General features: G+C 42.2%; 5 protein-coding genes across 17 annotated transcripts; 1 reads left to right on the top strand and 4 right to left on the bottom strand.

The window, feature by feature from the left end:
* Positions 1–3515: 3515 nt before the first annotated feature.
* On the bottom strand, positions 3516–15984 carry mapkapk5 (MAPK activated protein kinase 5). The gene is made up of 14 exons (XM_076730778.1): positions 15009–15984; positions 13467–13540; positions 9346–9421; positions 8017–8114; positions 7790–7898; positions 7381–7470; positions 6863–6958; positions 6641–6721; positions 5727–5914; positions 5441–5561; positions 5133–5263; positions 4765–4880; positions 4347–4451; positions 3516–3866 (listed from the first exon to the last, which is right to left on the bottom strand). The coding sequence occupies exons 1-14, from the start codon at positions 15042–15044 to the stop codon at positions 3772–3774; spliced, it is 1416 nt and encodes a 471-aa protein (XP_076586893.1). The 5' UTR covers positions 15045–15984; the 3' UTR covers positions 3516–3771.
* Positions 15985–18097: 2113 nt separating this feature from the next.
* On the top strand, positions 18098–39226 carry atxn2 (ataxin 2). 8 transcript variants are annotated; one of them, XM_076730829.1, is made up of 25 exons: positions 18364–18612; positions 20140–20170; positions 20557–20616; positions 21036–21107; positions 22401–22551; positions 23458–23472; positions 25771–25895; positions 26090–26181; positions 26371–26559; positions 27469–27641; positions 29324–29509; positions 29741–29920; positions 30128–30235; positions 30336–30406; positions 30525–30889; positions 31175–31238; positions 31341–31487; positions 32132–32149; positions 32805–32871; positions 33435–33628; positions 34173–34299; positions 34413–34604; positions 35597–35808; positions 37032–37209; positions 38337–39226. In XM_076730829.1, exons 1-25 carry the CDS (start codon positions 18503–18505, stop codon positions 38363–38365), a joined length of 3156 nt encoding a protein of 1051 aa, XP_076586944.1. In that variant the 5' UTR covers positions 18364–18502; the 3' UTR covers positions 38366–39226. The 8 variants fall into 8 exon arrangements, with proteins under 8 accessions (XP_076586945.1, XP_076586948.1, XP_076586944.1 ...); XM_076730826.1 differs by having other exon boundaries at positions 32805–32877; XM_076730834.1 differs by lacking the exon at positions 23458–23472 and adding an exon at positions 27955–28203 and having other exon boundaries at positions 38337–39186.
* Positions 39227–41098: 1872 nt separating this feature from the next.
* On the bottom strand, positions 41099–90961 carry sh2b3 (SH2B adaptor protein 3). Of its 5 annotated transcripts, none has more exons than XM_076731534.1 (8): positions 90653–90961; positions 74159–75382; positions 50799–50900; positions 50465–50553; positions 46672–46763; positions 46104–46318; positions 45562–45739; positions 41099–45285 (listed from the first exon to the last, which is right to left on the bottom strand). In XM_076731534.1, the coding sequence occupies exons 2-8, from the start codon at positions 75350–75352 to the stop codon at positions 44921–44923; spliced, it is 2235 nt and encodes a 744-aa protein (XP_076587649.1). In that variant the 5' UTR covers positions 75353–75382; positions 90653–90961; the 3' UTR covers positions 41099–44920. The 5 variants fall into 5 exon arrangements, with proteins under 5 accessions (XP_076587649.1, XP_076587650.1, XP_076587651.1 ...); XM_076731535.1 differs by having other exon boundaries at positions 74159–75379; XM_076731536.1 differs by having other exon boundaries at positions 90649–90928.
* A 1857-nt stretch (positions 90962–92818) lies between these two features.
* LOC143321371 (sesquipedalian-1-like) lies at positions 92819–97431 on the bottom strand. Of its 2 annotated transcripts, none has more exons than XM_076731677.1 (3): positions 97354–97431; positions 96671–96785; positions 92819–95880 (listed from the first exon to the last, which is right to left on the bottom strand). In XM_076731677.1, the coding sequence occupies exon 3, from the start codon at positions 95831–95833 to the stop codon at positions 94931–94933; it is 903 nt and encodes a 300-aa protein (XP_076587792.1). In that variant the 5' UTR covers positions 95834–95880; positions 96671–96785; positions 97354–97431; the 3' UTR covers positions 92819–94930. The 2 variants fall into 2 exon arrangements, with proteins under 2 accessions (XP_076587792.1, XP_076587791.1); XM_076731676.1 differs by having other exon boundaries at positions 97312–97425.
* Positions 97432–98561: 1130 nt separating this feature from the next.
* On the bottom strand, positions 98562–111274 carry prr16 (proline rich 16). The gene is made up of 3 exons (XM_076731500.1): positions 110477–111274; positions 105678–106740; positions 98562–100439 (listed from the first exon to the last, which is right to left on the bottom strand). Exons 1-2 carry the CDS (start codon positions 110609–110611, stop codon positions 105871–105873), a joined length of 1005 nt encoding a protein of 334 aa, XP_076587615.1. The 5' UTR covers positions 110612–111274; the 3' UTR covers positions 98562–100439; positions 105678–105870.
* Positions 111275–111955: the final 681 nt, after the last annotated feature.

Here is a 111955-nt window from a genome sequence, read left to right as displayed (position 1 = left end):
ATTCAGGTACATGCTACATAACCGCCAGACCAGCGGACAAGAGACAGACGGTGAAACAGAGAAAAGGCTGCGAACTTTCAGCTTCCTTTCTGCTAAATTTCTCCCTGACTTATCAACATAAACAGGAATGGCAACTTCAGATGAAATAGTGTTTCTCTTCCTCTTTACATCCTGTTTGATGCCAAACCTGAAGAAGCAAGCACTTCTTGAAACTCAAAATATATCAAACTCACCTCTCCTACTTTATGAGGACAGCAGGCAGGGAAACGGAAGCAACTGGTATTTATCAAGAGAAGAAGAGCTGACTTAACCATTTCTGCCTTTCAGGTCATTTGTAATGAGCTGGAAAATAAAAAAAAAAAAGGACACTCATTTCTCCTCAGTCAGCATCCATGTTTGGAGAGCTTGTATAAAACAAGAAATCTTGTCTCTTCATGGAGCAGTTAAGAGAGAGGAAGTGACTTCTGGAAGCGACTTGATATTTCTGAAATATGTCTAAAGCTGGGGTCAGCCTGAATGTCAGTCTGGGGGCATCTGCAGCTGCAACGATGTAAAGAAAGGGTGAAAACCAAATGCCCTCTGAGATTTTTAGTACCACCGAGCAGCTGAATTGGGGTCTGAGCATGTCTGTATGTTTTCACTGCTAAGGAGTATCGATATCACGATACATGCCTGGACTTTACGTCACAAAAGCGAAAAAACACACTACCCTTCAAAATTTAAGCTCACTCAGGTAGCAGAGGATATAAATTGTTCTTTGTGGGTGGGGAAGATATTTAAAGGAAGCAGCTCTGATTCACTGATAGGCTTCCAGAAATACAAAGAAGGCTGAACACACTGAATCAGACACACACACACAATCACAAGCACACATAAATTAATAACATACGGTCACGCATCCACACAGGCCTGGTCAAAGCGAAGCAAAACAGCAGCATTACTTTTAGAGAGAAGCTCTTCTCATTCTGCAATAGGTCTGCTGTATGTTTAATTTGTTATCCTACAAAATGCATGAAAAAAAAAATACAAAGACAACTGCTGCACATTAAAAGTAAAGTTCGACCTTTTGGGAAACAGTTCGCCTTGTGGCAGAGATGCTGCCTGATATCAGGCAGAACTGTCGGTTGCTGTCTCCATCTTCATTCATCTCAACTGGAACTAAGTTCTGGACCAAGGCGAGCTGAGATGAGAAGACTGATACCACATACCTGTTAAATATAAGGCACCAACACGCCTATGTTCATTAATTAACAAGTTATATGTTGTTTGTTTAATCTGGACAAAAGGTGAAATGTGAGAATGACAGCTGCTATAAGGAGGATTAAATGCCGGTATCTGGTATCTTTATGCTAAGATATGCTAACTGGCTGTGGTAGCAGGAGTGGTATCAAGCTTCTCACTTAATGCCAACTCTCAAAGTGTATTTTCCAAAACCTTGAACTATTTTTTTTATTGTGTAAGTGGTGAAAAGAGGGGTTATTTTAAGACAAGCCAATAAATTAATCTCTTCTTCTTGAAGATTTTTTTTCCCCAATATGGAATGAAAACTCACACGAAAACAAGCAAACCACAGCCAAAATGACTGAATTATCAGTAAGTACTTATCAATGATTCTGAGTTTCATCCTGGAGATGCCGCCCCATCAACAAGGCACATTTGAGTGTACAGCCATACCGTGTCATGACGAGGCCTTTTCAAACACAGCCTGTGGGTATCATTAAGCTTTTGAAGGGGAAACTGCAAGACAAATCATCATCAACACAGACATCCAAAGTCATCTCTCGGAATCATGTTAGCAACGACTGCCTTTGCTCAAATGTTTGTTTTTAAGCCAAACTTAAGAAATACAGACATACAAGGCAAGGCTGGCACTTCTTCTTCATGTCATTTACAAACGGCGCGACAAAGATCTGCTTACATATCGTCTTACATGCTGTCGTGTGTCTCCAAAATGTAAACTATTCATGAGCTAAGAACGGTCCTGTTCTTAGTCGTATGACGATGCAAAAAAGATAATCAAGCCACAAAGAACACCTGATCCTTCACTTTACCTCAAAATGGAAAACCACCAAAATTGGGAATACGAGTTTTTCACTGGACAGCAACAACATACTGCACCAATGTTTGCTTATCATTCGGAGAACTTTTCACGGAGGTCAAAAACACGTGGTTAATGCAGAAACCCTGACATGAAAATATGGTCTGTATAAAATTAAGAGCTCGTCGAAGGGGAACTTCAGAATAAACTTTGTATAAACTTTCATATGACTGAGAGCATGAGAGCAAATACAGAGGAAATTTCACAGGCTAGTCAATGATATTAAGTACAACTAAAGGATGACCATGAGCGAAGGGATGGAGCATTTGCTGGTATTCAGACCACTGGAGAGCAGTAGGGAAGGTCAGACAGTAATACTGAGACTGATACACACTCTCATTACCATGTACATGCACGCACTACAAATACATGCTTGAATTACTGCCCTATTGCACATTCAGTAAGCATAGCATGTTTATGAGACTGGAATCCTAACAGACGTCTTTATGGATGCTAAAAACCTCTCTCCTGATCTTTTCTGGCATAAAAGACGTCGACTACATTGCACCAAAATGTGTTTCCGTCGGCTCCAGTAGTGAGAGCTCTCGCTTTAAAAGGACTTAAATATTAACTAACCGTGGTCTGAATTCCAGTAAATACAACCTTTACGTCACAGCAGCTCAGATTGCCTCATTTAAACAGATCAACAACCTTAACCGAAGACTGAATTTAAGACTGGAGACATAAAAAGCCTTTTGCAAATATCTGATTCAGAAACAGTGTCGTCGCTTCATGCATACCAGCTGAACTCTAACCGAGGGTGAAAGTTCAGTCCTGACCTGTGAAAGGTCTTAATTGGAGCTTTCGACTGCATCTCACGACCCGTAAAGAACTCCATCCTCTAAAGAGGGTTGTGAGACAGCAAGTGAACCTTAGGTCAAGATTTTTTTTGTCAAAACAAGATGATTTAAAGAACCCCACCCATAGTGTTTATGTCCATTCAGTCTGCTTCAAGTTATTTAGTGTTGTCACTTTCAGCTTCAAAAAAAAAAAAAGGCGCTGTGACAGATTGAAATGTGAGGCTGCATTTGTCGACTTCATGACACATTCTTTTCTCCATTTCCAATCTGCCTTGACATCTATAAAACAAAAAAAAAAGGTCATGGGAAAGTTACACGAAAACAACGATTCAGATCACGGACACGTAGTCTGAGACTCAGAGTGAGAGCGGAAGAACGAAGTCACATCACAGACAGCTTCTCTCGACTTTAGAGCCCACTGCCAGGCTACAGGTGGCGCATAAAATAATGGAACTCTTTGTTTAAATAAATAAAATTCTTCAGGTGGTTAAAAGAAAAGAAAATAGAATAAAATGAAAAGCCTGGGATAAAAGACATAACGTCTTGGACAAGCAGCTAATAAAAATTCCCTCCCAGAAAATAATTTCTTTAACTGATTTTTCTTTTTTCTCTTTTTTGCAAAAATGAAAATATAGTTTGTTTGTTTGGTTTTTTTTTGTTCAATGTTCTTTGCAAGTGTTCATTTAAAAAAAAAATTGTAGTACCAATGAGTCCTCTTTGAAATATATCTACAGCTGTACAATAGGTCTTGCAAGTGAATTCATGAAAAAACAAACATTAGCGCATCATTTTACATAAAAAAGCCTCTTTACAGACATGGTTAAAAAGGGTCATAGTAAACAATATAAAAAGAAGATAGAAAGACAGCGTTCGCTAATGAGATTCTTGGAGATTCGTCTTTTCTTCGATGGCCTGTTTCACTATTTCGGCCAACTTCAAGCGGTCAACTTTATCAGAGAAGGCTCGTCCTGCAACGAAACAGCTGGCGGTTAAAGAGCTACATAAACAATGACACGCAAAAGAGAGAATGACCAAGAAGAAGAGTGCATTCCTTAACTAATTAACACCAACCATCATTAGTCTCTCTTACTGAAGCCATTAGCTATTATGTTTTAACCACAGAGACAGTTTCAGCAGAACGTATTATTCTCAAGTAAGTGCAAAATGTCAGAAAATAATGAAAAAAGGCTTTCATAATTCACAGAATTCACAGCTGACTTCTTCTGATTCAGTTTAGTATCTCATCAGACAAAGCAGCTGAAACGCTGCATTTTTGCTTCAAAAACAACTTCAACAATGAATCAATTAACATACTAGTTGGACATTAATTTCTGTTGATTGAATAATTGATTAATTGACCAATGGCTTCAGCTGGTTTGCTTTTAACTGTTCGCTACCAAAAAGAGAGAGAATTTATCCAGATCTAAAGCGGATGAAGTGGTACTGACCGTCCCAGCTGAGGCCCTGCAGGCCGTCTCTCAGCAGTTTACAGTCTCTGTTGAACCTCCAGGCTTCGTACATCACCTCGTTCAGCTTCTCATCCTCATTCTCTCCTGCACAAACAAGCAGATTCCCCTCAGAAGCTCATATAATACCTATACAGCTCATATGGCTTAATTAGGATTCCATTTCAGGTTTCTTACACATCCAAAGTGAAGTCATAGCCAATTAGATTTTGAGGAAGAATGAGTGTGAAATGACAAACATTTTGACTTTCAGAGAAATGCAGCTGCATTGTAAATGCTGTTGTCTTATGAAATATATACCGTGTGCAAAATGGTTATTTGTGGTTATTTCTTCAGTAAAATGCTGGTTGCGTGTCTCTTTCAGTCTAGCTCGTTAAAATGTCTGTGTGGGTTTACTAACCAGCTTGTGGTAGTATACACTGTGCAATGACATCTCGTAACTTCTCCAGAGCTACGTTAGAGTCTTCCCCTCCGTTCTCCGGGTCATGAATGAAGAAACCGTCACTGGGCTTGGGGCTGTGACATGGACACCAAAACTCATTTCAGACCAAACTTTGATGTTTTATCAAACACGAGGATCTCCAAAACACACAATGACACCAGACTACAGACTACATGGAGAGTCAGAGACCCAGTTAGGAGAACAGCAACTGAAGACCTTATCAGTGCACTAATCATTTTCAGTGCAACATACCCATACTTCAAAAACAAGATGAGAACAGTTGATGAGAAAAGGTGACACAGAAACCTCAAAAAAAGCCATCATACCCCAGCAGTTTCCGCTTCCTGAGGATTGGGTTGTTGACAGAGTTTAGGGGCTTCAGGCTGACGTTCAGATCCTGAATTCTCATGTTAGCCAGCTGCTCTGCGTGGGCCTGCTGGATACCTGCGACTACCGCCTGGAAAGGTAAGAGGACAGACAGTAAGAAGAGGAAGAAGAGGACGTCAACATACAGCGTGTTATACAATAACGTTTTACAGTGGCCTCTGCGGGTCAGTTCGTCCAGGAACAGCAGCATGGCCGCACAACATTGGTGCAAAGCAAGATTTTTTTGCACCTTTAATCTCCCACTCACCTTGTCCATCATCATCTGGGCAGAGGGCAGCACGTTGTCGAGGGCCTCGGTGCAGTTGAGCCAAGGGTGAGCCAAGACTCCTTCAATAGTCAGCCTCTCCTCTGGCTTCACCTTCAGCAGCCTGCAGGGAGCAGACGAGGACATTATTGAACAGAAAATGATGAATGAAGAAGTGTGCAGAGGGATGGTATGAATGAGAGCGAAAAGGACAGGAAATATGGGGAGAGGCAAGACAAGTGAGGATAATGTTTTGATAACCAGAGCAGGGAGAGAGAAAAAGACTCACTTGCGGACAATGTCCTTGGCCATCTCAGAGATTTGGCTCCACTCATCTTCGGGGAAGTCGAAGCTGCCCGTCATTATCTTCTTCCTCATGTCCTTCGGGATGGTGCGACTGTGGTGCTTGGAGTAGAAGGGAGGATAGCCACACAGCATCACGTAGATGATCACACCGAGCGACCACAAGTCACAGCTCTGGAGAACGAAGAAAGATTTATTTAAACATGCTTTCCTATCAAACACAGCAGATGTTCAGTAGTGATGTTTGAATGAAACCAAGTGCATTTCACGATGGTCTGCAAAGTTAAAATGACGCTTTTGCCGATGGAGTCTGGTGGCTTTAAGAAGAGCAATATAACGGCTGTCTCTGGTTAAGCAGAAAGGATTTTGCTCTTTGTAAAAGAGCTCTTTCCATAATATCAGACACTTAGAATAACAATCTGACCCTCTCTGTGGCAATTTTAGTGGATGTACTTTGATGGGTGCAGTTGCTGTAAGGAGTGCGTTGCAGCCAATTATGCAGCTGCCAGCTGAGGCCATTTAATGGGCCAATTCCAAAACATTTTGTACCTATTAGTCATTTAGACAACAAAATGTATCTTCAAAGACATATCAATGCTTCACCGTCACAGCTCATCACTGCACGCTGTGGTCTCTTCATATTTTTACATCACTCCGAGCTTTGTCACATGTTTCGCTGCTCTGATTGGCTGTAGGTCTATCCAAATGTGTCCAGAGACATTTTGGTCTGCACCCATTGATAATGTCCTTTGGAAATTAAAAATAAACTAAGACACTGCTGACTAATTCACAATTGTGAATTAGGCTGGTGACACCAGGTTAGCACAGTTCTGAAGACTACATTAAATCCAATACTTGCCACTCGGCCAAAAAATTGATTTCAACCATTTGGAGTCTCACCTTGTTATAGGTATAAGGAGTGGGTGAGGTAGGTATAATTCCAGACTTTTCCTTCTGGTGTCTTCTTTGAGCCTCAAGTACCTGAACAGAGTTGAGCACAGGAGGGAAACATGATGGAAATTTGCATCAGCTTTCATTATTGCTGCATTTAAAATTAAGAAGCAAATCTGTGTTTGTACATTTAACAGAATTTATTGGGTGAATTCTAATTTAGCTTTTTACCTGAGGTGCTACGTAGTAGGGCGTGAACTGAGGGGTCATCAAGTCTCCTTGATCAATTTTGGCAAAGCCAAAGTCACACAACTTCACAGGTGCATCCTGTGGAAAAGACAGAATCCCACAGTGAGCAGCGTGAACATGGAGCAGGCACAGAGACATATTTTAGCAGCTTCCTGTAAAAAAGAAAAATCTGTTCACTTGTGTCTCAATGGCAGTTTCAGGGAGATCATTGAAGGTGCTGCCAGAGTAAGGGTGGATTTTGAAATCTAGCACAGTGAATGCAGATTGAATATTTCCAAATCTTCTTCATCTTGGCCAGTGTCTGCCAAACACCCAGTTCATTTTTCTGCTTGCAGTGTCTCAAAAAGTAAAGAACTGGCTGCAGCCTTTAAGTCCAGCCAAGTTTCTTGTCCTTTGTCGTAGATACTTGATGTTGCGTGCTGTATTAGCGCAAAAACATCAGCAGTAGAATCAGTAGTGGTGCACTTTTGAAACTGCAGTGTGCATCTTCAGCTACCTACCAGAGAGTTATCCTTGAAGAGCAGGTTCTCTGGCTTCAGGTCGCGATGTGCAATATTTAGGGAGTGACAATGTTCCAAGGCTTGACTGATCTACAGTGGGAAGAGACATCAGACCGAGACATCACTCTGTGTGCGCGTGTCAAAGCAGCCTTTACACACACTTGATTTGAGCTGTGTGTGTTGGTTCTTTTGACCATGTGTCTATTGTTTAACTGCCTCAATTTATCCAGGCTGTGGGCTGCTAATGACATGGGAAGGCTGCAAGAGGAAAAATGTTTCACTCAAAGAAACGCTACTGGACTGACTGGATGGAGTTAAATATCTTGAAAAGTACATTCTAAGAACACAGTCTGAGTGGACTCCTGGTATGCTGCAGTGTGTGTTTGTGGCCGTGTGTGTCTTCACCTACCTGTTTAGTGACCTGGCTGGCCATCTTTTCAGTAAAGTGCCTGTGCTGACTGATTCTGTGGAACAGCTCACCGCCCTCCATCATCTCCATAACAATCAGGAGCCTTGCTCTGTGAAAAAAACAGGGAATTGGATGGTGATGGTCAGAGGAAAGAGGAAGATGTTTCTAGATATTGCAAGAGTAGAATCGATGTACGGGTGAATTCACGCACACACAGGGATCTTTACCTCGGGCTGGACTCGTGCGGGAACTGGACACTATTGGCATAAACCTCCAGGATTTGCACAATGTTTGGGTGGTTGGCGCACATCATATGGAGACGCACCTGCATGGAAGAGAGTCGAATGTCTATACATGCAGAATAAAGCATGCAAAATAAGAGCAACACAAGACAGCATCCCATCTTCAACACAACCACTCCATGTTAATACAATTCTGGTCCTGAGTGTGAGCTGACAAAGGAACTGACAAATGTCCTCATGGGTTCCAAGTGAGCGAGTCAACTAATACCCTGACAGTTTCACAGATGATATTTTGATATGTGACAGTATGAAAAGCACAGTTGTAAATACTGTAGTCAAGTGAATGACGGCTGAATTCCATTTAGCTGCAATGATCTGATATAACAAGAAATATAGAAGTGACACCACAGTAAAGACATAGCACTAACTCTAACAGCTGACACATTTCGATGGTTTCACCGTCATACCACCAAACCCTAATGTAGCAGCAGAGCAGCAGCTTCAGTTCTCTGTCTGTGTCTCCACACGATGCGTTCAGGCACAGTATTGAGTGTCGTTCAGCCACAATTTGGCGAACAACATGACACACAATCACAGTAGTTACGTGTCCAAAATGGAAGAAAATAGACTGGAAGCATGAAGCAGCAGCTTTGACACAAGAACCACAACAGAAAACAGCTTCACCTTTGTGTCACGTTTGTTATTGAAAGAACCACCTTTACGAACAGTTCAATAAAACTAACAGAAACTGTAAATTATGCAACTCACAATAAGGAGGCTTCCTTCAACTAGCCTGTTGCAATGATGCAAGCTGTGCAGCATCAGAGCATGCAAGAAGCATGTAAACTGAACGCATCATTACCATGCACACAAACAAAAACATAGCGTGTATCCAAAGAACACCCTCATTCAAAAAGATGCTAAACCTGCGTGAAGAATATATTGTTTAGTGGTAATAATCTGTGTGTGTCTTCTTGTCAGTGACAGCTTTCACAGTTCAGCAGCGAGAGCTTGTCTGAAGATAAGTCTGCGCTGCTTGTTTTGACTGCATGTCTCACTGCTGTGTAAGCTGCTTGATCAAAACAGAAGGCTGCTCATGACACGGAGAGGCGGCTAGACACAGAAAGACATTGTGACAGACAACAAAGCCCGTATGAACAGACACAGGAGCGCAGGAGACAGATTGATGAGGAAAGAAAAACAAGAATTAATAAAGACTGATAACAGGCGGGCAGACAGACCAAAGCATACTGATACAGCCAAAAACAACAGACAACAGACATTAATCTCAACCGTGATAGTGTTTCCTCTAACCTCATTTCTGGCCTTGGGGCGATCAATGAGGATCTTCAGGGCCAGCCGTTCCTGAGTTGACTTCTTCACACAAACTCTGAACAGGAAGAAAACAAAGAGTCGACAAACATCTCAATCGACATGATCACCAAATCTGAGTCACTCAATGATCAGTATTTTCTGTGGTTTAATCTTATTTTCAGGCGTTTCTGTTACCAAACACGTATTCGAGTCACAGTGTAACCACTGTTTCTGTACATAAAACACTAAGCTGGGCATTTTGCCACCATTCTTGTTTGTATGGTAAAGAAACACGATCGTTATCAAGTCAAGTTGATTTTATTTTATAGCTCAAAACCACAAATCTGTCTTAGGGGGCATCAAGCATTCAATAAAATGCCCAAAAGTCTCCACAAACACAAAACATAGCTATCAGTGTGTAACTGAATAAAAGATCCAGTGTGTGGTCACTCTCTGCTTTGTCCTCCCCTATGTGCGGTTACCTTTGCTACCAGTAAAAGTACACTGCTCAAGAAATCCATTAACCTCTTACCACACAGCTCCTCTTTGTTTCTGCTTAATTAACTTTAAGGTTGTTAGCATCATCTTCTTCAACACTGTCTGACAGCATCATGTAGATTCTGTATCAGCTCGTTCCAACTCTTCACAGAAGCCATACAATGCTCACGCAGAGGGAAACATTAGACTGAAGACAGTGTTTTAGGGCTGCATCATTACATTAAATGGGAATATGTTTCATTTTCCACAAAATGCGACCATTTGTGGGGTTGAACCAAGGCTATATCAGCTGGCATTAGCCCTGCACCGTTATACCTGCATTGGTGCAGATGTCAGTCGATAAAAAGCAGGACAGAAATTTATATGGATGTGGATATTTTATCTTATAACATTTTCTTCTGTGCTTGGGCCACAATAAGTGTTTTAGCTCACCAATATGGAGACTTTTTGTCAATTTCTATGGGCTTGAATGTGGTTCTGCAGGCGTAGTACATTCACACCTTTAAAAAGGTCAAAGGTTAATGTATTTTGTGCATTGTCCCTGTTCAGATAAAGATACATGAAACATGGAATTCAGCCTGCTATAAACACAAACAAGACATCAGCTGACAAACTCGAGTTAAGATCAGTATTTTGTCAACATCACAGTTTGTTATGGGAAATATGACTCTTGTCTGTCTCTGTGATGAACGTAAAACCAAAAAAGGCATCCGAGTCATAAATGTTTCATATATTCATTTCGAGGTTGAGAGAAAATTTGAATGAATATCTCCTGGTAATAGTTTTCTTCAAACTACATTTTAGAATTGCAGCAGAAAGCTGATGAAATATGGACCGCAGGGATGAACATTTCATTTTCGAGAAAGTCTTAACTCATTTCTGCCTCATCTAAGCAGCAAGGACTCAAATACAAACAGCAACCTCTGGCCCATAAACTCAGATTACACTATTAAAGCATTACTGCGAGAAACATTCTGCTTCGGCCAAAGTTCACTGGAAAGCAATACCTACCTAATGAATCACAGAGTTAGACAGAGGGGGGGCTGGTACAGTAAAAGACATGAATGTGTTATGAGACAGAAGGAGGTAGGCAAAAGCCTCCATGAATCAGAGAAATACAGAGTCACAAAACTAAGACACAGGGTGAGTAAGAGTTGTCAGGAAAGAAACAAGGTCTGGCATGAATCATCAGAGTTTAAGAGTGTGTTTACACGGAGGGCTGATGAGTCAATTTGTCAGTATTCTTGTCACTTCTTTGTCACCAAAGCTACACACATTAAGAAATAACAGGTTGCTCTCTGCTGATTCAGATCTCCAATAGCTTCAAAGTGCAGAATGGGCAGAAGGAAATCGGTGACACATGCTGATATATTACAGCCTGTATCTAACAGGAGTCAGCAGCGCAATCAGACTTCCACAGAAGAAACTGCACAACACATAAAAGACGTAGAAAGCTGCTTGAGCAGTCACATTTTTCAGTGACTGAATAAATCTAATTCAGTCTGGACCACTTTAGTCAAAGTATATTTACTAATACTGCATAAATTACACTTGGCGGTATGGCTCTGCTCTGGGGCCTCCCTGCCCTGAAGCAGAGAGAGCTCCTCTCTGCACTTCATGTGCTTACATGGGACGGTTATAAGCAGGGAGAGCAGCAGCAAAGACCCCAAAAGGGACAGAACAGAGCGGGCGACAACGGAAATAATATTGATTAAGTCAGACATATCATAAAAGATGGAGGTGAGGTGGAGGTGGGTTTTAAAGGGCTTGTAGAGGAAGCAGCGAGGGTAAGCAGGCTATGACAGCTTAAACAGGGCGCCCTGTTTGAGATGTGCCAATAAGGTGCTCAGCAGAGAATCAGCTAATGTGGGCTGGTTTAAGATCAGCTGTGGCATCAGCTAATGACGCTACAACGCCAATTGAGCTTGACCTCCGTGGCCAGCCTGAACTTCATATTAAGATACTGCTAATAAGACACATTAACTAGTATCAACAACTTCAGGCGGTGAGTCAAAGCAGAGGGACATCTCCAATGTTTTCTCTTTAATAACAGGCAAGCAGCCCTGTTTTCACGCCTGGTGGCAACTTCAATCTGTCCTTTAGATTCACCATGAGATCAAGTCCTTTCTTTGTGGGTTGAATGTAAAAAGGCTACAAAGTGATTGCTGCTTGTTGTGAGTATTTCAGTAATGTATGCTTTCCTGTGAGAGCATCCAAGCATCCACTATTCTATCAGAGTGTAGCTTTATGGTTTCATCTATAGCATGTGGACTAAAACCTGCCAAAGCCAGCAGACACAGACCCACTCTTTTCAACATGTTGACACGTATTCATTTGTCTATTAGGGAAGCACCAATCCGATACTAAAATCAGACCTCAGCCCAATACTGACTCAAAGCCTGACGTTGCCTTACACATAAAAGAAAGATCTTCCATGCAGTGAGACATACAGCTTATTAATTAAACACTGATATCAGATCAGTACTCGGTATTGGAATCAGATCAGAACTGAAAAAAGTGGATCAGTACATCCCTATTTTCTTTTTCCTTGCCCACGGTCATCTCTCCTTTCCCTGTGTTTTCTTCTCACAACACTGCCACGTTTTCAAACTCAGAAAGTCCTTCAGAAACAGGCTACAACATACTTTCACTCAAGGGTGTGATGGACAAAAGTTCTGGGTTGGATTCAAGCCCAGGACGTTGCAGTTACATGAACTGTGTCTGAGCCAACTGAGCCACCAGCAACGACAACAAAACTGTTAACGGTGCCAAACATCTCCATGTTAAGCCCCGAATTGTGATGGTGATACACACTAATAGTTGGTCCAGTCTGTTGAAGGTCGGTCAAGTAACAAGCTCTTTCGTATTCTCAACATGTGTTAATGTGTCATGGATAAAGTCAAACTGTGCTGCTGAATTGGTGCCACAGCGAACATGATCCAATAAAACCACAGGAGAAGTGGAAAGCAGCAGAAACATGTAGGAAGGTTTTTTTGGCAGCAGTCTCATAGTTTGTCTATTCGGCAGCCCAGTTAAAAAATAATCTGCTCTGACATCATACTTCAGCTGTTGGTGTGCCAAAAGTGTGGCTGCAACCACAGCGTATGCGCTCTACAGCAGCCTTCACAAACTTGGTTTCATCATGAACTGCAAGGGCTGGACAACATACCAATATTTATCTCTATCATTACTCCCGTCATGGAATTATATAACATTCTGAGTAACAAAACACTATTTTGGATCTAAACAAAACTACAAAGCACTTGATGCCTGCTCTGCTCTCACAGCTGGGCTTCTCCCAGCACGTCACATTTGTTCCAGTATGATCACAAATGATGCCTCAAATATGATTACCAATAACAACAGCAAGACAATTCAACAGGTGATTATCCCAGTCACATACAGATGACATGATGTCATTGTCTCCTGGTTATGTAATAGTACTTGTCCTGGTTCTGGTTTAATGAAAACATTTTACTGCATGTTCTGTCTACATAATCCTGCAAAGGGGCAACAGTTTGATATCAATCTGCTGCAGCACAAACACAATTTAATCCACAGAAAAGACAATATTTAGTGACTGGAGAAAGACCATGGAGAGAGGCACTTCTTAAAACACTCACCTGACAGGTCCACTGATGCCAGCTCCTAACTTCTGTGTCCAGTTTATGTTGTACTCGTCTAGAATGGAGGTCTCCTGTTGGGAGGAGAAACCACACCAAATAATATATCAGCTGTTTGAAAAGAAATGAAGACATGCACTTCTGTGTAATAACTATCGTGTCCAATACCATTTGTCTAGTTTCACGACAGTGCAAATCCTTAACAAAGATTATTTATGGAAAAAAAGACAGCTTGGCTGCTCTAAAACACATATGTGGGCAAGCCTGGTCAATGGTTAGAAAAGGAGGAAGAGATGCTGACCAGGAAAGAGGGAAGCTCTGGGAAACAACCTCTGTAGTCAACCAAGCTGAAAACTGTTGGACAGGAGCTCTTCAGACATGTGTGCTATTTTTGGTTGGTCATTATTTCCGACTTTGTGCTGTAGTTAAGTCAAAACTGTTAACGGACCAACTCTGTCGATGCCTTCAGTTACAAAACTTGTGATCAGAGAGTAAGTAAACTAACGCTTTCCCTCATTCCTGAGAATATATCGGTCTTGGCCAGCACAATGAATTTAATTGTGCGGCACTGCCAACAGCTACCATAATGTCTCCTCCCCACTGCCTCAGCCAGTCCAATCTAGGATCCAAGGCGATTACATAACATCGGACAAGAGGCTGGTATTTACTACACAACTACCCAGGGGTCTGCACTTCATACCTTTGAAGGATCTGACTTCACTATTCCCAACATTGGTAGCCATGGATTATGAATCTAACAAAGATAGTTACCAATTAGGTCTGTTGCCTCTCGGATTTCCAAACATGTGAACCAATAAATCAGGCGCAATGTTCTCATATGGCACAATCAGGTTAGACAAAAACTGCACAGACTGTTTACACACTTTGGTCCAATCCTCTCAGCTGAACCTGTTCTGGAGTAATTTAGCTGTGCAGCAGAGGTTACCATGATGAGCGAGTGCGGCAGAGTCCTGATACCAGAGAACCTGAGTTAAACCCAAAATTAGTTAGCTATCCTCTAATCTTTCTTTGTGATAACGGTCCCAGTAGTTCCCCAGTGTGTGATCCATTTCTCAGCATCGCCCCCCTGGGTTGACTGCCCAGCACTCTCTGACCCAACTGAGAGAGCGAGGGCCAGATCCACTTGAGATCATATTTTACAGCTGACAGAAAATGCTTGGGCAGCAACACATCAGTGAGAGCAGGCCAGGAACAAATCCCAGAGCTCAGGTGTATGGAAATGTTGCTGGTTAATGACTATGACCATGCAAGATAGATCCAAGCTCCACACTAATGTTTATCAAGGATAAAACTTTCCACAAAGCATTTTTCATTGATTACATTTCTACTATATGTAAGGTAGACAATAACTATAGTCGGTGGATGCCATATGATACACAAACCCATGACAATCTCACACCACAAGATTCAAGGGTGTCTTTCCAAATAAGGCTTCTCACATTCAAACTTCATTAAATGAAGAACAAAAGTGATCACTTCAATGCATTGGGATTTACATGCCATTTTGTTAAAAAAAAATACCTTGATGAACTTGTCTGCGTTGTTATCCTCCGACATGGTGCCTGCTCTGGACAAATGAAGTCTGCTTCGCCGATCTCAGACAGCTGACAGTCGAAACAAAGCGTTTTTCTCTGACCTTCACCAAGTTTCGGTCTCGGAACCCTGGGCTGGACCAAGGACTATTAGATTACTACTGGTGACAGGAGAAGGCCATTAGGGCAAAATGACATTCGGCCGCCTATCAGCCAAAGCCGTGTTGCGTTCACTTGGAGACCTGAAGTCCACCAGCCGGTGCGATGTAACGCCAAATCAGGCCAGCTCGGCTCACAACCTCGGGGTCCGACTCGCTCTTCAAGTCGTCTTAAAATCACTGTAGTGACCATGTAGAGTGCCAAACTCCGAGCAAGGTGACCAGAAAAGCCGAAGACAAGCCCAATGTGGACTAGCCTACCACTTTTGGAGCGGCACTGATCATAGGGCAAGAAGTGTATTTTTAGCCAGCGCAATAAGAGCAGTACTCTGCTAGCGCTTGGGACCGGCTAAATTGCTCGTAGCTCGCTTGCTAGCAAGTGAGCTGGTGCCACTCCATCCCACGGTCAGGGAAGATGGTCAACCTTACACGACAAAGACAATCGGGAAAGACGCAGTAGTCAACGGATACTATCCGAAAATCACGCGATGGGTGCTGGGTTGATCTGACACAACGAGCACACCGTGTTCCCAAAAGCAGAGCAGCCTATTATGTCGTCGAGCCGAGTCTGCTAAAGCGCTAGCGAGTTAGCTCAGGTGGCAAGTTCGTTTTCCGGCTCTACTCGAAGCCACAGAAGTTAACATTCTTCCGTGGGACAGTATAAGAAAAATGAGCGCTCGTACGGAACAATAACATCATCTCAGTGCTGGAAAGGGTTAATAATGAATGTTCAGAGGTGACCAGGGAGATACACACATCTCCGGACTATTTTGCTAATCCCATATCTTCTTGTCAGGGGGGATACACAACCCGAGTCGGCACAACGCAATAGCAGTCCACGCAGAACGCCTGATAAAAGTCGTCGATACGTTTTGTATATTTGGATCATGTGTGGACGGGCATTAGTTTTCTATACATAAATGGGTATTGTTTGGTAAGTAATAAAGGAATTCTGGTCAGTCTATTTTTAATCTGGACCGCTTTAAATTTTGATAAGAATAAGCTTGAACTGGTCACACTCTGAAGTGTCGTTCGAAGGTCCCAGTTTTTTGTTTTTTTTTTATATAAACTTTGTTAATAATCGTCTCTGTGTGCAAACAATACGGCAAACGGGTCGTGAGATACAGCGATGAAATACTGACCACATAACAGACACAAATTAAATTAGATTGAAATAAACAGAAAAACGAAATTAAGAGTCATTAAGAGTGTCTTCAATGCTAAAAGCATTAGGTTCCTGCATTTTTCCTTTCTATAATGTTCAGAGCAGCAAGGAAACAGTTCTCTTAGTAAGATGATGATGTTTGTGGTAGTCCTGAGGAGTTGTGCTTCATGAAAAAAGGTTCCCTGCAGAAGAATACAGTAAATCACAAATTCAAGATTGTTTTCACTGAGTAAAGAGCCAGAAATTATACCATCAACCTGAGAGTGGAAAAGGTCCCCACTCTGTGAAAGATGTCATGCCTGGTCCTGGTACTCCAGAAGGGCCACCCAAAAGTGTTAAATTGCTACAGATCCTTTGCCCTGACATTCAACATAATGGAGACATGTACAAGATAGAAACTCTTGCACCTGAGGCCCCCAGTCAGACCAGCACTGGACCCCCTGCAGTTTGCCTACCAGGAGAACATCAGAGTGGACGACACAATCATTTACCTGCTATACCCTTCTTATTCCCACCTGGACGTGGCTGGAAGCACAGTGAGGATGTGATCTTTGTTTTCTCCAGTGCTTTAAATACCACAGAGCCTCTGGGAGACAAACTCAGGGCCATACAGGTGAACACTAAGCCTCATCTGACCCTTATAACCACGTGCATCCTTGGGGAAAATATCAAGGTGGTTCACTCCTATAAATACCTAAGAGTACAGGGTATCTATCTATCTATCTATCTATCTATCTATCTATCTATCTATCTATCCTTCACTTTTAGAGGAATTGGGGTATTGTTTGTAAGTACTGGTAGTAATGATGGATTATAACAGTGAATTTTAAGACAATTGAATTTTTTTTTGAAAGGCCACGAAATAAATCTGATGTGAATCAGTTTTAAAACTACTCATTCATACAAAATTGAATAAAACAAAATTGTTTTATTCAATTTTGTAAAACAAAATTGTTTTATTCAATTTTGTATCGAACTTACTATTGTTGTTTATTTATTGCATTATTTTTTACTTTGTCTTATATAATACATAGCGATAAGAGAAGGAAAACATAAGATAAGAGAATTGTTTTTTGGTGAAGATACAAATTTTCTGCATTACATGACCTGCATGCACATTCACATTTTGGAAATATGTTTAATGTACAGACAATGCATGTGTGATGGCATACATCAAACAGAAAGTCCTTACTTTTCCAACAGCTGCACAACCTTCATCGATGTGTAATTTTCCTTTTAAACATGCTGTTAACTCAATTTACCTGTGCAACCAACTCCCTGTATCTCTACTGTATGTCAGTGGATCAAGATCGTCGAGGTCAGCCCAGTTATTCGCAAGATGGGAAAAAGAAAGAAAAGAAAATGTCATCTTTGTTAGGTCAATTCTGAACAGTCAGATTGCAATTTGTAGGTTTAATTTCCATCAACATGCACACACGAGCAGTATGTAAATAGTATTTCTATATTTGCGCCCGTGCGGGGAGTGGCGTGTTCGCCGGCTCACGTGGATGCCACAAAACAGCCATAGAGAATTCGTGGACTTCCTGAAAATAGTGCCATGTTATATGTGTATGTTTTTAAAATAAAGGAGTGACTATGTATTTCTTTTGTCGGTCTATATTAAATATGACCACATTTGACTTTTTAGCAGATGGATGGTTCTCCAAGGACCCATTGTAGGAATATTTGGTAATGTGTTGTGAGCCGTTACACCTTTCATATATCCCTCCGCTGTTTTTTGTCCCCTTTCAGACTGTTTTGGTCTTTTCGCTGTTAGCAACGGAAAGAACCCGAGATAGCTGTAAACCCTATTTTGAGATAATCGAATTTTTTTGTTAGGATTACATAACAGATTGACAAGAGGCGTAACGCCCATGTTTATTTTGAAGGAGTGATTGGCGCATGTTGTCTTTTTTAAATATTGTTTATTTCTGTTTTAATAGGAATTGTACAGATTGCTAATTTAGCTAGCAACTGTTAGCAGCTAGCTTCTTAGCATAGCATCTTCCTCAAGAGGCACGTTGACGTTAGCCTGCAAGCTAGTCAGATCTTAGAATTGCTAACGTTGGCGAACTGTCACACAAACATACACCGTCATATCGTCTAGAAATTGCGGTGTGAAGCTGGTCGTTTTAAGACGCCGTCTTTTATGGGATCACAATGTCAATGAAGGCCGGTGGAAATCGCAGCAAGCCTGGCGGTGGCAACACCGCTGGTGCCGCCGCCTCCGGTGCCGGAGGAAGCGGCGGGGGAAGACAGAATCTGGGCAGGTCTGTGAAATTAAAACGTTAAGTTATCGAAGTAAAAACACAGCAACATGGGGTGATGTGGCCAGTGTTCATTACTTGGAAACAGTGATTTCCAACAGTGGCAGTTTGGAGAGATGACATTCCCGTTAAGTGGTCCAAAACTAGTACGTGTTTGTGAACGGTTTGAGGGCCTTGCGACGTGTTGGATATCTAGCGTAACGTTATGCAGTTAAGCTAGCGAGGCCTGCCTGCTTGCTCCAATAATGTTGCAACTTCGACGTTACGTTTCCTCCTCCTGCACGTTAGATACTCTGTATCATCTTTGTTTCTGAGTATGCATCTAAACATGTTTGGATGGACAAACATATTTTTCATGTGTGTGGCAGTGAATCTGCTCGCCAAGTTGCTGATAATAGTTTACTGGAGTCAATTGAGCTAGCGTTAATTAGCCGTTTGACAGCCCATGCTTGTTATTCAGTGCACTTGCCTCATTCAGTAACAGAACGGCTAGCTAACGGGTCAGCCTGGTGACTTCAACCCAAGAGACTGCGATAACGCCGCTGTGATTGTTTTCATTTGACTGGCACATAGCTTGGAACATTACCGCAATATTGCTGCAACGGGTTTGCCAAGAAATTGATAAAAAGCGTGTGGGCGCACGATAGAAAGGGGCGGGTGTGGAGAAGGGGGTGAGGAGGAGAAGAAGGGGGAATTACAGACCGACGGGCTTTCAACCTTGACGTTGCCGTAGCTGCTTGTGTGAAATTGTGTCCTTGAAGCATGACATTTCTGCACATGTCCTACGATAAAGCTAAAACATACTGTCCGTGCAGGAGCTGCATGCGTATTGTGAATTTTGATGGGTTTTAATTTGGCCCAGCTTCTGTTCACCGGTCACTAGGACAGTGCGTCCCATGCATTGCGTAGATTTCATCCAGTAAGGCCGTGTGAAGATATGGAATATGAGATTGGACCAGTTGTACTTATGCATCCAAAACCAGCCTATTTCAGTTCGAAATGACTCGGATTGGTTTTGTTATCGTATTGAGGAACCGAGTGTGTTCAAGTGAGCCTATTACTCATTTACTACAACAGATATAATGTAGGGAATGTGGCCATTGCCTACATTGAATCAGTGTGAATGCCTGGCCATGTGCCAGCTGCTGAACAAGGTGCATTTTAGGACATGCTTGGAAAAAATGTAGGCTAAAGAGTGTTTGGCTGGCAGCCCCTTAAATATTATTGCAACCAGCTAAATATCATGGAGTCTGTAGCAATTTTCAGAATCTACATTGCATTCAAATATGCAATGAATTTACACCTGATGTTGGTTAGATTGCTTAATTCCTGTTGATGATGATTCTTGGGGTTCCCTTTCAACATGTGCACCTGCAGCTCATCTCAAAGATTTATGCCACCACCTCATGAGATTTCATCATTCAGTTTTGCAATTGCCCCCATGAGAGAGTGCTTTGTTTCAGTAAGCTTGCAAAAAATAAGTGCTAATGATGACGATAAGTTGTGACAATAATGCCATTTTTTTTCCAGGGGAAGACACAGTGGTAAAGGTCCCGCAGCAGTAAGTAGCTGGTTAATTCTCATAAGTCAGTGGAACATGGCTTGTATGCCAAGTAGGCATCTATCATCAGAAGTTTGGTATACCTGTGCTGTTTTTTACCAAAGAAGGAAAGCTGCTCTTTGAAACCCACACACTTGATTAATACTACTTTTTGTTCATTCTGTGCAGTCAATTGAATACATTGCCATATTTTGTAAGGCATGCAGTTTGGTTTAAAAGTTGCACAGAATGGATGTCACAGAAATAAATCCAGTGGTTCAGAATCTGTTTTTTATAGTTAGGCATTATGAATCTAACACATATCCAGTAGTTGTCACATGGCTGTGAGAGCTATTGAGCATAATTTTTCTTTGCAAATTGGGAAATTAACTGTGTTTTTTCTTTAGGTCATTTTCAATGGTGTATATGCAAATATGAGGATGGTCCATGTCTTGACTTCAGTGGTGGTATGTTTCCTGTGTGTCTGCCATGTTAAGTTTTTAAGATGATGTTCCACATGTGTCTAGGATGTCCTTCTGAATATTGTCTTCTGTGTCCTAGCAATAATGAATAGAGAAATAAGCACAGTTACAAGGAAACCATGTCTGAAGCAACCATGTGAATCATGCTTACAGTAAATGAATTTGCAACAGCAGTATGTACTGCCGTCTGTCTTTCACCACATGCTGTTTCTTCAAAATGTCAAAGCTGCTATAAACAAAGCCTGTGTGATTTGTAGAGACAGCTGGTTGCATAAACAAAGCAGACATTGATCAATCATTTATCTGTTTCACAGCAGATGGGTTTCTGAACTTGTTTCTTGAATGTGTAAATTGACATTGACACTGCATACAGTGAATAATGATAGGCCTATTTTTTTTTGTAGGGCGCCAAGTGTGAGCTGAAAGTGAAAAATGGTGCAGTCTATGAAGGAGTATTTAAGACATATGGTCCGGAGGTAAGGATCACTCACACTACGATGCTCTTATAGGTGCTAATATGTAGCTAGATCTGTGATTTCCTCAGTAGCAGTACTAGTGGTTGAGGTTAACTGTGCTAGGAAGATGGTGCTCAGCCAGCACTCAGCAGCAGCTTCACCCCTGAGGTGGTTTAGACAAAGATCGCCCGGTCCATCTTTCCTTTTATGGAAGAGAGGTATGTGGCCCGTCATCTTCCCTTTTAGGTTGAAGTATTCCCCAATCTCTTTTCCTGTGGGGAAAATATCATTTTGCACCAATGAAAATCTTAACCTGAGCAATGGTATGAGTTTTTGACTTAAACTTCAGTTTATGATGGAATGCATGAATCAATGAAGCATACATTACGCCCTGTTTTCACACCAATCAGTAAGGTTAATATTTATATATCTTGTAGTTCCCGACTCTTTTATCAGACTGTGTGACTGAAACGTGAGTAAGGCTGGCAGGATACTCCAAACGAAATTGAATTTTGTGTGCTTGCACAGGCAAACACACCACTTTGTTTTGAGACCAAATCAAAGCATCACATTTGGCTTTTATTACCACGGTGTGTGCAAGCCGAAGAGTCAAACATGCTGAAATATTCACAGAGCTGTATTCACCAACTCTCTGTACAAGGTCTCTCAGTCAACAATGTAATGTTTGGTTTCCGGGCTAGTGTTTTCAATTTTCTTTCGTAGTATGATTCTGGTTGTAGCATAACTGTGTTTTTAGGAAATTGGTGGTGGTGTCTGTTCCCACTGCAGCTTACAAGCTCCCCCATCTGGCATTGGTGCCATTAAAGCAGAGCTCAATTAACTGATGTCAGTCAAACTTTAGTTTATATGTGCTGTCAACCAAACACTTGGGAAGGATTTCCCATCGTTCATCTTTAGGCAAGCATGTCCTTGTGCCATGCCTGAGCCAAGATGGCTTGTATTCATTCCAGTTAAACACACCGAGTGATAAAAATGGCTTAGGTCCTCTTTTCCCAGGTTGTGCTCATCAGGATTATTTACATTATGCACTCATTTATCAGTAGATATTCTTTTTGATTAACTGATTCATAATTTGATTTAGAAAATGTCATGAAATAGTGAAAGAAGTTTGCCTCAAATTTCAAGGGCCCAGGGTGACCTCTTCAGACGACTGCAGTGTGTGATTTGGCTGAAACAATTCACGGTGTCTGTCTTCCATGTCCCATGGTTCCTCACCTCCTCAGTAGATGGTTTAGGCTTTTGCTGTATTTCAGAGTCCCTTTTAATCCAGTTTAACAAAACTTTCTTCCTCAGTGTGACCTGGTGTTGGATGCAGCCCACAGAAAGAGCCCAGAGCCGAGCATAGCCCCCAGGAAAGAGGATATTGTGGAGAGCATCATTTTCAAGGCCTCAGATGTCGTTGTGGTGACCTTCAAAGATGTGGACCTGAATTTTGCCAGGAAAGGTACCGAGGATGTTTGTGCTTACAAATATTATCTAGGTACACCAACAGCAGTCTTGATATACTGAACCTAGTCTTGTACATGGTAAAAACTTGTGAGGTATACACAATGTAACTAGGTTAGTTTGTCACTTTGTATTCATTGCACACACACACACACACACACACACACAAATAAACACATGCCAGAGTGAATGCCCATCAGTGCATATACACAACATTGATCTGTTTCAGTCTGCCTTCACTACCTTGATGTCACAGAGGCTTTGTCATGAGTTAAATCTCGTGTCTCTGCTCTGAGTGGCCAGTCATTGAAGACTAATGTGATCTATTGATTGGTCCGAAGGTTGCCCTGGTGCAGCAAGGACACTCAATAAAAGCCGAATGAGTCTTCATCTAATTCATCTTGACCCTTACAATTCTCCTTTGAACAATAATAGGCTGTGTGGGAGGGTATTATTTTCTGCAAATGAACAGGTGAAAATGAGTAAGGGCTGCACCACATGGTTTGATGAGATGGTACCACACTGGTGCCACATCTAAAAATCAAATTGTTAACCTTTTGCATTGGGCAATTGTGAAATGACTGGAATTTTCACAAGGCAATTAACTTCAGTGTTTAATACAAGAATTATCTCCACGGATAGTATACGGGTCAGAAATGTCCTTTTCTGTTTAGAAGGCACATGTGTTTTTACCAATTTAATGGCTGAAACAAGGGGACATGGGAAAGAAATGATGAAAATATGAACCAGAATTTCCCTATATGACTCACAGATGATCCATATCTGAAAATTGTTGGATAGGAAGTCACTTATTGGTGTGATCTCCAGTCAGTCATTCTGTCTGTCAGTCAGTCCATCTTCTGACTCTCTGTCATCTGTCTGTCTCTCCTCTCCAATGGTCTAGTCTCCTCTGACACAGGTAATATATGGCTGTTTTCTCCTCTCGCACATCTCTGTATGCACTCAAACAAACTTGTGAATCTCTTTGGCTTGGGCCTGATCTGTTGCCACCTATTGCTGCATTTTAAATCCAATTTTGATGAAAGAATTTGGGGATCACTGCTTTCATATAACCTAAAAATAGAAATCGAATATCCAATGCAGGTCAGTCTTGCTCCATCTTTTCACCAGATCTTTTGTTATCTTTAGACTGGATGTTGCTTTCGGTGGAAGAGTTGCCACTTTCCCAATCATACACTGTTTAATTAAGCTTTTATGGTAAGACTTTATATTAAGGTACACTAGTTGCTTATTAGCATGCATATTAGTAACATATTGGGTCCTTATTGGGCACTATAACGCTTATTTATTGTCTGTGTCTATTAAGGGTTAGGTTATTAAGATCATAGTTCATTTGTATCTACTTCCTTACTGATTACCAGTAAACAATAATTAGGAGGTTATTGAGGAAAAAGTCAGAGTTAATGACATAGTAGTTGTAGAATATGGTCATGCTGAATAAGGCAGTAAAGTGCTTTTTAATGACAAATAATAAGCTAATATGCTGCTAATATGCATGCTAATAAACAACAAGAAGTTAATGTTGAAATGTGTACCTTCATAAAAAGTTTTCCTGCTTTTACTTTAAAGCTCAGCAGAGGCTCTGAACTGAAGCCTATGCTGGCCATGGCCTTGGACTTCATACGTATGGCCTTGTGCTTACTTGAGAGGAATCTGAGGATGTGTGAGAGATACACTGCTAATAGTGTAAAATGTTTAAACTAACACTAACACTTGTTTGTTTTTAACAAAAACTAATGCCTATTCCGTTTTTAACATTAGTTTTAGTTTTAAACCGTCAGTTAAATTTATATACTAAATTTAAATATACAGTTTTAACTGATTTTATTGTTTTTTAGACCTTTGCAGCAAAGGCTCACTTTGAGAAGAGGGAAGGGTATTCTTATTATTGTTATTCTAACTTATCTTTCAAAGCATTATTTTATTTTCCTAAATATGGGGTTCTGGCAGGGCAATGGATTTCAAATCTCCCCGGACCCAGGCTCAGTTCAAATCAGAGCTAGATGGAAAAGCGAAAATTCTAGGCATTATGACTGATTCCATTGAAAGCAACAAATTGAAATCTCATGTCGAGCACTTGCACCTTAATCTTCTTTCTGATCATTGTATTAAAAATGGAATTATGTAAGGATGTTTAATTTGGTTTGGCTCTGAATTGCTTTGAGGTCATGTAATTGACTGCAATCTAAATGCATGTTTGCTTAACTGTCACTATGCCCACATTTGATATGTAAATGCTCCTTATTTTATTGCGATTCCCTTGATGGAGAGTGTGCATAGAGCATACCGACCACCTCTACTAATGTGACACCTGTTAGCCCAGCTGCCTGTATGGTGCCATTCTAGTTTCTGGTCTTCATTTCTGAACTTGCCTTCTTCCAGAAATGCTTAAATGCCCTTTGCATTGTGGGATGATTTGGGATGTCTGAGTTATGTAATTCCAGGTGGCTCATATGCTTTATGCACATAGTCCATTGGTACCAGTTCTGAGAATGTGAGAGCAGACTTGGGCTGACATGAGATTAGATTTCCTTTCACATATAATTGGGGGTTTTCTTTGAGCATGCCTGTTCCTAGTTTTAGTTTAGCCAACCAAAGTATTATGTAAGTTTGCTTAAATATAGTGAACGTCCTGAAAATACGGACTATCATCTGCCCCAAGTAGTGTTTTATACACGTGAATGTTGCTTTTCATGATGTGTGGAAAAGGTCTGCCATCTGAAAATATTGTAGTACCTTACTTCTTGATTGAGTCATTCTATTTTGTTACAGGCTGCAGTAGTGACTGGGGACTACGCTCTCTTTACGAGGCTGTTTTCATATTGTGGCTCACACAGCTAGAACACTTTATCCTTGTTAGCTTTACCAAGGCCAGCTCAATCAAATAGCTCAGTTTATTTATTTTTATTTATTTAGTGATTTTTTATTTATTTTTTTAAAGGATTTTTTTTTTCCACAATCCAGTTGGGCCCATGTCTGGTTGTGAGTTGATGTGCCTGAACAACCACTACCTCCATATAGACGTTTGCTGTGAGAGCTTGTGGCAGAAGCTCTTGAGGCATGAGCGCTTCTCTGCAGAAACAGTGACAGTGCAGCCATGTGACTGTATACCATCATGAGCTTCTGTGTGCGTGTGTTTGCGTGCATGTGCGGCGGTCTACTGTACATCAAAACATGTTGTTTGTGTGTGCCGCAGACAACTTCACAGATGCAGCAGTGAGCAGTAGGATCAATGGCGAGCACAAAGAGAAAGATTTAGAGCCCTGGGATGGAGGAGAGACCCACAACTCTGACAGCCTTGAGTCTCTGGATACAGATGTGGTAAAAACACAAAACAGACACAAACACAACAAACACATTCGAGCTGCACTTGTGAGTACACTGAATGGAATCCATACAGGCCGTCACAAATTTGACAGTGACAGGAGTAAACACGTTGTTGTGTCATCTGATCTGCTTCATTGATAATTTGTTGATAGGCTTTGTGTTAAAGTCTCTCTCTCTGTTCATATCAGTCAAATGGGTGGGACCCCAATGACATGTTCAAGTACAATGAGGAGAAGTATGGAGTCTTATCTACATATGACAGCAGCCTGTCCACATATACGTAAGATTCTCTGTGTTCTCTTCAAATGTATTCCATTTTGTTGCATGTTTTCTTTATTTAAACTTAAGCATTGTGTTTTCTGCAGATATTTTTTATATCTCTCATCAGTGACCTTTTGCTGTATCTCAGTCTCAGTCTCAGTCACTCAATCACCTTGCTGCCCTTGTCTGACCTGAGCTTGTTTCCCAGGGTCCCCCTGGAGCGGGACAACTCAGAAGAGTTCCTCAAGAGGGAGGCACGTGCTGCCCAGCTGGCAGAGGAGATTGAGGCCAGTGCCACATACAAGGCCCGTGTGGCCCTGGAGAACGATGAACGCTCTGAGGAGGAGAAATATACTGCTGTGGTGCGAGGGGAGAGGGAGACTCACACACTGAGCAGGTGAGGCAAGGATTCACGAGAGATTGTGTTCACAACAGCGTGTGCCTATAATATTTCATTCATACTCGTTGTTCATAATTGGCTCGTGGTGTGCACCACAATGCCACCTGCTTCAAAATGCAGCAACGCAGCGCTGCAGCACTTCTTGTTGTTGGATTTAGTTTACACGTGTAAATGTTATTATTAAAGGTGCATACTGGGAAGTCATGGAGCTGGCCCAGCAGTTAATTGAGTCAGCAGCTTTATTGTTAATGTTTGCAAATTTCATCGCCTGTAGGTCTGTTGGAACATGCATCATTCATGTTTTATAGTTATAAATTATTAAATTAAATATTCCTTGGGCCTATTTTTAACAAGTTGCAACATGCTCATGCAGTAAAGCTGACTATAAATATCAGTAGAGATGATTTATCATGTAGGAGTACTTATGTCCTCCACAGGTACACACTGTAAACTCTTTTATATGCACTCTGTATACTTCATTTCCAGTGCCTGACAAAGGCAAGAGAAGGATCTATGTACCAGCATGGCATATACCACATTTCAGAATAATGTTTTAAGGATTTTGAAGTCTTACCATTTAAGTGCCAGGATGAGAGCACAAGTACTGTATGTGTTCTATATGTACATAATGCTTGCACATGATGTGGGTCCACAGTAGAAAAGCTCAGTCACAGGCTTGAGAAGGAAGACTAAGTAATTCCAACAAAGTCACTAAGTAGACAGCAGCTGTTCCTAGAACAAATACTTCCCTGGTAATTAAAGAAAACATGCTCATTTTGGCTGATGAGAAGTACTTAGTTGAATGTAATAGAGTGTAGAATTAATTCCACCCCTTTGTTATCTTGACTATTGTCTCTGCCTGTACTGTGTGTGTGTGTGTGTGTGTGTGTGTGTGTGCGTGTCCAGAGAGAACAAGTACATTCCTCCAGGTCAGAGGAACAGGGAGGCGATGTCATGGGGACCGGGACGTCAGAATTCACCTCGTCTGGCTCAGAGCTCAGCTGGACCCTCAGCTCCCCGACCAGGACCTCATGACTACAGTCCCAGTTCCGGGGCTGACCAGAGGGTGGTTAATGGAGGTGTGTTGAATACATCACACACAAACCTATGGCGTTACTTGCTACAGCCTATATACAAAATACTTCAGAAATGTACAGAGCTGCTTTGGTTGGTGAGTGATTTGGGCAGTATAGTGATAGAGGTAGTGTTATCTGCTGGTGGAGACTTGTTGTTCTCTGCTTAATTAAATCATTTTATTTAATTTCATTCTTTCTCATGTTTATTAATCCCCCCCCCCCTCTTTTTATCCCTGCTATACCTTTGTTTTCCCCACTTTAACTGGTTTTCGTCTGCTGGTTGTTATCCTTGATCATTTTTCCTTCCCTCTTTTAGGTTCATCCCATTGGCCCTCACCCTGTCCGTCTCCTTCCTCCCGCCCCCCCTCTCGTTACCAGTCTGGCCCCTCCTCCCTGCCTCCTCGGGCGACCACGCCCACCAGACCACCCTCCAGACCCCCCTCTCGACCCTCCAGGCCTCCCTCTCATTCATCCCACCCCTCCTATCCCTCCTCCTCATCCTCCTTTTCCCATCATGGGCCCACGTCGCCAGCCTCCACTCTGCCCAAACGCATGTCTTCAGAAGGTACCCACATCAGTGTGGAGTAGACCTGGGCAAAGGCATGAGTTGAAGGTGGATGGATTGAGGTCAATACCGAAATTCAATTCTTAATCATATTGGAAGTGTCTTCAAAGTTAAATAAGGAAACTGCTTTCAAAAATAAATTTGCCCAGGTCTAGTGTGGAACAACACAGATAGGTGAAACAGCTTTTTCAGACTGATGTGGGGTCAGACTGAAGCCACAAAGCTGATCCCTTGTCAGTGTGTCTGGCAGTTTCACCTTGGCATGTGGGTGCACCACGGGTGTGTGCTGTACTTTCTGTTTAGCCAGAGTTATGCCACTGAAAACACAAACCCACCAGTTTCTTGTAGTTTTCTGCCATTGCCGGTTCATAAAATTTTTTCAAGTCTGTTGCATTCATTGGCCAAAAGTGCGATCTGTTGTATGTAATGACAGCCTGATTTTACTGCAGCAACAGTCCTTACTATGGGATGCCAGAAAAAACTAAGCTACTCGTCAATATCTTAATTTATTATTTGAACACATTAGGTGTTTTTTGGTTTGGTTTTTAGACTCCGCACTATCAGCACGGTGATGCTCTTTGTCACTGTCCTGAAACTGAGGGGACGAACACACGACTGTCAGCAAGGCCTGAAAGCCTCTCAGTCCTTGTTTCATGTTAAATCCAGCGAGTTGGAGTACTGAGCTAAAATGATGAAGTTCTGCTGTCCAAATTTAATAGTGAAATGGCAAAATATTCAACAAGTGTGTAGTGTTTTAACACTATAACACAGCAAACTCTGCTAAACAGTGAATTCTTTAAACACCTCAACTCCTTTCCTCCATTTCCTTGTTTCTCCTCTCTCTCTTCACTTGTTTGTGGTTTGAAAGGTGTGGTGTGTTTGATCACTTTACAGGATCATCTGCGGTTTTTCCAATAACAAGCATGTCACAAAATAACGTTACCGTATGATGTGATATTTTAAAGATTGAGATATATAATCAGTGCAGAGGTTTGGGGTTTTGTGAGATGCACATTCTTCACAGGATGTTAGGAAACACGTGCTGTTCACTGTAGTTACTCACCTCCACTGTCTGTTTCTGTAGTTCTCTCTGTCTTCATCTGTCTTTCTTCATCTACAGGTCCACCCAGGATGTCTCCGAAATCCCAGCGGACGCCTCGTGCTCACAGAGTGCCACCCTGCCGGACCACTGGAGTCCCTCCAGGAGTGGACTTAATTTCCCACAATGCCCCTGGAGAGGTTCCAGTGACTCCACCAACCAGGAGCAGTTCTTCTGGAGGGACCTGGTCGTCTGTGGTTAGTGGAGGTGAGATAATTCTTTAGTTCTTTCCTTCCTTTTTCTTGTTATTTCGTTATTCTTTTTGTGTTTTTGATATGATACATTTCCAACCATATGAATATTTCTTCTTCATTAAGATATCACGCAATGGAACATATCTGCAGAGGAGTTAAGATATTATGGTTTAGTATGATGAGTGCAAGCCCTAACCTGTTTTGATTTAATTAAAATGATGATACACCTTCTCCCCATCCACAGCTCACAGACCTCGCTCCCCCCGACAGAACAGTATGGGTGGAAGCTCCACTGGCTCCTCCTCCATCCCCTCACCCCAGACAGGAACAGCTCCTGTGGAAACTGCTGCTACACCAACATCAGCTTCCTCTCCTACTGCTGCTAGTCCCGCCCCCAACATGGTCGCCTCTCCATCAGGAGATGGTAAGCTTAAAGTTAACCCCCACTGTCACTTGGATTGATTGAGGGCAGAAGAAATGCTGAGTATGATGTGCAAATCCTGATTTTGGTGTACTTGGATTTGTTGTTTTCTTGTTGATTCTGCAGCAATCAGAACAGTCAGCGCTGATCACGAATCTTTGCTCTGCTTTTATTCTGGGATTAAACGGACTATTTTTCTGTTCTGTATAGCAAAAGAGTGTCGTGTCCAGGAGACAAGACAAACATCCCCCACAGCAAACAAGGAGAACATCAAGCCCTTGGACAGCTCACCTAGTATCACCAGACCAGTCTGTAAAGGTACAGTAAACAGTAGACAGCAGTATTTGCTGAATCTGAATCCATTTGGTGACTGAAACCCTCAATCATGTCTTTCTCTCTTTCTCTGCTCACCTTACAGGACCCCCTTCTTTGGCACCAGACCACAGAAAACAAATAGACAATTTAAAGAAATTTAGTGTAGATTTTAGGGCAAGTATCTCTTTCGTTTGTACGGTATAGAATTGTGGGAAATCTGACATATTCATGAGGCTGCAGCAGAGCTTGTGCATGTTTCCTCTAACTCTTCCTTTTCTCTTCCCTCTTCCAGTTGCAGTCTAGTTCAAACTCAGACCCTGCCTTTGACCAGATGATGACCAAGCCTCCCAGAGATCCAGCAGACAAGCCTAAAGACCTTCCCCTGGACAAAGCCTCCACAGCGGGGCGGGAGGGCACAGACGATGGTGTTGCAGTGATTGCCGCTGGCACCCCTGGTGGAACCCCAGCACCATCCACCACCACCACAAACACCAGTAAGCCTGGCAGCCCCGCTGCACTGTCCCCGTCTCCTTCAGCCCCAGACCAGAAGAGGGCCGGGCTGGATGTGACATCACAGGGAGTTCAGACGACAGCCACGTCCACATTCAGTGGATCCAAGCATGAAGAGAAAGAGGAGAAAAAGGAGGCAGTACAAGAGTGAGTTGAAGTTTGAGAAGGATAGACTGTACATATTTATAAAGGATGAGTCTGGTGATACTCAATATTTTTCTTACATCAACAAATTCCATGAAACTTGATCCTAAGAAGTATTTTCTGCGTAGTCAAAGCATTAATACCATCAAAAATGTTGAAATCCACAGCATTACATTGTTTTTGGAAATTACTGAGCGTTTTTCTTAACAATAAGAAAAATATAATGATGCTAATTCCAGTCTGATCCTTTAAATGTTTTTTTTCCCACTGTTAACTCTCCTCCTGAAGTCAAGTCAGAAAATCAACTCTGAACCCAAATGCCAATGAGTTCAAACCCAGGTTCAATACACAGGTCAGTGTGCCGTGCAGCAGCCCGACTACACCGTTTAAATAGCACAAAGTGAGATTGCTGATAAACAGTTTTTTAAAATCTCTGGCCATGCTCCTTCATCAGCCTAAACCAGCCAACACCCCAACACCTCCCCGGCCTCAGGGCCAGCCTAGCCCCTCCATCGTGGTCCAGCAGCCCCCGGCTGTGTACGGACAGACGGTCTGTTTCCCCCAGATGTATCCACTCACACCAGTCAGCCCCGGAGTGCAGGTGAGACCCACACCTGCATGCTGAAAGGCAGATCACCCTGAGTATCACATTGAATCAATATGAAATGCAAAGTTGGATGAATCTCAAACAGCCTTCAGTGTGAGCTCTCCAACATGTCCGCTTATGTTTGTCCTCATTTGTTTCTGTCTTTGATTCTTGCATGCGTCATTTGTTTCTCCATATTTCTGTCTTTATTTTATTCTTAAAAGGCTGCATCTCACATTTATTGTAGTTTTGTTTTCTTTATACACCTTGATATACAGAATATGTGCATCCTTTGTCATCACTTTTCTTTCCTGTCATCTTCCAGACACTGATATTCATCTGAATTATTGTTGAAAGATTTTGGGTTAACAAGCTTGGAAATGTGTAAAGAACAGACATATGTGGAATTTATATAACAATATGATGTCAGAATGTAATTTTTAAGCACTCTCAAAGCACGTTTCAAACATTTTTAGCATATTTCTTAATCAAAGCTAGTAACATTTGTGGTCAAATCAGTGTTTTTTGTGTGTTGCTTTAAGAAAAACTTGGTGATCCAACATCAGACACGTGTTAGTGATAAAATACCTTGGTGAACAACTAAAGAGTCGTTCTCTTTTCCCTTTCTCCCCCTCCTCCTCTCTCTCTTGCTCCATTAGAAAAGCATAATATGGAAGGTTTGTGAATTTTTTAAATCCTTTTGTTTTTTTAAGCCCAATCACTACTGAGATGTTTTGCTTGCTTGTTGAATTAATGCCATCAGATGTTGGTTTGCCAACTTCTTATTGCAATTCATTTTAAATTGTCATCACAGATGGACTTAATAACGTCATCTTATTTCTATTGGCTTCATCTGTGTTCTGAACAAATGGCTGTGAGCTAATAGGAGTTTAAGGCTCTTTGCTGCAGTACTGTTTGTAATAGAAATGCATGGTGTATAATGTTAAGGAGTTAAGGAATGGAAGATGACAAGCAGTGTGTGGGTTATAGTCATAGCTGTAAAACACCTTTTTCTGCCCAATGATAGACAGGCATAGAAAATGCATGTGGTCTCAGGTAAGAGATAATTCCGAACCTCACATGAACATGCAGTATGTGTTTTTAAAATATTGTTTATTGTAGTTTTTGTATGTGTTGGATGAGGGGATAGCTACTAAAGCAGCAGCTAACAGCCCCACAGATAGGCAGTAATAATAGTCCCACACAAATATGCAAAGTTCACCTGGTTTTAGTCGAGGGCTGGTTTTCTTTCTTGTGCAAATGATGCACTGAGAAGATTGAGTATAAACTTGTGTTCTTCATCTGCCATCCTCATTCCCTTCCTCACTCCAGTCTCCAGCTATGTACCAGGTTCAGATGCCTCATATGACAGTCAGCCAGTCTAAGCCCTACAGACCAGGTAAAGGTGAGAATAACCACTGTTTTGTCTCATTCCCCTTCCACCTCGGTCTCTGTCTCTGTCTCTCTGTCTCTCTCTCTCTCTCCCTCTCACGCTCTATAATACATTTCTGACTGCTGAGTGAAAACAAGTACAAAGCGTCTCCGGACGTCTTAATCACAGAAGCAGTCAGGAATCGCCATCACTGAATGTCATGACAAGCTGACAGAGACTGAAAACTGTCTGAGAAAATGAAAATGATTCATTACATCAATTAAACTGTTTCTCAGTTCACTTTTCAGGAGAAAAGTTTAGAAAAGAAGATACTGCTAATATCTTGGGGAGATTTTGCCATCGAGACTAATGTGATCAAGTCTTTCTCATTATTGAAAAGTCATTTTTTTTTCCAATGACGGGTTGAGAAAAGGGGGGCCGTCTTATAATCCATCGTCCTATATTTGGGCAAATAATTAGCTTCTTTGGAAACCTGCGCTATTTTTTCCTCCGTGACTCACTTTACTTCAGATTTGAGAGATGTTAAACAAAACTTCTTCCCCATGTAATCTCTTCACATGAATCTCCAGTACCCAACATGCCCCAGCAGAGGTCAGACCAGCACCACCCGCCAGGCACACCCACCATGATGCACCCAGCGACGGCAGCAGGACCGCCTATTGTAGCACCGAGCCCCGCTTACTCTGCCCAGTACTTCACCTGCAGCCCGCAGCAGTTCACCAGTCAGCCACTGGTTCAGCAGATGACACATTACCAGTCACAGGTAAGACTCACTCATTCATCACCAATTTCAGAGCAGTGCAGCCTCTAACAGCTTACTCAGCAATGTTCAGCCCAGTACCCAGCCCGGCCCAGATGGTACTGGCAGTCTTTATCTCTCCCAGCTGTTCACTAGTCAGCCATTTGTCTGACAGATGCCTGGTCCAGCAGCTTGACAGTGTGCCAACATGATGCCAGTGTGTCTTCACTTCTGATTTGTGGGTTGTCTGCAGCCTCCTGCGTCTCACACCTGAAGTGTTGTTACCTGTGGTAATAACACTTGATAGAGCAATTGTTAGAACACAAAGGCACTTAGGGGATTATCTTCACGGAGGTTAAGTTGTAATAGAATGACCACATATTGATTAGGGATGGGAGCCATTAACAGTAATGAAACTGGCTACAAACTTTTTCCTAAATCATGAGATAATGAGAGAGGAAGACAGAAAGAGATTAAAACTAAACTGAAAACAACTTGAAATGACTAACACACGCAGGCTGTAATGCTGATGCGGCCCGTCATCTGTCTGTTCTTGTGTGTCCTTCAGGCGCAGCATGTGTTCAGTCCGGTAATGCAGGGCAGTGCCAGGATGATGGCGCCTCCCACGCATGGCCAACCCAGCCTCGTCTCTTCCTCAACTACACAGTACCCAGAGCAGACACACACCATGTATGGTACGTCAACCCAGCCGCGTCCACGTGAGAATGCAATGGTCCAGAATGTGCAGGCAGCGTTATGTGTGCTGCGGTAAATTCTTTTCATCCCGACACTGATTCCTGTCTCACAGTGTCTCCAGGGCCAATGCCTCAGCAGTACCCCCACCCCAGCGCCACCTTGCACCCTCACCCACAGCACCCCCAGCCCTCTGCCACACCTACAGGCCAAGGCCAGCAGGGTGGTCCCCCACAACATGGAGGTCCTCCTAGTCACCCAGCTGCCAGCCCAGTCCAGCACCCACAGCACCAGCAGGCAGCAGCAGGTGAGTATCTTAAGGTCGGAAGCTGTGAAACATCACTTTTGGAGCTGGATATTTTCAAATGGAGCCCTGTAGTGTTGTGTATAACAGGATGTAAAGATACTTCTAATCTCGTGATATCAGGACAGATGGATGGCTCGATACCGTGGTGGGACTGTGACGCTATCTGATGTGACGTTACATGGTTATTTTCTGCCTCTTCTTGTCGACAAGCGTAATGTTTTTGTTTGAACAGCAGAGGGTGCAGTCATAGTTAAGAAAGCACACTCCCATCATCCTTTGCGTGCAAGCCCAGCGTTCCTAAAAGTAAACCCAGCAAGAAAATGATGGATGAATGTGCTGATAAAGAAATATCGATTGAGGATGCTCCGTCAACTTTTAGAGCCGATGTATGGCGGCATTTTGGTTTTCCCGTTTCAAGAAACGACAGAGGCAAAAGGAGCCTGAAAGAAGCAGTTTGAGCCCCGCTTCTGAACGAGACCTGAAGAAATAACAAGAGGCCAAAGTAGACTTTTAACATCAAGGCCACACTTTAGTCCCACAGTGATAGCAGCTCTGAGACAAAAGCTGAAGTGACACAGAGCCACAAAGAAGCAGAGTGCATCTCAGTAACCACAGATGGGTGGACTTCACAACCTGCTCAGAGCTTTGTTACTGTCACAGCGAATGGGAAATGAAACGTTTCGTCAGACAGAATGGCCTCTTTTCCAATCACACTCTGGACTCAATGTCGCTGAGGTGTTGAAATCTGCTGTTTTGGAGTGGGAGCTCGACATGAAGAATAACAATAATCATCACGGTGTTGCTGTCATTACAGACACTGCACGAAATATGGATTTAGCAGTGAGTGAGGCCGGACAGACAGGCTGGTTTAAAGTGTTCTTCACACACTTTAAACCTCACGTCACCAGTGGGTTTGAATGTAGGCCGCATCAGCGTCTGCTTGGTCGATAATGTATAATAGAAATGCCACTCTGTGTGTTTTTGTGTTGTAGTGGCAGCAGCAGCCCAGGCCCTCCACCTGGCCAACCAGCCCCCACAGCAGCAGATGTACTCGGCTTTGGCCCCTACGCCCCCCTCCATGACCCCGGGGCCCAACCCTCAGTCTCCCCAGGCATCGTACCCCTCTGCCCAGCAGACGGTCTATATCCACCCACAGCAGGTCCAGCACGGCTACAACCATAACCACATGGCACACGTGCAGCAGGTAGGTCACAACCTGCTGTCGGCCAACCACAGACGCTCCAGCCAAGTCATCAGATTGGCTCTGTGTCCTGTACAGGATTTTAAATGTGGCAGTGAGGAAATCTGGGATCAGCTCCAGCAGGTGTTTAACCTTATGAATGAGCCATGTTTGGGTGATGATAATACTGTAAGTGAGGTGGATATTTTTTTGGGAGTCTGACCAAGTTCAGATCAGGATGTGAGTCTGACTTTGTCTTGTTGTGGATAGAAGTGGTTTTAGAACAGGAACACCTCACACAATAGGATATAGGGAGAAAACAAAGCTTTTCCATTGATCAGTCCAACTGTGCTAATGTGCTGCTGAAATGTATCAATCCCTGTGTCTGTGTGTGTGTACGGAGCTTGAGTTAGGATTTGGTTAGCTTAGGTCACTTCTCTCTAGAGATCGACCTATTAATCAGAGCAGATAGGACGTTCGTTATTGGGGAAACTTGGCTCCAATTGGCCAGTGGCTGCGCAGCAATTTCTCTTTAAATGAAAGTTAACTTTATCCAACATATTTATTGATAAATGATGAGCCTGAAAAGGTTGTTGAGTAAGTGTACGTATTTGACAAACTGAGTGACTGAGCGCAGCTTCCTGGAGTCATGTCATCACAGTGCGGTCGTCAGGTTTAAGCACCTTTGTGCCTGTGCAGACTCTTACTACCAAAACCTGAACTCATCAGCTGTATCGTGCAACCTACGCTATAGCTGGACACCTGCCAGCTGTTTGTCCCTGCGTCCAGTGTGATGTTAAGATGGGTTAATGTCTCCTGAGTCCACCTCCGTACTTGACGATGGTGATTAGATTTCACTCTCAAAAAGAAAGCAAAAAAAGCGTTGATCTATTCCTTTAACAAACACGCACATCTTTCCCCGTCATTTGATTATATAGAGATTATTCATCATCTAAGCTTGCCAAAGAGATGCTATGTGTCTACTTTATTCGTCCCTCCGCACCCAGAAAGCATCTCCTAGTTGTAACAGTGGAGGCAGGAGCTGTGGATGTTGTGGCATTGATGCCCATCTGTATCATCTTTTTAATGAACTTGTCTCTTGTCCTTCTGTTTGTCTCTCACTGTCATTCTCACTTTCTGTCACACTTTTTGCTCTCACTGTCACACACACACACACACACACACACACACACACACACACACACACACACACACATACATGCACACGCACTTTCTGTCACACCTAGGCCCATATGCAGTCTGGTATGGTGCCATCTCACCACCCGGCGCCCACCCACCCCACAATGATGCTTATGGCTACCCAGGGTCCTCCAGGGGGTCCGCAGCCACCCATGCCCCAGACTGCCCTCAATCCCATACCCGTTTCCTCCACCACACATTTCTCCTACCTAGCACATCCACAAGGTATGTTTATTTTATTAACTAGCACACTCCTGTGTAGGGCTGGGCCAGAAAATGATCTCCAGAGGGGACTGTGATTAAATTTATGTCAGTAACAATGATAAAGCACTTTTGCCTCTCTGCGTCGCTGAGCTCTTCTCAGACAGACAGACAGAGAGCATCACTTCAGAGCTGAGCCCACAGTAGAGGCAATGATAAAGACTCAAGAATATATTTTACTGGAATCAACAACAACAGTGCTCATTATTCATAGGTGCAACAAGGAGAGACAGCAGAGCCAAACGTTGAAGAAATGTGACCACTCTGCCCCCTTAGTCCACACCGGGTTTGTTTTACACTGTGATACTTAATGCTCAAGTGCCGAATGTTAACTCGTGTTATCCTCCAGAGCTGTGGAAATGTTGATAAAACAGGTAACATGACATTATTTATATAGAAGCGGTTTAGCTATCTCAAAACTGATTATAAAGGACAGATTATATTATAGTTTAACCAATGAACCCTCTGGCTTGTTCAGGCGTCAGTCATTATCAGGATTCTCTTCAAACTGGCAGCATCGTTAAATTCTATTTGTGGTCAGTAGAATTTGGTGATATCGCCCAGCCCTCCTCCTGCAGGACTGAGTCAGGCATATGTGGGGGCTGGCTGACATGTTGAATGAATTCTGTAAATTCAGAATTTTGTTTTTGTACAATGTAAGAGGAAGGAGAGAGGAACAGACTGCAAAAGGCTTTACACACTCATTTTGTGCTGCTATTATCAAGATGTGGCGTAGGACCAAACAGTGTCTTTTTCCAGTCTGTCCCTACCTAAAGCTGCCAGCTGTAGTGGAATATTAGGCTGATGTTTTGTCAGGAAACAGTGGGAGCAGATACATTAGTAAGCAGACTCTCAGTTTCTGCCCTCATTGAGTAGAACCGTTCTTAAAGCAGATGTCTGTGCTCTACTTGCTTGAAGCATCTGTTACTGACATTCTGTGACTGTCAAGGAAAACCTGAATTCTGTACTCAAAACATGCACAATGACACCTGTGCAAGTGTTCAGTCATGTTTTAGGCTTCTTGCGTAAATTGTGGAAAATCTCTGAATCCATGAACTTTACATTTCCCCCATTTTGTCTCCTCTCTGCAGTGCAACCTCATCATCAGCAGCAGCTGTAGATAGAGGGCGCCAGCGAGCCGAGGGACCCGCTCTGCGTCGCGCTTCTCAACCAGAGCCTTCATAACCAGGCGATGAAGAGAATGAGAGCCCTCCCTCTCCTCTCTTTCCTCATCCTCACCAGACATGCTTCACATCAGCTTTTCTCTTCCCTCCCCTCCCCTCCCCTCCCCTCCCTCCCAGACTAGGCAATAAGAGAATGTTAACAGGTTGATGCAGTGACATGTTTTAACGAGCTAGAGAGTTTTAACGGACAAGACTGCTCCTATTCAGCCCCTGTTCACATGCAGACACCTGCAAACACACATGCACACAGATACATACTTAAACAACACACACCCACACACACACACACACACACACACACACACACACACACACACACACTTTCAGGGGTCCCAAATTGCAATTTGAGTCAGCTTGCCAAGTAAGACGTGAAAGAGAGAATGAGAGTAACTAATCAGTGAGAGTGAAGAAGAAAATTCAACTGGAACTTGTATTTTGTCTGCACCTTGTTCTGAAAAAAAAAAAAAAATCTTCCAACCAACCTTTAGACAGTATTAACCTTACTGTTTATTGCTGCTGCTATGTGCTGCGTTTGTTTCCAGACTACACGAAAGGTTTCTAACCAAACTAAAAACGAAACATGACAAGAAGCTTCCTGTGAAATAAACACGTTTGGCAGCCAAGAGGACAGGAGAAACGTTATTTATGAAATTATAATGGCTGAGGTGATCAGATCCCACTTCTCACCTGACCCTTATGTAACTTTTAAGTTAAAACTTTTACTTTGTAGATAATATAAATAATTTAAAAAATGAGCAAAAAAATTTAAAAACAATAAAAAAGTTTTAAAAACTGAACGGCTTACTGTGGTTGCTTTGCTGTGTGGGTTTCTTATCTGTGCCTCCAGGACCCCAAACAGAATCACACCATTTTTTAATTTGTTCACAGCTGAAGTTATGTATTTTCTCTTACAAGTAAACAAGTGAAAGTAAGTTTTTTATTGATCACAACACGGTTCAGTCACACAAGCAGCATTTCTTAAAACATTCAGGTTCATCACAGTAGAACAGCAGAAAGGTGTAGAGCACACCAACAAATGCAAGATTTATTCCTGCTGGCTAAAAGCTACAGTGTCCAGCTGTGTAGGGGAATATGTGTGTGTGTGTGTGACCAGTTTTTAAAGATTGTGGTGGAATTGGAGCAGAAAGCTAAAGACAGGGTTGAGAAGTCTGACTCCAATCCAAGTTTGTCTTGGTTTGTTCTGCAGCTGAAACAAAACTGATCAGTTGCACAGAAAACTGATCTGATTCAACCAGAAGTGCAGCAGTATTTGTGTCTTTTCTTCGTCTTCTGTTATGAACTGGTTGGTTGAATCATGCATTGAGCTGCGGGACATTGTGATGACCATTTTCACTATTTTCTGAAGTTTTCCAGACCAAATAGTTCACTGGGAATTGCTCAATCAACAGTCTGTAGTTGCAGCCTTAGACTTCTGGTAAACTAACATTTTGGGGAAAATAGGACTGTCACAATAGTCTTATGCTTAAATAGTGGTTGTGTGGCAAAATAAACTTTGCTAAAAAGGCACTTAAACCACGTTTTCCGCGAGCTTTTGGCTGCGTCTCACCGCACTCATCATCCACTTATGGCGCCAAGATCACGTGATGACACCTGAGCCAACTCAATTGGCTGAAGACCGTCGCCGTTGATGTTGAAAAAAGGTACGGTGCCATCAAAATGAAGTATGTGATGAAGTATGATGCCGGTAGAGTGACAGTCAGGGGGAATCCCTGTTTAGCTGTACAAAATACGAAATAGTCCTGCACATGACACCCTGTGGCCCACAGGACACTGCAGCGCGGTGTTTTTACACTTCGGTTTTTGTACGACTGAAACAAAGGAGATACATCGTGTTGATCAGGCAGCTTCAGAAGTCTTTGTCGACTGATTGCGTTACCTTCAGACAGAGCCAGCAAGCCGTCTCAAGTCTTTACGTGAAGCTAAGCTAACTGTTAGCTGTAGCTACCTTTCTAGTCCTTATGCTAAATGAAGCAAGATTAGCTGGCTTTTAGTTTAGTTAGCTTCCTAATTTTAATGCGAGGCTAAGATAACTGTTAGCTGTAGCTACCTTTCTAGTCCTTGTGCGAAATGAAGCAAGATTAGCTGGCTCTTAGTTTAGCTAGCTTCCTAATTTTAATGTGAGGCTAAGATAACTGTTAGCTGTAGCTACCTTTCTAGTCCTTATGCTAAATGAAGCAAGATTAGCTGGCTGTTAGTTTAGCTAGCTTCCTAATTTTAATGCGAGGCTAAGATAACTTAGTTGTAGCTACCTTTCTAGTCCTTATGTCAAATGAAGATAGGATTAACTGGCTGTTAGCTTTGCTATCTTTCAATCTTAATGCGAGGCTAAGCTAACTGTCAGTTGTAGCTCCCTTTCTAGTTCTTATGCTAAGTGAAGCTAAAATGAACCGGTTGTTAGCTTAGCTAACATTCTAATCTTAATGCGAGGCTGAAATGACTGGCTTACAGCTTTAGCTAGCATCATATTTAACCTAGGAGTAGCACAGCTCATGCATGTGACTCAGAAATTCAACAGATACCTGTATCTCAGCTTGGGATGCTGTCCTTTAACTTTCCAGTGGTGGCCTACATTTCTTTTGCATAGCATAGACAAAATAATCACAGACTGAACATGCAAGGGTTTTTTTTTTTGTTTTTTTTTTGGTTAGGTTTATTTTACAAAAAGTCAAATATACAGTTGATATATATTTAATATAATTTAGATGCTTATTACTGATAGGGATGCAAACACAATGACAGATTTTAGAAGCAATGGTGGTTTTCATTGGCTGTTGAAGGGATGTTGGGTTGATCTGGAATGTTTACAGTGCTAAGTTAACAAACAATGAACAGTATCGAGAACACATTACATTCATCAACTGGACATTTTATAACAAACAAACAGGGGAGACTAAAGGTGATGCTGGAGCAGATGTTAAGCATTGAAGACACCTGAGGTACATGGGGACTTTATTAAGCGTTAACTCAGTTCTAGCAGACAAATTTGAGTGAACCATGAAACAAAAGGCATAAAACAAAAGAAAAAAGTGGTAGCCCTGGTTTTAAATAAAGCATTTTTTTCTGGGAACTTTGGCATTTGTTTAACATTTTTTCTTCAGTCTACTAGCAGGTGCAAACATCGAGTTCTCAATTAATTCATCCATCTAGAAGCCCCCCCCCCCCCATACATAGAAAGGTGTGAAGCACTGTGCATCTCTCAGATATTGCACGACACAAGTTGTGCACCACATCACACCCTGAGCTTTTGAAAAGGGGAAAAGCAACAGTAGCTTTCTGGCAAAGGCACAGTGATTCTCCCTATGGAAAAACATAAACAAGTTAAAAACCAGCAAAGAGAGGGCACTGATAGTCAAAATAGTTTTTGTTACCGTTGCTGTCTTTTAGCAGAAATGAAACACAGAGATGACGAGGGATTTGTTTAGACTTGGGCACATTAAGGCAGGAAGACCAACCGTACTTTTGCCAAAAACATCCTTGTTTTTGTTCCCCTTATAAACACTTAAAAGATGTCAGTCTTGATTGAGGCATTCATGCATTTCTCTACTGCAATGATAAAGAGGGCAGACAGACCGGATCAAGTTGAAACCATACATGAAGCATAGGCTTACTGAAGGTAAATCTTAATCAACTGCTAAAGTTAGTGTTAAAGCAAGGTTAGAAGACAAACAGACACACCCCAGCACACTATTCCCCAAAGGCATCCCGCTGCTAATGCAAGTGAAGCTTCAGTTATTGAAACTAAATTACAGAAAGTTGGACATTTCATCTTTGGTGTGTGCCAAAACTACTGATTTTTGGATAATGACTGGTCACTGCTGATGAGATATTTGGTGTTTTCTGTAAGGAAAGACGAGCCTTGCAAGTCGGACCGTAACTGAAACAAATCTGGTGTGACCACAGGCTGATCAAGACGGAAACACAATAAGGTTTGGATGGCTTTGCGATACAAATCAGCTCTTCAGATGCTTCTAATGAAAGTGAGACCCAGTGGTGGACAATATGAAACACCACCAACAAACCAGTTGTTTTGCTTACTTTGGTAAAGGCTTCATTTTTGGATGTATTCCTTTATACGACCTCCAATACAAATGTCATATCTGCTACTGACAATACAATTTCCACCTGAGTTGAGCGATGTACATCTGTTCGTGCAGCTTTAAACTGGTGGTTTAAGTCTTTAAAGGTGTGAAGACAAACTCAGAAGGCACCTCAAATTATTGATTGGTCATAAAATCCAGTTAAAGGGCACAGAAATGTGAAGCTCGACGGCAAAGACCAGATTACTGGTGTGTTAATATCTCATGGCACATCTGGACACTTTCAAAGCAAACCAAACCTCTCAGTTAAACATGGAAGTTCTACTAAAAAATGGAATATACTGTAAAAATAGATTATTTTCACAGTCCTACCTTGGTTTTTCTATTAGCTGGTGTGGTGAAGTTGTACAGAAAATACCATGAAAAATATTTAATGCTGAGTGTAAAAAGTCGGACATGATGCTACTCCCAGAATCAATGCCTAAGAAGCTGTAAGAAAATAAATGCTAATATCTACAGAGGCACTTCTGTCTTTCAGGAGCTGCATCGCATCACCGTCTACATTTGGGAGCCCTTTAAAGGTTTAATGCCAGATTATCAAACCACGACAAAAACTGATTTGAAAAAGGTTTTGCATGTTTTAAACCTGGATTGAAGTTTCCAGCGCTGACCCTCACGTTTGTTGAGAATCCACACACAGACACACTGAGGCAAATCATTTCAGGATGTGTCGAATACCGGACTCAGATTCAATTCTTCTTTGTTTTGGTCTGTACACAGAGTGTTTCCTCCTCTCACGCTCTTTGGAGTGAAGCCTTTAACTCAAGTTTATGTTTCTCTCGGGCACCTATTTCTGCCTTTGGTGTACCACGTCTCATTTTGGTGACACAGAATACTTTTTAAGCCACAAAGTCAGTGAAAATGGAGTGGAATTAGTATAATTAGCAGTCAAACTTGTGAAATGAAAAATGTATGCATATTCATATATTCAGGGACTTTTTAATGAGGGAGGATTAAGTGCCATTTTAAGGATTATACTTTTCTCCTGCAAAAACCATGTGAGACACACATTAGACAGTTTTTATGTGTCTTAGTAATGTGTTGAGTACGTGTGGAAAACGTATTATGCCACAAAATACATTTTATGTATATTGGATTGTGTTGCCATCAGGACAAAACATGGAAATTTCCATCCTCTTTCTGTTCATGGCTGCAGGATGGCAAAAATATCTAAAATACTGTGACTCTTATCACTCTGTTTTCTTCGATTTTGTGGCAGAAATTATCTCTGTAACACTTTGTGCTCACGTGAAAGTCAACTTTGTGCACGTAACGCCTTTGGTTTGAAATGTAACATGTGACACTACAAAGACACTTTTGGAAAGTCTAGCAGTGAGTTTCAGACTCGGGGGCGAGCGCAGCACCAGACCGAGGTCAGCACAATCACGCTGACGGACTACGCTTTCAGTCATCTCAAATACGCCATGAACAGACACATCCAGACACACACGCCACAAACGGCAACAAGTCCCCACTGCTTTTGTGCTGATTAAAGCTGATCTAGAATCATTTCTGTGGTTCTCTGTATTTGCCTCAGTGAAGGTTTGACGGAGGTGGAAGCTCATCAGCTTCCCTGCTCACTTTAACAAAGTTTTCCCCTTTTTATTTTTTTTTTTGTATTTTTCTACAAAAGAATCTGTGTATAGAAAAAATACACATTGTTTCCACAGTGCACTAAAAGCATTGTGCACTTAAATATATAATTAAGCGGAAGAGGAGGAATATCTGACAGAGTGTAGACACTCCAAAACAGAGTGCCTTTTCGTTTGTGTTTGTATAAAAAGGTGGGAGTGTGCTCCACATGAATCTCGTGTGTGAGGATTAAAATGTCTTTTAAATATTTTAGAGGAGCACTTGATTTAACCAACTTCACAAGCTTTGCCTTCCCATTAGATCAGGTTAAGTGCCAAAGAAGTTAAATCAAGTGCAGCTCCATGAATTCACGATAACAGAAACATTTCAAACTTTTTTCTTCCCGGGCTCGAGGACAGCTACAGACGTGGCTCTCCCTCTCTAACACAGAACCAATAAAACGATAATAATCATCATGGTCAACACTCTTATAAAATTCCCAAAAATACATTCACTGTGTACACTCGGGGTGGAGGTTGTGAGGGTCTGACACTGGTAAACACACTCCCAGCACAGACATGGTGAGTGTGTATGTGTGTGTGTGAGTATGTTTTGACATACACACAGCTGCGCATTCAGCAGACAGTCTTGCTCGCTCAAGTTCATGAGTCTGCTATAATCACGTTAGCATCATGCGCTCTCTGAGAGTCACATACCCACATGAAGGTGGGTTGCAGTAATAAAATGTGTCCGTATGATGAGTGATCTGTCGGAGGTGATGGAGGTGTTTGACTCATCAGGTCAGAGCAACATGTACTGGTTGTCTATCGCCCGCTTGCGACCTCGCTCGGGCTCCAGCTCGTAGTCTGAGTCCCGCTGAGGGATGTGGGGGTTGGGGTGGCGCAGCAGGGGTCTCCTCCCCACCGATTCACTCCGGCGCAGAGGAGCGGGGACCGACGGAGGAGGGTCAGGGACAGGGTTGGTGCGAGTGAACGGTTGGTTCCCTGGCTGGGAAACAGTACTTGCACTGGAGGTGGTGCCGGTGCTGGTGGAGCAGCAGGGAGGGGGATGACTGGAGCTGCGAGCCAGGCTGCAGTGAGCCAAGCTGGGCTCAGAGCTCCACCGATGGAGGGAGAAAGGGACGAGAAGAGCGCCTGAGAGCTGACCTGAGGAAAAAAGAGGAAATTAAGAGGTCTGGTGACCACATCAAGCAAAAACTACAACTGCCTTGTTGTTTCTGCTGCACACCTGCTCACACAACGACATGTTATTACTAAAGGATAATTCTCAATCTTGTTTTTTTATTATGTTATTTCTTTTAGAATGTTTTTCACAAGGAAAAACAAGAATTAGAGAAAAGTCAGAAAACACCTAGTGGAGGGGTCTCAACCCCCTGGCTGGGCAAAGAGATATAACTGAGAGATGGAACGGTGGAGTCTCACCCTGTGACGGAGGGCTGGAGCCCGCCACTACGAAGCTGGACAGTGTGACGGCACCGGCGGCTCCACACTCCAGCGGGATGGGGAAGAGGCGGAAGTGACTGAGCATGTCCATAACAGAGGGGAATCGCAGGTGTTGTACCCGGCACTGACCCCACTCTGTTAGAGAGAGGCGCAGGTGCTGCAGAGGCAGAGAGACAGAGGCGTGAGGACAGAAACGCATCACGAAAAGGAAAATTTTCACACTGTTTGAGTCCCAGCCAGAGCTGATTCGTGCCCCCTCCGTTTCTTTACCCCCGTGGTCAGTTTTCACACATTTATGGTCTTTCCCATAAGCTGGTGCTCAGTCATTTATGGAAGCGTTAACCACAATTGTCAGGAAATGAGGTTGGTATCAGTTTGACAAACGCAGGCGAAAAGAAGAACGATGTGGGTTTGGACAAAGCATTCATTCATATAACTATGTTTTTTTTGGTGAACGGATGTAAGCTAAAATGTGTGAAATGAGTGTGAACGAGCCCTCAGTCAGACACTGTGAGACGTACCTTCGCTTTTCCCTGGTAGTTAAACGTGAGGACGTAGTCTCCTCTGCGTGTCTCACTTTGTCGGACCAGAAACACTCCGTGTCCCTCCGGTCCAGAGCTCTGGACCAGGTAGGCTGCCTTAACGCGGGAGATGGGCCCGTGGAACCAGGGGTAGGAGAACAGGAAGTGATCAGTCTTCTGGATAACCTGCTCTGGCAGGGCATGGGTGACGGGGCCTGGACGGATGGACAGAGAAACAAAATAGTTTCATTTAATATTATTTAAATGTAATATTTTCATAAAGGTGGGCGTATCAATATGTTTATATGGGTGATGGATTAAATTACTGCATATAACGTGAAAGGTGTTGCTTCCAGTGACAAACTCAACTAATACTACTTTTAGTTCCAGTTTATTTTCATAGGTTTGGCCGTCGTTTCTGTTGGTTATGATAATGCCAACAGTGTTCCCACACAGCAACATCACTACAACACAGTTCAAGTGGGATAGAAGTAGAGAGTCCACGTGTTGTGAAACAGTTAATCCAGATGCTCTAAACCACTTTATGACCCCTCATTCCACCACTTACTTTGACTCCCCAACTCCAAGCTCGCTCTGTGATTGGCTGGAGCAGAGCTGTCAGCTGGTGAGGGGAGGGGCTCCAGATCCACACTGCCTGACCTGAAGGACAAGAGCAGATTCAGATTACACACTCTTCAACACATGCATGTTAATCTCATTGTGGACCACCTGAGGGGGAAAACAGGTCAATTTCCTGATTATTTCATTTGTGTTTCACCATCTGTTTTAAAAGGAAGCTTCATCTCTGCTTGTGGTGGAAAATCAGAATGTGTTGCTGATTTATTGACGTTAACATGGTACATATCACAAGCACGGGGGAGAGCAACACAGAGAGGTGTGTGTGTGTGTGTGCGTGTGCATGTTGGTGTGGTGAGTCTAGCGAACATGGAGGAAACAGCAGGCTGAAGGAACACAAAGACACCGAGCACAGACAGGAAGTGAGTCCAGTTCACCAGTTCAGATCTCAACTAAGACTTACTGTTCTTCTCTTTCACTGCTCCCACACACACACACACACACACACACACACACACACACAAACACACACACACACACACACACACAAACACAAGACACACAGAGCGTATGTGTGTGTACATACACAGATGAGAACGGGAAGGTTAAAGAGGGAAGCCAGAGCAAATCCTGCAAAAGTGCTGACTTGAGTTTGCAGCGCTCTGAATAACAGGAAGACAAGTCTCCTTTCTCCTCAGCGTTTGTGTGTGTGTGTGTGTGTGTGTGTGTGTGTGTGTGTTCTTCTATCTATGTGAGAATGACTTCATGTTTTACTCTAGCAAAGTGAGGACATTTTGCAGAGTAGATTTGTGTGTACATTTCGGCCAATAAGCATTACTTCAAGTACAAGCTGCAAGCGTTTAGGGCTCAGTATGCTTGAAACAAACTACACCTACCACATCCGACCACATCTAAAGGAAAAAGTGTTTATACTTGTTCAGAACAGCAGACTTTCTGACTTGTCATAATAGGAAAAGCACAGGTGCAACTAAGAGCATTAACGATGGCTCTGTTATGTTCAGGTGTCCCAGTGAGCCGTGACAGTGAGCCAGCATAGACAACACCAGCACCCTGAAACTGAAAACAGCTGAATGGAATTCAGCCATCACTCATTTCATTATTTAGTCATGCACTTTTCATACCGTGACATGTAAAACTCTTTCCTCGAAAGGCATTCGCGGTGTGGCCTTTGGCTGTACACTCACTCCCTGCCCACCTGGAAAATTGCTGTGTAACGTGGTCATGATTGGCCGATTGTTGTTCCAGAAAGTTACAAAATCTGTTGAATGCAGTCCCCCTACTCAAAGGTGTGCATGGGGGCGATGAGTTTCACATGATGTTAGCAGGCATTCAGACCAAAAACAGGGCTGTGTTGGTGGGGGTGTGTAAGGTAGCGATGGGACATTAAATACAATCCAGAGGTCCAGCTGGAGGAACAGATTAATGTGCTTAAAGGCTTATCAGATCAAAAACACTGCCAGACAGTTTGTTATACTCTGATAGGATTTATGACTATTTCATCTTTTGCAACATAAACAGTAGAAATATGGCCTTCACATTACAAAGTGATGCACAAGGACTGTTCGCTTCTATGTATGTGACTGGCCTTGCTGGATGATGTTGAATCTGGTTAAACTTTTCTGCCAGACAGCCCTGAGTTTTTTTTTTTTTTTTTGTTTTTTTTTTGTCAGTGGCCCCTGTACTGGCGCCCCCACTGTGTCAGACTGGCTCCATTCAGATGAATGAGGGGGCTGTGTTTTTTCATGCGGGGTTAAGTTGATCTGAACAAAGCCTTAAACTGTCTGACATGCACATAGCTTGAAGCAGAATTAGTAAAGGTTAACAACGGGTATGTAATAATGTTTATAGTTCAGATATGGAGATACAGGTTTTATAGGTAAGAATAGGAAGCAGTCTATATGTATTTGCATGTATCTGTGTGCAACATTTATGTGCACTCCTGAGTGCCTTGCCTCTCTTCTGCTCCCCTATGCACCAACACTGTGCAACACAAGATATTAGCTTAGAAATGGAGTCCACTAACATCAACAAATGACCAGCACGCACCACAACACAGAGTCCAACACACAGTCCAAAGTCAAATCTAACATTACTGCAAAGCATGTGAGATTTATTATGTTATTTGGCTGGCTAATGTTAGCAAAATACTGTTCTGAGTGCGTAAAGCCAGCTAATTCATGTAGATTTACAGGTAAACTGCAAATGACTTGATCAGGTAACATTGCAAAGCAACCGACGTCAGATCCATGCAGAGTAGCTAGCTAGGTCTCAAAAGTCTGTGTTGGTCGTGCATGCACATACACACACGCACACTCTTAAAACCAAAAATATTAGCGCATGCACTTTAATGAACGCCTCCACATGTTCTGAAATGTTTTGATAAAAATAGAATGTATACGCACAATAATGATACAATACTTATGATGTAGGCAGACAGGTCAGAGGTTTGTGACGCATCTGAATAAACACTGAATTCAAGAGTGAACTCTGACCTCACTTCCACACTTGATGAGTGTTCACTGTACTGCTGACTACCAACGCTGTGTGTGTGTGTGTGTGTGTGTGTGTGTGTGTGTGTATGAATAAGTGCATTCCACACATCTGCAGAAATGAGAAAGGTCCTGAGATTCTCCCGAGTGTCAGACCTCCCCCACACTTCCTTTCACAGAGCAGCACACATGCACGCACACACACACACACACACACACACACACACACACACACACACACACACACACACACAGAAATGTATGCTCTGAAACATGAGGTCAAACTTATAAAAGCTTTTTTGGGTGCAATCTTAACGTCTGCTGATAAAGATACTATACTGTATTCCTCTGTTTTGTATTAAAGTGTTGAGTATCACAACAAATATTACTTCATAGAGAGAAATGCTCCAAATACTAAACTTAGCATGTGCTGCATCTCCTTTTAAGAAACAACCAAACACATAAAACACTGCTGTGGTTATTTAACGAAGGACGGTAGAGAGGTGACAGGAAGTGAAGGGAAAGAGAGGAGGAGTGACACGCAAAATCATACACAGTGAGCATCTACACTTCCTGGACTTCCACACAACTCTGCAAATTTATAGAAAAAGAGTTCAGTTTAATTTTAAACTGCATTTATTGCAGCGCCTCCAAGCCCCAACAGAATACTCTCCACACCAGATGTGTTGCCTCTCAAAGGTTTAGTGTAAATATTAAGTGGGCTGATGAGTTTGATGAATGATTATTTCCAGGAATATTCTAAATATAACAAGGCTCAGGTCCGCTCCAGTCTGTAGAGCCCTCAAGCAGGTATGTTTGCATTTGCAAACACATGCCTCAGCACGAGTAAACATCCAGCATGCCCACAAACACTAAAAACAGCCAGAGTCCAAGTGTTAAATATTTCCACTCAGAATCTCAAGGAAAGAGCAGCAGCATCAGGAGAGATGGATGAGCATGATGCAGGCTCCTGTTACATACACTGTGTGTGTGTGTGTGTGTGTGTGTGTGTGTGTGTGTGTGTGTCTGGAGCCCAGCTGGCTTAGTCAGGTTGAGCTAGATTATTGATTTCATGGCTAAGTTTTGAGTGGGACTCAGATTCAGATGTATTATGCTGAAAAAAACCCTCGATTTATGGCTTGATATGAGTTCAGTCTCTGGTTTGTGCTCAAAATTCTCAAAAGCTGGATCAAATGTGAAAAAGACAATCCAAGTTTGAGTGTAAAACACTGAGCTTTCAGGTAATATAAAGACAGACATCTTTGAGTTTCTCACCTGTTGCTGATACATTCTTTTAGCTCTGTGGTCCAGGAGCTGACCTGCTGGTCGTTTTCCGTCTCAAATATCAGACTACCTCGATTAACCTGCACAGACAAAGATGCTTTTAAATATACATGACAGCCACTTTTCAGCTCAACAGTTGGTGAAATATCCTGTAAGTTCAAACCTAATCTAAATGAAGGCAATTTGGCGAGTGTTGATAAGACGCAATGACTGTCCTGTTTCCTCTTCATGTTGGATTGAGGGTTGAAGATGTAAGCAGAGTGGATGTAAACAACACAACGGGCGGAGTGTGCACACAACAACGGAGCTGAAAACCTGTCCGTACCTTTAAAACAAATGTGTTGAAGTTGTCAGGCATCTCCAGCCGGTTGCAACGACGGACTTCTTGGATATCTGAGCAGTGAGTCGTCAGCTTGGGACTAGAGGCCTGAAACACACAACAAAGACATGCTAACAGTCAGACAGGTCAGACGTCACTGATGAATGGTGACACGCACACAAAAAGAAAGTGAAACAGAGAAAGAAGCAGTGTGCCATGACGATCCTGTTTTCTGATGGTGACTGATATCTAACAGTTTTTTTTTTAGAGCTGGTTTGTGTCGATGAACACTGCCTGAACGCAGGCTCATTACTGGTTATCTGTGAGGGAACCCATCTTGGTGTCAAGAGTTTGGCTGTTCAAGAAATTATTCGAAAAATGGGACCAGCTTTTCTTTCTTCTACGATTTTTGTAATTTGGGTGAATCAACCTTTTATACCTGTAGGTAATCTGTAGTAAACTGCCTCGTTTGGGCCTCTGCTTTCCAAACCAAGCTCGGCTCAAAGTGCTGCAGCAGCCGAACTCACACCAGCTTTGTAGTCATGTTACTCGATGGCCCATTAGTGCAGTAAGGTTTACACATGTTGGGCCTGATGTCCTGAAATAATTAAAAAATATCTCTGCACATGTCTTTTTTTCACATTTATTCAAATATATAGCATTAATTGAGTGGCTTGTACCAGCTGCTGGTTGCAATAAAAAAGCTTAACTGCAGTTGAGAGACTTCTGAGAGAGGCGCGACTACAATATGTCTTCTTTTCGGTTGAACAGTTACGCTACAGATACCACACTAAACCACAGATGTACATGTGTGCAACATGGATGCTGCCTATTTTACTATTCACTGTGTCTTTACATCAAACACATAGGAACCAGATGGTGCACAGAAAGCCTGGAAAGCTGTGCGACTTTGAATGTGTACACTATGTGCATATGTGGAGTCTGTGTGTGTGTGTGTATGTGTGTGTGTGTGTGTGTGTGTGTGTGTGTGAGACTGTGAAACCTCTTTGCTGCACAAACTAAAGCCTCCCTCAGTGAAAGAAAATGCAGTGAATCGCAGGAAGAAGAGCATGATGGGAGCCCTCGTGGCAGAGCTCCAAGGTCGACTCCACCAGGACAAACTGTGTATTTGAGGAACGTTAAATGATATGAGGGGCTTCCTGGTGGCTCTCCTGGTGGCACACAGCATGGCCTCCTGATACTGTGACTTGGAGCCAGGTTTGTGACCTTTTTTTTTTTTTGCAATTCAACCATCAACAAAAACACATCAGCGACCCTGACTTTTATGCACTGATAAAGAAGATGTGCAGATATACTTGTGTAAGAGCTCTCTTTAAAGTCCTGTCCCATGCAGGTAACCCTGAAACCCAGCTGTACAGATGAAGATGCCGTGTGCACGCTACAGACACACGTACTCAACCTAATCATACGTCACTAATAAAGCGATGCAGAGCCTTCGAGCCCCCAGATACAAATGGGCGCTAACAGAGCCACGGGCATAAACACAGAGACCCACACACACGCATGGATGACTCGGTCAGCCATGTGTACAGGCCTGTGGCATCTTGGGTCAGAAGTCACCTCTGAAATGAAGCCTGGGTGACAGCTGATAAAAACACGTGGAGACAAGAGAATCAGCAACTCTTATTGAGGAAAGCTAATGTGTGTGCGTCATGTGTTGGCAATGTGGCTGTGCAGAGACTGACTAACACTGAAACACGCACGTACTGCTAAATCATATTTACACTTTAAAATAGACACTGTGCTTTGACATGTACGCATCTATAAATCCATCTATAAATCTAGTCGTGTAGTACTTTACCCATTCAATACTTATTCCTTTGCATTATTTGTATTTGCTTACAAGCTACAGAACACTTGACTTGTATATTAACACTGCAGCTCTAAATCATACAGGATTTTACACTGTGACCAATTCATTTTGACCTCAAGCTGCAATATCTTTACTTTATCGCAACATAATTAGATGGAGAGAAGATAAATATTATCATCCAGCTCAGAACAGAGTCCATAAAAATGAATATATATAATCTAACGGCAGTTAAAGTCAACTGATCTTTCTCCCAAACAAACACAGCACACAGTGCAAGCTAACAAGCCACAGTTGGATCAGCATCAAACCCTATGGGACAAACATATGCACGAGAACCGAGGGCGGGGGGGGGGGGGGGGGTAGTAGCGTGAGAGAGCAGAAGCAGCAAAAGGAAACAGACGAGACAGTGAAAGACACGGCGTTGGGTGGGAGAGTGGGAGGGATGAAGAGCAGAAGAGAGAGCAGGGAGGACAGATTCCAGGGCTTTGTGCACCGGATGAGTTTGACTCTATGTGACAGTGTGTGAGCCTGAGGAATGTCTATGTTAATCCTACACACACACACACACACACACACACACACACACACACACACACACATCAAAAGAATAGATTAGCCCCCCACTCGACCAATTTCCTCAGCTCGGTAGTGACGTGAATGAACCCCGTAACTCCAGCGCTCTTTGTTTTAACCACAGTGTCTAATATTATCAATAAAAAGCACTGTGACGCAGAGATGAGAGGGATGTGACTCATTTAGAGAGATCACAGTCACTGAATGAGGAACTGACTAAACTTGAGCTAGTGCCAAATTGCTGCCACAGCTGAATTTTACACAAGGATGTTCAAAGAAATGTGTTCCTTCAGATTCAGCTTAAACGTTCAGGTTTTCTCATTAACTGTCCTGCATAGAAAGACAGGGTGAGAAAGATGCAATCAGTGTGAGGATGGAGCGACTTTGTGAACACATGAATGTCCAAAGGATGTTACTGCATGGCAGTACTGACAGACAACTCATCGAGAAAAAAAAATCCACAGATTAATCAGCAATGAAAATCATTTGTCTGCTCCAGCCTTCGGACTTGAAATCTGAAACGTTTGACAGCTCGTAACTTGGAGCCAAACCAGTTCACTTCTATCTGGACAATACTGATTAATTAATATATACGTACACATTTCAGGCCAGAAACTAGAACAAAGAGAAGAAGGATGTGAGTTAAAGCTTCACCATCAGCATTATAACTACACAGGATGTGCGGCAGCTAATGAGTTCTGGTGCCGTGTGTGTGTGTGTGTGTGTGTGTGTGTGTGTGTGTGTGTGTGTGTGTGTGTGTGTGTGCGTGCGTATGTATGAGTTGAGAGTGACTCATTGAGAGGAATTTATTGTGAGAATGTGAATGAGTTTCTGACTAAGAGCATCTTTGAGGAACCATATGTGTCTATGGAGAGGAAAAAAAGAAAGAAGAAGAAGAAGAAGAAAAAAAACAGGCAGCAGATGTTTGACTGGTTGAGCAACAATATAACAGGCCTGATTTCTGTGAATCAACTTCATCAGGGGAGCAAGTTCAAGCTCACAGCCCATTTCCTATTACTGCAAACTGTAGTCTGTAACACTCCCCAGAGAAGACACACACAGAGACACACACACACACACACACACACACAGACACACACATACACACACAGAGACACACACATACACACACAGAGACACACACACACACACACACACACACACACACACACACACACTGAGCAGGCCTTTGCCCTTTTTCTTTCTTCATTTTGTTATCTGCATAAAGCTTCTTCAAGGTTATTTCCTTAAACAAAACCACCATGTAAAATGTGAAACTGTGAGTATGTTCATGTCTAAAAGTGTCTTGAGCACGGGGCGGGACAACGCAAGACGCAAGACGACGACAAGGATGCAAAAGACCACGAAGAGAAACAAAACAACCACAAAGACGTGAAAAAAGGGGGCCAAAAACTAGACACAAAAATATGCAAAATGACTAGAAAGAGCTACAAATAACCACAAACAGAAGCAAAACCTTCTTGTCTCCTCCAGTCTGTGTCCAGGGGCCTGTGCGTGGCTGTAGACCATTCAGAGCTACAAAGCACTTATTCTAATGAGAATATCAACAAATATATTAAGTTGTTTATTTGGCCATTGATAATGTACACTTTATTATTGCCGAGAACGACGGCTTTAAACTTGAGTCACAACACTTACAACTTCCTAAAGCTGGTGTGCAGGTGTGTGAGTGACAGGTTTTTGGAGGGGGTAACAACACTGGACACCTAATCCTCGACCATAGAGCCGGCCAAAAAGAAAAGCTAATGTAACTTCCTCCACATACAAACACATTCAACAGGAGCCTGAGAGGGAAGCAGATAACAAAGACAGATTTGGGCTAAGCCGCAGAGGAGCGAGCATAATGAGTCTGTAAATATACAGTAAAAGCCTTAGGGAAGCTTTTTATTGATGTCTTAAATTACTGCTCCTCTTTGTCACAAACAGCTCACTGTATTGTTTGTCAGCAGACCTCAAGTCGACGGCCTTATAACGCTACTGTTCCTCGCCCTGCAGCTGCGAAAGCACTGAAGTGGCACCACATCTCCGACAAAGGCTACTGCATGCTAATAGCTTCAGAGGATGAATAATAATGCATCCCAGGCAATATTTCACATTTAAGGAAAATTATCCATTATTTACTGCTGACTGAAATCATCAAAAGGCAGGCTTAGTGGTAAAATGCTAATAAAAGCAGCGTGTTTTACAGCTTGTTTAAAGAATTCAGGTTTTATCTGCTACAGTAAATACATGTTACTGTGTGCTGGTGACCTATGTCGACCTGTAACAAAGGACATACAACAAACAGCACAAGCCTCCTTTAATTTCCCCTTTAAGTAGCTCTGAGGTTGGAAACATCTTCTGACGGTATCATATATTTTCCTTATCAGCTTGTTTCTCCATTGAAGCAACATGATGTTCACGCTTCAATAATGAAGACAGTGGTTTTTAGCGGCCACATCATCATTTCAATCAAATGGAAATATATTAGACGTCCTCTTCAGAAACTCTGAAATCTCCCCGGGAATCTAAAATAAACTTCTGTGTGCTCCAACGATACTTGGCTGCACAGCATGACTTTGTATTCAATATCCTGACGGCGGAAAGTGGGATAGAAGAAGTCATTTCATTTATCAAGGTAAAATGTCAAATATTCACTGAGTGCAGCGACTCAAATGAGAGGATTTCCTGCTTTTTTCTTTGCTTCTTTGAATATCTTTGAGTGCTGGACCAAAACAAATTTGAAGGCATCAGCTTGTGTACTTCTCACAATATTTTGACATTTTATACACTACACAAGTACCCAACAATTAATGCAACATTAACAGCATCCAGCCTCATGTACTACTGTTACATGTGGGCTCTTTGAATCACAGATAATCTCCGAAAAATATGAAACTGATGGTGAGCTGTCTCAGTAATATTATGACTTTAGAGCTCTCTTCAGATTGAGTCAACTTTCACTACTACGTTTCAACTTCTCTCTCTGTCTCTCTATCTCACACACACACACACACACACACACACACACACACTCACAGAGACGACTAATATTGTGAATATGAGATGCAGATTTGCAACAGAGACAATATGGCCTACATACCAGTTTGTGAATCCACAACGCCGAGAGGCTTTTTCACTGTGTGTCATCTGAAAATCTGTCGAGTCTTGTCCGTCTCAAATCAGTCTTCTGTTATTTCTGTCCTCGCATTTTTTTTTCCACTTACTTATTCAGCATGGATTGTAGTTAAACTAACACGTGCTACACAGAGGTATTATTTATTGATGAATGTGTACTACACTATGCCTTTTTGACACCAGGTCAGAAACAACAGTTAAAAATGTGCATTTTTTAGGCTAAATGTGGCTCATTTAAATGACTGTTGTTGTGTTGTTGCCAAATGCAAATGTATTGCACATCTTCTGTATCTTTTTCACACGTTGTATACAAATTTTTAAAATTCAAAATAAAGTTTGGTGGCTGCACAGCATCTCTAATGTGAGGATTTGCTGCATTTCTCTGTTTTATATCAACATAAATTGGAGTTTGGATGAACTGTAGTGACATTTTATAGACTAAATCAATTGATTTATCAATTATGGCAATAATCATAAAGTAAAATAAAATAGTTAAGTAATTTATTTTAGTTTCAGCTCTATATTAAGACTCTGAGCTTGTGTGTGCTAATGTCCTAAATCTTGTTCTTAACTTAGATGATTGAGCATTATCCTTTCCAAATAAACAAATAAATCATATGACAAACTACCAGAAACGTTTCAGGCACTGAGGCTTCACACAGGTTTACTGTGCACACACATGCCAGCAGCAGGCGCACACACACACACACACACCGAGGATGAAAGTAGCTCACAAACAAAAACAAACTAGAGACACGGCAACAGATGCAAGCCTGCGACCTCTAACCCACAGTCACAAACACATCTACAGTTCGAGCGCACACACCCACACACACGGGTGACACACAGGATGTTTGGAGTCCAAAACCATCTTCCCAGGGTCCCTCTCTCAAGGCCGTCGCCGTGGCAACTGACTTGACACTCAACATTCCACTACCCCTGCGAGGGTCGCCGTAGCCAATGATGTCTGCGGTGTGTGCACGGGGCGTGCGTGCGCTGGACTGAACTTAGGCTGGTCTCTGGACAGATTTAGGGAAGTGTGTGTGCACAATTATACGAAGCACACACACACACACACACACACACACACACACTCGACGACGTTTTAAAGGCTTACAGTACCACCCATCAGGGCCTCATCAGGCAGGGGAGACCTTGACGGACACATCTGTGTGTGCTTCCCCTGGTTTCAGGTTGAGATCACTGATGCATTTCTTTTCCATGCTGCATACTTAAACTATAAGGCACGTGATGTTCTTTGTTTTTCTCATCATTTCCACTGACAAAGTGCAGGTGGATGCAACAAACTGTTGCACCGGGTGAGCACGGTCAGTGCAGTTTGTATGAGCTCCTCCAACAAACCCATGCAGACACTCACTAACATGCCAAATCTGCAGGTTAAAATGATCCTCAACAAATCCATTACATACTCCAGCCTGAGTAACATTTGCTGAAAACTGCATTATATAAACTTATCTAAAATGGTGCTGAAAGACACAAAAGCATAACTAAAACTACACTTCGGGACACTACAGTGATCTGCAGCAGCTGGCATTGTTTCCACTCGTCTACTCCAGCGCCAGACTCCACCACCTGCTGCTCGTGTCACACAGATAAACACTCTTGAGGTCTTCATCCATAGCTGATGGCACAAAAATAGATTCTCATTCCAGCTCACTCCCGGGTGGCTCAACTTTTCTTCCTGTTCGCAGCAATACTAACCATCTAAAGCCGAGTCAGTGGCAGACATTGGCAGCAAACATTGTCTAAGATCAGAAGTGGAACGTGCAGCTGTAAAGATTGGTCAGTGTTAATCATCACGCATAGAAATCTGCATGATTGGAAAAACATGAATTTTGGTTTTGGAGAAACATATCAGATGTCCTTCTAGAGTAAAGTTAAAAAAAGATTATCAACAGTAATCATGCAGTAAAGTAGACTTTGACTCAGAAAGTCAATCAAAAAACATGATAACTTAAAAAAATGAAGTAAAAGGCCTCACTGGGGGATATTTTACTGCCGTCTCTGGACTACATTTTCTAATTATTCAGATTACTGTTGGCTCCGGCTTACCTCCATGGAGAGCAGCTGTGTTCACATAGTAACACAACGCATGAAAATGGCAACATGTATGAAACTATGAAACATTTTAAGCCAAAAATAATCTTTCATTTTGGGGTCTGGCCAAATCTTTTAAAATACAATCCGACAATATGACAACTCATTTACAGTAAGTTGGCAAACCTGTTAGATCACTGACTGTGAAAAGGTTTTTCGGGTTTAGTTTATGCGTTTTTCGTTCTGAGAAAACATTTTTAAAGCGTCCCCTGCCGAGAGTGACCTTTGAACACACTGGTTTCTCCTACGTGTACATAGGTGGAGTTCAGGCAGCCAGGAGATCACTAGAACTGATCACATTCACAATCAGCTCTATCTGTGGTATCGTGGAGGATGTGGGAAACGCACACGCACACACAATGAGCACAGGTGGTGGGGTTACCAATACTGATAGAGATGAGTGTGTTCTAGGAAACCTGTCAGAAGCTGTCAGAGACGCAGCCTTCAGTGATGAATAAATGTGTCACTTCATTGCGCTGCCCTCCTTGCATACTTCTCAGAAATACTGATATACAAGCCAAACTTGCAGAAGTAAAGACAGCACACTCAAGATTCACAGAACTGACTGCAGTTCCTTGTAAACGAATTAGCTGTGTTTTTTTTTTTTTTTTTTTCTTTAAAAGCACAATTAGCAAGCCTGACAGAGCAGAAAATAGTGGCAACATCTTTGAGAGTTTGTTATTTCCTCTGATGATAACAACCAAACTGTGACAGTAAACTTAAAATTACAAGCTAATAAAACATGAATTATCAGAATTATTAAACACAGGCTAATTCTGAGAAACTTCCTTCCAGGGAGAAATGTTGAGAGTTCAAGTCGTAAAAATAAATTCTAATATGTACGAACACCAATAACATCATCTTAAGTCAGGACAGCGTATGAGGCTGAGCAGAAGTACTTGTTTAGACGACGGCATACCTGCAGCACTATAACATTCCAGCTTTTTAATCATATAAACAACCACAGCGGACACGCAGCTGCCAGTTTTTTTAGGCACCTCGAGCTACAACTAAAAAACCAGTTCTACAATAGGTCCTAACCATTCATGAAGGTTAGAATGCTTTTATGAAACTGCTTTGCAGAGGTCAAAGGTCATTTTGTCGGCTGCAGTCTGAGGTGTTGAATTGTGTTATACAGAGAGGTGTTTCTACTGTTTTGTCCACCCCAGTTATAGTAACGAGGGTAGTCTAAGAAACAGATTTCTAGTCTTTGCTAGGGGTATTGAATAAACTGAGTGTATATGTCTTTCAATAGCTGTTAGTTCAGTGTAAGATTACTCTGCGTTGGTGAATAATAAAAGTCGTTTTCTACGTGCATGTGCTTGAAGAATCAGCTCATGAAAAGAAACTTGCTTTCCCAGCGAACCCTCTTTGACGTCCCCTCATTCTGGATATTTTTTGTCCAGGATTGAAGATTTTCACCACTGAGACTTCTGTCACTACTCAAATATAACAGAGAGGGGGGATGGTCTTTCATCTGCGGTGCTCGCAGCACTGAAAGATGACATTGGAAAAACTCGACGGTAACATCTCTTTCCAGAAAATATGTATCAGTTACTCAAAATAATCCGCAGACCTGACCGAACAGTTTTCGTTGGACGTGCTTTCTGTTGAAAACGTGAACTGTTTTTATTGGGGCTGCTTTCTAGCAAAGAAATAGTCCCAATGAAAACTGCTCACAGCGAGGTCTGTGAACTATCTCGAGTAACAGGCATGTTTTTGAAAAGACATGTTTCTTTGGCAATGAAACGTCTTTTTTTAAATGCTTTAATCACCACAAACGTCACTGCTATCACCCCCATTGCACTGCAGGCTGCTTTGTGAGCCTAAATCTGACTATACGACATGCATGACATAAAATAACCCAATGGTCTGGGTTGTCCCTGACCTGAGTCCCGCTGGGGGCTTCCGGTCTCCCCTCGCATTTCCTGTCACCATCAAATAAAAAGCCCCAAACAAAAAAATCTTACTCTTTGCTTTATATAGAACATATTCATATAGAACACAAGACAAATTCTCCCAAGAAGGACTGAATTGTGTAACACAGAAAACAAGCGCCGATCAGCCGAGCGACAAACAGATCTTAGATTGTGTAATTGTGTGGAGTGGTGAGCCGATCATCAACGCATGCACATGCACATGCACATGCACACACGGGCACTGTTCCACGTGTGCAGCTCAGTTTCCAAGTAAAATGACCACAATCTTGCATAAACATTTTCACGTTCACATGAGAAATGTGTGTCTGTGTAGACATTCGTTAGAGAAGTTAATTGGAAAAAATGAGTGACCGTGCATGTTGTCGTATCATCATTAGAGCAGGCAGTTGTAAAGTGCGCCGTGTATGTCTTCTATTAGCTCGGTAGCATGAAACATGAGCCGAGTGTTAAGCTTAAGAAGAATAAAGTTTCAGAAGTTTGCAGAAAACTCACTGAGCAGTGGATGGAAAATTGCTTGCACATGTGTGCGTGTGTGTGTGTGTGTGTCTGTTTGTGTACGTAAGAGATTTCACACGTATGCTGCTCATCCACGTCTTGGCATGTGTCAGTTATGGGTGTGTGTGTATGCGTGATGGTCAGTTAAGGGTGTGTTGTGTGTCCAGTAACTGTACACATGTGGAAAAGACTAATTATAGCAGTCTTCCTCTGCATGTAGAACCTTTTTTCTTTCCCTCCAGCTGAGTCTTCGCTCTCTTCCTGCTCTGCCTCTTTGCTTTTTGTTGTGAATTTCTTTCTTGCAACTGCATGCAATCCCTCCTCCTTTCACCCCAACATTAATCACTTTAATCACCGTGGAGATCTGACAAAATTCTGTCAAATACGATATTTTTCAGGCAGGCTCCAAAACTGATACTCCATAACAAAATCCTGGCAAATATTTCTTTAAACAAACCTAAACAAACACGTTTTGGCAAAGACGTGTGCTGAGGTAGCAGAGTTCAAAGTTTGAGAACAAACAGAGCTAATAAAGACGACCCGCAGCTTGAACTGCAAACGTCTCTGGAAAGAAAATCCTAATAAATAATATCTATAAAATCCAAAATACAACAGAGAGGGTCAAGCTCAAACAAAGTATGAAAGCTTAAAAGCATGTATGTACTGTGATTTCTGTTTGTTAACATCTATGTCAATAAGGATAGAGTTGAAATCATTGATCTGTCCATTAACTGTTTGGATGTTTGACAGAAAACTAATCAAAATTCGTTTTTAGTCATTTTTCAAGCAAAAATGCAAAAAACTAAAATCTGTAGTTCCAGCAAGTGAGAGGATTTGCTTGTTGTAAATTAAGTATCTTTGGGTTTTGGACTTTCAGCTATTTAAAGTCAGTTTTTGAATCAATAATGAAAATATACCCATATCCCAATAGTGCTTAATGATACCTGATAATATTGGCCAGCTGATACAGTGCACTGATCCATCTCCAGAAAGGCATGAAAATAAAAATCTGCTGTGATTGATTTTTTCAAACTACAAAAACCGACACATGGACATGCCCAGGGGTTGGGAAAGAAAAACTTTCTCTTGCCTTCCTTTCCCTTCTGCCCCTGTGCCACCCCATTGTCTCTGAATAAACCTTACTGTGCAGTTTTGCCCATTATGACTACAGTTCCTGGTACCACAGAGTCAGAACCAGGTTTATATAGGGAAGGAGATCGAGCCATGATAACATTTTCCACACAAGAGGCAAAGCCAAGTGGGACTTGCCAGGGCCAGAGCAAACTCTAAATGTTTATAACACAGGATCAAAAGGCACAGTTTGCTTAGTGAGAAGCTGCAGCCCAATTGACAAATCATCTCCGTTGGCAGCAGGATTTAAAAAAAAAAAGAAAAAAAAAAAGAAAAGAGTCCTTTTTTCAGAGGAAACTGAGAGGCACAGATAATGAATAAATGTTAGCTATGTTTGGCCCTGTAATGGAAACCAGTCTAAAGACTTGCCCAGAGAGAATCAGGGGAAGGGGCTTAGCAGGGTTGGAGATGTGACTCAGAATAACGCTGCGTAGAATTGAGTGGAAAAGCGCAGAGAGAGGAGAAAAAATAAAGTGCAGCACAGAGAAAGTACAGAAATGTCTTCTTACAGCTTTTTGAAGAGCACATAGAATGAAGCTGGACACCTTTTCCACAGTTACACTGGTTAAAATATGATGGAAAAAACAAGCAAGCTATAAAGCCTACTGTTATTCATTAATGACATGAGGGACACAACTTGATTGATTATTTTTGTTATTATTTTCTAGACCAAGAAACAATGAAACAACCAGCACCTTTAGAATTTCAGAAAACCCGCACTGTCACATTTGAAAAACCAGAAAATATTTGGCATTTTTGCTTGAAAAATAAAATAATTTATCGATTCAATCGACATAGTGGCAACAAATTTTCTTTGTCAATTGACTAATTGATCAACTGACATCAAAGCACATTCATTCATCGACATTTATATAACATCATAATATAATGAATCAATAAATGTGACCTGGACTGATGAAAAATAATCTTATGATAGAATACCTCCAGAATACCAGAGGTCTGATGGAACAGCCTCCTGCAACACAACTACCATTCTGACAGGTGTTTCTATTATTTTGTCCACCCCATTTATATCAGTGAGGGTTCAAAAACACCAAAAACTACATCCTCCAAAAAGGCCATGCAGCTGACACACCTCTGGAAAAACACTTTCATTAGAACCTTCATAAGGTTTTACTGCAGACCTGATGCATCAGACTGAACTACTCTTAGCTTTACTTACTTAACTTCAACTGGCACCTAAGTGTAGATACCATTTTGTTTACCTATTGAGAGTCTTACAATGGAAAAACCTCATGCGAGCACAGTCAAGCATATTTTTTTAATAGAGGCAGACGTTGGGCTATGTGTGCCACAGGTGTTTACATGACTACAGACACCTTTTCATAATGTAAATAAAAAACAAAGCGTCTCATTCTTTACCTTATTGCAATTATGCTTCCTCAAACAATGACATAATGGTGCTTAGTAACATAATAGTGTTTGCAGGTGTGTGTGTGTGTGTGTGTGTGTGTGTGTGTGTGTGTGTGTGTGTGTGTGTGCGTGCGTGCGTGTGTGTGTGCATGGGGACTGTGGAGGCCAAGAGAAAACTGCTGGGTGAGGGCGCTGCACAGCTTTGCTTTGGGGGCTTTCCACATGCTACTCAGCAAGGTCATGTGCACTGGCACTGTGGTTGTAGGTTACACACTTACACACACACACACACACACACACACACACACACACACACACACGCAATAAATATTTAATATTATTAATCATCAAAGGGAAACCATGTATTGATGAATGCAAACAGAGTATTCGTTGATGCATCTGGAGACGCACACGCAGACAACATGACAACACCTTCTGCAGAAAAAGGCAGAACTAGAAAGAGACAGAGCAAGAGATCTGACAAGAATCTTGACCACATGACTCTAACCACTCTACTTCCTTTAGATGTTTCTATAGATTTTTGTCACACTGAAACACACACAAGCACACACACACACGCAAAAAAAACAAAAACACAACCCTCCTCCCACACTCAGGCATTTTCGGCAGTGAGAGAGAAGTTTTCCACGCTGCATGAGATGAAAGTTTCTGTCTCCTTTAGACTTCATCCAAACAATTCTAAACAAAAGCTGATGTGAAAAGCTGCCTCCTGCTCTAAACTGTATCCTCTGTGAGCTTTGTTGCTCACCACATCTTAGCACAAGTCCCCCTGCTCTTCAGTCAATTTTCTTTTTTGTTATTAGCGAGCATTTAGCCCCGACTGGCACCCCGATTTTGCGGAAATGTGTGTAAAATAATGTACAGAAATATTTCCAGCTAATGTAATGGTCCAGCTGTAGGAAACATGGCACCTTTCATCCATCCAGCTTATCCCCATCTAGTTGCAGAGGCAGCAAGGTATACAAGATACCTCTGCATGTTCCTTCTCAGCTCTTCCTGGGGGATCTTGGGAGTTTCAGGGCCAAGTGGGATCTGACTTCCCTCCAGCATATTCTGGATCTGCCCCTGGGTCTCCTACTAGGACTCGCATGGATTATCCCCACAGGGAAGCATCCAGGAGACATCCAAATCAGATGAACCACCTCAATTTTACTCTGACCTCTTTCCATCCCCTGCAAAGGAGGCTAATTTCTACAATATGAACTCACTGCTACACTTATCTGCTTGTCAGTTTCCTGCTCCATCTGACCCTTAACCATGAACATGACCGAAGACATTCAAACTCAGTTGGGACAGCAACTCACTCCAAGCTCAAAAGGAGGAAATTCTGGCATCATTAGTTGAGATTTAGAGGGGTTGATCCCAGCCAATCACTGCTTCACACTCATCTAAATATCTCTCGGGATTGCCACAGTCTTGATTAAGCCAGTATAAACGACATAATTGGCAAAAAGCAAATGGGCAATCTTGAATTGAGCAAACTGTATACTCTCTCTGTCTCAGTTAGGTCTTGAAATTATGTCTGTTAATATCTGAAAAACAGAATTTGTGACAAGCCAAAACCTCGGCAGCGCTGAAGGCTTACCAAGAACACGCTTGACTTATTGCTGAGAAAACAGACACAGATCTCACTCCGGTCATTCAAGGAAAGACACCTACAAAGCATACATTGAACAGCCAAACACCCACGGTCCCATCGTGTATCCTTGCAGGGCTGCAGAGCAGGTCCACTGCTCCACACCAAAAACAATGTCAGCATTGCTCCTCCTGAAATCTGAGTTCTGACCACAAGCCTGGGCCTCCTCTCGGGCATGAACTTGAAAGGTCAAACAGAGTTGCACCCTCATAATTAGTGCCCTAATCTCTAAAAATGGGAACCAGCACCAGTTTCTGCAAGTCCAAAGGCACTGCCCCTAAACCCAACAACACCAAAGAGGCCTGTCAATGAAGACAGTCCAACAATGTCCAGAGCTTTCATCTCATCCAACCACACCCAACCTCCAAGAGATGAGCAAAGCTTCCCCACCAAGTCCTCTGACAGCCTCATCCACACAGGACGTGTCAGCTCAGTTCCTATATGCCCAGTCAAGATCAGTAGTTCTCTCCTGCTGAGAACAGCGTGGGCAAGCCCCCGGTTCATGTAAACATATTCACCGAGCTGGATCTGGTGTATAAACTTGCGGATTCTGCCCACAACATGAGGTTTACAATCACAAATCTCTTCATGAATCATATTACAGCTCGTATTATAGCACAGGACATAACACCAATAATTAAGACAAGAAACCCGTGAGACAAAGAAGAAGGGTCAGAGACGTCTCAGGTTTGTCTACTTAAACGCACTGTAGTTGACAGAAGTTGAAGAATATCATTTAGTGATCCACTGTATGTAGTCCACAACATCTGAGAAGTGGCAGTTCTTTGAAGCCTTTGGTTATATTTACACCAAGCGCTTTCCTTGGAAATTTGTGGTTTTAACTTGGTAGGACCTCTTTATGACTCACTGTATTCCTGACAAGAGTCATTACTGCTGACTTTAGCTAAACACTGGTTTTGTACTCAGTCTTAATCCTTCAAGCCCACTTTCATGTAAGTGTGGCATGTGAGGACTTTTAATTAAGAAGCAAAATGCTAAATTATATACAAAGAAAGCCTGAATGTAGCCAGAAACTATATGAACAATGGCCAGAGTCCAAACCACTACCAAACAAACAAAAAGCTTAATCATCTATGAGGAGCGCTCATATTTTCCACAACAGTATTTTTAATCACAACGTAAAAACAGGCTAATGACACATTTTGGTGAAATATCTTCCATTTCATTGTGGTTACAGAAACTAGCATGAACACCGTTTTTTAGAAACCTAACCTCGCTCTGAAAAGACTGAGATGCTTTGCACATATGTTGATATGATCACCAAGACCATGTACACAAGTAGTGCTGTAGAGGACAAACTGAGAGACTGAGACTGTTTGTTTGTTTTACTTAAAACACATAATTAAATCTTAAATCAAACACCTTTTTTGACAGGTTGCATTTAGGTGGTGTTTGTGCTAGTGCTAAAACAAAATTAGTCGACAAAGCAAGAAAAAATGCAAAGAATTCGCTTGTTTCTGCCAAGAATTTGGTGCTTTTCTCTGCTTGACATCATTGCAATGAACATCGTTGTGTTTTGGATCATTGGCTGGACATAATAAGCATTATGACAGGTCACATTGGGTTCTAAAAAATAATCAGAAGTTAGTTGCTGCCCTAATCTGTGCTTTACCAACCTCCCAATGACCTCCATGCCAGTGCCAAGCATGGCTGTTGGGAAATCAAGAATCTCATGCAACCGTGCAGACCTCTGTTTCATCAAGCTCAGAGGTTTAAGCAAAGGACAGAGTCACAGTGGGCTGCCATTTCATTTCAGACTAACATTATACCAACCAACCAAAGATATTGTTGCCAGAGGGATTTTCAAACTCAAAGCCAACTGGATGGCTGCCTCAGATCTGGTGATGCAAAATTAGAAGGAGGGGTGGACAAGTTCAGACAGGTCAGCAGAGAGAAACTAAAAAGCAGAAGCTTTGTGGAAGAAAAAAAAAAAGTTTGAAAGTTACAAAAGTTTAAGTAACCTATTCATGGAGCAAAAAAGACAAATAGAGGAACATCTACTCTCATCTACCATTTATGAAACCTTTACAATCTGTCTGTATGATATTCACGGTACATTATACGATGCTCATGTCATACAATATTCACATGTGGTGAGCAGTTAGTGTATGAATACACAAGCATGCATGTGCACCCACGCACATATCTATATCCATTACATGACTCAGTCAGTCACTTCAAGGCATAATTTCTAGGTTTCATGAAACTCAATCCCTGGAAAGAGGAAAAGATTTGACTTTGTGGGTGAGATACAAGACGGTTATGATGTAAAATGAAACTAAAGTCTCTCTGAAGAGATAATCTCTGCTCTAAATACTGGTATCAGCAGAGGCCGACTGGCCATCTGGAAGTTCTACACAAATCCAGACTCTCACTGCTTCCAGGATGCCTATCGGCTGCTCGGTCTTTGCCAAATACAAATTGTTGGAGACCAGAATATCATATCTGAGAGAGACCAAAACAAACCAGAATCCTGGGAGCAGCAGATGTCACTTAATTTTTATTAGGGCCACAACTAACGATGATTTTCATTATCAATGAGAACTGATTAGTTCATAAACACAACTGTGACACAATAGTGGAAAAATCCCAATTTCCTTTAGACCATCATAACATATTCACACATGTTGTTTGAGTATTGAATATAATGTAACATATTCACATTTGAGAATTTTTGGCTTTGGTTTTAAGAATCTTTGCTTGAAAAATGACTTAAAGTGATCAATCTATTATTAAATTTGTTGCCTTTTAATTTTCTGCGGATGGATTACTGAATAGTCTCAGCCCTAAATATTATTGTCTCTCATATGTGTGTAGTGAGTCCTTTTAATTAATTATTTGGTGTAGCTTTTATGACTGTTCAGCTGATAAAGGCATTAGGGTTGCTATATAATTAGAAATCTCAAATAAGGGTTGGATTACCCAACATGCATATTAGAAATATCGCATAATCACCACTGACTAGTCTGGAAGTAGTATCTCCCATAGAAACAGTCTTATACAGTGAAATCTTCACATCAGTCAGAGGTACTGAATTTTTTCAGGCTTTAAGCAGCACAGAGTCTCACCTTGGTCATGCTCCAGTAGCTGCAGATACTGTTTTTATTTCCATTACGTTATTTACGTTTTCTGTGATCTGGTTTGAAGGAACAAAGAGATTTACTGGTCTCTCTGACAAGGAAAGACATCGTGATTTTGGTCATGTTTTATGGCTCATTATGATTTAAGTTCTATTGTTCTGATTAGTTCTTCTGGATGAATGACTATAAGAAACTGGAGTTGTTTTAGGAAGGGCACCTTTTGTGTGGCTGATGATATTTGTTGAGTTATGCTTTCAGTGAAGTGTAAGAAGTTATGCTCATGTCTGACATTGCAATAACTTGCACGTGCATGACACAATAAGTCACTACGTGTGCGACCGAGGAATCTTCTCTCAAAGAAAAATTGCTCGGACACGTTTTGTAAGAATTCTGAGTTAAAAAATAAAAATAAAGATTTAACGTGCAGCGGACCTACACACACCTCGATCTCGCTCTGTCCTCCTCTTTGCTGGCTCGTCTACCTGACTTTCAGTCTGTCTTTCTCGTGTCTCCTGCTGTTGTGTTTCCTGTTTCTCTCATGGTTGGTTTCATTCTGTTTCTGGTACAGCTGACAGGGCCCATGTGTTCAGAGCTTTAGTTGTGGTATGCAACGAGAGCCAAATTAACGCTGCATGTTGCCATATGAGAGACTGAAGTACAACAAGTAACACAGAACAGATGGACACCAGAGTCTGGTTGTTGAAGTATTTTCCACTGATGTTGCAAACTGCTCTCTCACTGTCAGTGAGAGAGAAAAAAAACGTGCACTCGAAGAGAAACACGGCATAAATGCAGAGAGAAGAATGTGTAAAAATAAATGTAAATACGAGAATGCATAAGCACGTATATTTAGAGGCATTTGAACTTCAACTGTGCAGCTCCGACTCTTTTGGTTTAATGAAGCCTAACGCCACAGTTAGCTTATTTTAACTTTTCTGAAGGCTCAAGATAAGTTATCACATGACCCCCAATGGGATGGAAAGGCGAAGACTAAGCTTTTATGTTATATGCCAACATACATAAAGACGTTTGTGAGAATGCAGAGAGAGAGAGAGAGAGAGAGAGCACAAACACATACAGAGAAGGACAAACTCCAACAGCAATGTGATACATAGTGTAGGCACACGTACACACAAGCATGAAATGAAACCATGTGGGAAAGATTAAGGATAGAAGAGCTGGAACAAACACATGCAAAAGCACACACACATGCGCGCGCGCACACACACACACACACACACACACACACACACACACACACACACACACACACACAGCTGAGATGAGAGGGCTATGATTAAGATGAAGTCTACAGGAGGTCTGAGGAAACATATCCGCCATCAGACTGCAGCAGTCTGTGGGAACTGACTCTGGAAGACAGAATACCACGATTTTCCTGGCAAGACGCTAACCTTGTCTGTAACCTTGACTACTGTGCGTCTGACGAAAGGAAAAGTAGGACTCAGTGTCGTAGAAACAGCTACCTTGCTGTTGTGAGCAAGTCAAAGCTGACGAGGGCTACGAGATAAGTCCAAGACTAGAGGAAAACTGCATGTGAAGATACCGAAAAGTAAGCGATATATCAGAACCAGTGTGACACATTTTCCACTTTCTTCTGAGTGTTTTGGCGTATGAACTAAATAATCTAAAATAACATAACACCAAGACATGAATGTTAATTGTTTATGGGTCATGGTGTGAGTTTGTTCTCGTCCAGATACTTGAGGCCAAGACGAGATAGGGAATTTAAGGTTGAAGTCTCAGACGCCGAAGGACATTATGGAGACATCTGCTCGTTTCAGCTGACATGACAAGATTCACTTCTGCAATAAAACAAGTGTTACATCGCCTTGGCTTGGCTATTTTGCCATTCCATCTCCAAAACAGAACAAACATAACAAAATACAGACCTAAAACCTGCTTATATAACTGCCAGCTTGAGAGGCATGAACAAGTACAAGTACACTGTCCTGAGGAAGGAAAGGAAATTCAATTGGGAGGACTTTTAATACATTCAATTAACTTTTGTGGTGAAAAATGTTTGTTTTTTTAATTGAAAAACATGACTTGCGATGAATGTTGGAATTATCCATCTTCACTGTAACATCACTAAGTTTCCTACTTTTTGCCATTGCCAGTATAAACACTATGAACATCACAGTTTGTATTGTATTAATGTTTCCACAGTTCAAATGGATGCATGAAAGAGACGTGTCCTCATAAATGAAAGCTACAGTCTCTGTTTTCAGTTCAAAACATGACTGTAAGGACATCTTTGCAGTCGTTTGTCAGTAGTTTGTGTTAGTTTGTTTGCTTACTTCAAAAAGGTCAGAGAAATAACCAGATGTGATCATTATAATGATTTGTTGACAGAATAAAATCCTGGACAAGACAAACCTTAATGAAGTAGGGAACTGTATTTTGGTGCATTCTGGAGACAAGCTTTCACCCTCTAGGCTTTGTGAATTAAAAGGTTAAAGCTGCATTTAGACCGACACTAGTGCTGCATCAAAAAACTGGCTCAAGTTTTGCCCTGACAGAGCTCTGTGCCTCGACTGGAGCTTTCTCACGCGAATACATTATCAGTTTCCATGCAGCTTCCTCTCTTGTGCTAAATCAGCTCACTGATATTACTGCTGTTTCTCACACATAGACACACGCACACTGAAAGATCTCAATAAAAATACATATGAACACTACCCATGGATTGTTATTTTCTGTGCAGCCAATGTGCGTGCAGCGTGCAGGCATGCATGCTCACACACCTACATACGCACACAGTCACAGAAAGAGGCCACAGATGTGTGAAACCCGAATTTACATCCACAAAAAAGAAACCGAACCAACACAATATACAACACAGCAAACCCCAAGTTTGTGTGTTTCAATTACATCTTTTAGGATTTGAGCGCATTTCCTTTTTTGTGTATGTTAAAATGTGTGCATGCACGTCCACAGCTCTCATTCCTTTTAAGGCCATTCTCAGGGCCTTAACTCTCTGCCCTGCCAAGATTACACACACACACACACACACACACACACAGAAGACAGGGGGAGCAGCAATGCAGTTGGCTAACTAAAGCAGCACTACAATCAGCCAAGAAAATCCTGCCAATGCCTTCCCATTCGAATATATATGCACACACATACATATACACACACACACACACACACACACACACGCACACACGCACACACGCACACACGCACACAGCTCTGGCTCTACCATCAACTGAATTACCTCACACACATGGTTAGGGCTGCAGCTGGCTGAGGAGTGAGGGCTGCTAAATATAAAACACTACAAGCACACACAATCACACATACACATGCATGCGACTTCTTTTTCATTGACCTCCATTTGTGCCAGAATACACACTTGCACACACCCAGAAGAGACTGAACTCTGCTTCCAGTGACCTTAGATGGCGGTGGCTAGGACAGCAGTCAAGTTAGCCACTCTGATTACTGGTTTGGGGATCTTGGGGGACTGGGTGTGCAAGCACATGCAGCCTTGCAGCTGGCCTCATCTGGAAATATTGCAGGGTTTTATGCCATGAGGTCTCATGCGGTGAGCCAAGCATACATATTAGAAAAAAAAAGACATCCTGCTGTGCAGTGATGAGCTGTCAAGCAAGGTCAGGGGAAGGCAAACTGGTCTTTCTTATTCTCAACCCCCCCAAAAATGCAATTTATTCAAAGAAATATACTGAAATGTGACACTTTAATATTTTCTGATTGTTGAGTTGAGGGAGTAATCATTAAGTAATGAGTAGAAAAGTTGTGACTGGCTGAAGCAAACCCCAAACAAACAGGAAATAGTGTAGGAGGCATATCAACTCACCAAAGAGTAAAAGAAGACATGAATGTTGCAGATTCTTTGAGGTAGCTGAGCACAAAAATGGCTCACTGGATAAAGGCTGTGCTACATTTAGACATAAAAATGACTGTATTATAAAGAAAAGTGCGACAGTAATCAGTGAGGCACAGACAGATTCAATCTATCTTTACCCATACGAACAGTAACTACATTTCATAAAGCTTCGTTAACTGGGCTGAAGGGCAAACTATCTCTTCCCCATCTGAAAAGATTATCAGTGTGAAACAACTAATGGGGTTTTAACAGTGACACTGCTACTCGGCATGCAAGGCAAGAGCAGACGTGATGCTCTGATTAGTTTTCATTAGCCTAAGTTCTGACAAGACTAGAAATATCATTCTTTGCTTTTTCAGCTCTGCTCAAGCCAAAGCCTGCTCAACATCACAGCACACTCTGTAGCTTCAGTTAAAAAACAAACCAATCACTGGAGGCAAAGATGTGATGAAAACCACCAATACAACACACAGCTTTCTGAGACAAAGCTAAATGTCATCACAGCTTTGGTCTTGTTTTGTCATGTGGCAAATTGTACAGCAAAAGGAGCTTCTTAGATGCGGCAAAACATCGTTTATGAAAACAAAACAAACACAGAGAAAAGAGATGATTTGAAGAGGGAGGGGGGAAAACCCCTGTGACTAAAACAGCTGGAAACAGGAAATGAAGTTGTGCCTTTGTGTGTGTGTGTGTGTGTGTGTGTTAATTTAGAGTACATACATAGATTTGCAACACAGCCTGGCAAACTGACATTAACCAACCCTTTAAAGACTTCTGTGGGTTTCCAGCTTATTGATGAACACAAACAGATCTACAGAATTATCTGTCTTGCACAAGATGAGGAACTCGCCAGCTGTTAAATGCTTCAGTGCTGTGCAGAGTTCTGAGAAGAAGCTCAACAAACATTTGCAAGAACTGCAGACACACAATCCTGTGAAACACACAGGCATCTGCTGTAGCAAGAACAGTAAGACCGAAAGTGTCAGCCATTGATTACATGGTGCATACATGCAGTGACGCAGAACATGTTTGTTGCGGCTAAAGTAAATGTCAATAATCAGATAGATCACAAATGTATGTCAATAAATGTCATTTGTGGCTCGACAGGGACTAATTAAAACACTGCTGCATTGCAACATATGCACAGGCTGAAACTGAAATCCCAATTGCATCTCTGGACACAACTTAAGTGAAAAGTTGCAAATTTTGAGTGTTACATGGAAAGATGCCACTCATGTCTACCAACTATGAAGTTTGAGCTATGCTGTGATTAGCTTAGCTTAGCATAAAGACAGGAAGTAGGGAGAGGCAGCTGGGCAGACTCTGTCCACAATAAGAATAATAATAATAAAAAAACCTGCCTAAAAACACCTCTAAAGTTCACACATTGTGGTTTTGTGGTGTTAGGGGTGGGGGTTGCATGGTAGTACCATTTCTTGGTCAAATATGCCTCGCATGGACATGGTACTTAATGTGACATTGGTGTGCTGAGATGAAAATGGTATCAATCTTCTCATCTCTCTTTTGGAAAGAGAGTTTAAGTATATTTCCGCAGTGTTGAACTAATCCTTTAGTTTGTGACATCACTTTGTTAAATGTCATGATGTCATGTACTGTATTCCATTATTGCCCCCAGTATGCCATTATAGACACCCAGCACTGGTCACTTGTCACTGTAGATTTTTATATATTTTGTATAAAGAGACTGACAGAGACCATATTCCCCAAAGCTAAAACCAATGAAGCATGCACAACTAGCATAGCAAGTATGACACCATGTGCAGACTGTGAATGCTACTAATGTTATTAACACAATAAACTTGATGGCAGACAATAAAAATGGTCCTAATTCTTTGGGAATATCTACATATATGGAAAACATATTTCAGCTATTACGGAACTGGATGTATAATTTTAACTTCCTCTCTTCTTCCTGGGTAGTTAATGTGCTGTTGACGTGCTTTTTAGACACCATTGATAAGCACATAAACACATTTTTTTGGAGCAGCAATATCAACCAGATGACACTATGGGTGGGCGTTGACACCCGCTATGTAGTCATATAACCAAGAGCTGTTTGGTTTATATATAATCTGTGTGTGTAAATGAAAACATGAGCAAATGTTTCTACCTTTGGAGGATCATAGAGCTCCAACTGGTACCTCTCCCCTCCTCCTCCTCCTCCTCCTCCACCTTGAGCGTCCCTGATCCTCCTGACCAGCAGGCGGCAGCGTTGCCAGCGGGGCTGAGAGTCTGAGATAGTGTCATCCACCAGCAAGTACCTCAGTTGGCCTTCTTTACAGCAGCCGCTCACCTCTGACCTCCTCTGCCTCGTGCTTCCGCTGCGTAACCAACGGAAATGATCCAGGAAGTGAGAGGCTAAGCCAGCCATGAACACATGTGAAGAGGCCGGGGGCGTGGCTTCAGAGTTCAGACAAGAGGAAGAGTGGGAAGACGAGGACGAGGATGACACGTCCTCATTTGTGGGAGAAATCCCACCCACTCTGTCACCATTATTTGGAGGATTGTTGTTGTTGGCGGTGGGGTTGTTCGGAGACAGGTCCTGGGATGAGGGGGGGCTGGGGACAGGCCGTTTCTTGAGAAGCCGTCTTACGGTCTGCCGGATATGACTGACAGAGAAATGTGTGACATCAGCGTGGCCAGGATTGGAGGTTGAAGATTCCGAAGAGTACCGTTCAGATACCTGACGACGATCATTGCCAGAGACCTCCTCGTTGCTCCGGCTGCGAATGAGCAGTGACCCGCTGCCAATACTACGAGTTGACCCTCTGAGCACCACCGGGTTTCCTGATAAGGAGTTTCCTGCAGCACATCGCAGCGGCTGCTCCTGTTCTCGACTCACCACCACCGGCTCCACTTTTGGTGACACCACAGTAAAACGAGCAGCTCCTCCACTTGGCCGGCCGGCCTCCCGATAGTCCTGCACGCCAGACAATGAGGTGATCCGCGAGCGACCTATCACGGCCTGCGATGGAAGGGGAGAGACCACCTGAGCGGTGGAGGGGGCACTACCAGTGGCTGGAGAGCATGTGTTCTGGCTGAGCGGCGTGCCATCTTTGTCGACCTCGCAGCAGAAGTGCTGCTGGAAGAGGTCAGTGAACTGCTTGGAAAACGTCTCTGGCGGGAGCACGTCATGTTGTGGCCGCTCTCTGGCGAAGCTCCGGTAGTGTCCGGCCAGCTGCCGGGCTGTGGCGATGGCATGCAGCTCGCAGAATTCCCTCCAGCCTCTCGGGGGTGCTGCCACGCCTGGGCCTCCTCCTGCTGTTGTGGTGGTGTTGGTTGGATGTATAGTGTTACCATTCATTGCAGTAACCAGACCGGCTGAGAATCACTGCTGCGAGACAAAGAAAGTTGAAAATAGACAGAAAGAGGAAAAGAGGAAAGGATGGTTGGAGGGGAGGTGGGGGTGAAGGAGTCGATTTGGAGACAAGAGTTGAGGGATGGACAGTTTAGAAAAGAAAGAAAAAAGATGATTGGGGGGACAAACAAGGGAGAGATATGGAAACATAATTAGAGGCAAATCAAGATAATATGGAGTATTGTGCAAGAACAAGAGCACTAAAGATGGAGCTGGTGAAAGAGTCAGAGCATTTCTTTGAACTACTTGAAAGTTTGAAACAGTTTGAACATTGAGGAAGGGCAGCCAAAAGTCTGATTTATCTGTATTCAATCTTAAACAGTCCAAATTGGATTACACGAGCCTGCAAAGAATCTCTGGAAATCAACCAGTCATAGAGTATCTTAATAGATAAGGAGGACCACAGTTCACTCAAAGGACAAAGGACCATTCGATTTGTAGAAAAACAGTTGATTGAATTAACGAGCAAAAACATGTTAAGTGCACATATTTAAGGAAAGCTGAAGGAAATCTTATCCTGCTGTTGAGGTGAATAAAGAGACAAAGTGAGGGGAATGGAGTCAGTAAAAACCAGTTCCAGACTGCACTGATATGAATGACAGAGACTGAAGCATTTGAGATGAATGAAAACAGTAATAAGTCGGACAGACACTGAATGAGGCCCTGACTGAGGAAGTACGGTTAGAAAATTTCTCAATCAACCACACTGCCTGCTTGGCCATCTTGTGTGTGTGTGTGTGTGTGTGTGTGTGTGTGTGTGTACACATGACCTCTTTCAATGTTCCTTCAGCTTTTTTAGTTGTTTCTTTTTTTCAAGATGAAGTTTTCATTATGTCAAGACTACTCCATAGATTGTGAGTGCTTGATTCTACACCCCAATCTCTTGCTTGATTTCACTCCTCTCTCCTCTAAAGAGCGGGAACTTTGTTAATAAAGCTTAACAAATGGTTTAAGAGAGACCATTTTCACACCGAGCCTGACCCTGATTTGAATTATTTGTGCTGATGAGCTCTTTTCTCCAAATGCTGCTTGGTTAGGAATCTGAAAATAAACCAGTCCTGGTCCCACAGTGAGCTCTGTGCATTAGATGTTCAGGGTCAGATCATGGTCTCACTCCACATGCAGCAGATGATGATACAACATGCTTGTTTACCCCTTTAAAAAAAACAACAACAAATTTCTGACTCAACTGGCAGTTGAAACCTTTGTTAAGTTGGACGACCAAAAGTGAGCTCATTTTTTGGTGTTGTTTTTTTTTTTAATATCTCTTGGCCACTCTTGGTCTTGTTTGTGAGCAGACTGTAAAGATGTGACAGGAAATGAAGGGAGAGAGAGGAGAGGGATGACATGCAACAAGGTTTCCGGCCTCCTGGGCTCAAAACACAATGTTGCGATTATATAGTGAGCGTCTTAATCCCCTCAGCTATCAGGACGCCCCTCTATTTGTCCTGGGGTCCTCACATAACGATGTCCTCACTGGCCACATAAATACATCATAATCAGTCGTGTCAAAGCTTTGCCATTATCGCTCTGTGCAGAAACAACATCCACCAGGCCTGTTCTTCTATGGTGCTTATGATCTTTCCTATCCCTCTTGGATGACTAAACGCTGCTTTTGTAATTAGAAAGACATGAGACAGTGGTTTAAGAGTTAACCACATAGTTACACAGAAAAGAGGAAACAGGATGCATTCCTAAGCATTCAAAGAGAGCCCTACCCCGTCCTTCATCTTTTCAAAAACCCTCTTGCCGTTCCCTGATGTGTGTATACACTGCTGACCCGCAGTACACTCAACCCATAGTTACAGATGATAAGTAGGAGGAACGACACATTTTCAGAGAACCACAACAGGCTTGAGCTGATGCAAGAGTGGAGCTTCTTGGTTTATGCAGACAGCCCATGGATGGTATAATGTTGTATAATCAGCCACAGAGTTGCTAGACCTTCACAGTACTGTGATGCAGCAAAACTGTGATGTCTATATGCACTTAAATTAAGTTTCATGAGGAGGTTTTGTCTGATTATAAACTTTAGCATGATTGGATTTTGCAGTTACATCTATTGCACAGGGTGGTTGAAAATATCTCATCATTAAACACTCACTGCCAGACAAACATTGATGTCTAAAGAACCTGAACATGTTTGAAAAGATCCCAACATGCAATATATAACAACTGCAGCTCATTCCTATACTGCTGTACCCATGCTTCCCATAAATGAGCTGCTGAACACCAGCTCTATAAACTCAAAATAAGACACAGGCCACAGTAGATGACGTTTTTATCACTCTCAAACTACGTGTGCCTACAGTACATACCATCTTCCTCCAGTGCAGCAGAGAAGGGTCTTTTCTAAATAGAGGAAGTATGTGTGTGTGTGTGTGAGTGTGTGTGTATGTGTGTGTGTGTGCATACGGGTGTGTGTGGGTCGGTGTGGGGGGAGTCATAGACTGTGGTCCAACAGATCACAGAAAACCACAAGAAATAGAAGGGGGGGGGTCGTTGTGGTCGGGCCAAACATGGAGCAACATGTCTCGTTATCTCTCCGCTAACATCTCCCTCCCTCTTCGTGTCCTAAACGACGACATCCAGAGAAGCAAATTCGTAAGATCTTGACACACAACAAGCTGACAACTTTTTCATTAGCACCATCACATATACCAGGGGACACGTACGTCAATGAGGGAGCCAAAACTTGGCAAGGTGAAATATTGCGTCACTTAAGTTCCTGGATGTGTCCTGTCACAACAACTAATTCCCTTCCTGTACTTTTCGGAGCATGCTCAGTGCATGCCCCCTTGTGCCCCTCCAGCTGGCCCCCCCCAGAAGCCTGTTTCTATCTGCCTGGCCAGCCCAGCGATGACTCAGCACTGACTGGCTACGGCACATGCACACACACACACACACACACACACACACACATACACACACATACACACATATACAGACACACACTTCCTCTTGCCGTATCCCTCTGGGGGCTTGGCCGTCTCTGTTCCCATGGTTTTCCCTTTCTTTTGATCCTCTGTGTCCTCTGGTATGAGGATCTCCAGATGTGTTTGGATCCATGCTTCCTTTACTTTCACCTTGACTGAGGGTCTAGCAGAACCACGTTCAAGTTGTGAGGGAAAACAAAAAGAGTCACACAGTTTTCTGTCTCCTTTCTCTGCTCTTATCCAGGACCTCTGACCTCTACTTGGTGCTCTGTTATCATATTATTGTTTTGCTAGACAGCACTCAGCAGGGGATGACAGAAAAAAATAGGCCAATTCAAACACACTAAGCTGCAAATGGAAAACATTCCTCCACAATAGAGCCAATGTTCCTGCATTCCCTCCTTTCTGTCTTCCTCACCTTACTCATCACTCCCTTCTCCTCCTCCTCCTCCTCCTCCTCCTCCTCCTCTCTCTCAATGCCTACATTCTTCACTGTGGCACACACACTTGCACACTGATTGCTTTCTTCGCCTCTCTCATGTGCTTTACAGAAATCTGGCACAGCTTTTCTCGCAGTATCGACGCCACAAGCAGCCGAGTAAACGCTGCCCTAAGCAACTAAGTGGCTAATGTCAGCACCAGTTGCAGGTTTGTTGGCAAGAACCAAAGTATAGATACAGTCTGTATGCTCCAGCTATCACTGTGAAACTACTGGCTGAGCCACTGTTGTTTAAAATAGCAAACAGACAGTGACATCAACAACTCCTGGAAGTCATTTGCCTTTATTGAACAGATGCATGAGTCAAACAGGTGCAAGAAAAAAATATTCTGCCAGGAAAGCAGCTTGTGAGTGACTGGCATTTACAGAAATATAGAGCATTCTCTGTATCTGAAGCTCTGACACGAGGTCCACCACATGTGAATATGAAACAATTACTCCATTCATGGATTACTTGATACAAAAAAAAAAAAAAAAAGTCAAACATTATCTGCTTTCAGCTCCTCAAATGTGAAGATTTGCTGCTTTTTTATGTGTGCTCTCACTGTAAAGTGAGTATCTTCATTTAGGGTCAGACAAAGCAGCAGTATGGAGAATCTGTGACGAGAACACAATTTTCTAACTGTCATTCAACAAACTTATCACTCACTAATCACAAACTGATGCGCTCCCACCATGGACGTTATGGAGGTCATCTCCTCTGCAGCTCATTCACGGAAGTTTAGACTCTGATCTGAATTGTATCAAGAATACATTTTAACACCCAGATGGGTAACAAAGTGAATACTAGCTCTATACCACTAAAGACAAGAAAAATGAGTAGCACATCTCTTACCCTGCCTCATAACTTTGTTGCTCCCGACACCAGAAGTGGAACTAAACGAATGCTTTTTTACTTGGGGCAGCCAAACACTGATTTTAATGAAGCAGGAAGGGGAACAGGATGCGTGAAAGACACACGTGAATTGATCTTGTCAGCATGCGTAACCTCATGACTTGTGTCAGCTCACTGAGTTGATTCTTAACACAACACAAGCTTAAATCAACCTCAGGACACACTGGGGGGGCGAATGTGTGGTGCTGTGGTATGTTCGCTAAATACCCAGGCACCAGAAGAGATGAGCTACCAGCGTTCCTATGGTAGCCAGTAAACAGTATCCTGGCTGTGGCCTATTGGGAGCAGAGCCAAAACGCAATTTTCTTGAAACCAACACTGTCTTCAGACTGCAGTGCCAGCACAAACATAACCACTACAACATTTCAAAAAAGAGCAGAGGTGGCATTCGTTTTTGTGCGAAACTGAGAAAATAAAATCTACAAAGACACAAAGGCTGAGGCTTATACAACACAGAGAGAATTATCAGTGCTGCTGGTGGAAGCCCTGTTTCAGGGAGGCCCTATTTATATCTCAAGAGCTTGGTATCAGCTCTCACACACCACTGTGTGCTCCCTGTTGTCCCCAGTTGGGAGCAGCTCTTGTTTGATGCAATGGATGCGGACACACACGCACACACAGGCACAAAAGAGGTCTCTGAGCTTTCAGGACATGTATTCATAGCAGGTGGCAACTGCCAGAGTGGCACACTAACTCCAGTATGAAGGTGATATAAGAACATCATTTCTGATGGTTGTACAGAAAAACTCAGTGGAAATCAATGGAAAAGACCACCAACTTCAGTAATTTACCAGATAATTAGGTTTTAATCTTAATCAGTTACTTATAATGTGCATTCTCGTGATTTTGACATTATTATTATTATTATTATTATTACGTCATTAAGTTGATGTTGAGGTGTACAGGGGACATGCAAGTGTGTGTAAGAGAGATTTACTGAGAGCTATCTCAAGCTGAAATTATTAGTCAATTGATAGAAAATTAATCCTTAATTCTTATTTGCAGCCTTGGTGTTATCCTTCATCTCCAGCTCTACATTGTTTGGATTTTCAGGCTACAACAACTGACATAAGGGCAGCGAACAGTGCGTCCCACCTCAAGTCTTAAAAGGGTCAATCGCAGAAAGTTATGCATGACATCACAGAGACTCCCTCCATGTTTTCACAGTCATACTTAAACATGCATGACATCTGTTTTTTTTTTCTTTTCACACACGCAAAGAGACAGATGTGTATATGAGTAACTTGGCTGAAAATGTGTGCACGTGTATACCTGCATGGACCGTTTGGTTGTTCATTACTACAGAAATAGGATGTGATCCTAATCTTCATAGTCATTACATAAAATGCAATTTACAGCAAGCCACATCCTTCTGACCTTTATATAGCCCTGTCCTTATTACCAAGATCAGCCGGATCCAATCTATTGCTTACGACTCAATTAGTCTGCATGGCATCAAGGCTCTCTGAGACATCAAACACTCTAGTTTTTCCCGTAAAAACTGGAGTGGAAAAAATAAATAAATTAGAAGGAAAAAAAAAAACGCGGCAACATGTGCATCACAAGGTTTGGGATGAAAAACAGATTTTGTTACCACCTTTGAATTTCCATTCTCTGAATCACTGAATGAATCACAGAGCCAGGCATACATTTACAAAGCAGGGAGAGTGAGTGAGTGTGTGAGTAGAGGAGTTAGGGGGTTATTAAAAAGAGAGAGAGGTGGGAGGAGAATCAAACAAGAAAAGGAAGAGGAGGCGACAGAGAAACAAGAGTCACAGGGACAGACAGAGAGAGGGATGAGGGGATAATGAGAAGGCAGGCAGGAAGTGAGAAAAAAAGAGAGGAAGAAAGACGAGAGGGGAGGAGATGGCGCCAGGTTTGTGGGTGAAGGTCCAGGTGGCAAAACTAAAGAGGAACAGAGACCAAAGGATCTTTGCTCCGCTCTGCCTGGGCAGCAATCACAGAAACAGGAAGCCCTGCCCTGCCCTGGCAAGCAGCGAGCAGTGCACACAGGCAGAGACACTGTACAGGCGTGCACATATGCGCACGCGCACACACACGCGCGCTTACATGCACACCAAAATGCACTCTTACGTCAGGGGTGGAAAGAGCACTTATTTAAGTACAAGAGCCGTTGCTTGTGATTGTAATTACTTAGTGCTGAAAGCTGAGAGCGCACACATGGAGGAGACAGGTGGCGCTGAAGAAAGACAATTAAAGGTGTGTGGTAAAGTGTGCTCGGGGATATTTACCAGATTAATTTGAGACAACGGTATATTTACCTCGATAAAATAAGAGGAGGTTTCAGAGGAGAAACGACTCAGCTTTTGCAGAACAGAAAGGGAAACAGTTGCTGTAAAGCCAGACACATTGCCTGAAATAGCACACAGCTGTGATGTCTACTGACGTTGTCACGTTTACGTTATAGAAACACTAAGACTTAAAGGAATAGTTTGACATTTTGGGAAATACATTTGTGCACTTTCTTGTAAAAGTGAAATGACAACTGACTGATACTGCTCTTTCCAAAGCTGCACCTAGCATCTATTTTCAATATTGATCAATCTGGTGTTCATTTTCACATTTAAACTACAGTCAAAATCCTTGTATGTGCACACATGCTTGACCAATAAGGCTGATTCTGATTCATCATTTGAGTAGTCATCTGTAGAAAGAAAAAAATCTGTTTCTCACTATCACAATTTCCTAAAGCCCATCATGATGTCTAAAATAGTCTTGTTTGACAAACAGTCCAAAACCCAAAGTTATCCACTTTAAGATCACATAAGACAAAGAAAAGCAGCCAACTCTCACATTTGAGAGTGAATTTGAATTCAGTCATAGTAATATTAATTGTTTTGGCTCTAGTCCAAAGGTAAAAAAAACCCACCTACCATCATATCTAAACCTCGCTAATGAACACATTATATTTTGAATGTTAACTGATACAAAACAGAAAGTTGACAGGAGGGCAGCCATGCTTCTCTCCATCCAGCATGTCGTCTCAGGTCCACTCCGCTACTGCATAATTAACCTCCCACATCTCTCCCCTGCAGCTGACACCAAGCCATACCCCACTACCACAGCAGGGAATGAGCTCAGTCAAGATGGCTGACAATCAAGGTCAAACTGTACAGATTGTCCTTTAGGGCACGACCTTGGGCGTTGCATGCGGAGTGGATTTTATATCATGGCACTGCACTCGATGAGGTTCAACATATTTGCTTTCTCCATAGCTAAATAATAGCTCACACCATCAAAATGCTATTGTGCTGCTGCTGTGCAGAAGGCCTTAATTTATAGGTCTTTCCACAACTATTTGAGTGAAATGTTTAGCACACATGTACAGATTTTTACAGCCAAGATGATAATCAATATGGAAGTCATGATTATTTATCACAACCATCAATTCATCTTGTGTAACAACATAATTTCACTGCACTGACTTTGTTTTACACGACAGTTTACAAAAGCAGAGCATTAAAAACCTGCTTGGATCAAGTTTCATTGACGGCGGAGGATTGCTCATTGCCTTACGTGGACAAAAATAAAATCTTGAGCAAAATACAACAGGAACATCGAGGAGAACGAACCCACAAGCAACTATTATGCAAGTCTGTTATCAGAAGAAAAAGGCCAGACATTCCCACCAAAACAGTTACCATTCAATACTGTTATGACAGGCCCAACAGGCTGTTCCACCACAGCACTTAACACAAACTGACACCACGTTTTTCATGCCCTTCACTTCATGTTTTATACTTGAGTGCGAGAAGCTGCGACGCATCGGGCCAAACTTGCATAACCAGACAACAGCAAGATGCAGCAAAAAGTGCTGATTGATCGGCGACATAAAAGAAGAGGCCGACATGAAAAACAACTGCAGTTGCAGGGATGGGGATTGGCTGGGTCTCCGTGTTCCTGTTTGTGTGAAGCGAGATGTGAAAGAGCTTTGATAATGAGCAGAGCAGAAAGCGAGACGCACACAGCTTACATAATTTAAGAACATATTGTAAAGGAGGAAGTAGTGCTGAAACATGAGATAAGGTCGGCCGTAACTTCCCATAACCCGAGGAAAGCATCAGCTGATTTGGGGTAAAACAAGAGACGGGGAGCCTGCAGCTACATCGAGCGTCTGTTACAAATATAAACAACCAGTAAACGATAAAATGTTAGATCTGGGTGTATATGTATGACAAAGACATGCAAATGCTTATTTGTGTAAAGCCTGTTGGAAAAGCTACAATACTTATTATACTGATATACCCACATGGCATAAGCTGAGTGGCATGAACAACCTTTAAAACAGAGACTATCGTTTGATAAAGGAAAACAAGAGGCAACGACAGCTGTGAACTAGTGAAGTTATCTTTTGTGTTGCATATGCCGTTTGTTGTTCTGATGTGTAGGAAAAATACTACAGGGTACGTAGGTTGCTTTTTTTTTGTTTTGGTTGAGAGTGTTCTCTCGCTCGGTCCTACATTCCCATAACAATGCAGGCTCCTACACAACACAATGCTGCTATTCTTAAGGCGCACAGAAATAAAGCCCAGCCACTTTCTGGCCATTTCCTGTGGTCTGGGAACGGAGAGAGGGAGGCAGGTTGGGAAAAGAGCGAAAGTGAAAGGCTGGATCTATGATGCGAAGGAAATTGCACAGCACTAGCAAGGATGAAAAGTAGGAAAGCAACTGTAGGCCGGAGTATCAAGACCGCGTTCCTCACTAATACTGCAACACAAACAAGTATGGGATTTACCTTAAAAGAAAACAGTATATATGATGATCATGTGTCCAATAATTCCCAATAACCAAGTAAAATACTCACTAACAAGCATCTTTCCAGCTGTCCGGCATCCTACCAATGACTAATACAAAACGTCTCTGCACAGTCTATCATTATCCAGCAAAGACAGACCCTGGCATGTCAAGGAAATACTAAAATATAGGGCTCCCAGAGACATAATGACAGGCAAAAAATGAAAAGAGAAGTTCAGTTTTGGCTTTGGCCGCACGGATAGATGTGATGTGTGAGGAGGGGAGACTAAAGGAATGAGGTCGGGTCAAACAACCCTTTTTTTCCTCCATGTTTGGTCCATTCATTACACCCTGCTGCCGATTCAAAACATGTTGGGACAAATTTTATACTAACATAGTTATCATACGGCTCAATAACGATATGGCATCATTAAAATTAAACTAATGTTCATGGTAAAAGTGTGTTTTACTAGAACCAAATGCTAAAATTATCCTGAAAACACAGCGGAAATTGCAGAATTTGGTAATAAAAACTGAATCAAATGTAAAACGCAGAGTATTGCGAAAACTGCCAAAATGTGGACACACACACACACAGAGTCATGTCAGAGAGAGAGAGAGAGAGAGAGAGAGAGAGAGAGAGAGAGAGAGAGAGAGACAGAGAGAGGCAGCAAGAGCTCATTGCTTCAACAAACTCTCAGGAGTGCAAACGCATCGACTTCGTGGCCGCTTGAGCAGAGTCAGATATTCTGCTGGAAAAAACTGAAAAAGCAAAAAGCGACATCCGCTTCTGGTCAAGCATCGTAAACAAGGAGGAGTATTGCCCAAATGTGAGAGAAGCCTCCATCACACCCACTTGCCTGGTGTGTTCGAGCTGCATGCGGAGGCCGTCCTGCAGGAGATCTGTTAGATAAAAATAGCGGACTGTTGTCTTATATCCAATTAACTGATTATGGCTTAAATTTGTATATTTTCTGATTGAAAATTAAAACTCATTCAAGCTCTGCCCAAGTCTGAATACTGTTTAAGAAGAACAGAATGTGGCCATACGCATAATCGTGCGAGCGTACTGTGTACACTGTATTAAAATGAAGAAAAACTGAATGCACGCTCAGATCCTTTTTCCTGCACACAGACTTTGACAAAACAAACACTAACTGACTGTGCATATTACAGAACATTAAATACGCATACACTGAATAACTAAACAGTTTGAGTACGTTTCTCAGCTACAAAGCCACCAAAAGCAGACCTCAGCTTATTACTGGAACCCTTAAACACAGGTTTAGTTTCTGAAAAGCTGAAAACAGCAATCCATCATTCACAACTCGGTGGAGTCAAATCAATACAATTCAGCCAATTCAAGCATTCGAGAGTCAAATGTTCCAGCCCGGGAGAGTACGACAGACATCTCTGTCTGAAATCCACAAGCTCTTTATGAATGAGTCATCCCTGCTCATGATGTGATTCTGATTCATTGTGAATTGTGAAGAGGCATGAAAGTATTTAAGTTGTGAGATATCAAATGAGTGTGTGTGTGTGTGTGTGTGAGAGAGAGAGAGAGAGAGAGAGAGAGAGAGAGAGAGTGTAACTTGTGTGGGGGGCTGTTGAAGAGGGTAAATGAGTCCTTCGGCCACTCTGATCGGCTGTGAATCATCTGCAGGCATCTGACTTCCTGGAAGGCTAATTCAGGAGTTGCAAACTCTTCCACATTGGGACTCATGAGGAGCCAATTGAGTTTCAGTGTTTGCATTTGCACTTGAAAACACTACTGCATCTCTAAAATTGTATGTCTTATTCTATACCATCACTTCCTTGTAACTGTTCTTATGACATGTGCTACAGACCTCTTGGCCAGGTCACCCTTGTGAAAGAGATCCTGATCTCAATGGGTTTTTATCTGGTTAAATAAAGGTTAAATAAATAAAATTTACAAAATACCACTTTCTGACACAGACGCATCTTCCAAGAGTCTTGTTTTTAGCTGCAGTGACAGAAAAACTGTGCTGGTGTTTGGAATAAACTTGTGCAACATTATGCAAATTGTGTGTTTTGCCTGAGAATATGTTCCTACTTTCACTTCAACTTAAAAATGACTCCCATTTTTGCTAAATACACATAGACAAAGGAACAAACACACAAGCGTTTTGATGCGTGTATGTATGTAATCCACTGATTATTTTCTCAATTCCCTGCTCAATTGTTCGGTCTATGATGTACTGTGAAATCATAGCATTCACAGTTACTCAGAGCCAGAGGTGCTGTCTGCGGTTTGCTTGTTTTGTGTGACCCACAGTCCAAAAGCGAAAGAAAAATTACTTAAGCAATTAATCTATTATCAAAATAATTGCTGAGTTAATTTCATAGGCTAATGTGTAAACACACTGAACGTCTAATGACTGAAAAGCAAACACTGAGGGGGTGCTTGGGGAAAGAAAACAAAACTCTTGAACTGCATCCTCACTGTGAACACACACACACACACACACACACACACACACACACACACACACACAAATCCGTTAACGTATTGCTACTGCAGAGCCTACAAGCACACACATTTTCAGCGACATCCTCATACTGCTGAAGCTAAATCGGGCCTATAATCAACATTCTTCTAACAACAAGAACAGGGGCGCATTGAGGTAAACACACGCAAATACACACACAGTCTCTAATTATTGCTGCTTTGGAAAAAAAAGACACAGGCACGCAAGTCTGTCCCCCCCGAAATGCTTGCACAAACGCGTGCACACACATGCAAGAACTTAACTCCACTGTATGTTGTGTGTGTGTGTGTGTGTGTGTCTGTGGTGAGAAAATACAGTTGAGTCTGAGATTTTTAGGCTTAGCTGTTTGGGTGGCCAAGAGCTCTTTAAGTCACACACACACACACACACACACACACACACACACACACACACACACACACACACACCCACACACACACAAAGGTTTCTACTGACACCAGAAAAGAGCTTTCTTTTTCTCCCATTTTCTGCCGTAATTTGTGTCTTCCGTCTTTCTCCACCGCTCATCTTTTGCAGATTCCTGCTCTCGTCTGTCTGAAAATCAATCTCTCATGGTTCCTCCTTCCCTTTCCCCGCCTTCCTTGAAACCCTGAGGGAAGCAGATGAGCTGGCATCCAGTAACATCTCAGTTAAAGACAGGGAACCATGACATTGTCTGATCCACGGCTGATAACCGAGGCTGCAGAGTCCACCACCACATACACACGCATGCATGCATGCGCATCAATGGTGCATTATGCTTCAAAGATGTTCCACTAATCTAAGAAGCTACAGTCTTCTCTTTCAAGGAAATACGTCTCCGACAGCTACAGAGACAATATTGTGTTGTGGTGCATAAAATCCCCAACCAAGTAATCTTGTCAGGTTGGAGAAAATCCTATTATAATTATGCTGAACAAGTGTCATCCCCCTCTCGAGGGAAAGTCCAAGATTTTCCAGTGCTGAAAATGTAAAGCAGAATATCATAACTCATGATATTCAGATGGTCATCAGCCCTGGAAAGCAGAAATCATTTTTATCAGTATCGTGTGGCTGCGTGTTTAGGTTTGGCTGTATTCATGGTAGGCTGGGTGCGGGGCCCCCTACACATTCACACAGGCAGAAACCACACTGAGCAAAAGAAGTAAGGACAGCACCAAAGTTCAGAAAGCCTGCAGCGAAGAAAACAGTTCACTGAAATTCATCATAAACACCAGCAGACTGTATGGGCCAATTAGGGATCTGCAACGACACATAACCTTTAAATTACAGTCTGGGGTTGACACAGTTAAACCTGTCTGCCATGGAAAATATTATGTACGCTTTAGCTGGCCTTACTTCCCCACCCTAGAGGCATGTTTTTCTGTCTTTTGTGCTTCAATGGCTCAAGGTGTTACAACTGTCACATCTTAATGACTGAATCAACAAAGAATGCTAACACCAGCCTGTTGCTGGGATTGCTACAGAAGGTAAATATGTGTCCTACAAATGGGTTTTCTTAGATTATATACAATTTAAAGAGGGCCTGGTAATATGACACAGCTGGCAAGCTGATAATAATTTGTAAGGGTGGGCGTTATGATGACATTTACAAAACAATGCAAGGAGACAAATCTGTCAATCGATGGAGATTACGCCACACTGTTGATACTGTGGCAGCTATCCCTCTAAGATGTCTGGGTGTATCAAGACGATTGTGGGTAACGCTGCAAAACAATGTGCTCATCTGCTTGATGACAATATAAGACTTTGATTTGTACAGCATTTAAGTTGCTGAATTAGCTACAAAACAGGCATTCCTGACTGACTGTTTTATTGATGAACAGTCGGTCCATTGATTTTCATGCATTTTAACAACAGCAGTGCATCATGCGCTCAGTTTGGTGTCATTCAGTTTGCTCCAAATTCCCAAAAGCTATCCCGAGGAACAGCACATGTATACATGTGCACATTAACACGTCAGTCAGGCAGCTAACGTTAGATTTATCATATTTAAGCCGGTTAGCTCATAAATTGACAAAGTGCTGGCTGTCTCCAATTGCGGCCTGTTGTATTATTGTGATGGAAAGTGGCTGGCAGATGGAGGAGGCCCTCCCAAGTATATTTTTAACATTTGAGAGTCACTGTATGGATATTGTTATATAAAGGCGGTGGAAGAAGTACTCAAATCCCTTAGGTAGTAAGTTCCAAGTGGAAGTCGTGCATTCAAAATGTCACTGCAGTGAATTATAGAGGTATTACCAGCAAAATGTACTTCAAGCATCAAAGTCAAAGTACTCATAATGCAGAACAGCCCATCTCAGAGTGTGCCATTACTGTGTGAGTATGCGTGTGTGTATATCACATAATTTGATTATGAGTATTGACACATTTGTGTGTAGGCAGCATTTAATGCTGCAGCTGGTCGAAGTGGAGCTCATTTTTAAATACTGCTGGATCGTCAGGATCTATAACAATGCATCATATATTATATTTGTTGACCATTTGTTTGGTATGTAAAATCTTAAACTCCAAAATAACTAGAAACTAAACTATCAAATAAACATAAAGTAGTAGTAAAAAGTGGAATTCTCCCCTCGGAAATGTAGCAGAATATGAGTATAAAGCGCCACAAACTGGAAATAAAAACTGAGTACGGTACTTAAATAAAAGATATTAAGGATTTTAAGAGTTGAATGATAAACGACTATTTTGGTCGAAACATTTGGGAACCACCACAACTACACACCTGCTGCCTTTCAAAGCAAACAGACAGAGAGACACCTTTTACTTTGAAGGAGTATCCTCCTGTTCACAAACCTGTATTTACACACACACGCACACACGAGATATGAATAGAAGTAGATCCCTCTCCAAAACACACACACACACACACACACACACACACACACAAATTGCTGTTTTGATTTAGTGCTACACAACAGTGGATTGTGAAACCAAGTGTCTGCTCCCCACTTGTTCCTGTTCTCCATCCAGCAGTCATGTGGGGTGACCACTGACCCCAGCACGCGCACACTCACGCTCGTGCAACACATGCCATAAACACCAATAGCGTTCACGTTCACGTTTCAAGAACACACTTACGATCGTGCTGGGTGTTCATGGGTGAAATTACAGTGGGGGGTCTGCTCCGGCTCCGTGTTTGGCCCATTAACACGCATTACTACATAAGTCACAACAGGTTTCATATTACGCTATCACCATGGCGACCTCCATTGATAGACTTGCGCCAAATAATGCCACAGAAATTCACACAGAGTAAAGCTTAGTGACAAAAAGCACGTGTTGTGTGCATCCTCAGTGCCAAATGTCCTCGCTGGTGTGACGCCAGGAAAGACAGACAGGACAATCCTGACAGGACGCTACTTTTAACAGAAAACTTTACTTTTTGAGCAAAAACATTAGCGCCAGCTCCACCAGGCGCGAGCCAGAAAGAGGCAGAGCCCTTTAAATTTCACGCGAGCACATTTCTTCGACGATTATTAGTGCAGAAAAAACGTACTTTTGGACGGAAGCAATGTCCCCATTACTGCTCCGGTTCGTTATTTTGGGATTATCACCCCATGTGGTGACGTTTAGAGTTTAGTGATGTTAAAAGCACTTTAAGATTAGAGGGTAAAAAAAGCTGACAGAAGCTCACAACATACTCACGTTCTCCGTTATCTCGGATGGGCACCCACCGCAGCACGACAACTAACCAACAAGTTGGACTTCGCATAACGGAAATGTGTCGAGAAGCATCTAAAGTAACTCAAAACGACGTCGGCGGGGAGCAACAGAAAGTGGACATCAGAGGAGAAGCTGCGAGCCGAAAAGCCCGTCGCTTTCTCTCTCATCGTGAATGCACGCGATGGTTCCTCCGCGAAGAAGAAAAAAAAACGAGGAAAGAAAACTTTCAGCCACGAACTTCACGCGGAAAAAAGTGGCGACTCCTCATTTCCGCTGTCAAAAAAATGTGCCACGGTCCAGCTTGTCAAGTCTGGGGAAATTTACAACGTGGCTTCCGACTCTGTCTTTTCAAAATAAGGGACGCAGCGCCTCTTCGCGCCGGGACGGACGAGTCACCAAACCAGACGCACCCACTAGGGGGCCCCTGTGCACGAACGACCTGTGCACCGTCACCTAACTGCGGATCATCATCCAAACATAAATATGATCGCCCAACAAGTGACGCTGTGAATCATTGTGGGTGATGCAATAACTCTATCTACATTCATCTATCATTAGAAAAGTGAAATACCAACGACGACACGACGCGATTTTTGATTTTACAGAACATTTAGAAATGCAGCATTTCACTTGGAAAAGGCAAATATTACTTTTTTGTTAATGCCTTGTGGCTTGAGAGGTTCAGCGACGGCGCATGTGCTTCCTTGGAAGCTGTAAAATTCATTGCATATATTTTTGTTTGATTTAATTGATAGGCACATATTTACTTTGATAACCTAATATGTGTCTAATCGAATAAATTATCAGGAAAGTAATCCAATGTTATGTAAACCCAAATATACAGAGGGCTGTCTTTTGTCTAAGTAAACTGCAAGCTGATTTAGCCCAGTTTTCTTAATACACAGAGTAACGATAAGTGTGTACAACACAAGGAATATATCCTTGACCTTACATATTTACACTCAGTTTCAGGGTTTTTAGGCCTGTCATTTCTATCAGTGTGGGTTGGCAAGATAACAGAAACGGCTCTTTCTATAATGCAATATATTTCAACATTGCCACACATCCTCCAAAATGATCATCCAGTTGAACACATCATAACCTTTATTAGATTTGCTATGAGACTCTCGTGTTAGACTGAATCAGTTATGGCTAAATGAACCCAATAAACTTAAGTGAGAGTGTATATGTACAGAATATAAAGCTCTGTCACCCTTTTCTTTCTATTTTTGATGAATTGGTCAATAATGAAACATTTACTTTTATGTTGAAATTCCAGACAGGAAGTATTTCCCCTGTTCTCTGAAGTTGGTGCTGTCAGCAGGCCACTGGTCATGCATGGTATGTGCAAGATTCAGAAACTGTCCAGGCTCCATCAAGAGGTCTTTTCAGATACTGTACATTTACTTTGAAATCTGTGGATGTCTGTCACTGCTGTAATAGTTGTTTCTGTGGTGCCACGACCTACATTTTTCTTATGATAGAGCATAAACTCCTTACAATAATTCCTTACACTGATGGAGAACAAATGCAGATTAAAAAGATCATTTTCCATCTTGTGACATGACACTGTCCACTGCCATCGCAACTCAATGCACTTTACAAGCTGATAGTGCAAGGAGATGACCTAAAGCAACACATTTATCTTCTATATTTCTGACTTTTAAGTAGGTGAAAACAAGGTTTTAGTTTACTACATAGGAAGAACAGGGAAAATTAAAGCGCAAACAGTCTATCTTGGTTGACATTAGAATATTTTTTTTCTGCTCTGTAGACTCAAAGTCCTGCTGGTTTTTGTCACCGGAGGATAGATTACACTTTCCTGTCCCTCCAGGTGCAAAGTATTGATTTCTCTAAAGTTAAGGGTTTGAGACTAGTTTAAAGCTGCTGCATAGTGACACCTGGTGAGCGAGAGGCTGAATAGCACCAAGGACGCGTGAGAGGTTTCACAGGCCAGCTGAGGTCATGCATGAATGTAGAAGACCAGTCATTACGGTACTCTTCTCTGAAATAAAAACATAAATATATAGGGGAAATGACTGATGCCTAAACCTGCCACACTAAAGACTAAAAATGTCCTGCTGCAACTTTATTGTCATGAAAACTAAACTTCATGTGAAGGACTCAGAAAAAATAACTGTTCAAAACATATTAACACTGTTTATTGAGTGGGTTAGAGCAAATGCTTTGTTAACAAACATCTTTTCAGAGTACCATATCAGGACAATGTTTAGTATTAATGGATATTTAAAACAATAATCATTGTGTACTATGATTTTGAAAAAATTGAACAATCATGGAAGACAATCGACAAAAAAAAAAAAAGATTATTGTGCATTTAGACTGCATTCTTTATTTGGCACTGCTGAATAAAGACAGATACCATTATTATTTATATGGTTAATCTGACACACTGACAATTTGTAAAGGAAAAAAACAGATCACTATTGTCATCTGTAATTACAGTAATGCTCTTTTGGAGTTAATGAAATTGGCACTACAATGATCATTTTAGATAAAACGTGTCAAAAGCGTGCTGCCTCAATACTGCCGTTCTGAAGAAAAAAAACATAGTCCACGCTGAACCACCCCTTCCCACACTGTTTCTGTACAAACCAAGCGTATAACGGTAATGATAGCACTGTGCACTGATGCTGACTGAAGGAACTGAGCCATTGTCAAAAAGTGATTGCACCCAGATGAGCCTTGGCAAGAAAGAAAGAAAGAAAGGACGCAGCCACACAGTCAAAAGAGAAGTCAAATCTCCCATCGCTGTAGTCCTGTGGTAATGATTGCAAGAGCAATAACAGAGTTATAACGATAACATAAGGCACATATAAAAGAAATGTGTAAAAATGTAAACAGCTGTGTGATTGGATGAGCAATCATTTTAAAAAGCCCATATTGCAGACTGCTGGTGTTAATTTCCAACATGGAATAGTAAATATTTATAAACAAACCAAGAGGTTAGGTGTTCACATAGACTACAGGCCTCTTCGAGCTACGCTCATTCAGTAACATTCAGGTTAATCAGCTGTAACAAACAAATTAAGAAGATCTCATATGAAATTATCAGATAATACCAACGACAACTGCTGAGTCCTGCAAGTTCAAGGATAAACAAGCTCCTTTTATGAAACACAAGAGTCAAAAGAGAACTAAGTGACAAGCATTCTTATGACACAGAATCATCTGGCCGCTGGCTAACAAGGGCTAAAAATACCAGTGTGTGGCTCAGAGCGAGACATCCAGCTCCTGCTACGGTCCCCAGTGACTGTCGAGAGGATGCTCTGACCTTAGCAGCCACAAGGCCTCTGGGGTGAGATGCGCCCCGGTGGAAGTATGGAGGAGAATCTGGACTATTTTTCCTCAGCACCACTTCTTTTCCCAAGAGTATCCTCATTTCTCTACAAGTCTTCATATTAAAGTGATCTTAGAGCTAAAGTGGCTTGAAGTTGCAGGAAACTGGAGCGGTGAATTGTCGTTGTGGCCGTGCCGTTAGATTATAAAAATGCCATCAACTGTGCAAATGACGTCCCTCTTCATCATTTAAAATTTTTTGTGCGATGTCTTTAGATCGTTATTTATGTGACCGTCTTTATTTCATTTGCATATAACAGAGTCATCCTTACCATCCGGGGCTTCCCCCTCCATCAGAAAACGACTTATTTGTGGTTATTTGTTCTTTTTTGGTATGTTGCATGCTTAGTACAGTAGTTTGTACGTATACCTACAGAAAAACATGATCAGAGTTTGATCAAGGTTCCTACAGCTTGAAAGATAACAGACCCGAAAAGACAAGTATATACAAGTACAAGTATATCCGGTAGCTACCATTGGCAATATAATTGAGCAGTGTATTTTTTTAAATTTTATCTACAAGGTCAAACTCTTTGCATATTGTTCGAAAAATGTGATTTTCAGAAATGATTACCATTTTAAATACTGTATTCTTGACATTTTTAATTGTCCTTGGTAAATGACACTCGCAAAACTGTGGGAAAGAGCATATTTTGGGTTGTAAAATATCTGGAATTGTACAATGGATAGTACTGTGCGCCAGATTGATTCCCCTGTGCCAGACAAGATCTGGAATCAATCTCAATATTCATGTCTTTTTTGATCGGTGATAAGACTGCAATTTGCATATAAGTCTCAGTTTTCTCGCCCTTCTGTTGGGTTCAGAACGGCGTAACACTGCAGAATGTTGAGGAAGGAATGATAAAACTGTGGAAAAAGAGATGATGCACCTCCATTAGTTTACTGGCTCTGCAGCCACTGCACTCTCAGCTCCTCCACCTCTCTGCCGTACCAGTCGTGGAGTTTGGAGAAGCAGCCGGTGCCAGGAGACACGGGGCTTTCCAGGGATGCTCCTCTTCTCCTGGGCGGCACTGGTGGAGCCCTCACCCCATCAGCCCCATAACTAATCACAATGCTGCTCCCAGAGTCTGCACAGCCTTCCCAGGCCACACAGGAAGATGCCGCCTCAACAAAGCCATTAGCCAAGGCAACTGATGGTTTACTCCATGCGACTCCGTTCTCCTTGGAACACTCAGAGATGAGCTGCACCTCATCCTGGAGGCTCCTCTGAGCAGAGGAGGGGGCTGACATGGGTGTGGCACTTGATGATGATGATGATAAGGAAGATAAAGATGATGAGGAAGAGGATGCTCCAGAGCGGCACCGTGCCACCTGGTTACGCCTGGAGGACTTGGGCCTGCCCGGCAGGCCTCCTGCTCCACCCCCCACACAGCCACCTCCTGCAGCCTCCTGGATCTCCTCCAACTGCCTCTCCAGCTCCTTCACCACCAGCCTCATGTAGTCAAAGCTGGCTCTTGACAACGCTTTCACCCAAGACTCCATGGCTGCTTGGTTCTCAGCAGCCATCTTGTACACCCGTGCTTTGGCACAGTCAAACTTGATGGCGAAGGCGAACTCCTCGGCTGACTCGCACAGCTCCACAGTGCACCCTTCAAGGACGATGACACCGATGGGCTCTCGGCTATCGCGCTCCTCAAAGTAGAAGAGCATGTTACCCTTCAGGACAAACCAGCGCCGATGATAAGCCGTGTTGCGCTCACCCTTCTTGAACAGGAAGCCTGTCTTGTCTGGTGGTGAGTCACAGGTGGCGTAGTGTGCCACGCTGCGTTCGTTCAGCTTCATCTTCTGCCCTCCTCCTTTTCCTCAGTAGATTATTTACCTAAAGAACACTGTAAAGACAGAGGTCATCCCCAGGGTTAAATAGATTAGTCTATATTCAAGGCTGCCACAGGAGTCTTCCGGTCCTTCCAGTGAGTCACTGCACCAGCAGATCTTGCTTCTTAGTTCCTCTCTCTGCTTTAAGCTGTGCTAATTAGTGTTACACTGCAAGAAAAGCCCACAGACCCTTTGCTCTCAGTGCTACAAGTCTGTATACTTTCAGTTTATTGACGTGGTAATGTAGTAAAAATAAGGATGTGAGATGAGTTATCATTCAGTAGGCAAATGGTCTATTTGCTCCTCTGAGCCATCCTGCCAGCCCTCATGGCACGGCAAACACTTTTTACAACACTTCACCTGTCACTGTACAAGTGTGCAGACATAACCTCAGACATTGATTTGCCAAAGTAAAACTATAGTGTAAAATAATGTATAAATGCTGCCTGCACTTGGTCCACTGCAAATGTAGGCCAACTTAAAAAGCTAAGTTATACAACAGGGAGAAATTGTTGGGTTATACGCTGCGTAATCACATGTTCAGCTGTAAACCAGGGCTCAGACCTCGCCTCTGTGTAAACAACAACTAATCCAATCTGCTGAGAAGGAAGCACGAAAGTTAAAGAAGTTAAAGTAGGGCTCCATCTATCACATCATTTAGCACAACTTATTTGGCTGTGTTGTAACTTGTACACTTTGGTGTTTTGGTTTTTTTTTTTTGGCTGAAAACACAGGTGATACTTAAAGTCTTTCTGGACAAAATGCTGCCAATGAACTACATACTGAAGATATGTTTTTACTTACGTGTGCATCTCACATCCGGCTGACATCCGCCACTGTCCTCTTATCACATCTGGAGCTAAGGACCAAACATATCTCCCATCGTCTTAAGACCCTGCTCCGTCTCTCTAAATGAAGGCTGGAAAAGACAAAAGTTTAACTTATTTTCACTCCACAACTGACAGTTACACCCAGCTAATTGTAGTCTTGCTGTTTTTTGTTTTTTTCTCAGTGAGAGATCGACATCCAGCTGGTTTCAGACACGAAAGGCTAACATGTCACACATTAGCAGTTTTTTCCACCACTGCCAGCAAATCGTGTCTGGACAAAGTGATTCACTCTCCAGTCGTGCTGGCTGGTTGGTCACAAGCTTTTGACACATCAGCACTTTGTGAGAATTCATCTCGGGCTGCGGTAGCAGACTAGTTTCCATAACAGAGGGACAGAAGCACGAATGAACGCCGTCTGAAAGCGAGCGTCTCTGTGCCAACTAGCTTAACGCATGAAGCCACTTTGGTGAATACAAACGGGCATCCAGCGTCAGCATTTTCAGCTCACCCAACGGCTGAGCACGAGCTAGCGACTACGCGACAGTTCTATCAGTGAATTAAGGTCCCAGTTTATGACAGGGTGATATTAACATGATAAGAGTTAGCCTTTATTACCTGCAGATAACGACGCCGCCTCCGTCAGGCAGATAATCTTACCGTTGTTTATTTTTTTCCTCTATCCCTCTTCCTTCGTTCTTTTTTTCCTCCCGTTCTTCCTGGTCACGTGACAGACTGGGAGAGCGCTTGTTGGTCTGTACGCGGCCAGCTTGACAAAGCGGAGGCGTAATTCCAATTTTCCAGCCTGACCGGGGAAACGTTAGATTTTTTCATCAGGGATGAGCGATATATTAAAACATGCGCACCCCGTCTTTACCCTTGGAAAGGTGGAATTTGATGGATCATGTGTGCTTCCTGTGACAAAGCCCACAGGTACTGACTAGGGTATAGTTTAGCAATAATTGATTAGACTATTATAGATATCGTCAAAATCACTCTGTCTGCCTCTGATTTTTGATTGTTCAGCAATTATTCCTTAACTTTTATTGTTTTATGCACCATACATTTAACTTGAACTAAACCTTGAACCTTGAGCTAAACACCTAATTGACTCATCCATTGGCCTATAATTTGTAAAGTAGTTAATTCAAAATAAGATTAGTATGTCACTAATACCTTCATTTTATTACAAGGTTTATGCTACTTTTGCAAAATTCTCCATTGACAATACTGCCTAATTTAATGCAGTCTATGGTGAAGTGGTTACAAACATTTACCTTTCTCCAATGACATGCTTTATGTTCTCAACGCTACAAACAGCTGCCCAGTACAACCAGTCTTCCTCTACCATTTTAGAGTTAGGTGCCTTGCTTCCTTAGTAGATTTCCTGAGAAGATTTTTCTAATTCATGGACATAAACTTGTGACGTTCCAGTCTCAAAACGGCCTCTCTGTCCTCCAGGCTGCCACTGCCCTGCTCCTGTAACTCCATTCGTCATTTCTAAGTCACTGAGCTGCTGCTTTGGCCTGCTCTCTAATCATGACAAGCCACTATGAATTCATTAGAATAGCACCGCCAGCCTGCTATCTCGTCACACTAATCTTCAATTAACTGATGCCGCTGCTGATGCCATCTAATTTATTTTCATTTCTGAAAGGTTTGCTCACACTGCTTTTTGCTAACTTTGATTAAGTGCGATACCGTTGGTTTCATTTCCTCTACTTGACTCCCAGTTCACAAACTCTTGATATTCTAAAAGATTCATTTGCAAGAGCGCAGTTTATAACGGAGAATACAGACATAAAAATCAACACTTTCTGTACTTGAAATTATTGTTCGCTCCATAAAATATACACACAAACCAACATTAAGTGTAAAGTGTTTACTTCTCACAAGATATTTTCCAACAGTTTGTGGACACACACAATAAAATACCACTGACAGCTTTTTGAGACATTCCAGTCATCTTTAAAACTGATTCTTGATCGATCCAGAGTTTGGTCATGAATTCAGTCCGTCTGTCCAGTGAGAACAAAGAGGTGGCTTTTACATCTGTGGTGCCTCCTGTCTGAATGTGGAGAGAGGCTGTGTATATCAAAGATTTTTTTTTTTTTGCTCTTCAGCCTATGTTTCTCATCCTTTTATTGACCCAGAATGAAAATGTGTTCACCTATATATTAACATTCTTCCTTTTTATTCTCCATTTGTTTACTTTTTCTGATAAAGCACTTTGTAATCTCTGGTTTTGATAAGTGCTACATGAAAATTATTATTATTATCATTTAATTACCAATGAGTCATTGGCCTAAGCAATGTGGCAAAACCCAGGACATTTATCAGGTTTAGAGTGACTGCAGAAATAACCTGATGGACATCATGTGATTAAATGAGAGGGGATACTTCTTAACTCTATATTATGGAGAGCAGAGCACCCTGCATGTCGGACCCACCAGCAGACAGCCTCTCCACAGAAATGCATAGAAAAACACAGTGATGGCAGGACAAAGTGAAGAGTCAGTCATGCATTCATTCAGTCCCATGCCTCCCGTCTGATAAAGCACAACTAGGTATTTGGTTTACGCCATATATCTTCTCCACCTGACATTTTCTTTCTCACAATACAGCCCATTCTGTAAAGTTCCTTGAAGTGACAATACTGAAGCACTTGTTGATCATCCATACAAACACCATCCTGCTGCTAGAAATAAATAACTCATCCTGCTATGCCCTGCTGAAAAACACGTACCTTGAAGGAATGTCAGCTTTCATCAAAATACCTCTCAGACATCCAACACAATATCAAAAATATCATCTCTTTAAATGTTAAAGTCTCTGTAGAAAAATGCCTGAAATATATAGATATCAAACATGTACATGTATATTTATATACAAAGAAAATTTGATGCAAATTATTACTTCTTCGAGGATCCTTTAAAGCTGTAACTATGCCTCTATACTGTTTCTCTGCATGTTATCGTGGAAAAAAAAAAACAGCTTGCATGGCACCAGTTGAGCACATAGATTTTGATATACACTGAACTTAATGTCTGGACACAGATCAGTGACCACGTCATCATTCATTTCAAACCATCAGTCTTTCCAAAAATACACTGTGATTGTGCATACTGACACAACACTATTTTCTCCTTATGTGCAGTCCAGCAGAGCAGCTTTGCTCACAGGCAGACCTGTCGGGCTCTCCAGACACAAACAATTACAATTCTCAAGAGGCTAATTCCATCGCTCGAGTGGAGCTATTGATTTCCATCTGAGTATGCACAGAGCAAAAGTCTGTGTAGACATCAGTCAAATACTGGCTGACATCATTTCACCCCATCTTGTACCTCTTCATCTAAACTTACCTTATTACTTTTGATGATAGTGTTTCAGCAGCATTCTAAACTTTGATTCAACTATTTTCTATGTAACAAAAATATCACCAGCACAGCTATAAATTCATCTATCTGTATGCACGCACATACAGTGACTGCCCTTCCTTTTTCCCCAGTTTCACAGTAGCATTGCCCTGGCACAACTGTGCCTGGAGGTCATTCAGTGCTCAAAAGTCAAATTATGTATTTGTCTAGATGATCTTGTCTCCTGGTGGTTGAGAGCCATTAGCGTTTTATATAAAAAAAGGGTTGATGCTTGGCCTCGGCTCTGGTTCCTCTCTCCCTGATGAACCTGGGTTGATCAGCAAATGAAACAAGCACCCCTTCCACTTGTATCAAGTATCTCAATGAGCCCTGCAAGGGAAAAAGAGGAAACACATTAGTGTGAATATCTGGCTGCACAGACGAGAGCCACTTTACACAGCAGTCACAGCACCAACAGTCGCTTCTCACAGAGCAAAATGAAAATACACCAAGGTATCACTGCCCACACACAAGCATCGAGACACACATACACAAGTCATCAAAGTTAATAGGACTGAGCTGCCTGGCACATTTTCCTCTGTGGATTAAAAAGCCTTCCCTTTTGTGAAAAGACAATCGCCTAGCCTCGTGTCCCGCCTTAAATAGCTGCTGCTGTTTCAGTGTCTGGAGTGGTTCAATGAGCAGAGGACCCCATCTGGGTTATTGTGGCTCTTACAAATCTGATCCTGTTGTTGAGATATTGTGTACCTTCTCTGCATAAGGTGCAGCTGATGCCTCTAACTTTTAACAATCTCCAAAGCAGCGTGAAATCTTCCGATTAAGTTTGCTTCACCCTCAGTGCTTTCTAAGTTGCACTGAGCCATCTCAAGCCCTCTTCTCACACACATGGCTGCATGTGCTTATGCATGCCTTTTCCCACTCCCATACACCTTTAAACGCATTCCCCATAACATTAAAATGTATGCATATGAGTGTGCACACATATTTTTACAAGGACAAGGACACACACACACACACACACACATGCCCACTCACTTTCCCACACCATGACTTTGTCTGAGTCATAGATAAAGAAGCACCGAGAGGAGCCAGTATCCATGCCCAGTGTGCACCAGATTTACTTTTGAATGCTCTGATGTTTGGCAATGTAGGTCATGTCTATTTTGTATTCTAATGAACTTTGCATACAGTATCTCCTTTACAGATGTAATGCCTCTGGCGTGCAACACCACAGTTATTTGGCTTTCATTTTGTTTAATGCTTTCCTCATAACATTTTTATTTCAATGATCATAATGAAATAACGATCATTGAAATAACAAAAATCAAAGTAAACAATGTATGCTGAATGGGGATGAGCAAATAGGCAACTGTGTCTCTTGGCAGACTATCACCACCAACAATCCGAGAGAGAAACAACAGCTGATTAATATTCACTGACAAAATGTGTGTCTCACTCTGACACATTTATTGAGTTTTATTGCACATTGCACACTTGCCAGGTTGGAAAATGGGATGAAGACAATGCAGTCAGTAGAAGTACAACAAGCACACATATGACTATTGTGTTAAGATAAGACAACAAATCAGAGTAACAGTTTTGCATTTACTAATGTAACTGTAAAAATCTAACCATTCAACTCTATGAGATTTTAAATTAATTATGGTGGCAGCAGGTTTACATATTAACCCAATGAAATAAGGTGTTGCCCTAGGTTGTGAGATGTGGGGTTGAAATTGAAAACCACACACAACCATTAACTGGAGGAGCTACTGGACACAGTAATTTATTAGCGGATGCGTAACAGGAGTAGATTTTTTTTCATCCTGAGAAGGTCATTTGTTATTCAAGGTAAGAAGTGAAGGATAGCAGCAGAGGCTGCTGCAGCTCTGCAAAGAAAAAGTCAGTGAACTTTGATTAAACATACTCATGGAAACGCTGCCAAATGTGTTTGCTCTACAAAGTGTCAGATATGTTTTAATAATAGACACCCCACCCACATGTATATAGAGATACATGTGCACACAGAGATTGTTATGCATACAGCTGCTGCTGAGTGGGAGTGAAGCATCATCTGAGGGGAGAGGAAGAAAGAAATGAAGACAAAGTGAGAGAGAGCGAGTCAGTGAGAGAGAGAGAGAGAGAGAGAGAGAGAGAGAGAGAGAGAGAGAGAGAGAGAGAGAGAGAGAGAGAGAGAGAGAGAGAGAGAGAGAGAGGTGGGCTATGAACTAGAGCTGGGAGCTGCAGGGAGTAGGTCAGTACAGTTGAGTCAGTCCTGACTCATGATGGAGGCGGTGAAGATCCACCTCCTCCCTGCCCATTACAACTTCATCCTCAGGCCTGGAGCACTGGACTCAGATAGCCATTACAAAAACGGTGAAAAACACCTCCAGCCATGGTCAGAGGAGCAGTGGTTTCTGTGTTACAGGAACAATCCGATAATATGTCGTGGATGTATGAAACAAAGAGTGATGAGTCCACACGTGATGGACTGGTCAACAAGTGCAAATATCCAAACTGTTTCTCCCACTTCCCACTATAGGTGTCATTAATGCACATTGTCTTTCCATCATTATGCTTGCTCTACAAATGTGAAGTGGCTGGTAGATATTTACTCATATAAGATAATGACTTTAAGATGTTTCTAAAACACATTTTGACAGCATGCTGTAAGAATATAGCTGAAATTAAAAGTAGGATATGAAATCACATATTGTTAAAATGCAATAGTACCAATTGAAATATGTCCTTGTACCAAAAGCTGGCACTGTCTGGTCAGTCTGGTAAGATCTATAATCTTCCTAATTTAAATCACATCTCTTTTAGACTAAGTTCTTGTCCAGTTGCTTGTTTAGATAATGTGTAACATCCGAGAACTCTGGCTTCTTTCATTAACTTTCTAAAAATTGCTGTTGTTGGTACCAAAACAAAAAAAATCTAAACAATACCCTTTTCTAATGAAAATGCACCATTGTCCACTAATGTCAGTAGTGAAAGGTAGTAAAAATCACCATTGCGAGTTGTAAAAGGAAAGTCTGCACTTTCTGCAATTACTCAGAAAGTGCACAAACATCAACATTTGTTGTCAGAGCTTTTCAAACAGCTTTGGACCTCATCTCTGAGTCGCAGCATGTGCACATTTGCAAGGTCTGATGCTGATGCTTCTAAACATAAAGGGGATTATATGTTTAACATTATTTATCCATAGTGTCTGTGTACACATATAGTAATGGTCAAAAAGAAAAAGCAAAACAACTTGTAGATGCCTTTACTTTTTCAATATGTCCCTTTCATCATACAAGGCCTTGTCCACTGGCTCTATTTCCTTGGTTCATTGAATAGTGCATTAGATAGTACAGCAGTGCTACAGTAGCAAAAGCCCAAACAAGCTGCATCTATTGATGATACTGGCTGCACTCCATTCTGTGGCACACTGCTCTTTTCAGCATGAATGTGTATGCGTGTATCTGTGTGTATGTATGTGTCTCTCTCTCACTGTGTGTGTGTGTGTGTGTGTGTGTGTGTGTGTGTGTGTGTGTGTGTGTGTGTGTGTGTGTGTGTGTGAGCATGCTGCTGCCAGACTCATTAAGATCCATTAATACAAGGTAAATACAGTGAATATTGTACACTGAGAGCAGTCATCTCGAGCACAAACATGCATCCACATATGTTCCTGCATAGAAGCAAACATAATACAGCCAAAACAGCATCAGCCTCCACAGCATTACTGTTTCTCTTTTACCATCTTTCTCTCTGCCTCTCTCCATCACACATGCTCTCTTTTCCCTCTCCCTCTCTCTCTGGTCCACACTTTCTCTCACCCCCTCTGTGTCCTTACCCCCTAACTCTCTCACTCTCTCAGCTTTCTCATGGCTGAATGTCCACTGATCTCTAATCCAGACGCCGATTTTAGATTTGTAAGGCCAGCGAGGTCATGCATTGGATTTAGTCATCAGTATATGCTATTTCATACCCTGATTTTCTCAGCCTTAACCTCCAAGTCTCCCACCCCCACAGCCCTAAACACACACATACAATATACACATTAAAAAGACTGTTTATATAACATCCTGCCACCTAAGCACATACAAGTACCCCCACACGTCTTTACCTTTCTGTCCCATTCCTTCTTTCTGTATTCACTGTTTAGATTGCTCTCTCTTTGTTCATCAGAAAAAATATGTGCAGCAGCAGTTCAGAGTTTTGTCGAGGCTAACGCTGGTACAAAGGCTATCTGAGGCAGTACTGTTATCTCCTGTAGTCCAATCCGGCTAATTAAGGGCATCGCTGTGAGGAAGGTGCTACTATTCTCATCCAACTCCAGGGTATGCTGTCTCCCCAAGTCTGCCAAACTGACATGTGCTTTTATACACACCTATGCACACACACAGACAGGGGCACAGACACACAGACACACACACACACAGACACACACACACACACACACACACACACACACACACACACACTGTTACATTCATTTGAAAATGATCTCAGATGCCAGTTTTTCAATTTCAGCCACATGCACACACATACACACACATACAGTAAACACAGGCTTTATTAGATACGCTTCTTAATGAAAGCTAATAAAGTGGAAACTACCAATTGCTCATATAGACTCAGACTGTATTATGTTACTGCTGATTTACATTCCTTTAAGGAAATCAAGTCCAACATATTTTCTGCCTGGTTCTCTCTACTCAAGAGCAGAATTGACTAGCTTACAGTCAATTTAGTCTCACGGATATCATGGTGAGTGATAGTGGAGGTGTGCGTGAATGGGGTGTTGAGTTGCTAAACATTGGTTACACTGTAGAATTCAAGATGTTTCAAGTAGAATTTGCCATCAGTTATCAGTAGACACAAATCAAAATGGCAGTTTTGTCATCTAAGACTTCTCTCTCCTCAGCAGCCCACCATGTCACTCCTCTTACGCTTTCCTGCCCCAGAGTCTGACATGTCAGCAAAAATACGAATTGTAGAGAAAAGAGGTAATGGAAGAAGAGGAATTATGAACCCACTTGTCTGTCTCTCAACCCAAATTATTCATCTGGGCAGGTTTTGTGAAAGTATAGATTCCGCTACCTGTCGGCTATGACTTTTATCCCATAACAGCCTGTATTCATGCATAGGTAAGTGTTGTGGAGAGTTACTTGCATATATGTCGGTGTCAGTGTATGGGAAGATCTTTAGGGCTTTTGATGAAATCTGAGGGAAGCGGGTTTTCTTGTTTCATCCAGAAGGACATGAATTAATTAGAGCCCCTCTCTGAAAGAACTTCCTGAGTTTGAGACTCGTTAGTACCAAGAGCTTTGAGAAAGACACAGATACAAATTAGTTTTAGTGTTGTCAGCAGGCTTTCGTGAAAATTTAAAAGCCCCCTGTACATTTTTCAGTCAATGCTGACTGCCTGCACACACACCTATGCATGCACCGACAAATATGTACACACATCAACATACAGTGCATAAACAAATAAACTTGTATGCAGACATACTCACAGATATGGGTCAGTGCACACATGCAACACACATCATTTTCTGCCTCCCTCCCTGCAAACATTCATACCCTGACAAACACACTCATACATGCACAAACACTCACCACTTCTTCCTGATCTCTCTGTGTACGTCTCAGTGCCCATGGCGTTGCCTTTCTCTCCACTCACTTTATCCATCCTTTTGTTTCCCATTTCCCAACCCTTCCTCTCTCTGTTTGGATAATCCAAAGTTCACCTGGAGTAAACACTATGAATGATTCAAGAATGTTTAAGTTAGACAGAACAAGGTGTTTGGCGTCAAACTGTGGTAGTTGTTGATTTGCGTAGGATTGTTTTCTGGGGCTTGAGGGAAGGCGGGTGAGGAGGCACACAAGGTGGAGGAGTGTTTACTGTTGGCGGGAAACTGTGGCTGACCGAGAGGCCGCCATTTTCCAACATTAGTTCATGAGGAAGAGCATGAGGAGGAGGAGTGGAAGAGGAAGAGCAGCAATGCACTGGACTGAGCCTCAAGTCATTCAGCTCAGCCTGTAAGTGTAGTTCTGTGTGGTCTACATCATACTGGAGGTCACAGTCCGGGCAGTATCCGTGGTACTGAACCGTCTCACTGAAACGGACACGCTCCCTCTCACGAGACTCCCTGCCAGGGTCCTTGGGGCATTTGTTCTTTTCATGGCGGAGAAGAGGCATGGGCCTGGGTAATGTAGGAACAAGACCTGACTCAGGGATTCCGCTGTCATTAGAAATGAAACACGGTGTGGAGGAGAATAAATCCCTGTTTGGTTTCAAAGGAAAAATCCCGCCATTCCTCATTAGAGGCCCAGTAGCCTTGGATATATTCCCTGATAACACTAATGTTGGATGAGGCAGATTCTTAATGTTGTGATCCTCAGCTCTCAGCGGGGTAAGTCTGGGTGGTGGAAGGGGAGGGTGAGGTTTCTTGAGTACAGTCAGGACTGCAGGCGGGTTGACAGCGACTGGGGCGATGGGTGCAGGTAGTTTGAAGTTAGAGTCATCGGGGAAGAGCTTCATCTTCTCCAGGCTGGAAGCAGTGGTAGTGGTGGTGGTGGAACTCGAGCTGGAGTTGAGGGTGTCCGTCTTAGAGCTGTCTGTCAGTCCGTCTTCCTCCAGCTGCAGGTCACAAGTCAGGGTGTCAATGTCATGAACAACCTGGTGACATGAAGAGGAAGAGTCACTGTGACAGCTGAGGTCAGGAATAATAAACAATTTAACATGAGAGGAAGAAATATCGCCTCATCTTAAAAAAAAAACAAAACACTCTGACAGTGGTAACTAGGAAGAGAATGATGGTCCAGATAGAAACTTGGAGGACAAAAAAAGGATAGTTAAAAAAATAGTTCCTGGAGGGAGCTGATGTCTTTATCTCGTCAAGCTCTAAATTAATGAATTGAAAACCTCATTGTATAAAATTAAAGAAGATACACTTTGATGCAAGAGAATGATTAATGAGATTTAAGATTGATTACAATATCTCTAGGAGAACCACTCCAGTATCCACTCCAATATCGCCACAATTTATGGGAACACCCTGGGCCTGCCAGACTACGGCTTAAGTGATATTCTACAACAATCCCATGCACCATCAGAACTGAGAGAAGTAACAATACAAATCATATCCTGTAAACCGAGACACACATACCATCATTTATAACCAGCATTAGGGATTATTGAAAAACATTAAAAAAGCTCTACTTACAGAAAAAAGAATGCAGACAACAAAGACAAACAAAGAGATGTAACAAATAGAAAAGGAGAGATATGAAAAATCAATACACTGTCAGCCTGAAAAATCAGCACAAATTTTGGCTGAAACTGAGAAAGCCTGCGATTGATAAGAATGTTTAAAATATTGCAAAAAAACAAGCACATCAACATATCACACGGAAACAAATGCTATGAGGGGCAAGATCCATTTCTCCTGACAAATAGTGTCATTTTTCTTACCAGCACAGGAAACAATTCATCATGGCATGAATTAATTTCAAGCAAGCAACCGTGGCATGACAGAAAGCCAAATAGAAAAAATATTTTCCCCAAAGATCACATCAGAAATCCACTCTCAGTGCAACATGAAGGAGCAAAGAGTCTATCAGTTGCAGCAGTGCAATAATGTGCCAGGGTGGAAAAGGAGACATAAGAAATGCACTGTGACAGAGCCCAGTGAACTTTTTCTTTTCTTGGGGGGGGCGTTACACTCTTGAACTACAAGAGCATTTATGAAAACAGTACACTGCAGACCATGATTACAAAGGGGGATAAAGAGAAAATGTCAGAAAAGTTCAGCTCAGCGTAATAGAAATGAATATAAGATTTTGCCCCAGGACCTCCTGTATACAGTAGACATTTAGTTCCAATAATATTTCCTTTGTCATCCAAGAAGAAATTTGTTTTCACAGCCTGCATAGGCACATATCAAAGAACTTTTGGAGCAGAAATTTGGTCTGTTAGCACTCTCAATAGCAACTAGCAGTGGAAATACTTGCAAGGATGCAGCAGCACAAGCTGAGATAAAACATAAAACATGCACACAGCATGTACTGAGACTGCATGTACACATAATAAATGTTGCACAAGGAGCCATTAGTGTGGGGGATTACATTAAAAAAGGCAGTTTGACTAACAGAATAGACATGGTGCTAAACTCAACTTGGAACTAATGATGATATTCAATGATAGAAATGTAAATTTTCTTCAGCCAGGTTTGTCCAAAAACATTTGCTTTGGAGAGGAGTTTCTTCCTGGTTCTCTTCCCTTGGTGTAGTTATTATTGCTTGAATGCCCAGAACTGAAGCGTGGTGTTGGGCATTTTATTACTGGCTACCTGACTATTGGGGATCCAGCACTCAGTGAGTCCAAAGAAAGTCTAACATGGGTTGAGCTGAGCATACCTAAGTTCATAATATCATAACTGACACGGTTGAAGTAACCTGTTAGAATAACTCACCAGAAAGGCACGTATTTTCATTTACAGCATTCATAAAATTATTACAATAACGACAATGTGCTTATGTTCATTTCCTGAATTAGTAATGCTCATGAGCACTTTACATTACAGTACATTAGCCCACTGCAGAACACCATTGCTATCATGTCAGGGTTTGAAATGCGTGTCCAAACAGTGGATTGAGAAGAGGCTGAGAGAGAAATGAAGAGAGTGATAAGGAGAGACACAACGGTCGACTGAGAGGGAGAGATAAAAAGGAAGATAGAAGGCTGGGGCAAGGACGCTAAACTCTCCATGCCATCTTTAAATGGATAATTTGTTGGGACACACACAAGAGGTAATACCAGTATCCCAGTGTGCAGCCTCTGCTGTAGGCAAGGCAGCATCAGAGGCTGTGCCAAGCATCTGGGCAGGGTCACTCTTCAGCGCCAGGCTTGGTTCCAGCCCGGTCTGTGAGTTATAACAGATAACTGCATTTCAAATGGATTATACCCCAAATACGGGCTTTGATAGTAACACCCCCTTGAGGTACGTGTTTTGTGTGTGTGGTGTCAGAATAACTGATCCTCCACACAATTTCCTGCAAGCAAAAAAAAAAAAAAAGAAAAAAAAAAGAAAGGCAAAGAAAGAAAGAAAGAAAGAAAAAGAAAGAGGGCACATCACGAAAAAATCACAATAGACAGATTACAATGCCTTCTTGCTCCCATTTATCTCTGGCGCCTGCTGTGAGACATTGTAAACTGCTGAAAAACACAAAAGAAGTCTAATTCAGTTCAAGTTGCGAAATCAGAGTAAGGGGAGCAGAGGGGCAGAAGGAGACAGATGCTGCGTCGACTACCCATCCATAATGTAGGAACCAGAGACTGCGCAATAGGGATTTATTAGAATGACAGCCTGTCATGTTAAGGTGAGAGGTTCAGCGCAGCAGGCCGGATGCCTGGTGTTTGGCCCGTAGAGGAATATAAACATAAATGCAGCTAAGACTGCAGGTTATTACAACTGAGATGGCAGCATGGGATTCAGTGATGGATAATAAAGCAAACAATAATTTGAAGCAAGCACAGTAACATGAATTGAAAGAAAAGACAGTATGTGCACAGAGGCGCTGGTAGATATTCTGGGCTCAATGATAGCAACTTGCTGTAAATAAAAACATTAAATATCATTATATAATACACGATTCCTTCAAAGACCCCCCCACCCCCACCCCCACCCCCCCGCCTCCCATTCAACACCCCTGTCATTGCATCACTGAGATTTGAATGGCCAATCAGACAGCTCTGGGAGTTTTTATCTTTAACAAGGACTCTGTGGAGAGAAGGAGAAAAAACAGACAAGAGATAAAGAAAGACTGGAGATGAGTGGTTGTGATAAATACCGACGTGGTGAGAGATAATGAAAGACAGAGCGAGATGAAGATAAAGAAACAGAGAAGCACCACGAGAGATTGAGAGAGATGAAAAGTGAAAAGACAACTGCTCTATTATTTGGCAAGAGATAATTCGCAGCAAACAACAGTCAGCATTAAGATGATGAAATGCAATGCAAAAGTGGCTTCCTGGTTGAACCAACTTGTCCATTAAATATTAATAGTGATTAAATTTTTCTCACTTTCATTAACGCTTGTGAGTCAGGGCGAAGAAGCTCTCCTGTCATTTCACACCCCACATCCTCCTGAGCCAAATGTCTTTCATGTTGGAGATAATGATCATATACATTAGTGGGCAGGGGGAGGTGCGTGTCAGTATGTTCGTGTGTAAATGTGTGTGTGTGTGTCTCATAGTCTTTTCCAGGCCCTAGTGAGGTGGACGTCAGCCTCCCATGTCATCTCAGACATGGATGCTTTAGAAAGAGCATATACCAAGCCTATAGATATAACATAACAGCTGGCAGTTTAGTGCTCATAAGCAAGGCGTTGCATGGTGTTTCCTGTTCATTTACCTCTTTAAGCTCTTTGGCTACATCCTTGAGGTCTCCCAGGATGGTTTCCAAATTCTCCACGATTGTCTTAATCTCCTTTTTCACTTGTACTTTGGAGACTACTCCTTCAGCGTCTGCATTTGGTATGCCTGACATTCTTCAGTTTATGGCACAATCTATTTCGTGAAGGATCTAAAGTCAAATCCTTTTGTCGCCACGTTGCCACTTTGCCAACGCATTATTTAGTCCTCCGCTCCCTCCACTTTTGCTCCTACATCACGGCCAGGACGGAGCGAAGTGGCGTCGGGCACCGTTTTGTGTCTTCCACCGGGCATGCGCAATAGAGCGTAACACAAAAAATAACGGTTATGTCAAAATATCGTCTCATACTGTCTGCGAAACGGCGCCTGTCCACAGGTTTGTACACCTACACATTCATGTCCAATAACAAAAAATGACGTGCCAAGAATATCCTTCATGTCGTGAGAGCGCTAAATTCAACATTTTGAGAGAGAACGTCAAGCACAAATAAGCTGAAAATGTGTGAGCTATAGTAAATAAAGAGAAGACCACGAAGAAGAAGACTGAGTACACGGGCAGTTATCCAAACCGTTACACAGCCGGTCGTTATTGTAATGGTCCATAATCCTCAGGCATCGACAAGACTGTGATACACTCCTCCTCTTTCCTCAAATAGATGGTTCTGGTTAATGAAACACTCCGGAAAGCCGCCAGGTAACGACACCCCAGAGGCACTTTCCTCCGAAAAACACCCCGGTAGTTTCATCCTGTCTCCATCGCAGCCTCCTTGGAGAGACTGAGCAACCAACGTCCGGGCGCATAGGATGCTCGCGCGCTCACTCTCTCGCTCTCTCCCTCTCTCTCCAGCTTCCTCCCTCGCGCTCTTCTCTCTCTCTCTCTCTCTCTCTCTCTCTCTCTCTCTCTCTCTCTCTCTCTGCTGTTTGTTGGTATTTCATCACACAGGCACGCCACGGTTGAAGACGTCTCCCAGTTATTGCTTTAATGGCGTGAGCGGTAGTGTTTGTTGTCTTAAAATAACTTAATTACATATATACTAGCTTGTAATAATATCTCTACAATCTAAGGTAGAGTACCAGTCAATGAGAATTTGATCCCTGCTCCTGCCACAGTCTGAACAAGATGTTTACCAAGTTTACTGTCAGAAACAAAAACATTTCAGTGACAATAACTTGTCTGGAGAAGTTGTTAGTTTAGTAACATCCAGAACCTTCTAACTGTTTTTAAATGTGCACTGTTTGAGCACAGTATTAGTGGCTCACTTAACAGATAAGGCCTAACAACCTGCTACATTTTGCCCCTAGCCCCCCTTGTGCCTTAATTTGGCCATAGTTCATAAGAACTGGACCTTCCAGGGAACTGAATTCTATTTAGCTTTGCTGCTTCCAGCTTCGTATTTTTGCATCCTCCACTGCTGGTTTGGCTTACGTGACCACTTACTGTAAATGCAACAGAGCCATC

This window comes from Chaetodon auriga, chromosome 5 (assembly GCF_051107435.1).
Source record: "Chaetodon auriga isolate fChaAug3 chromosome 5, fChaAug3.hap1, whole genome shotgun sequence".
Classification (NCBI taxonomy): Eukaryota; Metazoa; Chordata; class Actinopteri; order Chaetodontiformes; family Chaetodontidae; genus Chaetodon; species Chaetodon auriga.
Note: the sequence above shows the minus strand (reverse complement) of the source record. Positions and strands in the feature narration are given on the sequence as shown.

Coding starts and splice junctions, on each gene's coding strand:
- mapkapk5 (XM_076730778.1), bottom strand. CDS start 15,044: ATGTCGGAGGATAACAACGCAGACAAGTTCATCAAG. Junction 7,899..8,016: donor CCGCACGAGTCCAGCCCGAG/GTAAAGATCCCT, acceptor TTTTTTTCACAG/AGCAAGGCTCCTGATTGTTA. Junction 3,867..4,346: donor GCAGGGCCTCAGCTGGGACG/GTCAGTACCACT, acceptor GTTTCGTTGCAG/GACGAGCCTTCTCTGATAAA.
- atxn2 (XM_076730834.1), top strand. CDS start 18,503: ATGTCAATGAAGGCCGGTGGAAATCGCAGCAAGCCTGGCGGTGGCAAC. Junction 21,108..22,400: donor TTAAGACATATGGTCCGGAG/GTAAGGATCACT, acceptor TTTCTTCCTCAG/TGTGACCTGGTGTTGGATGC. Junction 29,510..29,740: donor GTCGTCTGTGGTTAGTGGAG/GTGAGATAATTC, acceptor CCCCATCCACAG/CTCACAGACCTCGCTCCCCC.
- sh2b3 (XM_076731534.1), bottom strand. CDS start 75,352: ATGAATGGTAACACTATACATCCAACCAACACCACCACAACAGCAGGA. Junction 50,554..50,798: donor TCAACACATTTGTTTTAAAG/GTACGGACAGGT, acceptor TTGTCTGTGCAG/GTTAATCGAGGTAGTCTGAT. Junction 46,764..50,464: donor AAAGAATGTATCAGCAACAG/GTGAGAAACTCA, acceptor CTTGTCCTTCAG/GTCAGGCAGTGTGGATCTGG.
- LOC143321371 (XM_076731677.1), bottom strand. CDS start 95,833: ATGAAGCTGAACGAACGCAGCGTGGCACACTACGCCACCTGTGACTCA.
- prr16 (XM_076731500.1), bottom strand. CDS start 110,611: ATGTCAGGCATACCAAATGCAGACGCTGAAGGAGTAGTCTCCAAAGTA. Junction 106,741..110,476: donor TAGCCAAAGAGCTTAAAGAG/GTAAATGAACAG, acceptor TCATGTCACCAG/GTTGTTCATGACATTGACAC.